A 144179-nucleotide genomic window follows, 5' to 3' on the forward strand; every position below is an offset into this window, starting at 1 on the left:
ATTGGTGCCAGTCATTATCACATATGTGATAGAGCTGGTTAAACACATTCCAAATATAATTTTAACACAGAGATCATTCCTACCATAGCTGAGTAATACAGGTTTCCTGAATCGGAAGTGACGAACGCCAAAGGAAAACACGAGTCATCTCTCTATATAACTGATTGATGTGACGAGTGATAACAGATACACGGCCGAATTTCTGCTCACTAATAATTCCTTCGAAGACCAAAAGTTGTTATATGGGACTGTAAGAGGATATACCTGACAATTCAATAAAATAATTGAAGGTCATTAGATAAGAGAACACGAGAAAAATAGAAATAGTCCGTACATTCCCTTGTTTATATTCATTCTATATCTTATAAAAACAAGGTAATGCACGGACTTTTTCTGTTTTTCTTTCGTGTTCTCTTATCTAGTGGCAGTCAATTCTTTTTATGAATTGTCAGATATCCTCTCACAGTCTCACACAACAACTTTTGGTCTTCGAATGAATTATTAGTGAGCAGAAATTCGGCCGTACCGCATTATCACTCGTCACATCAGTCAGTTACATAGAGAGATGACTCGTGTTTCCTTTGGTGTTCGTCACTTCCGATTCAGAAAACCTGTATTACTCAGCTATCGTAGCAATGATCTCTGTGTTAAAATTATATTGGGAACGTGTTTAATTAGTTCTATCACATATGTGACTATGACTGGCACCAATATTGTCCTTTAACTGCAGGAATCATAAAATGTTTTTTTTCTTATCATGGTTTACCCGAAGCTAAGTATCTCGAATAAATATCCATTGATCATAGAGTTAAACATAATGAGATTTAACTGAATTTGAATTCATGGAAACTATTACTTTAGTATATTTGCATGCAGTCGCTGGGGCCAGTCGTAAGCGTCCTCTGCGCTGTACAGTCCCGGGCCTGCAATGAAATGGGCTTCATTCAAAATGGAAAACAAAACAACGATTTACATGAAAGAGGCAATAATGCGACCGGTCTTACGGTGTCGGTTGACGTAATGGGATAGAACTTCAAAAGACTATAACAACAATGAGGGTAATAATCCGAATAGAATTTCGGAAAACGCTGTAAAAAATAATAAATTTAGTGTAACGAGCAAACAGGAGCAAAGCCCAAACAACGAGAATGTTCTTCAGAACGAAGAGCAAAGTTCCACTCTAATAAGTGCAGGGGCAGCACCGTACAACACCCAAACCTGCGGACAAGACACAGACTACACAGCAGGGGCGTGCTGGCAGGGAGTTTAGGATAAGCGGGCCCCCCTGAGAGCTCTAATTTTCACGCGGAATCCCCTCAAAAAATTGAGAGTGCGCACGCGAAAAATCATACATACACAACGATTAGTAAAATATATTATGCTGACGTGCAAATGTCTGTCACCTTAAGGTGAAATGGTCTTTGATACATGTGTTCATGCCTCGATATGTATAAGATGCAATTTATTATTTGGATAGAAATACATTGTATTAGCATTATATTAAGCAGACCTGTCATGAGTGTCTGGTGTAGTACAGGAGAATGTCTTATAGTCAAAATAGCAGCATAAATTTGAAAAATATGATACCTAGATTTCTCCCAGAAGTGCTTGCAAAACGCGTTTCCCGTTGTCAAATTTCAAAAATTTTCTGGGGGGACAACCCCCGAGGCCCCCCCCCTACCAGCGGGGCCCGTCCTCCCAGGCTCCTTCGGGGCCATTACGCCCATGCTACACAGAGACACTTTGCACAAAAGTAGATTATGGTTCGAGTGGACATTGTCCTGACGATTTGGGGGGTTGGGATGGCCTAGTGGTCTAGAGTGCCGCGCTTCGACCTCTGGCTGGCCGGTCACCTCTGGCTTGCGGCTGTGGTTTCGAGCCCTGGTGTGAGCGTATGTGGCATGGAGATAGGGGCGCCTTCTCAACCTCGTGGGTTTCCTCCGGGCACTCCGGTTTCCTCCCACTGCTAAAGACCTCTACGCGCAAGCGAATTATTGAAATAAAATTAAACCATATGTTAGTCCCGAAATGACCTAGTTGTGTCGAGTGGACGTTAAACCCCATTTCTCTCGCTCTCTCTGTCCTGACGATTTGATTATTTAATGCCTACATAGCACACGCATACGGCTTATTAAAATCCTTTGTAGAGGAAATATCTGATTATTCATATACAACATCTGCACGATTTCTAATGATTATCATTGTTATATACAAAACATTTACATCAATTTGATGTTGTCTGTTTATAATTGAAAAAAGTAAATAAATCATTATACAATTAAAAAGATTTTATGTATACTTGTAGTTCTTTTCTTAAGAAGTAAAATACAATACTGCCTTTTAAAACCTTCTCAAGTCACTGCTTTGGAGATGATCGTTTTAAAAATTTGGTCGTCAGCTCTTTACCCCCGTTTGTTATCTCGCTTGGATGCCTGGGTTTGGAGAGTATACAGAAGTTATATCACCTTTACAAACGAAGTTAATTTTTTATATACTATTCAAAAAAAGTAGGGGATATTTGATTTTTAAGTGTTATTAAAGTCACCTAATGAAACTGACGAAGAAACAAATGACAAAATGAAATGAAGTTCACATTCATCGATTTATTCCAAATGATCGTTAGACTAAGTAAGGCACAGACTGACCGTTATAAGGGTAAAATGATACCCGGGGTCAAACAGCAAAGTTACCACAGCATCACAACCAATTCAGTAACGGGTAAATCCTCCTCTGTTTGCCAAACAAGCATTGATCCGACGTGGCATACTCCTAATGAGACGTCTAAGGTCATTTTGGTCCAGATTGTCCCATTCCTGTTGCAACGCAGCAGCAAGTTCTTGGACATTGGCAGGACGTTGTTGACGTTGACGTAACCTCTGTCCAAGCATGTCCCAGACATGCTCGATGGGGGAGAGGTCGGGACTCAGTGCTGGCCAAGGTAATGTGGTGATGTTCTGTTGTTGGAGGTAACCTGTAACGATCCTGGCCCTGTGACATCTTGCGTTGTCATCCTGGAAGATGAAACGACGGCCATGACGTCGTGCGAACGGCACAACATGGACTGCCAAGATGTTGTCCCGGTAGTACTGGCCTGTAACACGCCCTGCAACAACATGTAAAGCCGTTCTTCCAGCAACAGTGATGCCTCCCCACACCATAACAGAACCACCCCCAAATCGATCATGTCTGATGACGTTAACGTCTTGGAAGCGCTCGTTTCGACGACGCCACACCCTCCTACGTCTGTCCAAAAAATCAACAGTGAACCTTGACTCATCTGAAAACATCACATTGCTCCAGCGTCGATTATCCCAGTGTTGACGATCCCTACACCAACGACGTCTTGCCTGAATGTGATGATCTCTCAAACAAGGGATCACGCGAGGACGTCGGGCGCGAAGGTGACCCCTATGCAGTCGATTCCGAATCGTCGGACCACTCACTCTCACACCAGTGTCTGTTTGAAGACGAGCGCTGATCTGATTTGCTGTGATGACACGATTTCTCAAGGCCAAGGTAAGGATAAATCGATCCTGGGCTTGAGTTGTCGCCCTTGGTCGACCTGAGCGTGGTCTGTCCTGTACAGATTGTGTATCACGGTATCTGGACCATAGCCTGCTTATGACAGACTGAGAAACATTCATCGTCCGCGCCACAACCGCCTGTGTTGTGCCGATCTGTAGCATGCCAAGGGCACGTAACCTTTCATTTTGGGTAAGCCGACGCATATCAAAATTTGTTTTCTGGTCACTAAAACAATTAAACTGATGTTTCCACCCTGGAATTCAATGCCACAATGACTGTAACATTCAAAGTCAGAGTCGTGCAAATCTTGGGTTGGACCCCCATGATGATCCCAAGCATCACCTGCATTCCATGCGGTAGCTATTGGTGCGTTTGGGCGTCACATGTAACTGGAAATGTTTCTTCTGTTAGGTTCTATAGTGACTTTTTTCGTAGTCATTTGCATATTTTAGTATTATGCCCCCAAAATCAAATATCCCCTACTTTTTTTGAATAGTATATATAATTCCAGGTTTTTATTTTCAATGTGCGATTAATCGCACATGGCATTGCACGTTATGGGTCCCTTGAAATGGGTAGTTTTAGACTATATTGTTCTCGTCTCACGCATTACAAAACGTTTTTAAATTACAGAACCCGTGATCTGTATTTTTCAATAAATTATATTCGTTTCAGTGTGGGCGTATTATATCGCTGCACCTGCCGATCGGTCGGTCAACAATTGGCTCGTTAACGTAACAGAGACTACAGCTTTTAACAGCTCTTTTTCAAATGTGGTGTTGAGATTTCCCGCTTTTCCGAAAACCTTCTAACCGCGATAGAAGAAATGGTTTATAAATCGATTTCGTTCAAATTTCCTGTGAAGCAATGTAAAGAGAGGAGGAAACCCGGTTATATCGTTTTTCAGCGTTCCTCGACCTTCGGTTCCGGAGTTACCCCTCCCCCTCCCATCTCTTCTCCGAAAACTTTGTTAACCCGATAGAGACTACAGTTCTTTACAGACTGTTTGCAAATTTAGTGTTAAGCAATAGGACTGTGAGAGGATTAAACATACATTATGCGTGAGCTAAATCTGCCTATTGCAAGTCTTTCTTTAGGCACGAAATGTTATATAAACTATTAATTAGACATTTATTAACAAAACAAGACCATAATCGACTCTCGATGGCATCTGATACTCGAGATTTTAACTAGATTAAAACGGTTCGCCATTAAAAAATTTAATTTAAAAGTCCCGATTATACCAGTGCCCTGGTTACCACTGTGCACACATCTTGTCAAAACTATAAACAATGATAACTTGGCTGAGAATGAAGTAATTTGAATGAAATTTTCAATATTTTCTTTTTTTTATCATCTATTTTGGAATTATTATAGCAAGAATGACCAACTCTTTATTAAACTCTTAATAAATGTATCTTTAACCGTGTTAATATTCGAATTTGATGTGAAGCTTTGGGATCGGAGAGATTGAACTCTGTTTTAGCATTCTATGACTTTTTGTTCCTTTTCACTCGCTTGAAACTTACAATCAGCAAATGAAACACAAGTCTTTTGCCTTGAAATAGAATATAGAGTGTGATTGACTCCATCAATTGTCTTCTTGTTCAGTTGGTTCAATAGAATTTGATAAGTTAATAATCTAACACACTTATTTTACACTAGAAAAATATATGCCAGGAAGCCATTTAAAAAGAAACCAAGAGTACAAATTGAAACATGGGGAAGATGTAGCAAACGTAAAGGTCAGTGCACGCCAAGGATAAACTATTGCTGACATCTTGATTTTAAGTGGATGACCATTTAACGTGTTAAAAATTTAACACACGCTCCCATAACTTTTGTTATTCTGATAAATTCCCTTTATGGCCATTTAATAGTTCATAAGGAATAAAACAACAATTTTATCTGTTATATTGTTGGTAAATGTCAGACAGGTCGCTAACAACTGAAAAAAATATCAACACGTGTGAAATTTGTGGAAATATTGCCGCCATCTTGGATTTACGCTATTTTGGATTTTAAATCTTAAATTTAACATCACCAATGAACTCAGCGACCCCGAAAACCCTTTAAGAGTCAAGATGAGGTTTTTACAGGGGAAAAAATGTAGATTTTTAATGAAATCTAAATTATAACCCTCAGTTTAACCCCTACTATCTTCAGGGGTGTGTGCAGGCGGGTTGGGGGGAGAGTGGTCAGAAAAAAGAAAAAAAAATATGTTCATACATGGGTAGGGTAGCTACAACTTTTGGGGGACCGCGAAAAAATTCATATTTAACACCACCCCCTAATTGAAGACGCTAAAATTAAATTTTACTCTGATACAATGGAAAATGGTGAAAAAAACAAAAAGACCTGTATAAAGTTGTGAATTCGCATTTGGAACATAATGCAGAGCGGAGTATTCTCCCGGATAATGACACCGAACTCGCGAATTTATTCTCAGATTTCTTTCAAACTTGATGATTTAAATAAAACTACTGACTTTAACGCTCATGATTTTGATCAGACAGAAAATTCTGTTTATTTAGAAAATTTTAAATTGGTTAGTGAATCTTTTGTTTTAAAGCTAATTAAATCGTCTGCTCCTAATTCTTGTTCATTAGATCCTGTTCTTAAAGACTGTCTAGACGAAGTTATTCCAGTTTATACCAATATTATTAATTCTTGTATAGCATTTTCTACTATTCCCAACGTTTTCAAACAATCTTATGTTACCCCTTTAATTAAAAAGTCTACACTGGATCCTAATGTTTTTAAAAATTATAGACATGTCTCTAACTTAAGTTCTATTTCTAAAATATTGGAGAGATGTATTGCTTCTAAGATAAAGGCCCATCTAGATGATAACTGTTTGTGTGAACCATTTCAAAGTGCTTATAAACAATTTCACAGTACCGAAACAGCTTTAACCCGGGTTTGAAATGATATTTTAATGAACTTTGATAATAAAAAATGTACATTTTTAATTGTGTTAGATTTATCTGCTGCTTTCGGCACGGTGGATCCTTCTATTCTTTTAAGTAGACTTTATTTTAAATTCGGTATTTGTGGCTCGGCATTAAATCTATTAGAATCTGTTTTGTCAACTGGGGTTCCTCGGGGTTCTGTTCTTGGTTCGATTTTATTTATCCTTTATACGCCACCATTAGGTGATATTGTCACCTGTTAAATATCGAAATGATTTTACGATTTTATTACTTATTTTAAATGTTTAAATAATTTAGCTCCTGTTTACCTCACTTGGCCGAACATTAATTACATCAGATAAAGTACTTTTAAAGCCCCAAACTGTTCAACTTGTCTCTTATGGTCAGCGCTATTTTATTTTTCAAGCACTTGTTTTGTGGAATAAACTACCACTCAGTTTAAGATATTGTGCATCTCTATATTCTTTTAAAAACAATTTAAAACACATTTATTTAATCAGGCTTTTAACTGACTCTGTATAGAACCTGTTAACGTGGCCATAATCTTGTTGTTTCTTTATGATTACATTGTCACTTTGTAAAGTGCCCCTGAACATGTGATATGAAAGGGCGCACTATAAATATGCTGTAATAATATATAATATAATAATATGACATCGATGTAAGTGTCTCGACAAGGGGTACGGTCGCCTGCCTAGCTTATAGCCTATTGGGTTTTCTCCAGTTGTGTCAAGTGTAAAGAACACCTTCTACTTCACATACTTCTTGTCTGGGATATCTCCACCGTTAGACTCCAAAAAGTCAGTCACCAAGCAAGCTGAGTTGACTGCCAATGAGGACTTGACAACGGGGCTGGAGGATCAGATTGTCCCCAGAACTATCCTCCCACGATTAAATATACGACTAGCACACTTTGGACGGCGATCAGCCACAACACCGTCAGACCGTTGAAGACTGTTGAAGACCTACGTACGACCTTTTAGACATTTAGAAACAGAAATTCGAGATATAGGGATCAAAATTACATGTAAAATAGATTAAGGTGAGGATTGTTATTTCCTGTTGTGTGAAGAAATGTATGTGGGCTGTAATTGGACTAGAAAAAAGGTTCATTAAAGGATGAAGCGGTGTAGCTAAAGGCAATAATGTCACAATAATCACTACATTAAAGATGAGATTAGCCCTGGTTTTATCATTGTTTTAATGGCAGATCTTACTTCCGTAGCCTACATTTTTATACTCTAACGATTCTCAGCATATGTATGTTTCACTTGTTTATTCAGCCTCTGTTTTGGTGGTAATTTAATTCCACTGCCTTTTCTTGTAGAAAAACAAAATGGCACATCGAACATTGCTTTAATCGTTAGTCGCAAATGGGGGTAAACCCGATAATTTCGTCATTTAGAGACCAAAATAAGGTATTTGCATTTCTATAGTTACATAAGCAGTGTCTACTGTTCGTCAAGTTCGTACTGCTAAGGGTTCTTATACGTGCACACGAATGGACGTTCTGTTTTCAACGATCGGGAACAATTTCCGTGTCAGCCCCGCAAGAGCCATCCCTGACAAGTGTGAATCTTTTTCGTAAACTCTAGAAGGTTCTTCTTGGTCTCCGTTGGGATTGGAACCCAAGACAATCTAGTCGAGAGGTCAGTGCGCTAAAGCCCATCCTTCCGAATGGTTTTGTGTGCGTTGAATCAGAATGGCTTTCATTGAGTCATGGTTTCGATTCTTCGCTTGTACGTGACAAGGAGTAGGCTATAGGGTCGCCTGTCCAACCTCGTGGGTTTCCTCCGGGTCCTCCCACTGCTAGGGACCCGTATCCATACGCGAATTATTAAAATAATATTAAACCATATATTAGTCACGAAATGACCTAGTTTGGGTTGAGTGGATATTACCCCCCCCCCTCTCTCTATCATCGGTAGCCTATTTTTCGACGTGGTGATCCCCTTGTCAGTAGTGCAGGACGGAGAGCCTGACAAGGCCAGCTGTCTAGTCTTCGGTGGCGAGCACGTAAAAGACCCCTTGGCAGTTGGAATTCGATATAAGATTAGGCTTAGCGCCGCTGTCCGGGCAAAAATGCCCTCGTAGCACACTGTATGGCGTCTTCATAAGCTCAGTCATAAGCCCATTTCATTTCATTTCATTCCCCTGTGGCCATTTTGTCGATAACCGACGTTTGTACATTCGGCCTACAGACCTCGGCTACACACCTTTCAAACGCGCTTCCGTACTAAACTCAGTTATGGTATTATTAGTAACTATTAATACCATTATAAAGTCTTAACATCCTAATGATCTTGAAAATTGTTGAACTGTGTGTCTGACAAATAAATCTTAACAGAGAATTTAACTAAAGGAAACATCTTTGTGTGAAAATGTGATTATTTAACCGATTTGCAGTTAATATTCATTAAAAAATATTTTGAAAATATAAAATATTGCAAACTGAGTGTGGATAAAAGAGGTTAAATGATCTAAATCGTTAATATTTGGGACCTAGATATTGACACAAATGGGTCGCAACGCATATAATAATGTGATATGCATGTATAAACTGATTTACATTCAATCGTTTCCATTTTTTACTCTAATTGTCCCCCGCCTTTCAAAGAAAGCAGGGGGCTATTAAAATGGGTTCGTCCGTCTGTCTGTCTGTCCGTCCGTCTGTCTAGTCCAGTGGCTCTCAACCTTTTTTTGCCCACGGCACACCTTGGAACACATGAAAAAATAGCGGAACGCCTGGCTAAAACTAAATATATAATTTTTTATGAAAAATATTTGATTCTAATTGAGCTAGAATGTTCACACTTGGCGTAGGTGTTTATTAGGCGAATGCCTTGATGGAGTTCGAAGGTGAGAATTTTCTGTTTAGGGTAAGCAGAGATAAGCAATTTGAATGGTTGATGCTTTGGGACACGATAATATTTAGTGAGAGTGAGGACACTTGGTGTATAGTTTTATCACCTCAATACCTTGACTAAGTTCGATAATGAGCACTTTCTGCCCAGGGTAAGCAGAGCGATAAGCAATTTGATTGGCCGAGACTTTGGAACACAGTAACTCTCCTTTTTATTGAGGTAGAATGTTCAACCTTAGTGTAGACGTTCATTAGGTGAATGCCTTGATCTAGTTCGATGATAAACATTGTCTGCTTACGGTAAGCAGAGATAAGCAATCTGGTTGGCTGATGCTTTGGGGCACGATAACTTTGGGTATAATTAAGTTAGAGTGGTGAAACCCCGAGTATAGATTCATTATATCATTACCTTGACTAAGTTCGATGATCAGAATTTTCTGCATAGGCTAAGGAGAGATACGTAATTTGATTGGTCAAGACTTTGAAACATAACAACTCTGCTTTTAATTGGGATAGAATGTTTAGACTTGATGTAGATGTTCATTAGGTGAATGTCTTGACTGAGTTCAAGGATTAAAATTTTGAGCTAAAGCTAAGCAGAGCTAAGCAATTTTATTGGTCAATGCTTTAGGACAAGATAACTTTGACTACATCTGATACAGAGTGATGAAACTTAGGGTATAGTTGATAATCAGTTTGATTGCTGACACTTTTGGAGAAAAAAAATTGTGCGACAAATTAAAATGTGTCATCTATTTATTTTGGGATTTCGGCAGGGGACATCAGACTCACTGTTAGCTTGTTTCAAATCAGTCTCAATCAAATGGAAGTCTCTAGTGTCTGGTTATTCCAGTCTACACCGATAGTATTTATGGCACATGCTCTCCAGATAAGTATTTGGTGTCATCGTTTGACATGACTTGTGGAATATGTCTAGGCTCGTGCCTCGAGTTACTTGTACAAATGGCGCTTAAACCCATTATGGTACACGGTCCGTGTACCTGTGGTAAAATGTTTATTTTGTCTTAAATATTGGATATCAGAAGCCCATTTTTCCCGATAAGCTCTCAACATTAATGTCGAAGACTTTAGATGATATTGAGTTAGAGACTTAGCTACTTTAAACTCGTCATACTTGCATCAAACAAGAGGGTGGATAAAGTTATTTTGACCATGTAGGCAGAATAACCATGCTTTAGATAAGATTAGATGCTTAGTCGTTCCGATGACATGAAATAACATTACAAGTTTGTTTCAGAAGGGCACTTTGATGACAAAACATTATTACACTCAATTCCGTTCCATTCCTTTTTTTTTATAGCAAAAACGCATGTTTATATTGCTCTTTAGATTCGCTAAGTGAGTGGGTGTGTTTTAAGCCGTTGCTATGACTATATTGTGCGGTATTTATAATAATCGCACGACAACACTTTGCTCACGGAATTATAACTAAATAGAACGGCAATTTTGTGTGTTTTGGACTGAAATTTGTACTCTGATTCAGCCCCTATTCGAAGTCAAAAATTCCCATTCCCCGTAATTAATTTGCTTATTATCGGGCATATACCTTTAACTCAATAATATCTGTGATATTCTACATTAAAAACACACATTTGAATTCAATATCATGTAACCGTAAAAATATGGACTACTGTAAGACACAATGAACATTATAAAATCAGTTCCATGCTTGGTGAACAAAGCAAAACATACCCCCAAGACAATGCGGAAGTAATTAAATTAAAAGTGACTGACCACCAAATGAAAAAAAGAGATAAACCTGTAGACTGAACTAATAAGGCGTAAACGACTACCATTCATTTGTTCCTCCTCGCGTATTTCCTCTTACACAACTGATCAGAAATTACAATAAAGATATAAAACAGACATTCATATTATATTAATATGCGTTTCCCAGTATTTAAGGTTCCAAACAAAAAAGTTATACATCCTTCATAGCCGAAATGGTTTGCATTTCCGGTCGTGAATTTTTGAAATATCGCCCCAATCTTAATAATATTTGGTTCCAGTAAAAACTGGAGAGAGATCCAAGAACACCCTTTCCAAGCACGATCACCACTTTCTGTCAAGCTTCTGTTCCTTTGTGGGAGCCATGGTGGCTCAATGAGTGGACGTTGACCCGCTAACCTTGAGATCCCGTGTTCATCGGGATTTTCATGTTTGAAGACAACGTTCGGATGTCCACATTGGCGTGCACGGAAAAGATCCCTAGATAGATGGAATTCGAGTAGGCATAGCACACTGTATGAAGTAAGTCCGTCTTCATTAGCCAAGTCGGAGCAGAATAGTTCATTTGTTCCATGTGTATACACCTGCATATCGTGGAAGCAACGATTTTTTATTGGTTATCTCAGAGGTTACGCTGGGTCAAACGGAATATGAAGCCCGTAATGGTGTTTTTAGACTGAAAATTCCCAAAGGGGTGTCCGTTAGAATCTATAAAACGCATTATCGGAGATTTATTCAAGCTATAGCTAATGTATTGTGGGATTATAAGATTAAAATTCATGGGAAATTAGCCACAGGAGACAATTGTTTCCAAAAAATAATTCAAATATGTTAATATTTATTACATGCGAAATTATAGCCAGGAGACGCTGTGGTACATATTTGACCGCATCACAACTCAAATTGACAAGTAATTTTACTTGCTTAGTTCGAAACTGTCACCATTCGCTGACAAACTGACATCACATGATAAACAAGCACCTTTATTTTATTATATTTTATCACCCAATCAGTTGGATATAACAAGACATAAGAATTCATTAGTTTATATGAAATCAATTTCTGGCCGAGTTTCAGGAGTACTGAAAGCGAATTACATGTATTACCCAATCAATGAAGTTATTTTACCAATTAAGAGCAAATAACACAAACTTTTATTTCGCTTCTTAAGCGATAAAAGCGATAATTGTGTCAGGATATTGGTATTTTTATTTGAAGAAAATAAAAGACGACTGACTACTTTTATTTATAAAGAGTAGTTATAGATATGATGCTTTTAAGTAGTGGGAACGGAATTTGATGATAAATATGTGACATATCACGTGATCTACACATCACAGGTCATGAAATTGACGTCAATGGGTCATGAGGTCAACAACACGTTACATTGTAAACAATATGTTTATCTTAAGCATTGTTTCCTTTGCACCCATAAAGACTATATAATTCATCCAGCCCCAACATGGTCTCTCTTCTTCCAATGATTTGTCACAAAAATAGAATTGACGTCGTCTTCAATGACAGCGTCTGCAAATGGTTGTTCATAGAGGCTGCCATCTTGGCACTATTTTGTGCGTCGGTCGTTTCTATTTCAGATGTACACAATCAATTCTGTTGATGTTTTTAGCGTTAGGATTGACTAGAAGTTAATTTATTTCAGTTCTAAAACAAATATTTTAAACTTTAAGGCAAATTTAGAAAATAGCCAAATTCTGGCTGGGATTACTGAGCAAAATGGCCATTCACTGTGTATATGTGCGAAAAAAAAGCTAGCCACCAATTAATTTTCGTACGTTAGTTACGTACGATCTTTAAGGGGTGCAGTTATACCAAAGCGGAAATCAGAATGGTCAAATGCTGCCGATAGATCAAAATCACAAGTATTGCATCCTTCTAAGAATTTAAAGCAGTCATGATATCATTTTGAACTTTAACTAAAGCAGTCTCAGTACTGTGGTTAGCATGATGCGCGGACTGACATTTTCCAAACAAATCATGTTCAGACAGAAAATAGCACAGCTAAGCAGCCACAATGCGTTACAATGTTTTGGATAAAAAATACAAGATTAGAAACAGATCTGTAATTTTTCAAAATAAACTGAGTAAAGTTAGGGCACTGTTGGGTACTGTCTATTTTCTGTCTTGTCCGCAGGTTTATCTTGTAGACTTTTGTTTTACGTGTAGTGCGGTCCTCCTGCACTTACTATAATAAGACTAAAGTTATCCCCGAGTTACTTTTATAAGAATAGCAAAGTTATCTCTGTGGTACTGCTATAAAGTTATTCCCGAGTAACTGTTATAAGAAGAGTATATTTATTAATCGGATACTGTTATAAGGAAATTAAAGTTATTCCTGGGTTACTGTTATAAAAACAATTCTGCTGTCCCCGAGTTACTGTTGTAGGAAGAGTAAAGTTATGCACAGTGTGCTATTATAACATGTGTTATTCTGAGAAACATAACGTTATTTCAGAAGCCTCGAACTTCCAGATTAGTTCATAATTGGCTGCTTAACTCAGGTATAATGGTAAACCGAAATTTGCATTGCATATCGACTGGAGCTCTGACTAACATCCATTTATTTATTCTTAAATCAAGTAATAAACAAAGAATTCTGAATTTGTTAAAGGTTAGGGAAAGTATGATACGATTTTTTTAACGGAAAGGTCGTAAACCAGACAGTGACAAATAACGACAATGTAGGATTTGATTAGAATCTTTATAGTCTGGCACAAACCTTCCAATTTACTTGTCTGACACGAATCATCAATGTAAGTCAAGTTTCCTTTTAATATTAAAGTATTTCTTCTCAATTTTATTGTCCACTGAAATAAGGTAGCAGAACTATTTGTTAGTATGGTAATATCTTCTAAATTCTAAATCATATTCATGCAATTTCTAAATTAAGACAATGGACCTTCTAATCTTGTACTTTTTATATTTTATTTCATGCTATTTCTATTATTTAAATCAAGAAATCTGAAATACTCGTCAATGAAGTTTTACAAGTTTGAAATAAATATCGAACAGACATAGAATTTTGAAACAAAATTAATGGGATCAATGCGTAGACTTTAGAGCATTGAGTTCTGTTTTCTTAACACCCTCTAAAAAGGTTTAATATTGTATCCAGTTGAGTGGGCCAGGAGTAATTGTCTGCCAACCGATATTGGTTGATGTCTATTGCTTCGGAATCAATAAATTGGTATCAGTGATTTTTGGCAGGACTGCAATGGTACGTAGTAAAGACAGATAGTGTGTGGTTCAAGATTCCGGGGGTCAGTATCAACAATAACGTAAATTTACTTCATATTTGTACTCAAACGATTTCTTCCGCTTATTAATTTCATGTATTGTAGTAGTCCACCTTAAACCATCAACAATAACGTAAATTTACTTCATATTTGTACTCAAACGATTTCTTCCTCTTATTAATTTCATGTATTGTAGTAGTCCACCTTAAACCATCGTGTTTATATCTCTATTGGTTCTTAACAGTTTTGTTGCGTGTTCCGTAAACAAAAGTAAACGTGACCTCGAGGTCATGCCAAATCCAATATGGAAAGAAGGCTTCCGCATCATCAGTGTGGAACAGTTTGATATTTGGGCGTTAATGTAGTGAAAGACTGAATAAATGAACGGCAAACTAATATCTAGTTTTAATTAGACTGGCCTGTCGCGAAAACTGGCATGAATCCCGATGCCTCCAAGCTATATGGTAATATTGACTTTAAATAAATGAAATGGGATTTAACGTCCTACTGTTCTGCTCCGACTGGACAATGAAGATGGGCATACCGGGAATTCTCGTATTTAAGCCCTGGGCTTAATTTCGAATTTGACCATGTCAGTGATGAAAGATTTCTTCTGAAATTAAGTCTGGGCAAAATTTCCCTCATAGCACACTGTATGGCGTATGCCCGTCTTCATTAGCCCAGTTAGGAGCAAAACAGTAGGACGTTAAACCCCATTTCATTTCATTTCAGTTCAATTCGAAAAAAGGAAAAAGCAACAAACATTTGGGTTCTTTTTATAATTTTAAATGGAACGAATCAAATTCATCAACAAAAATGGCTTTTAAAACACAACTGTGATACACCATCACATTAATGTCCAGAAAAACAAAAAGAAACTGTCCATAAACTTTAAATTTCAAAATTCTTTGAACAAATCAGATCTCAGGGCTAACTTTTACTAGTATGGTGAGCATCCGTTACCCATCAATATCCTCATCTGAACTGGAATCCTCGAACGGGTCGTCACTGAGTTGGTCCTCACCTGGCAGTACAAGACCGGAGTGTGACTGGAGAACATCTCGTAGCCTGTAGTTCACATGTGGTTTGAAAATTTAAAAGGGAGACCACTCTAAAATAAATTTTAAATTTAAGCCCAAGGACTTAAATTCGAAATTTAAACTCGTTATTTAACCCATGGGCTTAATAACGGCAGGGCTTAAATACGAGGATTCCCGGTACGCCATAAAGTGTGCTATGAGGGAAATTTTGCTCGGGCAGTGGCATTATGGCCTACTCTTATTTCGAATTCCAACTTCCAAGGGATGTTTTACGTGCATGCCATTGTATACCTGGGACCCCTGTTTTACGTACCATCCGAACGACTAGATAGCACCACTGACAAAGGGAAACCACGTCGGAAAATCCCGATGAATTTTCTCGGCCAATACAGGGATCGAACACCCGACCTGATATTGACTTTAAATGAAATGAAATGAAATGGGGTTTAACGTCCTACTGTTCTGCTCCGACTGGGTTAATGAAATCGGACATACACCATACAGTGTGGTATAAGTGTCTACTCTTGTATCGAATTCCAACTGCCAAGGAATCATTTACGTGCACGCTAATGTGTCCACGGAACCTCGGTTTTTCGCCACATGCGAACGACTAGACAGCTGTCCTTGTCAGACTTTCCTATCTGCACCAATGACAAGGTGAAACCACGTCGGAAAATCTCGATGAACTTTCTCGGCCAATACAGGGATCGAACACGCGACCACCAGGCTAGTGAACCAGTGTCTCACCCACTGAGCCACTGTGGCTCCAATATTCACTTTAAACAGGTAAGCGTATATTAATGAAGTCAAAATAAACTAATAATTTGCTTGCAACGTAGTCATTTATTATGTTTAAGATTTCCATTTTTTGTTTTTTTAGCATTCCGTGAATTCCAATTATCCATTTTTTCATAATCCAGTCTTGTATAAACTAGTTTATGCTCTTGGAAAAAAATATTTTCTGAGAATTAAAACTGACCAGTTATTTTCTGAATCCTAAAATTATCGGAAAATAATGTTTAAAGAGGCATACTCACTTGAGCGTTGATAAATTTTTATAGATTGGACCTGACTTCATTGATTACAGTTATATTGTGCATGGATGGTTGGACGGCCGAATGGTTAGCGCGTGCGCGCTGTATCATAAGGTCTGTCATTGAATCAAGTGGCGCGGTTTCGATTTCCCGGTTGTATGCGACAAGGAGTAAGGTCGCCTGCCCAACCTCGTGGGTTTTCTACGGGTCCTCCGATTTCCTCCGACTGCTAAAGACCCCTACGCGCAAGCGAATTATTGAAATAAAATTGAACCATGTTTAGTCCTGAAATGACCCAGTTTGTGTCGAGTGGACGTTACCCCCCCCCCCTCCCCTCCCCCCCCTCCCCTCCTCCAAGTCTTGCTAAAGCTATAAACGTTGGTTTATCGGGTGTGTGTGGTGTTTGCGGTCTTTACCCTTGCAAACTCGTTTTTCACATTCAAAGCATCTGATCTCATTTACGCTAGTTGCAAATAATTTTGGTCTTGGCATTTAAGATATTTGTCCATATGATAGTCCCATGTGTCTAACCTGTCAGTAAAACGGGAACAGGACAGTGTTGACTTGATTGACTTGAAATTTATACACATTATTTAAGGTCATGTGACGAAGAATCCTGTTAATTTTCAGTGATTTCCGATACTTACTCCCCTGTTTAAGTGTTAGAAATTGAAATAAGAGAAGGCCATATAATCGCCGCTGTCGATGCAAAAATTCCCTCTTAGCATCCTGTATCGCATATGCCCGTCTTTATAAGTAAAACCTTAAACCTTATTTTATTTTATTTCCATGTTCTTTATTTTGTAACTCTCGGCTTTAAATGAGTCTAGAAAAAAACGACCTGTTCTGTGGAGAATATGAATCTGGAGTCAGACAGGTCATATATAATAGGACTTTAAAGTGAAACGGCTTACACACTGGGAGTACATAATGATAGATCTAGTCGACAATAGATAGGACTGTGATTCTTTAGAGACTCGACAGTTAGAAAACAGGTCATTGCTGCTGTATATATTTGTATATTATTTTGCAAAGAGTATAATAGGGCCTTTTTTCTTGTAACTAAAAATTAAAAATTAAAGGTGCAAACCATGCATGTACTTAGTAAAACTACGACATCCAGTATTCACAAATAAATGATTGCGAATTGGTGTGTGCGCAAATCATCGTCAAGTTTGGATATGGGAGTTGTGTGATGGGATCGTTTCTGTACACCAACACATTAATACTGATGTACATTGTCATCTCTTATACTGTCTATTCGACAGTACAACTTCTTGTAACCGTTGTACATGTTAGAGATGCCCGCCAATCTGGATATAAAATTGAATGTTAATTTGCGTTTCGTTTTATTTTTTATGTTGTACGGCATTTCATTTACATCTAATGATATTTTGTTTTAAGGAGATCACGTAAAATTTCTGTGTAATGAAATTGTTTGTATTCGTGAAAATGAGAACCAATAAACGAAACCATATTGCATTCTCTTTTTCTCGTGACACCAACGTCAAAGGTGTCATTTTAGAAAATTAACTTTGTCTCATTGATAAACAATATTATTCACCACTTAATCAGATGAAGTATTTTAGTATGAATGTGATGGGTTGGCGAATCTAAATTCCACGTTATCAACTCTGTAGTCTATATTGGTGACCTGAATCCGACTTAAAAATTCATGTCGGAAACAAGGATAATGGATTTAACGCCAACTTTCTCCTGAAACGTCAATCAAGTCGCCGCGCCTTCAAGAAAGGAAATACAATTTACTTTATATTATCTGTGCGTTGGGTTTGAGTTTAAAGTAAAAAAATGCTTTTTACTTGAGTCCCATACACATGAAACTTGGCCAAACAGGGTACCGAACTAATCCGCGACACTGAACTAAACCTTGTTACCGTTAAAAATCAGAAAAATGGTCTCACACGAAAATTGCAATTATATACGAAAACTTTTACCAATATTTCGTCCCGCTTATTTTTCGTTGTTTTTTTTTACTGGGTGACCATTGTAATGAACAAAACATATATCATCTAATTTTAATACATTGACAATGCAGCGGAAAAAAAACTGATGGTACGAAACGGAATGAAATATTGGTATACTTTTGATAAGACTGTTGCAGTTCGGCTGCCGACATAAAGCCTTGTTTCGGATCAGTTCGGCAGCCGAAACGCAACAGTCTTATCAAAAGTATACCAAAATTTCATTCCGTTTCATGTTTAGATTTTTCACGGATTGGCCATCATAATAAATGAAACAAACAGTCTCGCACTGATGGTACGAAAACAGACATAAAATTTGTTTCGGATCAGTTCGGCAGCCGAACTGCAACAGTCTTATTAAAAGTATACCAATATTTCATTCCGTTTCCTCTTTCGGTTTTTCATGGATTGACCATCAAAATAAATGGAACGTAAAACATCAAATTTTAATTAGACTGGCATAACTTCTAAACGAAATCCCATAATAGTCAGCATAATATGTTCGACACGTTGTTGTGCTGGGCGTTTATAATATAAAAAAACCAATCTATCCAATAGCAGGCTTATATATTGTCTCTACACGTTTAACATTCAATATGATTTACATAATCACTGAATTCCTGACAAATTAAGTCAAAATATTGAGTACCACGGGGTCTTGACTTAGAAATTAATGATAATTTGTCAACAGCAATTATTCAAGTCCACCATCGTTACGGTTTCGTATCAGAGTGCGTAGTGGTAAAAGGTTGGATGACAACGCCTAGTGTTAAACAGAATTGGAATCAATAGGTCATAATATTGTCGTCAGCTCTGCCCGTCCGTCGTCCACAAATTATTGTCGTGGGCGTTCTACAGGTTACAGTTATCGTGTGGTTGGCTTGAAATTTACAAACTCCGTTTAGGTGAGTTTGAAAATTTCATCTACTGTTATCCATTTTCCAATTTCTCGGCAGGGGCACACACCCCCTTTCCCTCCCCGCCTCCCCTCGCTTAATTATCACTGTATCGCTTTAGTATGCCCCCCCCCCCCGCTGAAAAATCATGCTGGATCCGCCTCTGAATTATGCACTACTAATGTTATGCTTACGATAGGAAGAATACTATTGATATTCAGGTAATTGCTGTTGGAGGTATCGCCCTTGATTAATTTGGAAAAAAAATATTGTTTTACAATTGACTTGAATTTGTACACAGTTCTTAAATGCATGACACAACGGAATCGGTTGATTTTCAATTTTATCACCTAATTAGCGGTACATATTTTGTATAATAAATGTTAGCACTAGCATGAACTGACAACGAATCAAATTTATTTTTTCTTCTAATTCCTTTGGTAGTTATGATCAGTGTTTAATGTCTTGTAAAAGCTCCTATTTACATTACAATATTATCTATGAACCATCTTACAAAGAACCATAACATCACATATCAAACTTTATTATCATAATCCGGAATGTAAAGCTACGATCAAGGCCTGGGCAGATTATTTGAAAACGTGCCCCCCACCCCCCAATTAAGCCAGGGGTTAGCCATGGAGTAGAACGGAATGAGACCACTGGGGATACCGAGGATGTCCTTTTGCACAATTCGAAAATAAGATAATACATATAAGAAGTCAAGTCGGTCCTAACCATTCGTCAGAAATAGAAATCCTATGTCTATGATGGACAAATATAAGATGTGGGCTTTCCAAATGAGAAAACAAATCACAATATAAAATCAACTCTCTGTCCCCTTACCGGTTCCCCAACCTAATACGCCCGCGCAAGACGTGATCATGAAATCGCTGACGCAGTCTCAATCGAGAATCACGAATTAATTAGTTAATGATACGATATACGAGATTTTATGCCTTTGTAATTAATTTGTATATTATATTCAGGGTGGAAGCGTGATTTGGCCAGACAAGTTATAATTACCACTGGGGAATAAAATAGTATATGCGCGTGAGAGATACATTATGGAAAGAGTACAAGGTCGATATTCTTGCAGCAAACCAAGCTATAGATCCCAGAATAAGTAGTGTAAGATATTCTCAATAGTGTCAGTATACTCAATAGAGTAGTAAATAAAATAGTATGTCAGAAGGTGCTATGTGTGGATGAAACCTTTAATTATAATTAAAGGCACAGTGGGCCATATTGTTCAGTCAAAAATATGTAGGATACTACTTAGCTACGAGAACGTAGCTAAAAACGTTGAGATATACTGATGTGTTTGTTTTTAGCTACGATTGGATGCCATTAGTTCCAAGTGGCAAACTCAATTTCTTTATTAATGCATGTAACATCTTTAAAATAAGATAAGTTTATGCTATTACGATTAATTAAACTTACAGAGGCCAATGTAGTGGCACAACTGTCGCCTAACTCCAAATATTCGCGTTTAAATTAATGAAGCGTTGTTTTTGTCTGACATTTACCGCCATCGAAATCCATTCATAGTTACAGAGCTTTAGATTGCCCTATGCTATTACGATTAATTAAACTTACAGAGGCCAATGTAGTGGCACAACTGTCGCCTAACTCCAAATATTCGCGTTTAAATTAATGAAGCGTTGTTTTTGTCTGACATTTACCGCCATCGAAATCCATTCATAGTTACAGAGCTTTAGATTGCCCTATTGATTGGCTGTTATAAAAACCTTATATTTAGCTCCGCCTTCATGATGACGGCGTATCGTTTAAAAAGATGGCGGTCTTAGTAACGGCTTACGCCTCGATTTTAAAAACGACGATTTGTACCCGTTTCAGGTAGGATTATAAGCTTAATTGTAGTTGGGTCTGGCAGAAATATTATAAATAACAATAATCAATCGTTGTTTTTATTAAAAATATTGTCAATTTTGTTTACAAATGCCGGGTGCGAATCGCCCCCGCATGTGCTACGTTGAAGGTAATGGCCTCATGTCTTATCTGGAAACCCGGAGGGTTGAGAGATTAAGGTTTGTTATCTAGGTTACTACTATGAAGACTGGGTTGACTTGGACGAAGACATGTTCATGAAGCAACGATGTTGATAGGCTGGTCTGCAATTCCCGAACTTATAGCTACGTTATCTCCCGTTAACGCAGACACGTGAACGATAGCCTCCAATCAGAGGTTGTGACACAAATACAGTCAAATCAAACATGGCGACCGCCACGGAAATTGTGACATTGAACGAGCCTTGAACTTTGCAACTCGATTATCACAGGTAGATCGAGGAATCTGGTAGGCTCCCCAGCTGAATCAGTAGCCAATCGAAATTAGTGCCGAATTATGCAGGATATTACGCGAAGGGCTTGATAAGATGTACGGAGTTAAAGCGAGATAAGCCTTCTATTGAAGATGGGACGAAAAGGGCAGCGTAACTATTATTACTTTATGTGTCGAAGAAACATACAGATTGTGGTACAATAGAAGCCAAAATGGCTTTAACATATTTTTATCAAAATTTTATTTTAATAAAAGTATTCGTGATTTGCCATTGCTTAAACTCTATATTTAACTTTTATTCTGGCATGTCGGGGCTTTAATTAGCATTATGTATTTGTCATTACGAATATTTACTACTCTGACATTCCCCTTTCATCTGAATTCGTGAACTGCTGTATTTTAAATACTCTATAGAGAGAGATCAAATTTATATGCTAACAGTCTCAAATTACCAATTTAATAAAAGACTCCCAGCTTCGAAAAAACATGTTTATTGATTTCTTCTCAATCAGGATATTTTGAATTAGTTAGTGTCCTTTTCAGTTATAATGGGGCGCGGTGATAGCGTCAGTGCCAGACTTTTGTTGAAGTTTGTTATGTCGAGTAAGAGTTTGTGAATAAACTGAATGTCGCGTATTTAAAATTGCTGTAAAATAATACTTGCTCGTTTGAATGGTTTCTCCTATCGAACATGTACGTACTAACGGAAAATACTAACCTAAAATAATCGATCACCCTATATAACCAGATTGTTCAAGATTATATAAAGTCAAAATTTTAAAATGTTCTCGGCAAGTCGCATCCCCCACTTATAATCATCATTGTAATCTAGATCACCTTGTTATCTGAGAATACTTCAAATAAAGTGATCAATCAAAACTTTCTAGAAGAGATACATTCACCCACCTTGTAGTATCTGTAACACACACAAGACAACACTTTATACCACAGATCAATGTTGTATTTTGATCTTTTGTTTGCAACAGATTTTATTAGAAAATTATATGTATTTACATGTATTATTTACATGTATGAGTCTATTACAGCAATTGCTCAGAAATATTGTTTTTACTTTTGTATTTCAATATTTATTGTTCATGAATTTAAAATGTATACAATATGATCCAGTCAATATTTGGTATAGAATTCACTCAATTGCACTAATATTATGAACCCAATAATGGCACGTTCGGTTTTCGTTTCGTAACCTTTGACCACCCAGCTTAGGAAATTCCTAAGCATGACTCCTGTCTTCCAGCTGCTAATTGGTGGTTAACGTCTGAGTCCACAGTGAGGGATATCGCAGAGGGTGTGGAAATGGTCCTTTATAGTCTGTGTATATTATTTTAATACTTTGTTTCATTGTGTTCAGTCATCCAGGTTGATTTGTATAGTAGCTAGGCCAGTCCCTGTGGATAATAACACATGATTTCTATCTAGGAAATGATACACGAAAGTCTAGTATTTCATGAGAGAGAGAGAGAGAGAGAGAGAACGAGAGATCTGGGGTTTAACGTCCACTCGACGCAACTAGGTCATTTCGGGACTAACATGGTTCAATTTTATTTCAATAATTCGCTTGCGCGTAGGGATTTCTAGCAGTGGGAGGAAACCGGAGGACCCGGAAAAAACCCACGAGGTTGGACAGGCAACCCTATTCCTTGTCACGTAAAACCGGGGAATCGAAACCACACCAAATGACTCAATGACAGACCTTATGATACAGCACGCACGACCTAACCATTCGGTCATCCAACCCCCCAGAGGAGCTTCGCTGCTCCAATCAAGTCTGAGAAAAAGAGACAAAAACCGACCTATAAAATCCGATCAACTAATATTAACTGATGTGAGGCCAGTCTAGTTCGCGATGACACAGCAGGTTTTTTAAAAATATAGGTTGCTAGGCAGTTCAAGGTGTGAAAACATCGATTGATTTGCTAAACATTTGTTAACTAATTGAACTCTTTAAATGAAAAGTTGTATCAGTTGTTTTAATTTTGGTACTTTTGTTTCAGCAGGCACCTGTCAGGTATTGGACCCGATTGATAATGGAATCTGGCATATAGAAGGTTTTAATCCTGGTAGTGTAGCTAAACTTGCCTGTAAAGTAGGTTATACTATGACAGGAAGTAATGAAGAGGTAACAAAGATATGTAAGGAGACTGGTGATTGGGTAGGAAAAGATGGTCATTGCGTGACAACCAAAGAAGCTGCTGCTATAGATCAAGGTATGAACATATGATTTGAATTGAAGGGTGTATAGCTCCAGCTCTAAACACGAAATAGAATTTAATATTGGCCCACTTCAATTATAATTATTTATGTTGTTATCTTGCCGTGAAAACATGGACTCCTCATATCAAATATTTAAGACAAGCTGAACATTTTAAAATCAGATAAACGTATATCTGAGCTAAGATGAGATAAACGTATAGACTGAGCTAACCAGACACAAACGAGTTTCATTCAACTTGTACAGTTCAGGTATTTTACCAAACATAATATATGAGTTTGGCCACTTTCCGTCTGGTTTGAGGTCCCAAACAATAGAGGCATACTCCGTTTAAATTAAATTTTGGATATACAGTTCACTTGAGACTTAGGGGTATGGGGTACTGTATAGTTAGCAGGCCCGGCTATTGCGGGGGGGGGGGGGGGGCTAGTGGTGAGGGGAGAAGGATAATATGGCCGCAAGTACTCCCTTCTCCAGGTTATTGCATGCAAATAACTATTCGGTGAGATATAATGACGTAACTGGAAGAGGCCTGATTTTAACCTAGAAGTGATTGGGAAACCTTTCAGTAACCTTTCAATAAGAGCCGCTAAATTCCGACTTCAACCCAGAATTTGAACATATTAAATCATTATCTTTATAATCGCCAGGTTTTGTAATTTAAGAACGTAGACTTTCAGAAAAAAAACCCCTACTATGCTCAATACTGATCCCTAGAGCTCCAGGAGCTTCCGGCTCGCCTATGGGGTTCTCTATATTTTTTCGGGCGAATTCTTCGATTGAAAATGCCCATAAATAGTACCTAGAGCTGATATCTAGTGCATAGCTCACGTAAAATAGTCGCAAGGAATACTCTTACTGGTTAGAACAGAAAATATATCCTCTTCTGCTCGAAAAATAGCATCTCAGATGCGCTAAATTGGTTGTGCCTTTAATATAAGTGGAATCTGAAGCCCCCCCCCCCCCCCGCTCCACACACACACCTACACAGATGCCGGAGATAATATTTGTTGCCATGCTATATTGACATAAGAATTGTGACATAAAGTCAGATAAATAGACTGCCGCTAGCAATATTAGGGACACAGGCGAAAGTAGAATTAACCGAACAATGACTTTTATCAGGAATTCGAGGCTATATGGGAAAATTGTTCTAAAAAAGGAATGCTTATTGTGTGGCCATTCAGTGAACATTTAGCATTGTGATTACGTCGTAAATACCAGTTGTCTTAAGTCTGGGACTAGAAGACATTTTCCTAATCATATATTATCTCTCTTTTCTTGTAAATACCAAGATATGACCAAACATTGCCGGGAGGTCTTTATAAAAGATGACACTTTCCAATTACTCGTTAGTAAGAGAACGCAATAGAAAAACGTTATAAAAAGAATTTAAATGTCGGAGAAGCTTACATGTCTGGACAAAAACAGTTTAAAGTAATAGGTGCTGTAAAATATTACCACCTAGCAAAATCGACTGGATAATCATTACAACCCCACCCTACATACAGTTAGGTCTATTTGATAAGGCCAACTTCAAGTTTGGTCAACCTAACCCCAAATTCTTAAACCTAACATCAGCGACCGTGACGAAAAGTGAGCTGGCCTTAACAAATATTTTTAGCCCCCCCCCCCCCACACACACACACCCACTCAACCACGCAGAGATGCATTCGACACGATCATCAAGAAACTTATGACTGGAAGGGAAGTTTACGGTAACACATTTAGTGGGAATCATAATATTATACCAAACCTATTACTCATTTCCATCTTGCTTGACATTTTTTTTTTAGCCGAACGGTCCAAAGAACTTGTGGCGTAGCTCATATACGTAGGCCTCGTTAACTTTTTACATTTTCGATATTTTCTCCTGAAGCGATTAGTGCATTTTGACCAGCTTTAGTAGGTATGTTCACTGGGAAACACTTTGGTGCACATTTTCGACTCATTTCTTGTAAACTACTTAAAAAAGTTTTCAACACAATTTGAAAAGTGAGTAGCTTTGGTTGTACACGGATAGATTCGTTAAAATGGAAGACCCACACTGCAGAACAATAGTGGCGGGAAAATGGCACTATTCCTAAATCACTTAATGGATTCTAAACAAACTTGCTAGGTATGTTACATGGGTCGTGAAAATTTTCTTGCCTTTCTAAAATTACGGGCCACATGAAAGGTGCAAATTTAGGACTTGTTTGTAGGAATTTAAGTTTTGTATAATATTAAAAATGTATGTAATGTAAAGCTGTTTGGCACATTAAGAGCACCACGGACAAATTAATATCAAATGTATCCTAAATGGATGGCTTTAAAGATAGGATACAGGAATTATTAATAGTAAATACTGAAGGACTGCACTAAACGCAAACAAAACCCTTGGCGTTGGACAAATCTAAGGACAATCGGACACACAAATTACACAGACATTGCAAGCAATAAACAACAACTGTATATATGAAATAAAATGTTTGAATCCAGGGACCAGCCGCAATTGTCCACTGCGCTGTATATTCTTCACTCAAAATTAAAATCAAATTCACAATAAAACAGATAAAAAAACGTAGCCACCAATTAGAACGTCCAAAAAAAAAAAAAAAAATTAACAATACTAAGAACGTCAATCGGATAGAATCTCAGAGACCGTTAAAATGAGCACTCTAGGAGAGAGACAAATTGGCTTTTAACGTCCACTCGACACAAACTAGGTCATTTCGGGACTAACGTATGGTTTAATTTTATTTCAATAATTCGCTTGCGCGTAGGGGTCTTTAGCAGTGGGAGGAAACCGGACGACCCGGAGAAAACCCACGAGGTTGGACAGGCGACCCTACTCCTTGTCACGTACAACCGGGGATTCGAAACTACGCCAGTTGACTCAATGACAGGCCTTATGATACAGCGCGCACGTGGTAACCATTCGGCCATCCAACCTCCCCGAGAACTCTAGGAATAAAGTGTAATAGTAAACAGCAACGAAGTCCAACATCGAAAACATTCTGCATCACGAAGAGCTAAAACTTAACTCTAATAATATGAACAGGCGGACTGCACTACACGTAAAAAAACACATTAGAAAAATGTGATATTGATAGAAATTAATCATCAATTGTGTCTTGTCTTTAAGCGACGTTTTGGTGGTATTAAAGATCAAAACATGAATGCGTGATATTTAAAAAAAAATGATTTAGACTTTTTAAATAGCGAGCTTAAAAAAGACCACTCTTGTATAAAATGTAGAATATGGAGATGAAAAAGGTAGTAAATTGTACTTAATTATTATGTTTTTATTTCCCCAGGAGGTCTGCCATTTTTAATTATCGTCATCACATTGGTATTATGTGCGTTGCTGTTGGCGACTATCGTCTTGGTGATTGTTATATTAGTGTACAGAAGGCGGAAACTGTGGTGAGCTAATTTTATTATATACGTTGGTCGACATTTAAAGTAGCTAAGTCCATAACTCAATATCATCCAAAATCTTCGACATTGAAAACACGATTTTTTTGGCAATTTAAATCAGCATTGGTATTGTGGTCTTACATGGAAAGATGGGCTTCTGATATCCAATATTTGAGACAAAATATTCGTGTACCATAATGCGTTTCGGCGCCATTTGTAACAAGGTGCTCAAAAAATGAGGCTAGACATAATCCACAAGTCATGTCAAACGGGGATGCCATATTTTTATTTGGAGAGCATGCGCATTATACTATCGGTGTTGACTGGAATAACCAGACACTAGAAACTGTCTTTCGGTTGAGACTTCTGGCGTATTTCGCCGAACATAACTGATGACAATTCACAGTAAAACGGAAACGATTGAATGTAAAACAGTTTATATAAATTCATATTACATTATTATATGTGTTGCGACCCATTTGTGCCAATTTCTAGGCCCAAAATATTAGCGATTTAGCTCCTTTAAGCCTAGTATGTCATCGGGTTTAAATCTGCGCATATGCCGAGAAAAACCTTCATGATTTTCAAAGACCGACCATGTCTTGTCAGGGTTGGCGACTACAGAGCTAACATGACACGACCATTGTGTGTATAAACTGGGTTTCACCCATGGCATGTGCGTAAAAAATCCCGTTTACAATCGGAATTTAAAGATGAGTAGGTGGAAAAGCCACTGCCTATTTGTCGCCATGCATATACATGTATGCAGGACACGAGATTGCATTGCTATAGCAGGCACTGGTGGACACTGACATGACTCAAAAGAATATCAATCACTGTGTTCTAACGTTTACAAAAAAATAAATAAATAAATAAATGAAATAAATGAAAATAAATAGTACACATTACTGCTGGATCCGTTTATTTTATTTTTGTACACGTTGGAACACGGCGATTGTACATTGTCAATTAATCTCGGGATTCTTGATAACTGTAAGCCCTCAAACGCCTGAGCATGATCCTTACCGCGGTTTGATTTTCATATAAGTCATGTCGTTGACTATCAGTGCCTGCTATATTAGCAGGTTGTTCGTCATTTGCCGATGAAACGGCCAGAAGCATGGATGGGCAGTCGCTCTTGAAATGCAAATTCTACTAATAGTGAAGATTTGTTGAGTCAAGCCTAATGCATGGAATGTCCTAGCACGTAGCCAAGTGGACCGACTTCAAGAAATCAATCAGTATATGGAAAATGTTCTAGATTTACTAAGTAAATAGAGTGAAGGTCGTTCACGGCAGCTGAGTCATCTATAAGACCTCAAATTAAGTTTTTGATAGTTGACTTATTATCTACATTAATAGCTTGTTATACTGATCTCATGTTGTAATCGCATGTACGTATTAAACACGTGTGAATCTTTTCAGTGTGGTAAACATGTTGAGGACATAGAATTCTGAGATGCTCATCATATACTAATGATGCTTTTGTCTCCACCATATGGATTACAAATCGCAAATTAATAGAAAAACGAAATGAAGGGTAAAACAATATTAATAATTTAGCCGATTAGAGTATGTCTACACACAGCAAGATAAAAATGAATACTTTCTCAAAATCGTATATCTAAAGGCCAAGCTTTGCTCTTATGATTTTGGTGTTTAAGGTCGTCAAAGCTGTATTTTAGAACTACGGGAGAAACTGGTATCAACATGGTCAAGACCGGGTGTTGATGACAGTATATAGAGACTGTCTTTGCTTTTCACTAGCACTATGACATTTTTACGCAATAATGTAGGCCCCAATATAATCAATAATAATGGCATCTTATTTCATTGATATCAGCAGGTTTCATTGCACCAAACAATACTCTTCCTTTCTTCCAGAATTTAATCTATATCCGAGTACGAAAAACAGAACTGGGTAATTCAAAATGAGTAATAGAATTCCCGTTCATTTTTTAATGGTCAACTGCAGCGGTAAATTAGATGAACAAGAGTCGGTTATAACCAAGGTTTTCTGTTGAAATTAGAATTAAGTCTAAGTAAGACATCTTTAATAATTTTCACCCAAAAAAATATATGACAATGACTTAAGGGTTATTTAAAGGGGATAAAATGACAATAACCACCGCGATTATTTAAACGGGTTATGTGACAGTGTCCCGGGGTTTGTTTAACGGGGGTTTTAATTTAAGGAATTGAGTCTATAACAATAGCCCAAGGTTTTTTTAAAAATATGACAATACCAAAGGGTTATTTGCAAGGATTATATGACAAGGACCAAAACGTCATTTAAATGTAATTGAGTCTATAACATTAGCCCAAGGTTTTTTTAAAATATGACAATACCAAAGGGTTATTTACAGGGATTATATGACAAGGACCAAAAGGTCATTTAAATGGATTAAATGACAATAACCTCGGTTCTTTACTTGATTTCATTTTTTAAAAAGTTTTGACAAGTATAAACGAGAAACAGTGATGATTACCAGAAAACTCTCCAAAAACCTCGAAATAATTATGGAAAATTTATCGACTAAAGAAAATGTAATTGTTCAAAAATGTTCAGGAAAGCTATTATATGTTCTTAAAATGTCCTGTTTTCTAATGGTTTATGATACCGTTCCTGGTGATTAATGAGCTTAATCTTGTTCTTTTTCATCTCTTTTGGAGATGGCTTACATAAAGATACAAAGATACGTTACTAGTCTGTTTTTAACTATCGCTCGTAAAAGAAAAGTCAAATTCAACTTTGATAGGGAAACTATTCCAAAATAAGTGGTATCGTGACAAGATAGTATCAGGTAGTTTCGAAAAGAGTACGTATAATGTGTCTCACGACACCCACCAATAATATCATGTTTGTGAAATAGATTTGTGATGATACAGGCACCGACACTTTATACTTACAAGCAATCTGTGAATGCATGTGTTAGCTAGTGCGTTAAATGTCATTGTAGTGTGGTTATAGCAATTAGAAAGTCCTCATAAAATGAAAGTTCAACACAGAATCTTTTTGTCATTAGATATGGGCTCGAGTCTTACGTCGTCCGTTTGCCACCTCGATTGTCATTCCTATGCCCGCGTCGGCATTCATCAACTACTCTGTACTATTTACATTTTTGACACCTTCTGATGGATTCGACAAAATTCGGCAATTGTAAATAAATGAATTTTAAATTTGCAAATTTAATTTTTTTTCGGCAATTTGAAAAATGGTCGGTTTTCTCCAAATCAAGTATACATGTGTGTGCTTGAGTGGTCCTTATTCGAATTTGTCCAAATCGAGCTTCTCGGCCCTTGGGTTGTGCAAGGAGTCATAAAGCGCCAAATGGAGACATATTTGGGCATTTCCATCTTATTTCCCAAAACCACTTGATGGATATTAACAAAATGTTGCTTTGGTGATGCAATTCGGACATTTCTGAATCTTTTCAACTCTTTTTAACGATTTCGATGAAAGAAAATGATCGAGATGTACAGAGATTTTTGTGGATAGATGATGTAGAGAAAGACAAACGCAATTTGATGTTTTACGTTTTGGACTATCATACAGTCCGTTTCTTCTTAACGCAACTCTAAAGTACCAGATGCAGAAGTTTGAACAAATTGATGCGGAGTTTATCATACTATTTATGAGGTCCATTTACGTCGACGATCTCATATCCGGAGCTAAAAATGATGATGGAGCTTCGAGTTGTACCAGAAATCAAAATCTTGTTCAGCAGTAGAGGGATTTAATTTAAGAAAGTTTGTCACGAATTCAAGTCAACCAAGGAAAAGAATTCAAAGTGAAGAAGCACAAATGAATAAGATTATTTTACATTAGAATTAATCGTCAAACAGATTATTTGTGAAGAAGATGAGTCATGTACCGAGAGCATATTACCTGCAACAGGTAAAGTTTAACGTTAGTAATTATGTCGTTCTTCGTGGGAGTCGTAACTTTCCGTCAATAAACAATCCATGACGTCATTTTAGTCCTGCTCATATTCTAGTCTATATTTCTATGAGCAGAAGGACTAAAATGACGTCGTGTTATACTTATGGAAAGGATATGTTCACATAATTACTTGCATTATTTTTAAAAAATTATGAAGCTTTTCCGGTGACCTTTAATTAGATTATTTATTTGTGCATGTGTTTTTCATCATTTCTATTTTGAACTGTACAAAGTGAAGAACTATAAGTGTAACGACTTTTAAGGTCTAAAGTGATATTTCTAGTGATAAAGCACTGTGCACACAAAACAGACCATTTTCAAGTGATTATTTTATCTGTGTGATGACCAGCTCCATAAGTAAAGATAGGAGAGTGTGACTGACTTATATATACAGTAATTCAAAGCCCCTGTGATTTTGTTTTACGAGCCCCTTTGTTCTGTAGATTAGAGTTAATTCCCTTTGTTTACTAGCGCGCCAATGAACAAATGTGGACGTCTGCCATGATTATTGTCAATTTATGGATGATGTTTTGTTAAAACTTTATGTCTTATGAATAAATACAGTCCTCAAGATTCGGCACTTATTGATTTAAACCCAACATATCTAATTATATAGTCCGATTCGATTTGTTACATATTTTACTCTGTTGTGTATACAGTGCAGTAGTCCAGTCGATAAGTCCCGCCCCAAAATGATCACGTGAGCGTTTTAAATGGCGGGTATTTAGGGCAGTGATCTAATTCTCGAAGTTTGACGTAGATCGATCGCTGCTTGCAGTATGGTCACGGGAGTGTGGTCAGAACGTATCTCGGTCTGACGGGTAACTACAAGATCATGGTGGAACACTTTGCGTGTAGCCAGAACTTGACTGGAGCGCTCTGGGTGTAGTAAGCGCGTGGGGTGGTCGTGACATGAGCATGATGGGCACGTGTCAATCTTTTGCCGCCCTTATTGGCACAAGTCCCGCGCTGCAGTTACGCTCTCTTTGCCTTCATGCCAGTGAATAGGAAAATCGATTTCAGCTCAGTGGTCATCTCGGATGAGGAATTTTCTTCGTTAGATAATAGACAAAATGGGTACGACACGGTACCGGCTTTCAGGAATGTGCTACAAGCTAATAGCCTACGTAGCAGAATTGGAAGGTCCATGCCTGTACATAACAACAACAAGTAAATAAATGATAATAATGTGTTTAGAAAACGTTCCGCCATCATGGAAATATGCGAAATTGGTGAACATAAGTCATTTTATGCAGTTGTATATGGCAGAAATTGAATCTGCACCCCGAAAACATATACTGACACCAAAGACAACTACTTAATCGAAATCGGCATATTGTTCGATTTTGCTGCCACTAGTGGCAGCAATATTGTAAATATGAAAATATGTGTGAACATATGATCATTTTACTAGGTTGTAAATGTCAGAAATGGAATCTGCGCCCCTGTAAACATATATATTGACACCAAACACTACTATTTAATCAAAATATGCACATCGTCCCAATTTCCCGTCAAAAATGGCCGCCATCTTGGAAATATGCTAGTATGTGATCATTTTACAAGGTTGTAAATGTCCGGAATGGAATCCATGACCCCGAAAACATATATATTGACACCAAACACTACTACTTAATCAAAATCAGCACATGGTCCTATTTTCCCGCCAAAAATGGTCGCCATCTAGGAAATAACTTCATAAAGTGATGCAAAAAAATCTAAAATATATAGTCATGATCCATGTCAATATTTAAACATTGCCAAATCACAGTTGATATGTCGATAACATTATAAATAAGGTGAGAATAAAAAAAATAAGTTGCAATATTATTGCAAAATGGCTGCCCTCAGATAATGACCTCCCATACTATGAAGACCTACTCAGAAAAAATGTCAACATTGTTTTTTTGTCATTAAACATCAAAACCTACAACATAATGCTTGTTCTACGATTTCTACCCGAAAAGCCGACGGATTTACATTAGGGATCGAACTAATAGTGCCATATATCAAGTACAATTATCTTCTGCTGGCGAGAGGACATTGTATACAAAACCTACACATGTAATTCATGTTCTTGGTACAAAAAGTGGACTAATCGGTCTTTGAACATTCGCTGATAAATGAGAAAGACGCCCACTTAAAGATTATAATAGCCAAGGAAAATGACAAATAATAAAACTTCTGTTTACCAATTTCCGTCTTCATTATCCGTCGGAGCATAGCAGTAGGATGTAAAACCCCATTTTATTTCATTTCATTTAATTTCGATTACCGGTACCAACTTTAAAGGAGCTGATGGAGACATGTTTTAGTTGGCATATGCCTGTATTCATGGGCCTGCCTATCTTCTTACACCCGTCATCAGTCGCCGTGTTTGTTCTACAAATTGAAAACAAGTATGGCGACTGTGTAGGGCGTTATCTTTTTTTTTTTCGTTTAATTCTTTCCATAGTTTTGTAATCGGAGTTCAGCTTTAAGTTGTGATCCTATAACGTTTTTAATAGAAGTAAACGCAAGTTCATGGTGTCATCACCTCGGAACAGGGTGGAACAATAATTGTCCGGATTGGAGTGTCGTATACTTGGCATCTCCTTTCTATAATGTAGCTAAAATGTTAATTCTATTAATTTTCAGTGTCGAAGATTCTTCACCAGAGCCCAAAATAAGTTTTGGTGCATTGGAGAAGCCTTTAACAGGTCGTGCGGTAGAAATACAACCAGAGTTAGGCAATCTGGAACCTCGCCTTGATCAAAGAGCCTATCTCATGTAAGTTTTGTCTCTATAGTATAATTGTGTGAGTAGATGTAATGTGCACAAAACAAATATTGTGCTGGTTTTGGTCTGGGCGTTTGTTTTGTCTAATAGTACATTGATGCATTCAAAGGTAAGACACCACCCATTAGCAACACATTTAAAACATAGAAGACACGCGCATAGACACGCATTGCAAGTCATAAAAGCATGGTCAGATGAAATGGATGGATCCGGGGTCAATTAGTATCCGTAAAGTCCCTGGCGTAAAATCATCATAATAGGTAGGTGTTGGATTTTAAACTGCATACGATATCAGCGGAACGTGGCCATAGAAAGTAGTAATGGGATTTAAACCTTGTGGATTAACTGGAACCTTAAAGGCACAATACCACTCTTGTTGTAACTGAATAATATGTCCCAATCTTTATTCTGGTCAACAAATTGTACTATTTTACAATATTCCAATTAATTGATGATACAAATTTCATCTTAACACACCTAATTTAAAAAATTGGAAAAATTCAACTAAATGATTTGAAAAGCCTAACGTAAAGCTTTTCAAATGTGACTTGGATTTAAAAGTATTTTCGAACCCTCTGGACAAGTAAAATAGGATTTAATGGATAATTTACACAACAGGTAGGATACTTAAACATCTAATACTTAGAATAAGGCTATTGTTTATTTTCTGGAGCTGTCAAGCCAGCAAGAGTGATATTGTTCCTTTATCCAATAGCGCAGTCAACTTCATCTGCTATTGATGGGAAGAAAGTGTATGTTAAACCAATGACGTCGTCAGCGATTTTAATATTCTAGCCTTTGTAAATGTTAAACATTCTTGGTTCCCCTTATCGTGCGCTACCGTTAGCTATACTTGGTAATTTTCAGGCTATTAATTATTATCGTATTTGAGTTGACATTTGATTGGCTTCAGAGCGGAAGTACCATAGGAGATTGTCATAGAAATGCTGACATGATTTTCAGTTTCGATCATTCATTAAGAAGAGAGTTAATGGTAGCTGAAAAATTAGCACATAAAGATGACCTCCTAGATAGGAACACAGAAGCTTACTTGATTGGACAGCAAAAATTGGGGCTGCTTTAAAGTCTTAACTATACGTTATTCGCCGACAAACAAAGTCCTCAATAATTAATATCTTTGTCCAGTTTTGTCGTGCCGTTATAAAAACAAGTGCACCGCAAGTGGCACCAAAATACGCCCGTTAACGAAAGGTCAACTTATAGATTGCAGGAAACCATGTTTTATACATGGCAGTGTCTCAAAGAAAGCGGCGGACCTCAAGAAATAATATGGCGATTAAGTTAAAAATGTTGATTTAAGATCGAATATTTAGTTAAGTAAACATATATAAGTACATTGTTTAGAACAATATTCACGTATAACTTAAAAGAGATTTCGGAATATAAATGCTGCACAACTTCAATAAATGTAAAGGTTTCAAAACTATAATATTGAGAAAAAAGGTGTAAAACCAATTTTTTTGTTGTTTTTTTTACATATTATGTAAACCGTTGTTGTCATAGATAGAGCCCAGAAAATTTATTTCAGAAGTACAAACATTCTGATTGACTGAAATGAACAATTAGAATAACAGACGTCACGGAATATTAAAGAGCATTGAACTTGTTTTGTCTGTACAAGCAGACACGTGGGCCTGACGTTTAGACAGGACTAATCGGATATACAGCTGAGTTGGTGTCGGACTGTACTTTAAAAAAACTACTACACTGTAAAATGAAATGTTGAAGATTCTACGGTGATGCCGAAAGTTTTGCTATTTCTGAAACAACAGATAACATTCACTAACTGAAATTCGGGTGAACTATTTACGAAATTCCCACCAGTTTTACATTTTATTAGCGAATTACCACCTTCCGTCCCAATGTAAAATGCCGTCAAAACTATTCATAAATAAAAAGACCCTGCACTTGAAGAAGACCCCCCCCCCCCCTTAAAAAAAATCTTTGGCTAATTGGGAAACCATACTTAATTGGGAAACCATACTTATTTATTTATTTACAAAAAAAGCACTGGCTGGACATGTACACTGATGATGGATAAACAATAAAAAGAGAGGCACTTCGAATTCTGGCCGTTTCCTCTTTGTTGTATAAACACCCTACTCGTATTGGTGCAAGATCGGTTTTGTCGCCATGTACTTTATGAATGATCAACAACCGAACATCGGGCAATATTTTTGATTTTTTTTTTACAGTTCTTTTTTCACAGTGAACATAAAACCGGAAAATGATTCTTCTTAATCTGCTCCCCTCTTCACTAATGTCTAATAATTAATTCGGAAATAATCAGAAAGAACCACGAGGGCGGTTAATGTAGCTTTTGTCTATTCTTTTCCCGGGGAGCTTTAGGTCGGCGTTAGTCCTATTACACAACCCATCAAATTCGCCAGAGAAAAATATCTGACGTGACATTTAAGATTTTTTCCCTGCCATTTTGCTTTCTAATATAAATTGGATTAGAAATTGAAATCCGTTTTCTATTAGTAATGTTAATTGACGTAGGTCGAGAATCTTTTAAGCTTGTGTCTCACTTGCATTATTTCACCGTTAAAGTAATTTACAGTCCACTTTTATAGGAACAAATTTTTAAACCCGACCAATCTAATCAAATCGGTTTGTTTCAAGACAAAACGAAAAACGGTCAGGCGCGTGTGCTGTAGATCATAAGCTCTGTCTGTCATTGAGTAAACTGGCGTGGTTTCGATCCAACACGTGTATGTGACAAGGGGTAGAGTCACCTGCGTTAGCGAATTATTGAAACAAAATTTGTACCATTATGTTTGTCCCGAAATGTTAAACTGGTGACACCAATTGCTTCCTCGTGATAATTTTTTATGGTGTCCATTTCAGGCAATATGGTCAGCTCCCACCAAGGCGCTATGTTTCAATGGAGTCACAGAGACGCCTTATACCGGTACCGGAAGAAGATGGTGACGCAGAACTGACGTCACCAGACGGCGGTCAGTACATCCTCGACCAGTCAGAACTTGAGTTGGGGGCAGGAGTGCAGGATTGGGTACATGCTTACGGGTCAGTTGTTACGCATGAAAACCACAAGTAGCGATTGGATTTAATGCAGCAAAAATATTTGTAGCTGTAAAAATTTAACGAATTTTAGAAACTTGTCGGTGCTCTTATACACCCAGGGGAAGTGAAAAAATAGAACGGTATATTTTTAGAAATATAAATGGATGAATTATTAAGATATTGGGCTTGTGAATATGCCATGGAGTTCGTGAGCATGTATTGTCAAAAATCTTTGAAAATTGGTCTCAGCTATAGGTTTGGTGAAAGAAAACCATAAAAACGATTACAAGATTGGTTTTTAATTTTAAAAATGTATATTTTCTTATATAAATTGTTTTAAGAGCATTGTTTTTAAGTTTAATGAATCGTTGAGCACTATTTGTATATGATTATTTTTCTGTGCTCAAATTCCATAGCAAATATACTGTTTTATTGGGTATATGAATTTCTATTTTGCAAGAGAGCATTGTAAATATTTCCGTACACAGGGCCCCTCAAAGACATCTGAGACTATCCTTTTAAAATGAGAATACGAGTAGCACCGTTATTTGACATATTTAAAGTATCCCAAGGCCGATTATTATAAACAAAAACATCCCGTTATAATGTCTAACTAATTAATTTGTTATGAATTTGACAATCTTGTTAGTCGGTGCTTAATAGAAACTTTGAAATCTCGATACTGAACCATGCGAACATGACAGGACGATTTACACAATACTAATTTAATACTACTCAATACCACCACATTCTACCTGATTATGATTAAATACAGAGAGAATTCATAAATTATATCAATAAAAATTGAGTTAATTCGCGGAAAACTTGCAACAAAGTGTACGGTAAACTAACTCTTTGTGGGAGTAAAAAAACAATTTAGAATTACCACCTAAAAATTCGTTACATCATTGTACAGACATAAATATTTGAATATGTTAGTCTATTACTTTCCATATTGTTGTGATAATTTTGTCGTATTTACCATTAGTTCTTTGTTGTTTTAATCAACTATCACCTTCCAGTTCCCAGTGAAAAACAATGTCAGTGAAAAACACTGCTCCAGCAGGTATGTACTTATCTGAATTTAGTGGAAGGTACTCCACGTTTAATATTGGCGTAAAAAAACACAATTTTGTAATTTCAGTCAGCCTGCCTGAGATAAAAGCATGGTAAACATGTCGCTTATCCTATTGTCCGTTGTGGGCGTTCATCAAAGCTAATGAGCTAAAATAGTGTTATTTCCTTCCGGATGAACATCGCGATTCGAGCGGCTAATTGCAATCATCAAAACAGGGAAAAGTACAAAGGCACTGATTATATATTTTTTTTTAACTGAATCTTTTTTGAATAAAAAGATATTGTTTAAAAATAGGAAAACAAACCCCAACCCAACATTCCTATCTTGATATTATAAAAGCCCGTAGGCTTTAACTCCGGCATTGTGTACCTTGTTGTTCATTACCAGCTTTGTTATTGATTATATAAACTAAAATTAGTTTTGTTATATATTATAAACCCGTACAGAGTTAAGCATTGGCATTGTTATTCATGATAAGCGCTTACACTGTCGTAGTCATTCATATATAAACTTTCTCTTTTTTATTATTCGCTCATATTTTCATGTGGACGTATATTGTCGTCGTCCCTGTCCGTCAGTTCGCATTGTGTTTGTGGCGCCTCTGCAGTGTGTGTTTGTGAGTGTAGAATAGTCTTATTTAACGTCTGCTTCCACCGAGGTGATATCGCAGATAATTACATGTTATATGTACAGATTGAAACTATTCACAATGTGATTAGCGAAAAAACTTTAAAGGATTATTAGATATTTATATACCGGTATATATATATATATTTATAGAATGAGCAGAATAATTATATGACGGGACAATAACAGTTTAATAAAAAAAAGAAGTGCAAATAATGACAAACATTAGACATTTTACAGACACATATCGTACAGTACAACACGAACATTTGACAAAGCAAACATGAATACGGACAAATAAACAGACTGTAAATATCTGTATAAGTCATTTCTGTCGATCTGGTCGATTTTTCCAGTTGAATGGCAGGGTGGTGCAACACTTCCTTGGGTCTTGTTGGTGAGTGTGGGGCCTGATCCATTCTTCCTTCCATTTGGTCTTCTTGTCCGGTATTTCGTCTTCTTTTCTGTTTTTTGTACCTTTTTTTATTTGTTCTCTAAAGTAAGAATCCAGCACCTGAAAAAAAAGAAGAAAGTATTTGGTATGACAATAACTTATTTCGTCTAATAAGGCTTCTGTGGGTGGGGTTGGGGCAATTTGGGCATTAAAAATGAATAGATAAATAAATAAATTGACGAATACATAAATAGGTAAATAGAAAAACAGATAAATGAAAAAAATAAAAATAAATATGGCTTTCTACAAGTATGATCATATGGTTGATCATGTACATGTATATATATATAGTTTGTGAAAGCAATTTTTATTTTTAAGGTTATATGCAAATACAATAAAACATTAAAAATAGTTACATGGATGTACAACCAATCTTAGTTTAAGAATATATATAATATAGTACGAATAATGAACCCTCTACAGCTGCTCACAATTTTATTTTTATACCATTTTGGCGAAACTTGACCGCTCGACAAAATGACCGCTCCCATACGCAAACAGTGTAAAAGTATGTAATACCGAAGTTGTAGACACTCCAGAGGTCACAATTTCTTTTTATCTGATTTGAATGGAACGTAAACTATATGTTTATATCCCAAAGATCTGCGCGTATCGGACCGTAACGTCCTGGATTATGGCCCCAGCTTGTACGAAGAATTACCTTTTTATACCTTGTTCTCTGTCCATCTCTTTCAAAATGTGGGTATATCTTGCATGGCAACCACTTGTTGATTATATAAACTAAAATTTTGTTTTTCACTGTAAAGTCGCACACAATTAAACATTGGCACTAAAATTATTTTTGTTATTCGCTATAAAGCCGTACAGAGTTAAAACATTGGCATTGTTATTCATGATAAGCTTTTACACTGTCGTTGTTATTCATTGATAAACCCAATATGTTTAAACATGGTCCTTTTTATTCATATGTATGTAAACCCAATATGTTTAAATATTATCCTTGTTATTCATATGTAAACCCAATATGTTTAAACATTATTGTTGTTACTTATATTTAAACCCAATATGTTTAAACGCTACCTTTGTTATTTCACTATATAAAAATCTAGATGTCTACACAATATTTGTTTTAAATAATAAATATAAAACTATATATCTTAGATTGTCAACATTTTCATTAATCATAAAATAAAAAATGCTTAAACTCTCCCATTGTTATTTATTATAAAACTCTTATACTAAAAATACAGTTTTTGTTATTAAACCGTAAAATCTATAATTACCGGGTTGTATAATCTTGGCAAATCGTCCGTAATTGGTAAATAAAGATTATTCTAATGTACATGTACTAGACACAGGGGCTAATTCATTAAGGCAATGAAACGATTGCTCTTAATCTGATAGCAAATATTATAAAATAAGTTTTCACCAATAGTTACTTGACGATTTTATTTTTTCCACAAAATATACCATATAATAAATACAATTATAGCATTGCTATTTATAATAAAACCCTTATAATTTCCAACTTGCTGTTCATGCTAGATGTCTAACCCCGCCATTGGTGATAATTATCCAACCTCACAATCCGAAATATATAAGTACACTTTAACTAGCTTTAAATAATTGTTTGTCAGAATCTACATTTTCTTTTTCAACCATATTTTGTCATATCAGTCGCAAGGCCAATATGGTCTAAACCACTGTCTTATAGGTGAAATCAATTAGGATAGATTCAACATTGATGTCGTTATGTAAGACAATAATAACCCTAATGCTAATACCCTCGGTCGATATATGAAATAACCCACGGCCATGGCCATAGGTTATTTCACATGTCAACTCTTTTAAAACTGTGAATATTTAAACACTTTCATTATTATTTAAAAAAAAAAAAAAAAAAAAATCACAAAATGATTAAGCAGCACGTCATTGTTACCTTGATGTTAAACTATATTTTTGTTGCCGGTAAATGTTTAAACGCCATCAGTGTTATTCATTATAAAACCCTTATTACACCTACATAATTTTATTCATTATAAAACCTTTATTGCACCTACATCATTATTATTCATTATAAAACCCTTATTGCACCTACATCATTGTTATTCATTATAAAACCTCTATTGTACCTACATCATCATTGTTATTCATTATAAAACCCTCATTGTACGTCATATGTTCGATCTCTGCATTGGCCGAGAAAGTTCATCCGGATTTTCCGGCGTGTTTCCCCCTTGTCAGTGATGCAGGATGGAGGGCCTGACAAGGACAGTCTGTCTAGTCGTTCGGATGGGACGGAAAACCGAGGTCCCGTGTACACATTGGCGTGCACGTAAAAGATCCCTTGGCAGTTGGAATTCGATATAAGAGTAGGCCGTATGACGTATGCCCGTCTTCATTAGCCCAGTTTAGGAGCAGAACAGTAGGGCGTTAAACCCCATTTCATTTCATTGATTGTATCATTGCTTGATAGCGATGAGAGTACCCTCATTGAAACGTTGCAGTTAATAAACCTAGTGAACGTTATCAATAAAGCTGCCTGTTATTAAATATATATATCGCTTTCACAATATGCCTTTCAAAGATAATCATTGTTATTCATTATAACACATTTATTGTACTACATCATCGTTGTTCATTATGAAACCCATATTGTTGATGTACAACATTGTTATTATAAAACCCATATTGTTATTATAAAACCCATAGATTGTACATCATTGTTATTCATAAATCACTTATATTTTTAAAATTATTTTAACACACGCTTTTGAGATTTTTGAAGATGGCCGACTTGTTTTATTTGTAAACTTTTGTGAAAATGTCTAATTCGATTCGTTGTATATCGTGCCCGTCGTTTTTTTTAACATTTTTCATTTCCGACGTCTGCCAAACCGCTAATGGATTTCAATCAAATTTAATAGACAAATTTTATGGACGGTGCCCGATTGCTGAATTTCAACCAAATTTGATAGGTATGTTGCAAATTGTTTTTGGAAAAATGTTCTGTCTTAAATTGGATACCCGGTATCTCAGACAATGCACCGATTTGATCAGCTTTAGTCTTTTTAAAAATTTGGATCGAGGTAGCAAAAATCAAATCTTATTTCGAAATTTTCCGTAATTTAACTTACCGGCCTATTCAAGCCATTAAAATGAGACTGGTTTCCTTAGCAACGATATAAAATAAACTGGGACTTGAAATTTCTCTATATATTAGATTCCCGGATTTCAACAAAATTTGATAGATATAATGTGGCTGTAAATACCTGGAGTTGTTTAAATTCAGTTCACCAATCTACAGCGTAGCAATAATTAATTTTCTGATAGAACTTATCCATCGATGGACAATCAAGCAGGTTTGAGTTCTTTATTTCTCAGTCTACCTGCTACCTTCTCCGGAAATTACACATTCCGGAATAAAGCTGTTTTCACATGTGCTTAAATTTGTAGGAATTAATCGAATTGTCCAACAGAAAGACACAAAGTAAAATAGATGGTCTGAGTACATAGGCATGTGAGTTAATGGAGTGTAATTTAGAATGTTAGATTAAAGAAGGAATATAGGAATTCTGTGAAACATCAGATCATTTTAGATTTATTTGTATTATAACCATTTCTGCCAAAATACTTAAAAATCTTATAATGCAGTGAGAGAAGTTGTCGGATATATCCTACCATACGATAAATGAAATCTATACCGATTTTCTGTTTTATAAAGTGTATAGTATACCTAATTCAATTGCCTTTAATCAAAAATTCATATAGATTATAGACCTATTAATGTTTATATTATATATTGCACCAAATATAAATAAAATATATATTGTACTTTGTTGAAAATAAATAAAATATAAGAAAACAAGTTTAATTTTTTTTTATATAAAAAAGTTTCCATAAGAAGGGGATAACTACTTAGACACACTGGATCCTTTACATCTGTGTGAAGTTTGCTCGATATTGTTTTTTCGTTATAATGGCGAATAACGGAAAAAACGCCACTCGTTTTTAGATATTGACGAAAAATAATCTACTCATTTTCCGATATAAAAATACAAACAGATTTCAGGGATGGATAGAGGCAAACTGCAGAAACACAAATTCTAGGGATGGATGGAGAAAAACAGAGAAACACATAAATCAAATAATAAAACTAACTTATTATATAAATCATAGTGGATCTCATAAAGCTGCTTTTTCCTTTTGATTTTTAATATTGGCGAATAACTGACACCACTGACTGCAAACGGGGAATGTTCGGGCTTTCCATTTCTTCCCCCTAACATTGGAAAATAAGCCTAGTTCGTAGCTGGAATTTGAGAGAATTCACTGTTCGCTTTGAATGCGCTAGACTCCAATACGAAACAAGAATTATCTGTGAAATTGTTATCTCAAATTAATAAGACATGTCACACCTCGTTCACTGGATTTCAGAAGCTAAAGTCGAAGCTCATTTATCTTTATCGCCAGTTTGTTCAATTTTCGTTTCAAAGCAAAATTACTGAGCCGGTGTCCCCCCTCCCTATAAATGAATACAGCGATGTTTGAAATATTGTATTTGTAAACGATTTTAAATACATCTATTAAGTATATAAATGATTGTATAATTCAGTATATAATCTATTTCAATCGATTATATATACTTAGTCTAAGCAGAAAATGTTCACAATCAAATTCAGTCAAGGTTTTGGAGTACACTAAGTTTCATCACTCTCCATCTGTTAGAATCAAAGTTATCTTGTGCCAAAGCATCGGCCAGTGGAATTGCTTAGCTCTGCTTAGCTTTAGCGGGAAATGTTAATCATCAAATTTGGTGAAGACATTCACCTAATGAATATCTACACAAGTTTAAACATTCTACCTCAATTGAAAGCAGAGTTGTTATGTTCAAAAGTCTTGACCAATTAAATTGATTATGTGTGAGTTAGTTTTATTTAACGTCCGCTTCCACCGAGGTGATATCGCTACTTAGCCTTATAAGCAGAAAATTCTTCTAAGGAAACTTAGTCAATTAGTCAAGTTATTGATATAATGAATCTATTCTCGGAGTTTCATCGCTCTCACCCAATTAGAACCGTCCAAAGTTATCGTGTTTTTAACTCTCAACCAATCAAATTGCTTATCTCTGCTTCGCCTTAGTGGAAAATGCGCATGATCAAACTCTCAAGACATTCACCAAGACGCCTACATTAAGTTTGAACTTTCTACCTCAATTAGGAGAGTTACTGTGTTCCAAAGTCTCGACCAATCATATTGAAGTCTCTACTTTGCCTGTACAGAAAATGCTCAGCATCGAACTTTGTTAAGGATTGATGTAATGAAACTATACACGAAGTTTCACCACTTTCACGCAATTACAATCAATGTTGTCGAGCTCCAAAGTCTTTACCAATCAAATTGCTTATCGCGCTACTTACCTTATCGAACATAGTAATGGTATTGATGTGATGAAACTCTTTTACTTAATTACAACCCCAGTTATCGTGTCCCAAATCATCAACCAATTAAATTGCTCATCTCTGCTTACCCTGAGCAGAAAATGCCCTTCTTGGAGCTCTATCAAGGCATTCACTCAATGAACGCCTACACCAAGCTTGAGCCTTCTACTAGTCCAGGCATTTTAACCCAATTTCGTTCAAGCCTGGGCACTTGCTGCAATAGAAATGCCAACCAAAAGGGTCAAATTGACAAAAATCCACTTATAATATGATCAAGTCTGGTATCTAAATATATCATTTCGGGGTGGCTGAATCCATTTCCATACACATTTTGATGATTAATTATACTGCTGAATCATTATTGGAAAATAATTACAGATGGCGGGATAATTCGAATTTTACAAAATGACCATTTTTGGTGTCAAAATATAAGTTTTGAAGGCAGCTGATTCCATTTTCGACACATTTTTTCATCTTGGCAATTAACTGGTTCCCTTGTCAAAATATGTGGAAATCGCATTGGAAATTTGGGGATTAAGAGTAGACGAGTCTGCCTCGGATCTAATACGATGACATTCATCAAGCATCGACTAAATTTCATTTAGACGCTCTGGTCGACCACTGTTCACTACGGAAGCAGCGTAGCAGGCATTACAAAAGGGGCCACTCTCAGCCCACTGTGGACGCAGCGTCGTACGTGGGCTGAATCGTTCACAAACCTCGAAAATTGAGCCAAGATGGCCAAACCTATTGAAGCACGTGGCGAATTTATTTCACAAAATGATTCAAATGTTGAGACACAGATGGATACAGTATCGCCTGTTTGTCAGATATACTGTGAACCATTTGATAATGAACTGCCCACCGTCATTCCGAAAATCACGGAAAGATAACGGGTATTAGAGGCCGACAATAATGGGCCGATTAAGATCCCTGGCCTAAGTTCAATGAGCAGAGATACCAATTTCAATGGCAGAGAATTTAGGACAAGTAAAACTTGGTGTAAAGTCATGACTAAGTTTGACAATGAGCCATGGGCATGCTAGGGCCTCCGATTGAGGGCAGGCAGATCAAAGTTAGGGCACTTTAGGAGGGGTGGGGTGGGGCAAGATATGGAAAATTTGTGTTCTGTGGCATATGTTAGAAGCGATTTGAGTTTTTTGGCGTCTATGTGAGCATTGACATATTAATATACACTGACACTTGGTGAAGGGATTATGATTAAGTCCTATGGATCTGAACATGAACATAGTTAGCTGCAATCAAGAACTAAACGACCTGTGAGTAAAGAAAGACAAGCATCAAAAGGGACTGGTATTCCTTTCATTCGATTCTGTTTCCTAATGAGGGGAGGGGTAGGGGATAGAATTGAAAGTAGACTGACAACCCCAAAAACGAGAAGACGATCATGATACACTTTAAGCCAGGCCAAGGAAGCTACTTATGATAGATTAAATGTCTGTAGTATAGGCCTTGAGTATGCTGACCGGCAAAAACTCTCACGTCGTCCGTGTTGCAGTTTTCCTAAATTCATTTAGATAAATAAATAAAACTAAGACAAATTAGTTGATTCTGAATATAATGGAAATATTAATCCGGCTGTGAAATCTATTCTGGAAGTCATCCGGAAATCAGGGTCTGATTGAACTTGTATGGGGCCCTTACATCATCAATGAAACATGGACATATTACGTACGTAAATTGAGTGCGATTAGTTTGTAGTATCTCTAGATTTGGTTTGAACAAGCGAAGAGCAGCAGAAAAAGGGGGCACAATGTTCGCATTAGGGTGAGCATTTCCTTGAGTATTCAAGATATCTCTGTGGAAATTCGAGGGCACATAGCCACCCCGCTCCCTCCCGTATACCTGGTAGAAAATCTCATCGGATTCGAGTGTTATCAACCATTTCCAGTTTCTTTTGTTTTTACATTTATCAGGGCAAGGTAGGCGATTGACTACCTGCCCAGCACGCTCAGCAATGAGATTTTATGCTTAGGTTACACAGAGTGATGAACAATTTCAATGCTAGATGATTTATAAATATGTTAGATGTGCAAGTAATTAATGGGTGTCATCTATTTAGGGACACCAGCCTCAATGTTGATTTGTCCTGTCTTGGCATGTCCAAAAAATAGGCGTTACTGTTTACTGTTGTAACAGCAGCCACATATTATATCTGTTGTAATGGACCGTCTGCTAGTCTTTCTTACAGACCATGTAAAAGACAACGATTCGCAAAAATGAATTTTGGGTATATATTGATATCCTTTTATGTAAAATTCAAATTTTCCCGCCAAAACTGACGACCATCTTGAATAACCCCCAATACTGATTCGGCGGTAACACTTATCACAAAAATGTGTATGGAAATGGATTCAGTTATACCTCAATAAGAAGAGTTATTGTGTTCCAAAGTCACGACCAATCAAATTGATTATCGTTATGCTTAACCTAAATAGAAAATGCAGAATCTAAAAAAAAACAGATTTTAGGGACGTATCTACATAATCTTTTCCAGACACATTTCTTTAAATCAGTTTTCTAAAACGAACTAAAAAAATCATAAATGAGGATAGGCCTACATGAGCAGTGGATTCACATAAAAAAATATAAAAGATTAGACTCCAGGATTGATAAATATATAGATAATAACGGAGAAAGCCATTTCCCCAAATCTATATAATAAAACTAACCTAGAAATCATAAATTAGGATGCCTGAATTGGTGTAAAGAAAATAAACCTACCCGTTTTGCGATATTCATACGTGAATCTCCAATAAATGAAATGAAATGAAATGGGGTTTAACGTCCTACTGTTCTGCTCCTAACCTGGGCTAATGAAGACGGGCATACGCCATACAGTGTGCTATGAGGGAAATTTTGCCCGGGCAGCGGCACTATCGCCTACTCTTATGTCGAATTCCAACTGCCAAGGGATCTTTTACGTGCATTCCAATGTATACACGGGACCTCGGTTTTTCGTCTCATCCGAAGGACTAGACAGCTGTCCTTGTCAGGCCCTACGTCCTGCATCACTGAACTTTCTCGGCCAATGGAGGGATCGAACACCCGACCTCCAGGCTAGCGAGCCAGCGCCTTACCCACTTAGGAATCTCCAATAAACAAAATGTTGGGATGAATATATAAAGAGTAACGGTACTGAGAAACCGATTTCATTCAATCAATTTTGTCAAACTAACAGAGGAAATAGTGTTTGAAGATGCCGGACATTCTCAAGTGAGCAGGTTTGCGAATTATTAAAATAAAGATTTTTTATTATAATATTGACGAGCCTATTCGTAACTTGTGTCGTCGAAAGGAGGGGGTTCACTAACTTTCTACCAGGCCCGTAGCTAGCCCAAAAATGTTGGGGGCTCCCCCCCCCCCCCAGAAAACTTTGGAAAAATAGGGTTTGCACCTGAGGAGAGAAACTATGAAAATGACGGAAAATTTCAATTTTGAGGCTGAATTTGCGATATCGGCGTATTATGATATTTTGGTATGAACATCATAATCACTCGGCATTATGGGCCCCCTCAATAAACGTGTGTTGTTAATCGTGTGATTCATTATGAGGCGCCTCACCATTTGGGGAACGCCTCATATAATAATATAACGACATGCTTGGCGAGGCGCCCATAAAACCAAGTGACATTGGTTGGGCACCCCGACAATCACGTCGTGGGGGCCCACCAAAAGTCACTCGGCTTTATAGGACGCTCATACTGATATGGACACGTTGGTCGTTGTCTTCGTATTGCGTCCAATGGAAAGGTCGCCTTTGGCGCCCATTTTCTCCAGAGAAGGGGGGGGGGCAGCCCCCTTTCCCCCGCTAGCTACGGGCCTGCCTACTTTTCTGCACCAAGCGCAAAGAATACACAGGACAAGGATTTTCGTCCCATTCGATCGACGAGGAAATGTTTCTTGTCAAGTTCTCTTTCCTGCACCACTGATAAGGTGAAACGCCACTGAAAAAACACTTGAAGGGATGAAATTTCTTACTACTGCTTGACGATTTACAATATATACTGTACTATATAGTATATACTGTAATATATAGTCAAGTAGTAGTAGGAAGTTTTATTTTAATCCATTCACGTGCCTGTGGCGATCGTGGCTCCCAAACGGTACACTAATGATTAATGTTTTACACATTAAGGTCGTGGGCACTGTGACATTTCTAAGTATAGAAGTATTTATGGTAGCTTAAAAATAAGCAATTATTATTTTAAAACGAAGAAAATAAGCTTTCAAATTTCCCAAAAGACCGCTTCCTACGATTTACAAAACTGTTTAAAGAATTTAATAACTGAATTTACGTAACTATATTTTTTTAAATAATTAATTTAACAGTTTATCTTGTAAAAAATATAATACCGTATAACCCTTTGTAAGTATTTATACACAATTGATTTTTTTGTGAATGAGATAGATTCATTACCGTTAAAACCATGACAACAGTGAGTCTGATGTTCCAAAATAAAGATGACACGCATTTGTCTATTTAGAAAGCATCCAGCAATCAAAACGCGATTATCATAATAATAATCAATTACAATAATCTGTATATCATTATAGTATCCCCATGCTAAGACAAGTAAGATACACAAGGGATAAGAATCCCCTATATGGCCATTATATCAATGTTAACTGGCTTACGAGAATAGTGCTACTCATGCCTGATTTTTTCCGAAATTTAAAGTGCACGTTAAACCACCCGGATACCCATAACCCAACCCATCTGATTAGTTACCAGTCCTATTATACATTTTGATGCGATTATTACCCTTTTTGCTTTGGCCTTCACTAGGCAACTTACCAGCAGTCATTTCCTATTCATGGGAATTAACAGTGCTATTCCTAAAGAATCAATAGGTAAACCAGGTCTTATGCATTATATAAGATTTAGATAAGAGCTGACAGTTCTTTGCTATAATAGTTCAAAGATAGATAATGAAAATTGAATATATTGAAAATTTCATTCAAATTACTTTATTCTGAGCGAAGCTATGAGTGTTGAAAGATGTAGCCCTTATTGTGTTCTAATCCATTCAAATCTCTGCCATCTATGCTTGTGGCATAAATAATTTTCTAAATAATAGTTTATGTACCATTAGAGTCTAAAATAAAGACCAGCAATTGGCAGATTTAGCTGTTGCATAATTCATCTTTAAAGGCTCTGATCAGAGACTAAATTTAGTAAATACAGGTAGCTGATTTGTTTTGCCTTTTCTTAGATTTTTCTCTCAAACTAACAAAAGGTGTTTATCACAGTTATCTTTATTTCTCTTTCTATTCTGTTACTGGAATGGCCGACACACTGACTTCGGAAAACAAGTCTGTATTCCATTTCTTGAAAGATCTTGTATAGAGTAAAACAAAGCCATTTAAAGCCATGAACTGTTTATTATCATCAACAGAAAGAGAAAATAGCAAAATGCAACAGACGAACAGACAAGACATCAAAAATGGTCTATCAATTATTAATAATGGACAACAGGACATATTTGAATAAATTCCACATATAACACATATTTTCGTAATAACCAAGCTTTTTTACCCTCTTCTTGTGTTAATACAAGTGTCTGATTATTTTAATCAATGCTGATTTAATGCCAATATTTCAAAATGCAACACATAATTATTGAATAGTATAGACACTACAATGGTTTTACAATGACAATTTCATGCAATAGTTAATTCAATTTAAATTTTTATTTAATGTCTGAACTCTGAGGTCTAGTATAAATCTTATAAAAAGCTTATATTTAATTTAAAAAAAAAAGATAATTGCACTAGAAATTCTTTTCACAACCTTAAAAGCACTTTCGAAATATTTCTCGTGATTTTCACAACAGTATTTATAACAGCACAAAATTAATTCATAACTGTTATAAAAAAAAATCAGTGAGAAATTTCCACCACAGTTTATTATGCCACTCTTCCGTGAAGAATATTACCAAAGCTGTTGAATATTACTTAAACTATGAAGGTGAAATAAACAGATCTACAGCAAAGTGAATAATAATTAAAATGATAATAATAAAGTTTAATTAACAAATAATTGATGTGTAAAGTTCGCATAGTCGTAGGAATCGGCGATGGTGCGTCCACTTTTGTCGACATATGGTTTCATGCGGGTGATACAATAATCAGCTTGTTCTTTAGTGAGATTCTGAAAGAAAAAATTTAATTTTTGAATTAATTTCCCAGAACAAAACAAAAAGTATGGAAAATATATCCATCTCAATATAGAAGTAGTGACAGAAACACTGCTATCTGGGGGGGAGAGAGAGAGAGAGAGAGAGAGAAATGGGGTTTAAAGTCCACTCGACACAAACTAGGTCATTTCAGGAGTAACACATGGTTTAATTTTATTTCAATAATTCGCTTGCACGTAGGGGTCTTTAGCAGTGGGAGGAAATCCCACGAGGTTGGACAGACGACCCTATTCCTTGTCACGTACAACCGGGGATTCGAAACTTCTAAAAGGAGTCTACTCTTATACTTGTGGCATTAAGTATTGAAAAGGAATGGCATATATGTCTCATACTTCTATTTATTAAGACAACATGATTTGTTTTCTATGATCAGAGGTAAAATGCTAGGGAGAAGAATTTCCCTTTAACAGCTGGTTTCTTCCTACTGGTTGAATTGCAACTGTCACTGCTTTTTTTGTGTGCATGCCAATCGCTACTAAATACATGGGTGGACTTCATTTTTTCATTCCATCAGACAGATTTAGCCTACTTCTTCAATTATTCCCATGGGCATTACATCTTACAATTGACCAGATTCAAACTCAAGGATATTTTATATATAAGGTATTTAATCAAACTTACAGCATATAATTCTTGCGCTGTAATATAAGGTTTTTCTCCAGACGTAAGGGCTCTGAACGCTTGTTCCACTTCTGAACTGGATTGAACATTTTCTGTCTCCCGACTGATCATGAACGCCATGTATTCTTGCAGTGAAACGTACCCATCCCTGAAAATAAAAGAAAACATCAACTATACATTTTACCAACTCTATTTAAATATAACGACTACCTTTATTTGCCGATTGCAGACAAAAGTAAGCTATCTGTGTAATAATTAAATTGATGAATTTCGTGCAAATTTGATCAAAAAAACAAAATATGTCCAGCTGCCAACATGTCTATAATAGTGAAAAATCTTGTATACTGTACCTGTTTGGATCGACTACATCTAGAATAGCCTGGAATTCTGGATCTATCTGGCCTTCCTCTACCATGGGAAGATCATAACCCAGGGCTCGAAGACAAGATTTAAATTCCTGGTGATCTAGTTTACCACTCTTATCTTTATCAAAATGTCTGAAATAATAACAATAATCTATAAATGATCAGCCCATGAAGCAGTGTCCAAGACACAAATGCTAATTTCAATTGGTATGCATACAAAGGACAAAGAAGCTACATACTTTTTTTTAGATTTCTGCAAATTCAAATGTTAATAAATATCACAAACCAATCAATCTCTTAATTGAATGAATATCAAAGAAATTGATAAATTTGATAACTTAAATCGGAGGACATGAAAATTGTCAACAATAATTATTTTTAATCTACTTCACCAACACAGATATTTCTACAAGTCTTGTGATACCACTTTACAACAGGAACACTGGCTACTTGGGCATATTCCCCCAAGGCAAATCCACACCCTATTACACATTATTTTTTATTACAAATGAAGAAATTCAAGACTAACTTCGGTATGTTATTTCGTATTAGAACAGAAGAGTTTTCAAAAAACAGCCAACAAATATGGTTTGTTCATTTTATCATCTTCTAATTGTAGAATATTTTCTATCACCAACAGAACAAGCATAAGAGGTTGAAGAGAGAAGATCATAACTTTTGATTTCCGCATAAGGATTTTCAGCCAAAAACAACCTCTTTTTTACACCTGAAAAAAGTTTTTCTTCTGAGAAGTGCCAAAACTGGTTAAAAGTGAACTATTTTCAATACTTACTTAAACATCATACTAAATTCTCTAAGAGCATCTTCAGATACACCACTACGATTTCTAGCAGCTATTTGTTGTTCTAGATTATGCTGCATTCTCATACATAACTGATCTAATTGATCCCATTGTTGAGCTAGACCAACAGTACTGTGTTCAGTATACCTAAAATACAGCAATTATTATTATTATTATCCTACAACATATTTTCATCCAAGTATATATGTATAATTGAAATAAAATAGGGTTTAAAGCCTTATATTTCTACTAATCAACTTAAAAATAAAATTGAAGAATACAAATAAGTTTATTTTTACACACTGTTTGGTCTTTCGTAAATCAACACATAAATGTTGTTGTTCGAATATTTCATGGTAACCATCCTAAAGATAGGAATTAAGAGTGGCCTGTCATTCATAACAGCATTCATAATGTATTACGTAAATATCTATTGTTTTTAGCAACAGATATATTCTTGGCAGATGTTATTAGTGAGCAGAAATTTGTCTGTGTATGTTATCACTCATCACTTCAGTCAGTTATACTGAAGGATAACTTGTGTTTTCCTTTTGCTTTCGTCATTTCCATTTCACATTTATCGTTGCAATGATCTCTGTATTAAACTTATATTTAGAACGTGTTTAACCAGTTCTATCACATATGTGATAATGACTGACACCAATATTGTGCTTTAAAGTGAAATTTATCTTTAATACCCATAATGCCTAACATAAACCTGTAGCATTCCAAACACATTCTAACCCCAACAATTAACTAATATAGAGTCTCAACTATTTAAATCATTTAGTTGCAACTGACCTGTTGTCTAAGATGAGTCTTTCCTCCATAGCAGCACCTAAAACCTCGATCTTCTTTAGATCACCTTTCTGTGCCCGTACTTCAGTAGCCTTGGTCTGAAATATAAATATAGATTACGCATCAATTACAGGATAATATGCCAATATCGGCAGTCCAAATGTCCACGTTTGCAAATTGCTGACAATGAATGACACACTAGACAGGTCAGTTTAATTGGTAGGAGGGCTATTTCAAATCAAGAAAACTTCAGGAAACTTGATACACATATAAACCTATTAAGTAGTTGTGCATTTTGCAAACTAGAAGTTTCTCAGGCATGTGAATTTTTGTGTTTCCATGGAGACATATTTGACTTTATCAGCTTTTAACCCAACTTTCCGAGATCACAGAATTTGTGTAAATCCTCTAGTTCAGAAAGCCCAGATTGTCACAAATGATTTTGCATATTCGGTTTCACTATCACTGTAATCAAAGCATTCAAAGGTTTGGATTGGTAGAATGACACAGGTTTTACTAATTACATTACAGGTTTGATAGAAAGAAAAAAAAAGTTTTATAATTTACCTTGGTGGCTTCCAGCTGTTCTTCTAATGTTCCTGATCCTTCCATCATGGCTGATCTATAAATACATACAGTCAAATAATAAGTCATGCTATCCTTATATTATATATAATGGTAACCAAACACTTCCAGGAAGGAATCTTGTCAAACATGGCCAGATAAGATAAGAAACTTCAATTCTTAATACCATCACATCAAAATTCTTGAATTACGGTATATTATTTCTGCTTCTTTCTAGGTAGGAAAACTTGGAGACACTTAAAACAGCAGTTTTCATAGAGGAATTTAAAATCACACAAAGTCATTATTTGAAAGCCATGCAAGATTTTTTAGTAGAACTTGTTTCACATCAAATCAGGGAGGAAAAACATAAAACTGTGAATTGTCATATCTTTTAATGAACATGTCACAATTACAACTAAACCACACAAACCATCCAGTTTTAAATAGACATAGTCTTTATCCTTTTAGGCCATACAAAATAAGTTATTAGTTTTAGACTAAAAGTGCTGTTTTTCCTTTTTAAATAACCTAGTCTCTCTTGTTAACATATTTTCAATTTTGTTCAATAAAATTTAAAAGACAAAAAAATATAAATCACTTGTCTTGGTTTACATCTAAGATAGTTAAAGAGGTGTTAGCACTTATGAGGTCTTCCCATTTTTTCAAAAATATATTTTAGAATTGACTGGATTCATCTATACATTTTAACCAAGAATTAGGTTGCATACAAATTCTAAAACAAATCGTGGTAGCTGTTTTCATTTTTTAGTGGTTTTCATTTAAATAGACACTCATTAAAAATATATTTTAAGTCAGATTTTCGATAATTAGTTGAATTTTGAGATTATTTTGAATAGATCTAATATTGATTACATATATTTTATTGATGAGTGTGATAATCTCTCCTTAGTAGCATGAAAAACCAATAATTTCTTTTGTCTGGCCTTAATGAAAATCTATTCAATTGTCTATATTCAAACAGGATATTTTTTTTTTTTTACCTCCCAAGACAAAGAGAATAAAGCACGGTTTGTATAAGAAATGTTGTCTTTCTTATAATTAAGATTATTTAGTTGGAGAACATTGAGGCAGCCATATTGCTAAATGAGAACGATTTGCTGTTATAATCAGTAATAACATTTATTGTTAAACGCTTTACAGATCTACTGCTGAAACACAGGAGATGAAGATGATGATGATGATGATGGAGATTAGTTTCTTGTATGTGTTTCATAATAAAAGATGAAAGGGTTTACTGCTTCAATATGTCAAACAATTTAAAACAGAAAACACAACAAAAACAAATTTCATCAAAACATTACATCTTGAGCTGAGATTTCATCAGCTAAAATAAATGATGATTTATCAACTTTGAATGTTTTGATGGTCATTACTTGGAATGAACTAATCTGAACTATACTGATCAATCCAAACCATGCTTAATATAAAATATATTTAACCCTGTTATCAACCACATCCTATAGAAAAAAAAAACATATACCAATAAATATAAAATAAATACTTTTATCTTTTTTTCCCTTTTTATTTGTTTATCTCAAGTAGCCTAAAAGCCTAATATTCTGCCTTAAAAGGCAAATTACAGTACATTTATCCAAAACTGAATATTCCTCACTTGATCTCAATTTGCTGTCAAATATACTTGAATTCTATAACATGAACCTTATTCAATCTATAAACTCCATGTATGATGTTCGAAAAAATTACCATCTTTAATTCAGTTCCTTATCTTCCTGAAACCAAGAGTTGTTTCTCCTAATCTGAAACCTAGAGGCTGCTCGATTGTCAGTCCGGAACATCCCGAATTGACAGAATTGCAATCAAGTGATACAGAATTCAGTCCTGTCACAGTTCTGTCAGTCCCGACAGTTGAGGTGGTGTGAATAGAATCGTGACGTATTTTAAGTAACAGATATGTTTCAGCTGCCATGATTGGTTGAGATATTTTTTTATGCAGTCGGCACATGCCTTGTACTTCGAAATTCTCCTTTTCACTCGATTGACATTATTTTTGGAATTAAGAGATTTTAATTCCGGAACGTTCAATCAAGTATCCCCCTAGAGTTGTTTCTGCTGATCTGAAACCTAGAGTCGTTTCTCCTAATCTGAAACCTTGTGTTGTTTCTGCCAATCTGAAAGCTAGAGCTGTTTTTCCTGATCTGAGATAAAATAGAGAGAAAATAATACCTTGTTTCTGTGAGCCAGGAATGGAAAGTGTTAGCAGCTCTAGCAAACTGTTGACGAAGATGATCGTTTTCTTCTTGTCTTTGTGCTTCACGAGCTAGGTCACCATCTCGTTCCTGTAACATGTACAAAATATATCCAACATATCAAAATCTATTACATCATATTTAAACATCTGTTTTGCATATTTAAACCCATGATAATTTATGGTGTTCTGTGAAATATGTGAATATCTGTTTACAGACATGCTTGATCTCCCCAAGATTTTTTACAAAACGGAACTTGATTTAACAGATCCATTTTAAATCACCTACATCCCAAAACACCAGACACGATAAACATCAAAAACAATTTTCTACCTTGATAATTTTCTGAAGATTTTTCCAGGTATCCTGGAGAGCCTCCATTGTGAACCAGGTGTAAGGATTGGGTCCGACATTGAACTCTTTAATCTGTTTATCTAGGGCAGCAAGTTGGTTGAAATCAGCCTGAGCAGCACTTAGAGAAGCTTTGAATTGGTCATGAGCTTCACTTAGAGCCTAAAAATAAAACAAAACCTTATATTTGACAACTGAAAACATCATTCCAAAACATTAAAACTAAAACAAATCCTCAAAATCATTTATACTAAATCATACCTTTCTTAATAACAATTTGAATATTCAATATTGTAAGTTACATCTTAGCTTCTTGCAAACAATACAATGCTGTATGATTTTATAATGGAGATTGTTCACTTAAGTCATTGATGGAAACCACCATGTTTAGTTATGTTTTAAAAATATCAATGTATGGATGAATGCTTAAATACTGGTTTTCAAAAGGTAACATGAAATTCTTATGGACGATGGGACTGTATACTCTTACCTTGATTTCTTCAATGGAGTTACATCTGACTGGATCTGTCAAATCTTCTTCTGCATTCTCAAACCAACTGTTGAAAGCAGACGCCTTCTTGGCGAAGGTCAGATAAAGGTCCTCAATCTGTCTGTACTGATCTTGTAACAACAACAATTTCTGTTTACGACCGTCAGAATCATTCAATAATTTCTGCCATCTGCATTGTAATTATGTCAAAATTATTTGTAAACTTTAGTGCAAATCATCTTATTAATATATACCTGTTAAGATTGTTAATTCAGTTAAACTGGTGAAAAGGTCAATATATCATTTCAAATATAACAGTATAATACTATACAAAATTAGTGGGGTGAGGGCCTACCAATAGAAATTTCCCAGACAGGTATTTCAAATCTAAATTTCAACTCTAGAAATATGAGTTTCAGATATTCAAATCTAAAAATCAACGAGAAATATGAGTTTCATTTATTAAGCCATTCAAATAAAAAAATCAACTCTAGAAATATGCGTTTTGTTTATTTCTTGGTTATAGTTATACCTTACCTGACCATAACCTCGTTATATCTTTGTTCAATCTTAGATGTTTGAATGTGTTTAGATTGTATCAGCTGTTCTTTTAAAGCAGTGATTGTCTGAATTCCTTCTTTCTTGAAGGCTTCAAGACCAGCATCGAAAGTTTCCTACGATAAAAACATTTGATATTATCCTTTCTTCAAAGAGTAACTGGTACAATTCATTTATTATCTTTGGAAGAAAAATCTTTCCACTATCTTAATAGGAATGATTCTGTTTAGATTTCATGTATTTACAGCATATTAATTAGTGGATTGATAATATGAATTTAGAAAGATAAAAAATATATTTGGAGATATTTACCTGTTTGGTGAGAAGTGTTTGAACTGATGACAAATCACGGCCATAATCATCCGAACCCACTTGAGTTTCTTTGTCACCTATAAAACAATAAGCAGTAAGTATAAAGATATATAGTTTTGACATACCGAGATACCCATAGATCCAAATTACAAAGACAAGTTTGTAAGTTGGATAACAAATTTCAAAATATCAGACAAACCAATTAAAAGTTGTGACCTATGACATTCACCTTGACAATGTACTATTGTCAAGATATCATTTGCTTGTGACTAAAGTTACAATAAGTATCAAAGATGTCTGATAGAAATGTGACTTACTGATCCAACTTTCCACCACATCGGTTTTCCACATAAACTGTAAGTAAGCTGAGTTGTCGACTAGATATTTTTTTCTAGCAGCGGCAACAGAATCTAATTTACTAAGATGTTCTTCTAGACTAGCAATTCTTTGTCGAATATTTTCAGCATTGTGATTTCCCTGTAATAAACAATGTTACTAGAAGATAAGAATTTCATACAATTATTTAAATTGCAACCTTTTGAACTCAACTGTTTAAACTTTTAAATCACATTTTTCTTGCTTAAAGCAAAAAAAAAAGGCTGATTGTGAAAACCTACAGATACCAAGTATAAGGGGGGACGTGATCTAATTAAAAATATATGTCAACTGAGTTATGCACAAGATTTCAGAGAATTTATGAATAGATCTACAGACTTCATGTGATTGGAAAAGCGGTGTTTTCATTTCTTGTTTACAGTACACAATAACTTTTAATGTTAAGTCAGTATTGATAAATGAAATGGTGTTTAACAGCCTACTTTTCTGTTTTTTGTCCCATCCAAACAACTAGACAGTTGTCCTTGTCAGGCCCTCTTGACATGCTGATATTCTACCTACCTGTTCAATAAGTTTCTCTCCTTCTTTCTTAATCTCTACACATCTATCTCGGTGAACTTGGAAATCTGTTTCAAACGCTTCATGTTTCTTAATTAAACCCTGAAATATGAATAATCAAATTGTTACTAAATCTTTATTTGTAATAACCAGTTATATTTCCATTAAAATTATTATCTTGTCACTATTAATGGTCCGTGTGTATAATGCACATACACCTCTTGGTTCCCCAACATTAACATTGTAGTGAAGTCCTAGTGTATAGTCAATTTGTCTACTGGATTCTGCATATAAAACATCATGGTAGTGCTCCACTGTCTGTTTGACAGAAGGGAAATAGAATAACACAGAATTAAGACATGTAATAGTTCTGCCAATGCAAAAAAAAAAAGACACGGCATGAACAGTATTGTGGTGTAAATCAAATGTTTCTGTTTTTGTATCATATTCAGTTGGCACATGCCTTGTCAGAAATTCGAGTCCTTTCTCAGTTGCCGCTTTTCAAAGGATTAAATTCTTTAACATTAAATGCAGATTTAAAACATTTTTAGGAAAATACCACAATAATGATGATTAAAAGTTTGAATTAATTTTAAGACTGACTTGTACTGCGGCCAATGTTTCACCAAAATCATCTCCTGACAATAGATGTTGTTTTTCTGATATCCAGGCTTCTTCCTCTTCAACATTAGCACTGAACTGTTGATAGGCATACGACTGTTCCAATTTCTGACCTCTGTAAAATGCAATAAGAATTGAATGATGGGGTGTGGTGGTAAATGTAGAGGGATTAAATGTTAACACTTTACTTAGGTCATTCTGAGTTGACGTTATTTTCTCAGTATAAAGTCAAAGTACATTTTTCTACTCACCTATCAGTAGCAGAATCTTTCAGTTCTCTCCAGTTAGTGTCTAGTTGATCTAGTCTAACTCGGATGTCACTGGCACCAATCTCAGCTGATGCTATCAACTGTTCGCCTGTCTCTTGTACACCCTGAAATGAACATTTTATATGAAATGTTTCCCAGAGACAGAAGGAATATTTTAAAGAATCTTTGCATGTAAAATATCAATGGAGCGTTGACAAGATTATCCAACATAATCAATAGCAATAACTCCAGAAGCAATTATCAGAAATTGTCTATTCACCTGAATGGTTGGTTCGTGAACAGTGAGTTCAGCTTCTAGACGTTTGTGCTTCTTTCTGAGATTCTGTACACCGGTCAAATCTCGTCCATAATCTTCAGATCCAACCAATAATTTCTTCTCCCTGTTAATAATGGAAACATATTTATTTGTTAATGCTAATTAATAAAACTATCTTATTCAGGACATGTGAATGGGATTGGGGAACAAGCTGAGTCTATATAAAACCCCTCTCCCGATACAGTATATAATATTACAAATTGAATTAGTTCAGATGACTTACTTACAATACTTTTACAATAGCTCAATGTACAATTAAAATCAAATCAAAATTCTGACTTACTTAATCCATGCTTCTTCATCATCAATATCTCTCAAAAATTGATGCATTGTGTTGGCTTCGTTTAGAATATTACGACGATGGATGGCTAATTCTTTGATACGATCATATCTTTCGTTGATGGTACGTTTTCTGTCTGTGATACTCTCGGCATCCCAGACACCACCTTCGATAAACTGATCAGCAGATTGGTTCAAATCTTTAATACGCTCCTAAAATATAACAATAGGTCCATTAGCAATTTTCCATCATTAAGTCAAAATATTTGACTTTTTTTCAATCAGTCATATTAATATATCTAATCATTGCAGAATACTTATTTAAATAATTTTTAGTGGATTAAACATATTAAAGATATTAAATTGGCACTGCCTCTTTCATCTGGGTCAGTGGTTCTCAACCTTTTTTTGCCAATGGCACACATTGGAACACATGAAAAAAATAGCATTTGAATTTTGCAAAATAAAATCATGGCAAGTCAGACGGCATACAGCTGCAGACAGAGATTAGTCATAGACACATAGAATGACTCAAACTAAATACAGAAAAACACCAGCGCTATGAACTTATCAGTAGACACCAGTGAATACTCAATTGGGATCATGTGGTTTTTTATATTTTCTTAGTGTGCCGTTCAAAATTCCATGGCACACTTAGGAAAATCTCGCGCACACCTGTGTGCCACGGCACACTGGTTGAGAATCACTGATCTGAGTCAACAAATTAAAAGTGTCAATATCATTGGATTTTAAGTCACTGATTTAACATATATCAAAGAGGTTTTGTGCCCAGATCTCTATAGCAACCTGAAGAAACCAAGAAACACCACTCCTTGCTATGGTTTAACTTTGCAATCACAGTTATGACAGGTTGCAGATCAACAGAACATAGCTTTAGTTGAACGCAAAAATGAAGTAAATTAAAGCTGACTTCATAAAATCTTTGTAAAGTTGTACTTCAGTTAAATTGAATAGTTTTAATTTATTGATTGATGATGCTGAGAAAAGTCTGAAGTCTTTGGATGAGAATTAATTTTACCTCGTGAGCTGCAATATCAGCCTCCAATAGTTGATGTTTCTTAACTAGATTTTGTACAGATGCTAAATCTTTACCATAATCTTCTGATGCCAACATCTGGTCAACCTAAAACAGTCAATATCAAAAGAATGTATTAAATGTTGTACATTTTAACTGTGTGTTTATGACCATATTGTCATTAAAAGAAATTGTTCTGAATGTGTATTAGGGAATAGAATTCAGAAATGAAATTAAATGAGGTTTTACACGTACATTTCTGGGCTATTGAAGACGGCATATTCCATACAGTGATCTATGAGGGAAATTTGCCTGGACAGTAGCACTATGGCCCACTCTTTTTTTCCAGCTGTCAATGGTTCTTTTACATGCATGCCAATGTGTACATGGGAATTCATTTTTCATCCCATTCGACCGACTAGACACTGTTCCTTGTCAAGCCGTCCGCCCTGGCGAGCCAGCATCATACTCACTAAGCCACCGCTGACGGCATTATTCAATACATATCATTAGCACCATGGATAGAAACATTTGAGACAATCCTTTTATTCTTCTACTTTGTCCTTAACCCAATTTGGAATAAAAATATATCAAACTTCAAGAGATCAGAATTAATTTTATTGATAATAAATTACCTCCCCTAGCCAGAAGTCAATGTCTTTGACACCAGCATTATATGTCTGTTGCTGATTGGCTTCTTTCAGTTTTTCACTTTTTTCTGCAGATTTACTGACAAGATCCTCCCATTGGGTAGTTAAACTTTCTAAACGATTCTGTACAGCATCTTCTGATCCAGCACATTGACGATTGTCAATCAGATCTATAAAGATAAACAATAAATAATTTAAAAATCAGTGCTGATTCTTGCCACCCTTTACAAATCATCACAAATGACAAATTCAGCAATAATTTTAAGAATGATTTAATCAATTCTTCTCATAAATAAATCACAAACTATACAAATTTTCTGACTGTATGAATAGATTTTCAATACAGAACCTATTAAGTACCAGTACTTACTTTGTCCTGTTCCTAGAAGAGATTGTAATCGTTCTGTATTAGCTGCAAGTTCAGCTTCAAATGCTTGATGTTTCTGATGTTTACTCTAAAATAAATATAAACAGCATATTAAAACTTATAAACAAACAGGAAATCCAAGTGAGCTAAGAAAATATTAAGTTGATAAACCAGTTTAAAAGATTAAATGTGTTGTGGAGCCTGTTCATTTTACAATTGAAAAGCAATCAAATAATGTGAATTAATGTCCCCTACATCGGCATTAGCACCATTCAAGATGAATGAGATTACTTCCTACGTTTCTTTCTTGTTAAAGCAAAGGCGACTGGAGAAAATTAACGAGGTTAGACAGGCAAGCTGACTCCTTGTCACATACAGGCTAGAAACCACACTGCTTGACTCATTGACAGACCTTATGATCTAAAGCGCATGTGTTTGACCACCCAATCCCATCTTAAAGCAAAGAATCTTGAATCCTATTATCTCTAGGTATTACATTAAATACCTGTATATTTGTAGGATCTTTGTAAGATTCATCACTGGCAATCTGTAGTTTCTCTTGTAACCAGTTCTCCATTTCATCAGCATCACGTGAGAATTGTTGAAGGGTTTGAGCTTCTCCAAGTTTTGAACGGTTTTTAATGAGATCATCCTTCAACTGGGACCATCTGTAAAATAACCATAACAATGTAACCCAGTTGGAAGGAAATGTTTAATCAGATAATTTGGTACCAACAGAATAACTAGACAATTTTGACATCACTGCTAATATTTTGCTCTTGAGTAAATCCTGAATTCAATTATGGAGTGCAGGTCATCAAAAGCATAAATACAATCCAAAAGAATTAGATTTGTGTTTAATCAGATTGCTCAATTACAAAACTTTATTGCAAAATTATTCAATTTGAGCACAATCTAATTAAAATATAGATCTATATTTCGTTTCGTTTTTTATACTTTCGATGGCCTACACTACATGTAGATCTAACAAGTTATAGTGCGAGTTCACGTTCTATGACATCAGGTACCAAGCAAGCGACATTTGACCCGATAACGTCAGTCATTCGATTAACCAATTAGCGACCGCCATGCTTGTTTAGATCTACTTTAGCTTTGTTTTGATTTCTATCATTGGTAATGTCTACCCACAGTTTTGCGTAAAAAAGGTCAAACGCTCGATTCGACAGACCATTTGATTGGCTAATAACAAGTCTTCCAGATCCAAGTGTAGTCAAGACAAGTAAAAACGAAATTTTGAACTATAAAAAATGAAATGAAATTGGATCTGTGTTTTAATCAGATTGATTTGAGCAACAATTATTCTAGAATTGATAATCCAGATGAGATTGATCAACCTTCAGTAACAATAGGCATACCTCTCTAAAACTTGATTTCTCTTATCAGAAACAGCATCTCCTGCATAATGCTCTGAATTCATCAACTGTTCAGCAAACTGTTGTAGAGAATTAATCTTTTCTTCCTGGGAATTAATGGCTCGATCAAAATCTTCATGTTTCTTGATTAGAGTTTCCACATTATCTCCATCAACAGCATCTCCAGCAAGGAAAGCCTCACGAGCAGCCATCCATGATTCTGCTTGTTCACAGTCTCGATAAAACAACTGTAGTTCCAAACACTGGTCTAATTTCATACGACGGGAAATCCATGCTCTGAAATTTTTTTTAAAAAAAATTACAAACTATAAGATGAATTTTCATTTTGAGATTAACACAAATGTTAATTCTAAAGTTTAATGTTACATGTCCAGATTAATGTAGAAGAATCTTAACTAGACAGTTGATTTTCCTCCTACTGAATACCAATAATTGCCATGGGAATGTTTATGTGCAATACAAACTGAAATGAAATAGGGTTAACATCTTACTTTTCTGCACCAACTGGGATAATGAGAGAGAGAGAGAGAGAGAAATGTGGTTTAACGTCCACTCGACACAAACCAGGTCATTTCGGGACTAACACATGGTTTTAATTTTATTTCAATAATTCGCTTGTGCGAAGGGGTCTTTAGCAGTGGGAGGAAACCGGAGGACCCGGAGAAAACCCACGAGGAAGGACAGGCGACCCAACTCCTTGTCACGTACAATCGAGGATTCGAAACCATGCCAGTTGACTCAATGACAGGCCTTATGATACAGCACACACGTGCTAACCATTCGGCCATCCAACCCCCCTGGGATAATGAAGATGGTAGGCAATGTACAATGGTGGAAATTGTGCCTAAACAAGAGTTTCCATCTGCATTATGTTTACTTGTATTATTGACTTTATAAACTATGTCAACTTACTGTTCTAATTCCTCTCTAGCTTTAGCTAATTCTTCAAGTTTAGTCTGTACATCATCACTAGCATAATGTTGATTCTGTAACAACTGCTGGCCGAGAAGTTCGAAAGCCTGGAACGTACCAGCTCGGGCGTCAATTTCTGTCCGATGTTCCTAAAGAAGAAAACAATATACAATGACGATTTGCGTAATTCATAACTTAACTAACCTGTATGCAGTGAATAAAGGTATTTGAGTAGCAATCAGTGAATATATGAAGGGATTGATACATATATAGCTAGTCAGTCATTGCCATAAAATAACAAATATTTATTTCCCTCCTGGTTCACCATATCCCACCACCAAATGCATTGTCTAAAGTTCGACTATCGCTTTAAAATAACAATATACCAGAATAAAAGCTAAATATTGACTTTCAGACCATACACAATTAAAAGCAGTCAAGAAATTGATCAATCCTATTGTATGTTATGGTCATCTAAAACACCCAAACATTTATTTTATGACAATGACATAATTAACAGGTATGAAACAGAAAAGTACAGAAATATGTGTACGAAAACATGACTTTACTTAAAAGAAATTCATTTCAGAGAAATTAATACAAATATTTGAAGGAAATATGGAAATAAAAAATATATATATATATTATATACAAAGTGTATGCATTCCTTACTTTGACCAAAAGTGCTTGAAATTGAACTAAAAATCAAATTAAATAACCTAGAGAAGATATTATTTAATGGAAATAAACCTTCCAAGATGCATCTTCCAAAAATCTATATCATGCTTCTGTGATCTAATGAATTATCAATTCACACTTGAAATAAAGGACATGCATGTTAGAGACTACCGACTACATAGTCTAGATCTATCAAGTCTTTTAATTGTTTACTTTAATACAATCTTGGCCTTCTCATAAATAATGCACACACTTGCAATATAGTAATAATAGCAATTTGGTGCTCTATTCAACAGATGTCTACATGCCACACATTTTGTAAAAGAATCTTTGAAGACTACTACAAAAGTAAAGGGTTTTTTTTTAAAAAAATAAAAATTTTACATACAAAATGCACAATTTTTATCTGTTATTTTTGTAGTGTACTGTAAGTCAGATTTCGAAATTTCATTTTACAAAACTTTGGCACAGACAAAAGTTATAAGTAATAAACTGATATTGACTCAAAACAGTTTAAAATCCTTTCATAACAATTAACTAAACAACAATCTATTAAAGTGAAATATGACGAATGATCTACAGTGATAGGATTTGATTCATGCACATTTTCCTTTGGAGTGTTCTCCCTTTAACAAGTGATGGGGGGGGGGGAAACAGTGAATTATTTTAACCATGCAGTCATTTTCTCTAATGTTTCTAATATCATGGCGATTAAAAATCTGAAAATAAAGTCTTTAATTAGTTCTTCAGACAGTCAAATTACAATTATACCAATATTTTGTTCCATTTTATCTTTTTGTTTTTTTTCTGTACCTCATCGTGATCTAAAGACATTTCTTTTACACACAGCATTCAGTAACATGCTGATTGTTATTGAATGACTCTAGATGACCTAACAACCAAAACAAATGAATCAGAAGATTCATCAAAATCTTTCGAATGGTTTTTATTATTGACACAATAGATTGACAGTCAAATCAAGGTCAACTGAATCATCATGCTGTTGTCTAAGGACCACAACATGCTTGTCTTAAACATGTCTTTAGATGTTAATGGTGTGACCAACCGAATAAACAGAACAAAAATAATATCTAGATGAACTTAGATTATACTTTCGAGATATTAAACAGATTTTAAATGTTTTTCCATTTTGGATTCATTACATGCAGTTCATCAATAACTGTTCGAGTTCACAAATGAACATTTGTTTTAGATTTTCATGTGTCTCTAATCTCCCTATAATATTATGGTATAAATGAATGTGTATCCATCTATTATGATTTATTTTAATGTTAGTCTAAATGTAGTAAATATTAGACATGACCATTCTATAACCAATTTATCATAACCAAATAACATCACTTTTCTTGTGTTTTTCATTTCGTGCTGCAGAGTAAAGCAGACCAGACTCCATTTATAAAAGAGTTTAGAGATAAGTCACAGCTTATATTCAGTCATTTTAAGTCATGAAATTATTTATATACATCAAGTACTCCGACTCACTTGAGTCTCTAAAATCTGGAATACAGTGAATTTGTCCAGAGAAAAACATAATAATTCTAATTATTTGTGACTGGCTTTCGTTTTAAAATAGTAAAGTGAAAAGTGAGATTATTTGGTCAAACACAAAATCTATTCAATTCATTAAAATGGCAATTTGGGAAAGGGGGAAATAACTCCACGCGGCGTGCATCTACCTCTTCTTCCTCCTCGTCAGTAAGGGAGGTAATTCCATAATGACTGACAATTTCAGAACTAAACATCTGTAAATTAAGGTTGGAGAAAAAACATGGTGGTGAAAACAGACGAAAATAAAAAAACAAGAAACATTATAAAATGGAAGTGCATAAAATCGAAATTAAGAGATTGACAATAATATGAAAATAAATACATAGATGTTCGACATGTGGCGTGTGAAATACAAAATTAGAACATAGACAATAATAGTTTAACAGTAACAGAAATGGTATGATGTGGAGATGATAAATAATAACAAGTCAGCGATAAGAAGAATAGCATCTCTTCACTTCTTTGATGCACCACAACTTTTTACTTCTGTGATGCACCATCCCCACATTGGATTCTAAAAGGTTCTGATAATAATATCAACAGCCCCATCAAATTTTATATCTGTAGGTAACTTGATTCGGATGCAAATATTTTTGAAGTTGAGAACAAAAGAGGATAACTGTGGTTTTACCTGATGACGTTCCAATAATGCCTCTGCACCTGTTACATCTTTCGCTAATTCTTCTGAGGATACTAGCGCCATCATACTGTTGATCCATGATGTCAAATCTCTGTTGAAAAATAATCATATCATAGCACAGATTAATATTACTGTTGCCTCAACAACTGTACGACCATTAACCAATAGATTTATAAGAAAATCTGATAAATCTCATAATAATGAAGCTTTGGTCTTATTGTTGCATTAAATGGATGACGTTTATAAATGATTAAGACTATTATTAGGTCGTGACTTGTATTGAAAGAGTAGATGGACAACATGAGATTCATTGACACAACAATTCATTTTTCATAATGTCAGAAAAGCAAAATGGCCAAGAATGTCCTAGCTGGTTTTGCTCAGCTTTAAAAATATAAATAGCAATATGTTACCTATAATCACTGAGGAATCTCTGTAGATCTAAAGCATCCAATAATTTAGCTTTACGATTATCAGCCTGCAAATAGAAATACATCAGTACAAATTCCAGTCAAAAAAATATATTATTACAACTGAAAAAGCTTTATGTGCCTTCAAAAATCAGGGAAATTTTGATAAAATTACTTTTAATTACCCTTTTTCTTATTGTTGACTAATGTTAACAGTTATTGTTTTTCAGATAACATTTACAAAAAAATATACGCATGGGTGTCTCATCCTTGTACAATAAACTATTTCAATCATTTGATATTTTGAATTAAAAATGTTTCCCGTTTTTACCTTAGCTGTTAGGGCATTCCATTGTACATTAATCTCTGTTTGATGTTCGTGAATGGTTTCAGCTTGATCAGGATGTGTCTGCATCAACCTCTTTGACATTTCATCCAAATCAATAACCTACAATAAAAATAAAAAAAAATAATAAAATTTTTTTTAACCAATGTACAACTATAATGTTCTATAATAAGGTATGGTATTCCAACTGATAAAAATTTCAAAAGAAAATGCACAAAACTTGGCAGTATCTCACACAAAATCAAATAATTCCAGTTATTTATAATCTTTAAGTGGCATTTAGTGATTGGGGAACACAATAACAGAACACTATTTTTATGTTTCCCATAAAAATAGTGTTCTGTTATTATTTATAATCCCTTTTTTTAAAATAAAGTTACCTTAAGAATGTGAAAAATAATTGCACATTTTGATAATAATTATGTACAGCAATAACTCAAGTGACAGATAGTGATATAAATTCCTGTCACACTTTAGAGCAAAACAATTGTTAAATCAAAGAATCTAACTTTTAAGACTTTTCTAACCCCTAAAAGCCTTTCACAACAATAGCATCAGAGACCAACTTCACAAAATTTACCTTTTCTCCAAGGGCAGCTAAATCTCTCTCCATAGCGTCATGTTTTCTCTGTAAAGCCTGAACACTTGCGAGATCATGTCCATAATTGTCATTGTTCAAGGCTTGGTCTTTTTCATCTATCCAGTCTTTAGTTTCATCAACTTCACGATGATATCTCTGAACCTCGAAAGCACTACCCAATGTCTGGGCACGTTCAGCTGAAACTTGTTGTAGAGTGACCCATCTCTGATTTAGTTGCTGTAAGATAATCAAATACATTATTTAAAACATGGACTTGTAGGCTGAATTCTACATTTTAGTAAATGTATACAATGTTCGAATGCAAATGTTTTTTGCAAGACTATTCAACCAAAATTCTGGTATTTGTTATTCAAAGGTAGTTAAAACAAAGGCAAATTTATATTCGTATTTTGGTCACATACAGGAAATATTTAATATCATTTCAATGAAATCGACCTAAATTTCAAAACTAAATTCACACAGATTAAAGGAGAATTTACAGATTGACAATACCTAGTGATAGTGACTCAGAATATATGAATAGTAACTTGGTATTTGATGTGACCATGAATGTATAGTTTTTAACCAGTTTTAAATTTGTTGTATATTTAAGGGGGCTGTGTGACCGAACCATGGTTTTTCATTAATTAAGAATGATTAGGCATATTTTCCATGTTGGATTTCAAGCAAGAATTAAATTAAAACATACTGTGTTAAATCACATAAGAATTTATACTGTGTAATCTTTGATGGTTTATCTTTAGTTGTCCATAATAACAAAGCAGGAATGACTTTTCTAGAATAAATCTATGAAACTTACTGTAATTTGTTCACGGATATTCTCCGCAGCCTCAGTTTGACCCATGGCTGTAAGTCTGTCAGCAATGGAGTTGAGTTCTTCAAGTCTAGCTTCATTAGCTTTCAAATCCTAAAAAGATACGAAAATAAAATTGATCAATACATCGAAGTAATGACAATTCGAGATATATTACACCTGTCAGAGAACAACTCTGATGGTTTGAAAGAAATAAAATCATATAAAACCCCCAACAATCTAACATTTGGCCACAAAAATGAATTAAACCTTAGAAATATCTAAGCAGCTTAACTGCTATAGTAGGATGATGTGTATACAAAGTTTCATAAAAGTATACTCCGAAAAACAAAAACAACCCCAACCTGAACTTTGTTAAATATACTTAGTATGTGAATCTACTATTTTAGAATTTAAGTCCTAAAATTCTATTACCTTCTGGAAGTCATTGTACTTCTTCTGCATTTCTTCAACTTGTTCGAGATCCTCGCCGACCTCTCCACCAATCATACTGTTTTCTTTCTCTGTAATCCATGCAGCCAATTCGGATGCTTCACGAACAAGCTGATAAGCTTTTGTTGATTCACCCAACTTTTCTCGTCTCTGGTTACCAAGATCCAACAGATTTGCGTATCTAGAAATGAAGGCGATATTTGGTGTTTATTAGGTCATTTCAAACTGTTTTCTAAACAATCAAAAATTAATCTTAACAAAATATTCAAGATGAATCATTAAATCTTAGTCATATCTAACAATGTACAACATATATTCTAAAATTAACATGTGGCAATTTAAAATTATCGTAACATTCTTAATGATTAGATATTTTTCCTTGCCAGGCCCTCCATCCTGCCCTACTGACAAGAGAAAATTTGTTGGAAGATTCTAAAGATCAAAACAGGACTAACATTATACTAACGAGTCACTCGTCAAATACAAAATCTACTTACTGTGTTTCAATCTGGTTTTGTCGAACTGAGATGGTAAATTCATCCATTAAGTTATTTCTACTTGCTGATAAACTTGGATCTAACTTCTTCACATAAGCGGCTGGTACGAAACCTTGTCTATCATTGACTTCAACTTTCCACCAATCCTATTGACATATATAATATACAATAATTGAATATGTGATAACCATTCAACACAACAATCTGATACTAGTAATGTAACTTATTAAAAGATTTATGAGAAATATCCAAGTGACCAGGACCCGACTTCACAAGGCATTCTCAGACTTCAGTTCAGAATTTACTCAAAATTGTTGCCTTTTTTTAAATACATCAATAAGAAACTAAGTGCAAAGTTTTTATGTTTCTGGATCAAAGATATTTCTCATAAAAAGTGACTGAAAGTTGAGTAAATTTTTAACTTAAGTCTGAGAATGCTTGGTGAACTCGGGGCCAGAACATCTTTACAATAAGCAAGCATAATTTTTGTATCATAAACAAAAATTTCATCATGTGGGTCTTTAGAACATTTTTTGTACTAGAGCACCCATAAGATTTTTCAAAGTGATCAAGGACAATAACACAAACAATAATAACAATAATTATCGAAAATTGATTAATATCAATAGGCATATTCATGTTGTGAACATAAATTTCTGTGTTACCTGCATGATAGCTTTAGCTTCTAGAACATTTTTTGACACATGACAATATAAACCACATTTCAATGTGATTGTACAAAAAGTAAGTTATTTATGCTGGCTTACAGATTAAATGCAGTAGCAATGGGTTAATAAGCATCTGGAGGTATTTACCTTATTGACACTGTTTAAGAGAGTTAGAACATCCCCCTTCTTCATGGAGACTTCACGTGGTGATTTCTCTGTATAATCGTACAAAGCTACGACCTTCTCTGTTCCAAGATCATCAATAATAGGAGCTTCTTGTTGCTAGAAGATATTAGAGAAAGATATTTGTGAATTTGATTTAAAACAAAACTTAAATTGAGTTATTTTTAAAAAATCTCTGATAAAACTGACAAGCTTGAATCTTTAAACTGATATATATATTCTATGAAAGGAACTGTCACTGCTCTAACGTTGGACTAACATGTAATTTGAATGAAATACGAGAGGGGCAAATTGAGTCTCGCAGAATCGCTTTTTCCAAATGACAAAGTGAAGCATCAATGGTATTATAAGGTACATTTCTATTACATTAAGGATCATTTAACTACATCATTTCTGTGACAACAATATGATAGATCTGTGTTCTTTATACTCTCACTGGTTTATAGGAATTTTTAACTTGGGGGGAATTAAAGAACATGGAGAAACTGACAATTGCATTGCTTATAGACTGAAGATCTAAGGTTTTAGACCATTCTCGTCATATGGTAAAAATACAATTATCATGTATCTACTTACATTACAAGAAGAAGCTTGTTCCCGTAAACCTTCAATAACACTTCTATAGGCTTCTAAATCTGACATAAAGGCTTCATGTTTCTTTAGTAGAGCCTGAAAATAACAATGTTTAAAGTTATTTAATCAATTGCTGATTGACAAAGAACTACACTACTTTTGGGTTTAATTTTCTATTATAAATCTCATCGCTGAAATAAATAATAATTTTCTTTTCATAATTTTTTTGTGATAATATCATACCTCTGAAGAATCTTCATCTTTGCCATAATCAGTATTAGCAGCAATTGGTTCTTTTTCTTTCATCCAAGATTCAGCTTCGTTGGCATCAGCAAAATACTGCTGTGCTTGTAAAGAGTCTTCTAGATCCTGTTTTCTCTGCGATGATTTGTCCTAAAAGAATAACAAATGTACTGGACGTTAATAAAGAGGATGGAAGTTTACTAGCAAGACCATATGTTTATCTTGAAAATCAGATTTTGAGAAGCAAACACAAACTGGTTCATATGACATTTTAAAGGCAGTAACGTAAACCATTTAAAGTGACAATAATGTGCACAGACAGGATAAACATACTATCAATATAACATCTGATACCACTTCTAACGTATTTGAGTAGTAATATATTTTTGTTGTACTTATTTGCATTCACCTTTAGTTGTCTCCATCTGTCTTGTAATTGGTCAACACTTTCTGCAATATTACTAGATGCGAAGTGTCCCTCTTTTATCATCTGTCGGCCATGTTGACAAACATTGTTGATTCTGGGATCGTGACCTGCTAATTCTGCTTGTAAAGCTTGGTGTTTCTTCATCAAATTCTGTACACCAATCAAATCTCGACCTTAAATAAAAGTAGAACTTAAAAAAAATGACACAACCTGGATCAAGAATAAAACTGTTGATTTTATTGGATTTTATATCACTGTAACCCAGGTATCATTAATCTTGTGTATTTAGCACCATTTTCATTCACATTTGTTTAATATCAATTCGTTTAAAAATCATTTAAAATCACCCAATATCATCTAATTTGTACTTGTATCCAATTTAAAGCTGACTGATTAATTTTGATAATGAGTGTCCAAGTTACAAGTATTTAATTTCCTGACCACTATTAAAAAATTAATCATTATACGTCAATAACCAATTGGGTTGTTTATTATTTAAAAGTGATCGAGAAATTAAACGCTTGTAAATTAGACACTTATGATCAAAACTGAATGGTCAGCTTTAAACTGGAAGAAGTACAAATTAGATGATTTTGGGTGATTTTAAACAATTTTTACGAATTTTTAAACAGAGATTTGATATTGAATGAATGTGAAAACAATTAGTGCTAAATACACACGATTAAATGATACCTGGCCAGGTATGTTGATCTGTTTTGTGTAATGACCATCTGTCTTTATTGAAAGCCTTACATCTGTAAAATTAGTAAACAGGCAAAGTTCTGCTTAATCTTTCTAAACAAAATTTTATTTGTGTAAAACTTGCCCTATCACTAACTGAAGTAACACATCAGAGAAAAACAATTCTTTGATGGTTCCTTTATGATGGTATGCTGAATATCACTCTTAAAAATAATTGGTTCAATTCTTTGAAATATCTATTTATAGTAAACTTAGAATCTCTACCTCTGTTAGTAGAGGCAGCGATTGGTTCTTTCTCTCGGATCCAGTCTTCTTCATCGGCAACATCTCGCTGAAACTGCTGAAGTTTTTTAGCATCATCCAGTTTCTTCTGACGTTCTACCATTGGTTCCTGCAATGTACAAATATCAAAATTAATATTTACTTAAATTATATCCAAGTGAAATATACATGTAGAATCGCTTCCAAAAGTAGTACGTACACAAATCTTACAGACAAAATTCAGCATAGGTAGTACCATATTACAAAATGTGAGTTGTTGTATCTCATCAATAGAAATACATGAAACAGTTCTTTGATGGTTCACCATTCACTGACAAATCAAATTGGTAATCTCTGCTTAGCAGCGGAAGACAACAAATATTCACCTAACAATGTCAGACTCACTTCACAGATAATTTACTTGACATAGGTCTGCCTTTGAGATAAAATTTTGTGCTGTAACATACATGTAACTAATATCTTGGCGAACTTTATATTTCCTACCTTAATTTTCTGGTATCTTGAAACAAGTTGAACTTTCTTGGCTTCAATAGTATCAGAATCAAAATGGTCTTCATCTTTAAACTGATTGGCCAGTAGGGCTAAAGACTCGATCCTTTCCTATAACAGACAAAAACAGAAAAAAAACGAATCAAAACAAGAACTACAATGAAACTAATTAGATTTACCCCATGTAAATTGTTTATTTTTTAAAATTTATTTTTCAAAGATTTATTTACTTGCTTACTAACTAAAACCTTATCTCCATTAGTCAGCTGGTTTATCCCCATACAATATTAATTCTGACACTTTCATCTCCATATGAATCAATGTTATAAATGTCAGGGTGTATCTAACACAGTTAATATGTAAAAAAAAAAAACCTTGAAAGACAATTTTTATTTTTATGAACAAAATATGATTAAATAATTTTAACAGCTGATGAAAACATGAGACCTTTGTTTACCAGATCCGTGTGGTTATGCTTATTATGTGGTAAAAGTTGAAAATTGCATTCACTATTCTAGATTTTTTTAAAAGTACCGGTATGTATTCTATTAAAGACATACCTGATGTGCTGTGACATCAGCTTCAATCAATTGATGTCTCTTCTGAAGATTCTGGACACTGGTTAAATCCTGTAATGAATCATATTATTGGTTAGTTCATACAGAAATTACAGTCTAATTGGTTTATTTCAATTATTTGTTTATCCAATTATAATTGGTGAAGCACAGTAAAAAAGATAAAGAAAAAAGGAGGAAAACAACTTAGGTAATAGAAAAAACATTTTTTATATGTTGAATCATTCTTTAATTCTCAATTTTATTTCATATATTTTTTTTTTTCAAAACCCCCAAAAAAGAGATTTAGGCAAAAAAGTATGGTACGGTATATAAAAACTAAAATTTTCTAAAATAAAAAGTGCGTCTTACTTATATTTTAAGTGTATTTAATTGAAAATGAGAAACAAATTTCGGTTTTGAAACTCAATGAAGGATGTTCATGCAATGAGCTTGAACAAATGTCTAGAGACATATTATACATGTAGTCAAGGAGCTCCTTCTTTTAGGATAACATTTAGTCAAGGAGACCATTCTTTTAAGATAACAATTACTTATTCTGATACTTGATTTGTAACCAGATACTGGTGCGAATTTCTAGTCAGTCATTATGAGACCAATATGTGGTTATTATGTGTTTTACTATGGTCATGTGAGCAACTTAAATGCACAGCATTATGCCATTAAAACAACTAGGCACCACTTTACTTTACATGGTAAATGGGGTTTAACCTCCTACTGTTCTGCTCCGAACTGGGCTAATGAAGACGGGCATACGCCATACAGTGTGCTGTGAGGGAAATTTTGCCCAGACAGCAGCACTACGGCCTACTCTTATATATCAAATTCCAACTGTCAAGGGATCTTTTATGTGCACATCAATGTGTACACGGGACCTCGGTTTTTCATCCCATCCGAATGACTAGACAGCTGTCCTTGTCAGGCCCTCCGTCCTGCATCACTGACAAGGGGGAAACCACACCAAAAATCTGGATGAACTTTCTCGGCCAATGCAGGGATCCAACACCCGACCTCCAGGCTAGCGAGTCAGCGTCTTACCCACTTAGCCACGTGATTTCGTACTTTACTTATCCTGACAACCAATACTTATTGGTAAAAATTGTCAATCAGGTTTGGAAAATTCTGGAGGTTTCAAACCCGCAACATTCTAGTTGAGTGTCCAGTGCACTTACAGCTCGACTACCTCGGCCCCCAGTTTCAATGACAGGTGCAGTATTTGTAGTCATTTTATAGTTCGGTTTGAATGAGAACAGAGAAGATTAAATTGGATAACAATACAGAAAAGAGCATTATTGAAACCCAATTTGCTGTGAGGTACTCGTTGATGTTTTACTATAAGATCCTTGAGAATACATGGATAATATGAAATATAGGAAACTTGATTACTATAGCTTCACCAATCATACAATACAACACAAGCTTCTCAACAAATAAAACAAAAATAAAACTCAACAATAAAATGTACACATCTTATCCAAACGTAAATACATTTATCCATCAATATGTCACTGGTTTATGTGCAGTTCAGAGAGAGGGTTCGCTTTATCTAGTTGTGTTCTGTATAATAGACTACAGTAGTGAATCAGAACTTAACGGAAACTGAATATTTTTTGAACGATTACTCTAGAATATGTAGGCCTACTTGTAATCTTTCTATTAGAAAATGTTAAAGCTGCAAGTGTAATGTTTTTCTTTCAATATCTATTTTTTGCGGAAATATAATAAATTGTATATAAATATGTTTGTATGCACTCTAGATTGAAAACTAATTTAAATAAAAATGTCTAATCAGCACTGACTTCATACGACCATTGTGCAGTCACGTATTGCTGTTGAACATACTAGAATAATGAATAGTCAGGTTTATAGGAATGCACTAATTAAATATAATGAATGTTCATATCTATAGAACACACTAATTATATATGTTAAAGTATATTATCCTAATAAAGCAACTATCACGTATCTTGAATATTTTCATGTGTTGATATCTACAGAGCACACTAATTAAATATAGTATTTTATCCTAATATAAAAGCGACTATCATGTATTTTGAATATTTTTATGTGTTCGTATCTCTAAAGCACACTAATTGAATATAATATATTGTATTTTGTCCTAGAGAAGCAACTATTTATTAGATATGCATTCCGAATCGAGAATATTTTCAGGTGTTTTTATCTAGTTGAATAAAATACACTATTTTGTCCTATTAAAGCAACTATTAATGAGATATTATACATTTACTTAAATTAGACAGTATGTATTTTATTTGAATGTTAAAGAAGAAGTCCAGTTGTTGCAGATTGTTTACATCTTATTCATTACATGGTACTCAAATATTTTCTATAATGTTCAACCTGAAGTAAAATTGTATTGCCTAAGCCATGAATTAAAAATTTAAGAAGATAACTGTTACACACAACAGGTCTGTGTCTTAATTCATTAATTCAAGAAGCACTGATTTGTACTTGTGGTTTTACATTATAGAAACTATTCTAATACTAGATAATCAATAAAATACAATATATAAAATCTGGCAAATGGCTAAGTTCTTTATTAATGACAATAATTTGTATATTATTTAATGTCTGAATATGAGTGATTAGACTAACTTCAAAGCCATTCAAAATGATGATTTTTTGAAAGTTCAGTTTTTTTTTTACTCTGTTGTAGTGGATAAATTTAACTAAGTAATTCTGCAAGGGAGATTGATTTATAATATAAAGAACTGTCTTGGTGACAATTTTCATATACAAATTCTATTTCATAATTTCTCTTCCATGAAAATTCTAACAAGGTTTTATGTAAAACTTGGACATAGATCTCCCATGACTGCTTTATCTAAAATAATGCGTAATTGTTTACGACTGTAATGTATGAAAAAGCGACATGCAAATTCAAATGAATATATATAGAATATACAGAATGGAAATAAAACATTCAATAAAGATGAACAATAAAAAGACTGGATAAACTCACATATTTCGACAGCTTCATAAGATAAGAACAAAAGACGTTTAATAAAGTCAGGATTTGAAGGTAAAGTAGAGAGATATAAACAAATGACAGAAGAATACGAAAGTAAAGAACAGACACAGATGGTTTCTAAAAAGGTCTAACCAGCGACTTCCAGGCAAGATACGCCCACATTTTGCAAGAAATGAATAGAGAACAAGCTAAAAAAAACATAGCGATTTTCATAGAATCAGGGGCCAGAATCCAGGAAGTTACGGTCCGATATGTGCGAATATCAAAAGAAACCGAGATCTTTGGGTTATAAACATATATTTCAAGTTTCATCTATATCGGACAACAATTGTGGCCTCTAGAATGTCCACAAGCTATAAACATTATTTTTCGTACAATCAGGGGTCATAATCCATGAAGTTTGATCTGATACATGTCAATATCAAAGGAACCCAGATCTTTTGGAGATAAACCTGCATTTTAAGTTTCATCAAAATCGGATAAGAATTGTGACCTGTCGAGTATCCACAAACAAATCGTGGACAGACGGATGGAACTATATATACGTCCACATGAAAATGTGGGCGTATAAAAACTTTATAAAGATATATTTCCTAGACAGTTGTGATCCTGAATACACAACCATCCATTAAAAAACATATCTTCCAGGAAAACAAAAACATTCTATCTTTCTAGATATTACAAGAGCCTACTAAATCTAATGTAGCCACAATCATGTATTAGATTTGCAAATAACGTCAGACTCAGTAGTTGAAGCCAGAGTAATATTATCTTGTTTAAATCATTGTGAAATTATCAGGAAATCATTAGATTTTCTTGTTCTTAATAAATACCATACATGCAAAGTTTTATAAAAAGGGACAGAGATTTTTCAGACACCCAATATGATCACCAGCAGCAAATTCATCTTTGCTAGCTCTAATATCAATGTCATCAAATCCTGCAGGGCAAGCTTTTTTTGAAAATTCAAAACATTCAACATACTGTTTTGAAAATTGATAGGGTTATTCCTTATACCAAAAAAAACAATCATACCAAGTTTTAATAATTAAAGGTAAACTACTATAACAAGGACACAAAGGAAAGAAGATTTCGCTGTAAAACTAAACTTACCTTGCCGTAATCTTCAGATCCAATCTGTCCTTCGATTTCACGCAGCCATGAGTCAACGTCATCAACATTACGATTAAAGTTCTGTTGGTTACTGGCTTGTTTCAGCTTGTTGCCTGGACAAAATAAAAACACAATAATAAATCTTAAATCTTTCTAGGAATACACACCACTCAAAACTTCTGACAATTTAGATTAACACTGTCAGTTCAATACTGGTCGTTTACTATTCTGAGAGATCAGATCAGTTAGAATGAATGTATGAAAAGAAAAAATAAAACTGTTCTGCTCCGACTGGGCTAATGAAGACGGGTATGCACCATACAGTGTGCTATGAGGAAAATTTTGCCCAGGCAGCGGCACTATGGCTTACTCTTATATCAAATTCCAACTGTCAAGAGATATTTTACCTGCATGCCAATGTATACACCGGACATCGGTTTTTCGTCCCATCAGAACGACTAGACAGCTGTCCTTGTCAGGGAAAACCACACCGGAATGCATGTATGTCCTATCTATCTGTACCAACCAGGCTAATTAAGACAGGTATATGCTATACAGTGTACTGTGGGAAAATTTAGCCTAGACAGAAACTGAATTCCAACTGTCAAGGACTATTTTATGGGACCTCAGTTTTTTCCCCCATCACATCCGAACGACTAGACACTATTCCTTGCCAGGTCCTCCGTCTTGCACCACTGACAAGAGGGAACCACCCTGGAAAATTCCGGAGAACTTGCTCAGCCAACACTGAGATCGAACCCGAGACCTCCTGGTTAGTAGTATTTATGAGATTTGTTATTAGACTAATAAAACCTGGGAAAAATATTTGACAAATTTTTACAATACCCTTCTTTTCTGTCTGTTTTAGCAGGGTATCCCACAATCTTTCTATTTCTTCAACTCTATCGTTGATGGCATCAGAAGCAAAATGACCATTTTCAACCAATTCACGGCCAGTTGTCTTGATTGTGCTGATTCGATTTTTATTGGCATCCAGTTCTGATTCAAAATTCATATGTTTCTGTAACTTGGTAGTAAGATTGGTAGGATCCTGAAAATTGATTAGTTAATGATTTTAATAAATCAGGAATTAAGTCAAACATGTACGTTTTGCAAACATTAGGATACCTGTTATTTCATTAATTGTTACCACCTGAAACAGAGGGTTTACAAATCCTAATTTTGCAAGTGATCAATATATATTTCAAGCTGTGCCTACTTAGAAAAGGTTACTCCTTTGTAAAAATGGCGTCTTCAATCCAAATTAGTCCATTTCTGTGTCCATTTTTGGTATGAGGTAATTTTTATGACTTCAGCACATCTTGATGCTTTCTTAATACTACATCAGAATTAAATCTAATACAAATTCCAATATTTCAAGACTGTTCCATTCGTATATTTTGAAGCTGTGCAAAATCTCGATTTTTATACCTTCTGACACACATGTTAACCCGTTAAGCGTGAAGTTTTTAAAACATTAACTACTCCCTATTGTGTAATTAATTTGACGAAGTGACGAAGAACTGTGTACTATGTTCTAAGAATAGGTTGGGGAAAATATCTCCAAGGTGCTATTATACACCCTTCACACAGTGAGTGGCAGTTGTCCAGGACATAATATAACGTCCTACACATGCTGCGATTGTGGGGGAATTCCCAAGGGATTCCCCCAAGTGACGAACTATGTTCTATAAATAGGTTGGGGAAAATACCTCCAAGGCATTATATTATGCCCTACACACAGTGAGTGGAAGTTGTCCAGGACGTTATATAACGACCCACACACTTAACGGGTTAAGAAATTGTCAATGTTTCATCAAGTTAAGACGTATCTTAATGTCTATTTTTTAAATAAATTCTTACCAGGTAACTTTCATCTGATGCAGTTTTCAGTTTTTCATTGATCCAGCCTTTTGTCTCATCACAATCCCGTTCAAACACATGCCATTGTAGTGAAGCCTCCAACAATTGTCTTCGTCTGGTGGCCTTCTCATTCAAGAGCAATCGTCTCTCCAATAGCTGAAAGTAATTAATAAAGAAATCATTATTATTAAATCATTCAGATACTGAGGGTTGTAAATATCAATGTTCAAATTACTACAATATTCCTATGGGTAATGCTTTGTCATTATAAATAATGTTAATAAGTTGGGTTTATAATCCGAGTGAATCGTTTTTGTAAGAATGAATGAAATGGGGTCCAATGTTTCCTCAACACAATACTTTGGCTATTTTGAGACAAACATTTAACCATTTTTATGTCAGTGTTTACACACGCAATATGATAAGGAGAATTTTGTTTGGATAGAGTCGTCTATGCCTACTCTAATTCAAATCCCAATTGTCAAGGATTCTTTTGACATGCAATGCCAATGCTTACATGGGTGGACCTTGGTTTTTCGTACTAGATACACTTTTCTTGTCAGCCTTGCAGATGCCCCTGTGAACACCTTTTTATATCAGAATTCAAATCCTGTACAACCTACCTGATTTCGTCTTTGATTGACATCATCAGATGCATAATGTTCACTTTCTATCAATTTGGTAGCAAACTCATCTAGACCCTGTGAAATAAAATCAAATATTACTACAAATTCATCTAGACTCTGCCAAATAAAATCAAATATTACAACAAACTATTACAAAGAAATTATCTAAATAATTATACTTGTAGGCATTTAACATAAAAACTCTGGACAAACAACCAGTTGGGCATTGAAAATGATCCACGGCATAAATTCAAACATTATTATTGATTTTAAACTATTTAAATACCAACCTTGATTTTTTCTTCTTGTGCTGCGAGGGATTTCTCGAAATCGTTATGTTTTTTAATCAAGGCTTCAACACTATCTAGGGAATCACCTAAATCTTCATTCGCCAGGAAGGCCTAAAGGAAAACAAATATTAAAATCACTTTTCAGTTTAAAAATATAGTCATATGTATTTCATCCGCATTTTGATAAGATATGAAAATTGACAAGAGAGTGAGGCTGGTGTGCCCCACCTCAATCTCGAAATAAAGAGATAACACATATTAATTACTTTCATATTTACGTTTTCATAAAGCATCCATCAATCAAACTGTTTATCACTCTGCAGAAGATGTTCATTATTGGAATTTGTCACTGTATTGATGTAATGGAACTATACACTAAGTTTCCTCACTCTCACTCAATTAGAATGAAAGTTATCATACTTGAAAGCATCGGCAAACCAAGTTACTTACCTCTTGTTTTGTCATCCAGGCATCAGCTTGTTCTGTATCTCGTATATAGAGTTGTAAATCCATACACTGTTCATACAGTATTCTTCTCTCTTCCCATAATTCCATTAAACTCTGTTTCTCTGATGCTAGTGTTTGAAGCTGTGATATAATAAATAATAATATTAACGAACACATAAATAGACCCATCAATTGATGTGATACGTGTTATCTATTTGGATTATATAAAATATACCCCCTTTCCATAGAAATCTGATTGAATGGAATATAATAGTTTAACATCTTGTCAACACAATACTTGTCATTTCGAGACTAACACAGTTGGGTTTTTTTCTAAGGTCATGATAGTGAGCTAAATATCGCCACATAGTGGCACTTTGAATTCAAACTGTCATCGTTTTTTTTATGTGCAAGCCATTACTTTACTTGTCTGAATGACAGTATGAACCAGGATTGTACAATTTTGAGGTCCACCTTGGCCACCATATTGTAGTTGAAGAGTACACTACCATTACCCACTCGACTGACATTTTCCTTTTTGACCGTTTATGTGCGACATTCTCAAACACATTTTCCAAATTAAAAGCAATTCTTACCTTTTCCCTGGCTTCATCTGAAGCATAATGATTTGACTCGACCAACTTCTCTCCTGCTTCTGCTGTAGAGCGGAAACTATCCTCACGAGCATCAATTTCTCCCTAGAAATAAAAATATCAACTCATTATTATTTTGGCAGTACTTCAAGAAATCTGATTGCGATTAACATTTAGCAGCACGCTGTTTAATTTTGTAGGAAATTCAATTGTTATTCTTTACCAGTGTTTATGTTAAAACTAATTAGATTAAATGGGATACCTTGTGCTCTTGGTGTCTTTCTAACAAAGCTTCAGCTCCTGTGACATCTTTGGCCATTTCATCAGCAGCAATTATAGCCTTCATATCATGTATCCAGGAAACCAGATCACGGAAATCGGCCAAGAAACGATGTAGATGGTAGGAATCGTCCAGACGATTTTTACGTTCAAATCCCTAGAATATATAAAACATATCTAATATGTTTAGTTCAGGCTTACGTTTTTAATGGAAGGATTAGAATTTTAATGGAATACTCACACAAATATTTAAATAATTTTGCAAAGCTATTCAAACTGACCTTTGGTATTTGATGTTAAAACTATTAAAATTTGGTCATTTTTTTGTCTCCCATACAAAATATTAGTGACGTTAACCAGTGCCATCAACTAATATTCAGAAATAAATATAGAAAATATATTAATTTTAATCAGTCAATCTTACCTTAGATTTGAGTTGTGCCCAGTTTCCATCAATTTCTTTCTGTTTACTTTCAATTTGTTCAGAATTTTCTGGGTGAGTTTCGACCAATCTCTTAGATTCTGTTCCAAGGACTGTCACTTTCTCTTCCAGGGCTGCCAAATCTCGTTCAACACCTTCATGTTTACGTTGAAGAGCCTGAACGCTGGCCAGATCCCGACCATATTCATCAGACGACAAAACTGTGTCTTTTTCCTGAATCCAGGCAATCGTTTCATCGGCATCTCTGTAAAAATAAACAATTCAGTAATAATACTGTTACTGCATTCAGATGACATTTCCACAGTTTAAGTACAAAATGAAATTAAAATTGGTAAACGACAGACTTTCGCTTAATTTGGTGGAAAACAAATATTAAATCAAAAGATAGGTTGCCAGGCAACAAAACATACGCCCACAGCAGCTAAATCGTCCGAGCAGTCGACAAGGGTTGTCACATATTTATTCTTTTGTAGGTAATTAGGGGAATTTAATAGACAATTTCATACAGATGACATTATAATTTCCGTTGTTTGAAGGTTCACAAGGTTCTAAAATCTAAAACAAGGCCGTAACTCTGGAAGCAATCTACAGAAATTGTTCAAATTCGACAGGCTTTATTCGTTTTAATAATTCAAATAATGCATTTGAATTTCATACAGATCGGATGATAACTTTTGTTGTTCGAAAGTTCACAAAGTTCAACAAAGTAAATCAAGGGCCATAACTCTAGACGTAATTGATGGAAATTGCTGACATTCAATAGGCTTGTTTGTCTTCATTTCACTAATTTAGGTGATAACTGAAACTCAATAGGCTTGTTCGTTTTACTAATTTAAATGATACATATAAATTTCATACAGATCGGATAATAACTTTTGTCGTTAGAGCATTTACAAGGTACAACAAAGTGAAACAAGGGCCATAACTCACGGCGTAATTAACAGAAATTGCTGAAATTCAATAGGCTACTTCATTTCACTAATTTAAATGATGCATATCAATTTCAAACAGATTGGATGATAACTGATGTCATTAGAGCGTTCACAATATTCAACAAAGTGAAACAAGGGCCATAACTCTAGATGTAATCAACGGAAATTTCTGAAATTCAATAGGCTTCTTTGTTTTACTAATTTAAATGATGCATATAAATTTCATACAAATCGTTTGATAACTTTTGTCATTAGAGCGTTCACAAGGTGCAACAAAGTAAAACAAGGGCCATAACTCCAGAAGAAATTAACAGAAGTTATTGAAATTAAATAGGCTTCTTCATCTCATTAATGCAAACAACATATATCAATTTCAAAACAATCGGTTGATAAATGTAGTCTGTAGAGTGTTCACAAGAAATTGTGGACGATGGACAGACGGACGGGGGCGACGGCAATATACGACCACATTTCCATGTGGGCGTATAAAAAAGATTACCAGTTAATTATCAAAATAACATCATATAACTCAAAATTCAACACTTTATTTTGACCTAAATCAACGAGATTTAGCACCTTAATATGGAATCATCGTAACACATACCTATTAAATCTCTGTATTTCATGAGCACCAAATAATCTGTCTTGTCTGGTTAAAGATTGAGATTTTAATCTCTGCCATGCCTCATTAACTTCCTGTTGTCGATTCGTGATAGTCTCTTCATCTGGATGACCTTCAACTAGTAATTGTTCCGCTAATTTATTAACTTCTGTTACTTTGTCTTCGTGATTTGAGAGATCCTGATGGATAAAAAAAGGATTTAATTAGAATGCAATCAAAATGAATGAGTGGTTCCATTTGTTACAATGACATGGCAATAAAACCTCTTTTGCTGTATATTTGTATGAGCCTCAATCATAACTCTTCTTAAAAGAGAGAATTTATTTATTTCGATATTGGTCACAAAGAAATCTAATCTGTGTTTATAAAATAGGTTGAAAGGCAATGAATATTCACAGCAGCTAAGTGATCACAGGTCATAGTTCTGAAAGTTACTATAGAAAATAGTTGAATAGGCTAAATGGCGTCATAAACCAGTACACATTTTAAATCAACTGGACGATTAACTGTAGCCTCTAGGGCTTGTGAACTATGACTAGATGGAGAGCCACACTGGTGTGATGACAATATGACCAGATTTCAATGTGGCCATATAGAAATGGAATTTCAATTCCCAAACAGTACTTTTTTTAATAAGCTAAGTCAGTTTAAAAGCACTACGATAGGAAATCTTTTATCTCAAAATAATTTCAATATACTCTGGAAAAATTCCAATATGTCTAACCTTTTGGAACTCATCAAATTTCTTCTGTAGAACTTCAACATGTTCTAGATCAATACCAAACTCTTCTGATGACACGAAAGCTTCCTGTAATAATAATAATTATTCATGTAACACAAATCAATCAATAATGAATGATATAGACAGACAGCAAGACTCTTAGTTTACACAACAACAGGCAACAATAACACAGACAATATATATTGAGTAAGCAATCTGTGAAGTGGAGTCTGGTCAACGAATCATCGCACACTTCACAAATTTCCTGTGGGACCCTGTGTCTAAAAGATTGTGTTGACTATTAAGACACTGTATTATATATCAGGTCCGGTTTGTTAACACTAGGAATCAATTTAAAGGGGTACTGTTCACTATTGCAACTGTGTATAACACATGTGCAACATGCCAAGCAAACAAAGCTGTGTGAGAGAGAGAGAGAAATGGGGTTTAACGTCCACTCGACTCAACTAGGTCATTTCAGGACTAACATGGTTTTAATTTTATTTCAATAATTCGCTTGCGCATAGGGATCTTTAGCAGTGGGAGGAAACCGGAGGACCCGGAGAAAACCCGCGAGGTTGGACAGGCGAAAACAAAGCTGTGAACTTTTATTTTCCCAATAACAGCTCTTAGAAACAGGGCATTTCTAGTTTTTAAAATCTTTATTCGAATGATGCAAATGTGAATGCAGAACATTTACATAATGTTACTAACACTTTGGCATTATATGAAGAAGTATATACAGCCTCAAAGTTCCTAGTATGTCATAAACACTTATGCTTCCAGCTAGCATATTAGAGGCAGTGACATTTTGAAAAACTTTGTCAATTAAGCCTTTTATTTACGAGTGTAATGTACTCCAGTTGTCATGATGTAAAAACAGCCAGTGAAATAAACAATTAAGTGGATTCTTTAACCTTTCTCCTAGTCGAATGACATTTCTACGGCCACCATGTCTTCAACTTGAACCATTCTACAGCAAAGTGGATTGACATTTAACAAACTTTTTTTTTACATTCCTAATGACGTTAAGTTATAGATGGCTATTGTCTTTTATGACCAAATTATGTGGTTATCCATATTTCCTGGGGCTAGGCATATTTTAAACAAAAGTGAATTTCAGTGAACTTTTGTTTTTTTCTCAGTGATTTTTGAAAGAATCTACTATTAATTCTGACCCAAGCAATCAGCGAGATAACTTTCAATCCAAATGGATTTTAATTAGTAATATTACTATTTAACCTTTTCTTACGAGACATTTAACGTGAAACAGACTTAGAAATGTACTCAAGATATCTAGGCCCAGATATATCCCAATATGTACAAAGGGGCTTTTACTTTTGTGTCACCCTGTTTTGATTGCTACCCTGTTACAATTTTGATAGCTACCCTGTTACAAATTAAGACTAGTATATTATTCGTGTCTTTTTCTTTACCCCCTTACTAACCTTATCGTGAATCCAAAACATAACTTCATCACATTCTCGTGTAAACTGGACCAATCGTAGGGCTTGCTGCAATTTCAATCCCTTGTCGTTTAATTTGGACAACAAAAGTTTCCAAAGTCTCCATAATTCTTCTAGTCTTTCCTGAAAGAACACATTTACAGTTACATGTACTTTCAGATTAAATGTTTTCATACAATATGTGGACAGAGACAGTGCTATTATTTCTTTGGACGATTCAGATAATTGACAACATAATTACTTTATGACTACTTCTTCATCTTATGATAAACCGATGATGTATAAAATACTTAAATTAGGGTTAAAGTCCAAGACAAAGAGAGAAATGGGGCTTAACATCCACCCAAAATTAACATGATCATTAAAGATACTGTTGTCCTTGCAATGAAACACCCACATGTAAAGTTATCCAAATGATAAAATGGAAATCATTGAAAATCAATAGATTTCTTTGCCTTAGGAACTTAAACACTGCATAAATTTCAAATCAATGAAACATGAGGGACAACAAGATTTTAAAAAGTGGCCAACAGCTACAAACCTAGAAGTAATAATTATCTCCTCATGAACTTAAAAGATAAAAGATAAAATTAGCCACTAGAGGGAGTCCACAAAATAAATTTTTTAAATAGACAAAGGGCCATAATGATTTGAAACAAATGGATGTCAAATTTACTCCTATCAATTTTTCAAACTGACAAAGGGCCAAAATGATTTGACATAATTGGATGTTAAATTTACCTGTATAACTTGTGAAGCAAAGTGTTCTTGATTGATCATCTCATTGCCCGTTTGGTCAAGAATTTCAATAGCATTAGCGTGAGCTGCTACTTCAGCTTCAAACGCTTGATGTTTCTGTATTTTGGCCTGAAAATACAAAATTAGTGGCATCATTAAAACAGAAGTAGCATAGATAATCGAAGTGCATGTACATGTAGACTTATTGAAAATCAAATTAGGTTCTAATTGTTCTCAGACAACGTAACTTTGGTCATTCTGACCCAGACATCAGATGTATGTAGGGGTCTGGTCAATATCTTAGAGATTATGTTCTTGATAAGTGTAAAATGGGTTTCTTAAGTAATTTCACTCTTATTAGTGTTTATTCGTTGATAAGGTGTTTTAAATTAGACAGCAAGAACGATTCTCAATTTTTTTTTTTAATGTTCAATGTGTGAAGTCAGTTCTTGTCTTTACTAGGATACATGGAATGTGGTTCAACCAATGTCTTATCGACAAAATACATGTACTTCAACATTTTGAGAAAAACCTAATTTTTATTTCTATGGATACTTACTTTCCTTTTCAAAAAAAAAGAAGCGATTTTTCGTACAATCCACGGCGATAATCCAGAAACTTACTGTCTGATATGCGCAAATAGCAAAATGAACCGAGATCTTTGGGACTTCTAGAGTGTCCATAACATTGGTATTACATACTTTTACACTATTTGCGTACAAAAGGGTCTATTTTGTCTGGCAGTTTCGGTCAGAATTTTACAAAATTCGAACTCAACCTTCATTGATGTGCAACAGTGATATATTTAAACGTTTTTTTAAAATTGAATACAAATTGTGACTTCTACATTGTAACGGGTCCACAAGCCAAAAATGTGATTTTCGAACAATCAAGAGGCATAATCTAGGAAGTTACATTCGGATATGAGCGATCAATGAAAGGAACTAAAATTTTTGTGATATAAACATATCTAGAGGGTCCACAACCTTGATATATATACCATATTTTAACACTTTTTGCATATAGGGGCAGCCAATTTTAACCAGCGGTTTTAGTTCGATTTTCACGAAATTCGAACTCAACCATTGTTAGGGTGTAACAGTGTTATATTCAAACGTTTTTTTAAATCGGATAATAATTGCAACCTCTAGAGGGACAACAAGCAAAAAACGTGATTTTTCATACAATCAGAGGACATAATTCTGGATGTTATCTGTGAATATTGAAAGAAACCAAGATCTTTGGGTTATCAATATATATCCATGTACATGTACCAGTATCTGAACATTCTTTTAGAGCCCTCATCAATCAAATGAAATATCATCATCAGTGGAATTAGTGTTGAAGAAAACATTTGTCCTTTGAACCATAATATTTTTACATTATATTGATTGAAAATGTCTGTTAGTCATTAATCTTCTTAAAATTAGTAAAATGGCTCATTATTGTGGATCAAGTAGACATTTTGAATGATCAGTGCTATGCAGTATAGCAAATGTTTGAATCTATGACTGAATTAACTTAGTGATGATCGGATTTGATTGATGCCAGAGGGAATTCAACTTTACTGCCAATCTGCGATAAATACATTGTAGTATTATTGTACACAGTAAATAAAATTGTGTTTTTACAGAAACCAGACCCTGTAGTTCAATGGCCCTTGTAAGCTTACATGTACATGTACTATTGGCAGTATATAAAGCTTGTCTGTGATATCATTTTCGCGGAAGTGGACGTAAAATAGAGCTATTTCACACTCACACATATATCTAAAGCCATATGATATCATATTACAAAACTATTTTTTACCTGTAAATTAGTTGGATCTCTGTAACTTTCATCTGAAGCTGTTTGTAATTTCTCCAAAATCCAACTTTGAAGTTCATCGGCATCTCGTTTGAAATATTGGTATCGTCTGGAATCTTCTAGTTTTTCGCGTCTTTCCTTACAGTTTAATTTAAAGTTTGAGTAGCGGCCCAAGACTTCTTCACGGCGATTCTGGATATCCTCTGCCGTCTCCAATATCTTGATCTCGCGAGGTTGGACCTCGGTCATTTTGACTGTTTACTGAAAACATAAAATCAAACTCAATTATTACCGTACATGAAAAATTTTTTTGTTCAGGCTGAAGAGTCCAGCAATTTATTCCTGCACATATATCTTATCATCATACAAGGTCATGTTTTTTTTTCAAGATTCAGATACTGGTACATATATTAATCATAATGTCAGAACTAAGGCCAAGATTACATGTACATTTCAATTTTTTCCTGAAACACAAGTTTTTACAAAGTGTCCTTTACGCTTGCTTTGTTAACATTTTTGTCTGGTTTTCATAGTGTACTGGGCCCTTATTCACGAAAACTAAAACAAAGATACATGTACAATCGAAATTTTAAGAAATACTGCAATTAGATTGGCTAACCAGTAAAATCAATTTGCATATATCCAATGAAGTTGCAGTATTTCTTAAAATTTCGGTTGTAACTTAGTTTAAGTTTTCGTGAATAAGGGCCCTGTACATGTAGGTATAACAGTCAAGAAGTCATATGATATTTTTGTATTTTTATTTTCTAATGACAAATCTTTTCATTTGAATGTAGTTTTCCATATCTCTGCAGTTTAGTTTACTAACCCGCTACATGCATAAATGCACTGCAGTTACAAATTCCTCATAAAATGAACACGCACTAGCTTATCTCCTGTATGTTGTGATTGATTGTGTAGTGTCTGTTTGATTTATTAGTAATACGTCTACTTGCAATAAATATCTGCCATGATTCATAGGTTTATCAATATTGATTCAAACTACTCAATCACTTTCATTCAACTCTATACACGTACATATCATATGGCAGATAAATCAGATTGGCACAAAAGCCGATTCTGATTCAGTTCTTTAATTAAAGACTATCTTCCATAAATAAGCCTAAATTACATACCGCTTTTAATATTGTGTGCATGTACATGACCATGTATTGTCTGATTCTAATCATGTACTTTAGAAATTATTTCCGTACATGTATATTAATTCTATATGCTGTAGGTCATTTAGGCTTCAATAGACTGTTACATGTACTGATAAATCCACACCTACGGTAAATGGTCGATTATCATCATCAACATCATCATCAACATGTGCGGTAAATTTTCATGTGTTGGACATGCCTAAGAAACTAAATGTGTTTTTTTACAATGATGACAAGTCCTACAATGTACATGTATTTTCAGGTTTGAACTCTTTTCAATTCTCATCGGACCATCTACTGAATGTATAGATGCTATAAATGTACATGTATGAATGAACTCATGACTCATACACCACGAAATTCAGTTTTATAATTCTGACTGGGTTCACCCACAAATGTACATGTACAGAATATATATTTCCAGACAGCTACATGTACTGTACTTCTACAAAAATCCTTAAATTATTTTTCACAATTAAAGCTGAAGGTGCGAATTGCTACCTCCTGAATATATTATCAGACAGTGCTAACTATCAGAATTCCCGAAATATGTCGGATTAAGCGTTGACGTATGTGTATGTGCTTTGATTCCCAATTCTAATACTGATGTACATGTACATGTACATCAGGAATAAAGGATGACTTACATGTAATACAGATAAATACAAATCATGTACTTTCTAAATATATATTTATAGACAAGTTGTCGTCCATTTTCAGACAGTGCCATCAGAATTCAAGAAATATGGTTTCATTGTCTGCTTGTCGGATTGAGCGTTGACATCCACAATAGCTTCATGTATGTGTGTGCTTTTTGATATGATTTACGATTCTAATACCGTATCGATGTACATGTACATGTATATTAGGAATAAAGGATGGTTTATCAGATAAATACAAATCATGTACTTATAGACAAGCGGTCGCCCATTTTCTAATAATGCTATCAGAATTCATGATACATGGTTTCGTTGCCTGTGTGTAAAATTAACCCAAACTAGCAACATGTACTATACTGTATATGTGCTTTGTGATATGATTCACAATTCTAATATAGAAGAACATTAGAAACAAAGGATAGTTTAGGATATATGTATCGGCCTGTTTTAGTTACTTTTTATAACCAAATTTGCGAAAGGTATATATACATGTATAGAAAGTCACAGGACACTACAGAAGAACAGGTAACCTGCGTTATTGTTCCATTGTAACATGCTTTAGGGTGAATCTTGCATTTTGATTGGTCAATTAGACACTGTTGATTGGACAATAACACCCCTCGGTTTTAGTAATTTTTTTTAAAATGCTAAAATAGCATGTACAATGTCGATAAACACTTCCTGATTCGCATTTAGAGGGGTGTTATTGGGCAATAGACTTGTCCTGAGATTTTACATTAGGACCCAAAACGCGTTTATCTCCTAAATACAGCTGTAACAATATGGACGAAATTCATTTGAACATTACAAATTTTTGCAGCCCATACTCGGCCAATTATATTTAATTAATAATTTTCACGGATAAATCTGACTTTCACTGACTTTATATTTTCGCTGGCTATAATTCGCCCACTTTTTTATATTTCCGCCAAGAATGTCTATTATTTTCGCGGAGAGCAAATGGGAAAACATCGCGATTCTAGAGCGGAAAAAACACAGACCAATGACTAATTTCCCACTACCACCTGAATGAGTTCTCTTATAAATATTATATCATACGTATTATATAATAACTTAATATGATGGCCATATGTTATTGCAGATGGTGATTATATTACATGTACTAGAGGAAAGGGATGTTTATATTGATGTCTATACATGTAAATTGATCTTATAATGGGACTAACACACAGGTGTTAATTACATGTAGTCCTGATATCTGATCTTCTACACATCTTTTATAATTATTTAATTTACTTCCAGCAGCTTCATACATAGAAACGGTTTAACAGGGACATGTGGACATCTTCAGATGTTATCAAATGAATAATATTGGGGGTCATTAACCGTAAGCCAATGTTTCTCCCAACTTCTTGTCAAACTCAAAGTTACCCCATACCCATGGTGTTTCTATAAATAACTTTGGCATGGTTTCTTTTACTTTTGACATAAGGTGAACCAGTGTTGGGATTTCAAAATTTTTCTTGTCGGACATTTTTACCGAAAATAAAGGGGCGTAACTCTTATCGTTATTTAAGCAGGCGACTTCAGCCCACAATTAAAAATCATGTATCAAAAATATATTCAAATTTGTACGTAATAAAAAAATAGGGGCAACTTTTTTTTTCATATTTAATTCCCGTACGGTATTCAAATTTATATCATTAATATTCCTACAAAATTATGTGTTGTCGTAATACGATAGAATGAAAGTGTGCCGACTACTGACGACTGGTACCCATTTCAAATTCCCTCGTCGCTCTACCACATTGAGCGAGTGACATCATCTGCTAAATAATCGCGTTCGATTCTAGCACGCGCTATCGAAAAGAACAATTAACTACTTACACTATTCCAATCGAAATATTTGTCAACATTTCTTAGCGTATTTATTTATTTATTTAAAAACATAAACCCCATTCAAAATATGATCATAAATCTGAGAATATAGAATCTTTTCTCCGATATTAGACGTGTAGTTTTGTCATGTTTCCATTTCATAATTTCACGTGTCTCGCAAGATTTCTACTTCCGTTTCAGTTATTGTACTATAACCGCGTCTGATTAGAAGCAGAGCTTGCATTGTCTAGTATTTTTCGGATATATGTGAGAAGGAAAAAGCTTTATTTAATGCCCGCTTCCAGCGAAGTCATACAATATATCTGAAACTTTAGAACGTTTGGAAAATAGCGTCAGACATGTCCGGAATGTAGGCGAAATCCCATCACTGAGGTGATTGAACAATTTTATCCTTTAGTCTAATTTTATATCACTTTTGTAATGGCCGGAATAGTGTCTGGCAAAGTTAACCACAAATATTATTTTAATCAATCTACCCTACAATTACAATTTCGTAACCGATATGATGAACCACGGCCAACACATTATTAGTTTAATCAATCTACCCTACAATTACAATTTCATGTACATATATGTAACCGATATGATGAACCACAGCCCACACATTATTAGACAGCTTATTTATTGTGAAATTTGTTCTGAAATTCAAAAGATACAGGAAGTGAATCTTACCGTTAGTGCTACGATCACTGCTGGCTGACAGTAGGTACAGTAGTAAACAAAACAATCCATAATAAATAAAATAAAACAAAAACAACAAACAAATCAACACCACAAACACATCTGGAAACTCCTCCAAAAAAGGACACTTAAAGATCATTAAAAACACCACTGGTGTCGGTTCCTACCACCACATCTCTCTCACATTAGGTCTTAAAAAATGTTTTTTTTCACAATTCAATAATGTTTTTTTCACAATTCAATGTTTTTTTCACAATTCAATGTTTTCTTCCAATAAAAATTTTTTTTTACAAATCCATATCCATAAAAACTACATGTCAAAGAAATTTTGCCATTAAAATTCATTAATTTAGAGAGTATTCAATAAATTCAAAATTGCTTTTTTTCTTTAAAAAAGAATGTATTGAGAAACTTCCAAAATTGCTGCTATTCAAATTCTCTTCAGTGATGGCTCACTGAACCATATAAGATGAAAGCCTTAACTGCACCACTTGGCATCATTAAATGTATCCAAAGCAATGGAAAGAAAATTCAATTTCAACAACCAACCGATCATGCTTTCTAATCGTGACAAAGTAATCATTTATTTTCTTTAGTTCATAGGAATGAAGACTGGTAGAATACATGAACGGCACACAGTACCCTTAAGCAGGACTTGCCGACCTGTGGTTGCTATAGTAACCATACCGCATATAGAACTGATCAATAATTATTACCCAGACTGATGAAAGAATTCTCTACAAACCTATGAAACATGGACTCAGACATTAAAATTGTCACACTATAATTCATGTTTTACTTTATGTACAATGTAAATTGGTCTCACACAACTCTGGTCAGCCTAACCATTTTAATTAAATTACAGGTACTGGTACATTTATTAGCATGTACATCTACCTGTACCTGTTGCATACATATAAATTCAACTTTCTTAAAGATGCATTACCAGTAAGTAAGATTAAGATAAAGAGCTGGTCATTCTGGCTATAAGTTAAAAAAATAGATAATGAAAAATGAATATATTGAAAATTTTAGTCAAATTACTTTAATCTGTGCAAAGTTATGAGTGTTTGAAGTTTTGACAAAATATAGCATAGATTTATTTTCATACATGTACATGAAGCAACGGTACTTGACAGTCGAGACAGTCATGTATCTACATGTATTTTATCATTAACCTTGTAAATTCAACAAGTTAAAATAAGAGGTTTCCGAAACAGTAAAGGGGCATTATGGAAGATTAGATAAAGAGTTGACAGCTCGCTATATTTAATAGTTCAAAAATAGATAACGTAAATAGAATATGGTGAAAATTTCAGATAAATTGTTCCACTACGAACGGAAGTATTAGCGTTTGAATTTTAAGCTAGCATCGATCATCATTACTAAAGTCGGTACGATAAAAAAAAGTCTTGATTATCCATTTTGCGTTTAATTATTTTTCAAAAAATGCATTCCAATCCGCTAAATAAATATTGCAGGCTAGCGTTGACATCAAGAGTTGATTATGGTCTGAATAAGTTAATTGATGTCTAATTAATAATTTAGATAACATTTCAGGCCTAAACAGAGACCTACGATAGGCACATTTAGCTCTTTCATAATTATGTTTAAATAAATGCTAAATCAGCTAAATGCTAAATGCTATAAAAGATGAAACATCTACATGTAAAGTGATCTGTCCTACATGTACATATACATGTATAATGGATATCCATTATCATGTACATTTAAGAGTTGTGAGTCTATATAAGTGTATAAATAACAAGGTTTAGGCTTAACAGCATAGAAACTACAATAATAAAACTATGTGAACTATTTAATAAAAGATTACACTACTACATTCATGTAGGTGTATACCATAATATGACCATAAAAAGGTCAGTTACTGTTACAAGGCATGACTCATGGTTGTCCTTTTAACTTTCAATCATTTGAAATACACGTACAAGTACTTGTAGTCTACATGTACAATTGTACATTTAGTTACCGGTACATAGAAATATGGGGACATTTGTTTTTATAGGATCCCAAGCATTTGAATGAAATGGAGATTTAACATTTTGTCAATTCAACATATTTTTACTCTGGTCAAACTGAGACAGACATACATGTACATGCATTGTAATTTTTATTTCCAAGGTAGGAAGACTGCATTTTTACCCACCGGTACACCTCAGTTTCCTAACAACTTTAGAAGATGTTGTTAGAGCCCACTGTACAAATGTAGAATCAGACTACTATTAAAACAAGCCAACAGTGAGGCTGATATGTCCCCCGCTGAAATTCCAGAATAAATAGATGACAAATATTAATTAATCGCACATTTATTTTTTTCAAAAAGTATTGAGCAATCAAACCATACACTAAGTTTCATCCCTCTCTATCAGATAGAATCAAGATTATCTTGTCCCAAAGCATCGACCAATGAAATTGATTAGCTCTGCTTAGCTTTAGCTTGAAATGTTAATCATTGAAATCAGTCAAGACATTCACCTAATGAACATCTATATCAGGTTTAAACATTCTACCTCAATTAAAAGCAGAGTTTTTATGATCCCTAAGTCTTGACCAATCGCTTCTTAGCCCAGGCAGAATATATCGCACAATCGAACTTAGTCAAGGTAATGATATAATGAATCTATATTCAGAGTTTTATCGCTCTCACTTTATTATAACCAGTTATCTTGCCCCTAAAGCATCAACCAATCAGATTGCTTATCTCTGCCTACCGTAAGCAGACAATGTTCATCATCAAACTCCATCAAGGGATTCACCTAATGAATGCCTACACCAAGTTTGAACATTCTACCTCAATTAGAAGGAGAGTTATTGTGTTCCAAAGTCTCGACCAATCAAATTGCTTATCGCTCTGCTTACCCTTGAGCAGCGGAAAATTTTCATTATCGAACTTAGTCAAGGTATTGATGCAATAAAGCTATACACCAAGTGTCCTCACTCTCACTTAATTAGAACTAAAGTTATCGTGTCCCAAAGCATCAACCAATCAAATTGCTTATCTCTGCTTACCCTCAGCAGAAAATGTTCATCTTCGAACTCCATCAAGGTATTGACCTAATAAACACCTACACCAAGTTTGAACATTCTAGCTCAATTAGAAAGAGAGTTATTGTGTCCCAAAAAGTGTGATGGACAGACAGACGGACGAACCCATTTTAATAATGTAATACATGTATACTGGTACTATACATGTAAAATCAGATACCGATAATTTAAAAATCCTAACTAACAGAAGTGCAGACATTAACTTCATTAAGTACATGTAGAATAGAGTGGTACATGTAACTGTACAATTTAGTTAGAGTGTGGATTCTACATTCTTGTCTACTTTCTGTTTGCATCAGCTTTTGAACCACCAGCTACAGAGATCTACTGACCTGTCCCAGCCTCAGCTACTCCATGTTCCTGAAGCAACGACCGCGAATTTTACAAATCTAGTCGTTGCTTCAATACTCAACAATTCCCGAATTTTTGCGCTCGTTGTGTTTACACGTGACTAATTAGCATTGTCCAATCAGAGGTCGTGGCACATAACACACTGTAAACAAATATGGCGGCCTCCATAGAAAAAGAAATAGACAAGTTTACAGCCTTTGTTGATCAACAATGATTTCCAGCAACCTTGACATTGATCGAACCTTGAACTTTGCAACTCGATTGTCACATGTAGACATTTTAGCTAGAAGCGCGAGACTTGATAATCGTAACCATATTTTTAACGAAGGAATCTGATAGGATCACAAGCTAGGCTTATACCCAATCGAAATTAGTGCTAAAATATGCGGGGATTGATAAGATGTATGTAGTTAAGGCGAGATCAAGCCTTCTATTGAACATGCAGCTACTCTTATTTCAAACATATCTGTATTATGTTACATGTACACCAAAAACATCCATCATGCAACATTACAAATGCTTTATCCAGTAATGCATGAATTGCAGATTTTTTAATCAACTACAGTACATGTGTCCATAAAGTGCTTCCATACTTAAAAAATAAAGGCATATCTTTCTTATTGTTTCAACCTAAGGTCAAAAAGGTTACCCGACCCAACCTATTATTTTGAGCCCAAATTTGATCAACCTAAACTTTTTTTTTCTCATTTCCCCAAGTCCTATAAATCGGCCTCTGGTGTGATTTTCTGCAGACTCTGAAATTTTGGTATTATAACAGTCTGAATCAACATTGTTTCATAGAAACTTACTCAGTAATTAAGCTAGAAATACTAGGAAATAGACAATAAACACTTTACCATATTTAAAATGACATCACAAAGGCTATCGATGGCAAGTATCGATGTAGTTTATAAACAATAAAATTACAAAAAAAGCAGTTCACTTAACTTTATCCAAACTTAACCCATAAATTCCAAGAAAAGAACAGATTTTCCAACTGACCGACCCTATTTATTGTGGTTAAGTACATGTAACCGTTAACACAGGTATTTTTTTTATTTATCTGATGGAGTGGGCTTACATAAATACCAGAGTAAAGGCTTACAATCAAACTGATAAATTACTGGCAATATTCCAACTATCTACTCCATAACACTAGACTATTAATTCACCCAAGTTCTATAATGAACTGTCTGTATCAGCATTTAGATAGATTCCCATGGAGAATCCAAGGAGGGTTTAACAGATATTAAATATCATCACTTGGCTTCCATAAAGAGAGGATGTTCTGGATATTACTGTTTATCTGGATGTCTGGTTTTATGATCATATCAAACCAAAGTGCCTAGAGCAGGATGCACAAACTCTTGAATTAGTGATTTTGAATAAGTCTACCTATTTTATATTAATAAATATTTACAACATATAATGGTTATTTGACATAACACAGTAATATTTTGGAATGAAAAATTTTGACAATCAGCAAATATACACAGATACATAATAAATATAAGGCACATGTACATGTATTTCTTTTCAATCTGCATCTTAACATTTCAATCAGTCATGACTTATGAAAATGAAAAATTAGAGTAGGCCACATATACAATGTACTATTCAAATATGGATTAAAGATGCCTTATACCGTAGTATGTAAGATTTAGATAAAGAGTCAAGAGTTAAAAAAATAGATTATGAAAACAAATCTTTTCTATGGACTTAACAGTAAATTTTTTCAATGTACATGTAAGTATAAGAAAATTCTGCAAAGCAAGAAAGCATGTACATGTATATACATACAAAATAAAAAATTTCAACCTAACATTTCAAATTTTACCCAAATTTATGTGTTGAATTTATGCGATAGACATGCTGCCTCAGCCTCACTCTTAAAATGATAATGAAAATGAGGAAACGAAAAAGAGATAAGTGTTTAATATTAAGGTCAATTGTATGTGTGGGCAATAAATAACAGGGTTAAGTGTTACTCAGAAATATTCACATTTTCTAGAAGTCTGAAAATGCAGCGAAATAAATCCAAATATTATCAAATGTAATCAAACTGTGTTGTAATTTTTCACTCTGGAACATTCATTTGAATAATGACTCAGAACATCTGAACAGCAAAACCCACAATTAACTGTATCGAAAAACTATTTTCAACCAAATTGCTATATACCAGGTAGGCCCCTATTTATATTGGGTGCCAGTTAAGTCGTCCACAAGCAAACTCGCCCACTGTTAAGTCGTCCACAACCATTGGTTAAGTCAACCACAAGCCATATTAGTAATGTCGTCCACAACTAAGGCTGACCTTAAAAATATCTTTGTTTCGCCTAACGCGACCGACTAACTAAAACCACCCCCGACTTAAATTATTTTATTGCACTTTTCCGCGATCTTTTTATTTTATTTTGTGTGTTAACCTGAAATATATCACGAGAGTTATTTCCCTTTACTATGGCTATGGTTTGATTCATTATTGAAACTGGTTGATCAAGACGAAAGCCTCATAGGTGTCGCTTCTCAACAAAATGGTTGCAGACGAAAGCACGTCCATTCCCACGAAATGATTCTGCCTCTATGTCTGTGGGGCGTCGTTTTAAACATGACGACGATATTTTCAATATCCGTTTTCGAGAAAAATGAAGGCACAACCCGCACGATCGTTAAAAACGTGTTGAGGGAGTTTCAAACGTGAGTTTGTGGCAATTTGTGTGCGAGTCGTGCATCAAGAAAAATCCCGATGTCATTGATTTGTTTGCCAATAAAAGAAGACGAATGTTTGCACCCGAAAAATTATCAAGCTGTCAAATTAGCTCTTAAAAAAAAAATCTGAAAAGAAAAACCGACCTACCGACCCTTCTTCTCGATTGTGGGTCGGGTTTGGTGAAACAAAGATATTTTTAAGGTCAGCCTAATGGTTAGGTCGTCCACAACTATTAGTTGACTCGTACACACGGTGGAATAAATAAGATTTACTCATCGGTTGTTGCTGTTTTATTTACCCAATAATTGACAAGGTTGATTGACCGACGACGACGCCTAGAGTAGAGTTCAGCGATGTTTTAGTAATAAAGTAGACCTGTATTTTTTTGTTGATTGGCGTTATTTTGGACATAATGAAAATGAAATGGGGTTTAACGTCCTACTGTTCTGCTCCGAACTGGGCTAATGAAGAGGGGCATATGCCATACAGTGTGCTACGAGGGAAATTTTGCCCGGACAGCAGCACTATGGCCTACTCTTATATCGAATTCCAACTGTCAAGGGATCTTTTACGTGCACTCCAATGTGTACACAGGATCTTGGTTTTTCATCCCATCCGAACGACTAGACAGCTGTCCTTGTCAGGACCTCCGTCCTGCATTACTGACAAGGGGGAACCAGGCCGGAAAATCTGGATGAACTTTCTCGGCCAATGCAGGGATCGAACACCCGACCTCCAGGCTAGCGAGCCAGGGTCTTACCCACTTAGCCACCGTGACCCCATAGACATGAGGAATTCAAAATGAAGATTAAATGTGCTGCACCGCGCCTTCCAATATGGATAAATCATGGATGGATAAATGTTTCTGATAAGATTAGTTTATGATGTCTAACATCCTTTATCTTCTTTTACAATTACATTGACAGCTTAATCACTCACCACAAGGCATCACATGTTTTTGTTATCAATGTCCATGAAGCCCGTGCAATTTTCGGGCCAAATTTAACCTTTAAGTTACTACGTCCGTAGTATGCAATGCCTTACATGTATATATGGCATGGAACCGCATATGGTAATTGTCTAATTGAATTCACATTCGTGTATATTTATGGGATTATCAAATTTACCATTAAATTATCATTCGCCACCTGTGATACCATGCGGGAAATTTGGGGGCCAGTAACAAACTTAGTCGTCATGGATGTGTGGACGAGTCAACCCAGTCAACCAATGTATTTAGATATTTGTGGATGACTTAACTAGACTTTTCGTGTAGACGAGTTTGCTTGTGGACGAGTTAACTGGCATTCTTTAGCCCTAAAGCTTTTTTACTATAAAGCTGAAGTTTACCGTATCCCAGTAGGTGCAGGAGTAGGCTACATGTATTCTGTAAGTGTAATGTTAGAATTAGATTACAACATCACTCTGTCCGTTATTTCTAAATATCGTCAAATCTTGCAGCACACTTGTCCCTTCAACCAATTTTTTATTACAAATTTATGAGGTGTTAGTTCTACAACAGTACGAAATGAATTCGGTAGGCCCCTACACCAACAAAAGCAAGACCTAAATTAACCTACACCTTTAGCATTAATACATCTCAATAGTGTTATAGAAATTGTGAAGATTTTGTTTGTGGTTTTGTATCTAACAATTCTACATGAAAATGGCGTTTGATTATTATAAATTTGGATGTGGCAAGAATTGATTTCTTTGCCTTCAGCCTTGGCGATCAAAAAAGCATCACAATGAAATTGAAATACTCAAATAGACGTAAGGCGTAAGGATTCCAAAATATCCTTAGAACACGGGGGGGGGGGGGCTTATTTTCATATCAGATGTCTTTAGCATCTGGAAGTATCAACGAGAGCCATCCTCTATCAGACATCGTCACTAAAGTAATTAGTTTAAAACGGTCTGTTTTTTTTTTACCAATGCCAACTCTGTCTTGGTATAACAAAGGGGAGATAACTAGGTAGGGAGAGGTTGAATTAATCATTTAAAAAGTAGGTCAACAACAAATTATTTATTTTTTTACTGATGATTTGTCTAGTGGGCACTTTTTATTTCAATCAATATGACGCCAATATATGAAGGTTCCATAAGAAAGCTGTCTGAACTAAGCATTCCTTTAACAAGTGTCAAATAAATGGCGAATTCCTGGACGATCTCACCGGTGATCAGCCACATTCCACAGCGGTGCAGACAGAGTAGACTGGGTACCGCGCCCATTTAGCAGTCTCATTTTGCCCCGGATTCCCAGTCTAAATGTATAATGAGGAGATTTTGACATTATTCGAGAATATATCGAATTTTCTGTTTCAGTCTGCACGATGATTTAATTGAAAAGCGACGGAAATCATAGTAGAACAAACTCACCTTTTTTGTTAGTTCTTGTGCTATACTTCGAATCCCTCGGATGCTGATACAGTTTATTACACGACCTTCGTAGATATTTGCTATTCCAATTTATCTACGTATCCCTTATATTGAATAAACTTTCGTCTTTTTCTAATATTACTTTCCCCCACAAATCTTTTTCAAGCTAGCATCCTTTAAACTGACTCCCTGGGCTTCAAATGTTGGAACTATACGTAGATAAGCAATAAAGGAGAGGCTCAAAATATTTACAGGGCTTCTAATATTCAAGGGAGTAAAAGCAATTACTTAAACCACTGACCACGTGGTACAAAAATGAATGACTAATATTGTCACGTGACTGAATTACAAATTAATCGATTTGATGAATAATGCATGAATAATTGTGAAATAGAATAGGCATGAACTCAGAAATTAGACTTGGCGAAAACAGATGACTACCTACAGGTCGTGGAAACATATAATTGTATTTTGAAAATAGATTCGAGTGGGAAATTCCGCGAAGCCGACAGGCTGGAGATTCAGCCAAAATAATGTGTAGACCAATCACAACGCGTATAATATTAGACTTTATTTACGTCACATATTTACAAATCTAAGGTCAACGTGTTATGGCGTACATATTTCATCGTCAAACTCATTTCAACTTGTAGAAATAATTTTTGGAAAATGGTAGAATTCGCATCGATCAAGAAGGAAAATTCATTCCCACTTGTTTGAGGCAAACCAGGGATACCGCTTAACAGGCAAACACACGCAATGGATGAAGAAATGGTGCCAGATTTGCAAAAACTACAACCTGTTCAGACGTTAGTTTTCATGGATTTTGAAGCAACGGGACTTCCCCAAGATAAACCTCAAATTACTGAACTTTGTCTGATCGCCGTGCAGAGGAGCGAATTGATGTCTTCAGATGGGAATCCACGAGTTCTGAACAAACTGCAGTTATGTGTTAATCCGAGGAAACCAATATCGGCGAAAGTTAGCGAGTTAACAGGTGATTTTATTTTATATAAAGTATTTGTAGATATCTAATCTAGTAATCTAGGACGTAAAGACTCAAAAGGCGTGCCTGGACTTTTTCCGATAGTGATTGTGATATAGACTTTAGTACTATTATTTGTAATAAAAGTAGCCTACGAATTAGGCTGAATGCCATGCGTAGGCAACATCATCTAATAATATCTTCTTAGTAGTTTAGATATTGTTAATGTTATCGTATCGTACTTCAAACTTGACTTGTTTTGGGATTTTTCCCCATAAACCTAGGCAAAACCAAAAAGACCAAAGCAATGGTAACCATGCATGAATCATGGCATCCTTTTGTAGGTTTTTTGTGATCGACAAAATCTTTGGTATATTCTTTAATTTTGTAATTTTTTGATTTCAAAGCGACTTAAATTAGATTTGATTTACTTCAAGATGCAGATCAAGGGAGGCAGCTCTAGTTTTGTTTAGAAAAAGGTAGCCTCCCTTTAATTACAAAACAAACCTATTGGCATGGAAATGAAATGAAATGGGGTTTAACGTCCTACTGTTCTGCTCCTATACTGGGCTAATGAAGACGGGCATACGCCATACAGTGTGCTTTGAGGGAAATTTTGCCCGGGCAGCGGCACTATCGCCTACTCTTATATCGAATTCCAAGCCAAGGGATCTTTTTACGCGCATTCCAATACACGGGACCTCGGTTTTTCGTCATGGACCTGTGGGCTACCAGCATACCGCACCGGTGTTACGTACAATTATTAGTGAAGCCTCTTGCCTATCGGGATAAATTTGAAGGTTAACCATATATTAAACTTTTGTTTTTTTAATTTTAAACAGGTTTGTACAATGACCATCTAGATATAATGCCACCTTTTGACCACCATTTAGTTCACCTATTCAACCAATTCCTGGACCGTCTGCCACAACCAGTTTGCTTACTGGCTCATAATGGCTACGGATATGACTTTCCTCTGCTGAGAACACAACTTCTGGAAATTGAAATGGAGTTAAATGAAAAAGTTCTATGTTGCGATTCTTTGATGGCCTTTCGATATTTAGACGGTGCAGACACGCTAGACAGTCATTTACCATATTTGACAATGAAGAGAGAAATCAATCCTAAAACGCATTATCCGGTTGTTTGTATGGATTTCGATAGTCGACCCGGTCCAAGTCAAAGACAAAATGGCGATCACATTGATCCGGTTTTATCTAATGAACGCACGAACCGTCATCAAGAACAAATTCAAATTGACGAAAATTGTAATTTAAGTGCCGACATTATTACAAATCAAAATATTCCCAATCATGTGAATGATGATGACAATGATGAAACAGTAGAATCGTTTAATTCTACGCCTCCGGATGAGGAAGAGAAAAATAATGTCGGTGAAAATATAGCAGAGATGTCGCCACCGCATCTAGAAGAGGAACACGCACTAGCTAATAACGGTTCCCCTGGAAATCCCGACGATGAAGTTGACATTAATCTCGATCCACTACATTTTAAATTTGCTAATGAAAGAACACCTCCGAATAAACCGCCGGTAATCAACCCAGTGCCTCGTAAAATTATCGCTCCGCAGCCCAGATCACACGATGATATAAGCTTAGGCAATACTAAAAGGCAGCTTAATTTCGAAATCCAAGAACCCAAACACACAGCGCCAAACTCGATGTGTTACGATTCAAACGAAAGATCAGCTCCAGTATTTGGAAACACCAAAAGGCAGTTAAGTTTTGAAATGGATTCATCCAACAATCAAATGGAAAGCGAAAGTGGTGTTTCTTGCAATAATGGAAAAAGATCGAATAAAGACTCACCAGACTCGATCGCAAAGAGACTTTGTGCAAATAAAGAAAGTCACAATTCACCTGCGCACAATTTATACGAACCTTTACATATCGACACAAATACTGGAAATGCGGAAAGTTTCCCCCAGAGCAGTCTAGAAGACGATGACCTTTTATGTGCCGTGGAAAATACCGAAAATAACATTGACAAGGTCAAAAATAAATCGTCTGTTTCTAACCAGAAATGTAGTGTAAGGTTAAATAAAAATGTGCCTAATCCTTCCATTAAATGCGTGGTCGAGGGAGAACCGGGGCCGTCTTCGACTTCCAGATACAGTTCTAGTCTTGTTCAACAAATTAAAATTACGTCTGGGCAAAATTTAAACAGCACACGCAAAGAAACGCCTTCTAAGGTATCATATAGTTTACCTAAATTATATTTAAGAATTTTTGATGAAACGCCGATTGCATCCCACTCGGCTGAAGACGATTGCGTGACACTAATGAGACTGGTCAAAAATGCGTCTCCAAGATTTATACAATGGGTCGATTCGTTTTCTATTCCGTTTTCTCATATAAAACCTATGTACTAGATTTTGATACGCATTTATTTTTAATTAAATTATTTTTTTTATATATTATAGTTCTGTGGGTTATTTTCACCCTAAAGACGCGTTATGTAAGAGCTTAAGAGCTAATTCTTCCTATCTTTCTTCTGGTTCCAAATGTTATAAATTATTAAAGATACATTATGGGAGATAAGATATAGAGATGACAGTTCTCGCTATAATAGTTAACAACTAGATAGTGTAAAGGTAATTTGCTGAAAATTTCAGTCAAATTGATCCACTATGAGCCGAGAAAGAAGCGGGTGAAATTTTTGCATAGTCTCGGTCATCATTACTAAAACCATTAATATAAACAGCAGTCTCGATTATCCACTTTTTCTGATTTAATTATCTTTGGCCGTTAGCGGCATATATGAATCTAATCCAGCCTACATCGAAGGCTAGCCTTGACATCGAGAGTTTATTATGGTCTGGATAAGTTAATTAATGTCTAATTGATAATTTAGATAACATTTCAGGCCTAAAGAAAGACTTGTAATAAGCAGATTTTGCTCTTGCATAATGCATGTTTAATTAGACATTTATCCACAAAACAAGCCTATAATCAACTCTATAGATCATCGGATGATTGGTATTTTGAACGGGCTGACAGGCGGTCTCCATTTAATAGTTTAATTTAAAAATGGATAATCGAGACGTTGTTTATTATCGTAACAACGGTAGCAATGAAAATCGAGACTACACTATTCTTCAAATAGCCATAACTTCGCCCATCGGAATGAATTAATTTGACTGAAATTTTCAATACATATTCAATTTTCATCAATCATCATCTGTTATTAAACTATTATAGCCGACATATTAGCTCTTTATCGAAATCTTATATAATGCATCTTTGAAATTTTATATAAAAAAAGCTTAGATACGGGGCGGACATGTTTTTGCACCTTAAAATTTTGTATAAAAATACATGTATATATAAAAATAAGCTTTGATATAAAGGGGTGGGCATTTGTATTTTTATCTTAAACTTTTGTATAAAAATAAACTTAGATAAGAGGCGGACATTTGTATTTTTCACCATAAAATTTTGTATAAAAATAAGCTTTGATAAGGGGCATTTGTATTTGTATCTTAAAATTTTGTCTAAAAGTAAGAATAATCTTAGTCAAGCAAGATGGGCCTGACATTGTATTTTTGTGCAATTTGTGGAATATTCGTTGGAATGGTTTCGACAATTGTCATTAAAGCCCACTGTTAATGAATATACATGTGCAAATGAATCATGAAAACAATTTGAAACAAATTCGGATAAGAATTCTATGACAAATTAATGATCTGTAATGTATAACGCCAGTGCAAGTAGAGGTGCATTTTCGCTTTTTTAGCTTAATTTCAGATTTAGCCTTTTCTTAGATAATTTATATATAATGCAGGTGGGAGCTTTGTTATTGGGAAAGCTTTGTTACATGTTTGTTGTCGAAATTTTGTTATATGCAATATAATTTATAAGGAAAGGGTAACCGTTAGGCACATTAACACATGTTATTAATTAAGAAAAGTAATACTAGTTGATATTGTTATGGTTATGTGGAAAGTAGTCCTTTAAGAAAAGTAATACTAGTTAATATTGTTATGGTTATGTGGAAAGTAGTCCTTTAAGAAAAGTAATACTAGTTGATATTGTTATGGTTATGTGGAAAGTAGTCCTGACTATTTTTCGCAGCTGTTGTTTTGATTTATTAAGTAGAATATTTAAAAAAAAAATAATAATAAGAATGTTATGTCTTCCGAAGTATTTTTCTATATGTATATTTTATATTATTAATATTTATTTAGCATGTTATATAGTATTTTAATATTTTGCCTTATACACTGTTAGAATTATTATGTATTTTTACTCTTTTAAGCTGGCAGAAATGTTGCCATCATTATCACTGTATTTTAACATTGCATGTTATTTCACAGTCTGTAATGTAACTTTACCTTATCTATTATACATCCAAGGTAAATTTGCATATCTGTAAATGGAGTACATGTATAATTACCACGAAATTAATTTACATAAATGGTAATTTAAGAAAACATTGTAAAAAAAAACCCAAACAAACCATGCTGTGTAATTTGATAAGAGTTTTTCTAATTATATCTCGTGACAAATTGCAATATTTCTGCAAGTAAATTTACTATTCTAGTGTAGATGTAAATGTTATGTAATTTGACGAGGTAAAATTATTAAGGGGAATGACTTTCCCCACTTGGCTAATTAGTCCTAGCTCGATCCTGGCGAACACAGAAAGTTTTTGGGACCTTTCAGTCGAGCATATAAAACAACATTAGATAATGGAAAGGGTAGGTGGGATGAAACTGCCCAAGCAAAATGTCCAACAATACACATTGGGTCAATTCAAGTTGTGTTGTAGTGGTGTATAACTGGTGTTCTTTTTAGTGCCTTAACTTGAGCCCCTAGATTTAGCACTAGTGTTACACCAGTGTTTAAACTAGTTTAATACAAGTGTTCACACCGATGGAATATAAAAATAAAAAAATAACCTATAGCACTAGTGTTATATATAAAAAAAAAGTTAAGTAACTAGGATCTATGTTGTATTTTTGTTGTCTAATTCAATCAGTATTCAGTTGAAATTTCCTATCTGAAATTTCGCATAATTCAACAGGTCTGCGATCAACATTTATTTGTCTTACTTTTTGACCATATATGGGTAAAAAAATAATTTTTAGCCATAAAACTAAATCTAAAAGCCTTACAAGAAATTCCCTTTTAGCCGTCTGCTGTTTGATACCAGCGTTGTCATAAATGACTTAACCTAGGGGTTAGTGTTAGAGTTATTTTTAAAATAACAGCAGATGGCAAGAAGGGAATTTCTTTTAAGGTTTTTATCTATATATGGCCAAAACGTAAGACACATAAATGTTGATCGCAGACCTGCTAATTTACGAGAAATTTTAGGAAATTTCGACTGAATAATGGTCAAATGGGACTACAAAAATTCAACATAGATCCTAGTTACTTAACTTCCTGGAAGCGGTTAGTTTTCCCCAATTACCTTTCTTTTGGTGTTTTTTTTTAGTTGGCCAGCCCATGCAAAGAATTTAATGCGTAAGTGTAACATTTAAAAATAACACTAGTCTTATAGGTTTTTTTTATTTTCCACCAGTGTTAACACTGGTATTAAACTAGTTTAGACACTGGTGTAAACACTAGTGCTAAATCGAGAGGCTCAGGTTAAGGCACTAAAAAGAACACCAGTTATACACCACTACAACACATCCTTAACACAAGTGTAACCCGGGACTTGAATTGACTCAGTGATCTAACTGGTGTTAAATACTACACCACCTTAACCCAGGACTTGAATTGAACCGATATGTATTTTTGTTATACTTATAACTGTAAAATATATATATATATATATATAATTTTAACAGTGAGTGATAGCTAACCAGAAACTCTTGATTCAACAAACTCGCCTATTCCCATTTTGTTGCGATGCACAATATGAGTGACAATAAAGGAGTGTTTGAATGACCAGCAAAATCAACCTCTTATTTCGTATTCGTAGCACCAACAGTTGTCAGCCTAAAATTGAACAGTTTTATTACTGCTTTGCAACACACTAGAAATAAAAACTGATTGGTTAAATTAAATTTAGAGCACCTTTAGGGCTAACTTAATTTCTCAATTAGGATTGGTCGATACCAGGCATACGATTTGGAACAATTCAGCCAAATCACAGTAGGGCAATTAATCAGGCGCTAAATTTCAAATTTGATGTAGAATTTAAACCGAATTTACACGTATGATTCCAATTAGCTTAAGTCAACCCATGTTGCAATAAATTTAAAAATTTCATTTTGGAGTATTTGTTCACGTATTCATATTTTCATCTTCGATTCCAATTCTGACTTCATGCATCAATAAAATTAGCAAAAAACAAAGAAATACAAACCAGGATTCGAATTGGCCCCGATTCGTTTCAACTACCACACTGATCAGCAGTGAATATTCTCTAGGCCGCAACATCGATGCGACTTAATGAACCACAAATATTAACTTTTTCCCCCGACAAATTAAATTCTAAAACATTTTTTTTTATGTATTAGAAAAAAAAATAAAGATTTTTGAAGTATTTGTAGGTAAAAATTATTTCCTATTTTAGTGTAAATGGGTATTAAAACGAGTAAAAGGGACCATTCTGCTAGAATCAGTAATGTCTTATGTAAACAATGCAAGCGCTATTGAGCCAATGATTGACGTCGCGTGATGTGACGTCATGTGTTGAAGGCAGTCATCTTTTACAGATATATTAGAAAACTTTCGTAATACTCTGTGAAACAGATTGTTCAACTACAAGCAGGCTATTCTTGAATGAAAAATCTGGATTCATCATTCGAACACACCTTAAAGAGTGGATTACTTGAGATGTTAATTGTAGTAGGGTGTAGAAAAGCACCAATTTTTAGATTTTGTTATGCATATTTTATCTACCGTTGTTATATATATATATATATATATATATATATAAATACATATTATTATATATTTTAAGTTAGACCTTAATGTTATTAACTTCTTGAAGTTTTGTTATGTGCGTAGTTAACTTTTCCATAGAAAATACATAGATCGATTTTAAAATCCGCCAAAGGGCCACATTAGCCCAAAATTAACTGGACATGCTCACTACCCATGGCTTAAAACGGTCCACAAAATCTGTGTGTACTGCGCGTTTGGTGTCTGTTTGCGCCGTTCTTTATTTGACGTCAAAAACATTATATCGCGATCGTCCAGTTACCCTTTGATATTATGTTGTTTTATGCCACGGGTAGTGATGATATCTATGTTACGCCGCTATTGTAACACCAATTCTAGGAGTGAGTGTGAAGTAAGCCTCTTACAACAGATTGTCCAGTTTATTGTCAGTGTTCCAAGAGTAATGGCTTTTTTTTCTCAGATTTTATTCCTGCAGTTTTGGCACAAGAAATCATTATGTTTGTACCACCCGTTCCAGTCTCTACTGCCATAGAAATCATTTCGTCACATAACTGTCGATATATTTTAGTTGTAATTGCTATTTAGTTGATTACCATTAACAACATGTAAAATAATATTAAAAATAAAGCTTCATGAAAATCTAGTTTGTCTATTATTATCACATATATTGAGATTTATTTACACTTCCTTGTTACATATAAGTACACCCACCCCACCCCCTCCTTGATTTGGGTCAAAAACGGAATGAACGGTTTCATTGTTTTTTGTTTTGTGGAATGATAATTTGTGCCCATTCAAAACTTTACTTCCATAGATAAATGTCACAGTTGAGATGTGTTTAACGCATTCGAATTTATTGGGCCGAGTGGATCCCCCTGGCCATCGCTCTTAAAGCTTGTACTTCATTCCGTCGACAGCGACAAACCAGATAATACCGCCCCTGCTACGGAAGCTGTACCACCTAGGAGTAGAACGAAATAATTTCTTTTCCCCTGCAAACAAAGAAATCGATAAATAAAATAAATTCTATGGTCACAAGCCCATTGCAGTGAAATGATTTAGTGAGATTGGGTATGAACGGCTTACGTGTCTTCACCAACCGGGAATACATGTACGCCATGCAGGGCATGCTATGTGGGAAATTTTGTGTATATATTCTTATTTCGATTTTCAACTGTCTTTAACGGGTTGGCTATTGTATGCACGGGAACCCAGTTTTTCGTGCCACCTGAACATAAGACGCTTTTCAATGCCAGACTAGAAAATTCCGAAGAACCTGCTCGGTCAAATTCGGTTCGTACTCGGGACATTCTGGTTAGTGGGCCAATGCCATATGCAACGAGCCAAGTGTATAAAGGGTTTTAAACCAGACGCATTACCTCAAAACTGCTTTTATTTTTCTTTTACCTTGATTTCCTTGAACACCAACACACCCCACAGTGTGGAGGAAAGAATTTGACAAGTAGTTTCGATAGGGTAGGTGACCGCTTGTGACTTTAAAGCTCCATTTGCTACAAACCAGCAGACAGTTGCGATGGACCACATTACCCCTGTTATAATACAAGGAGAACTCCAGCATTTGTTTATATTTTATTTATTATTTAATAGTCAAAATATACTACCCAAAACTCAAATCTTTTCGACTTTAATTAGAAAATGAAGACGCCGAATCATCAGTCAATTGTCAGTCGCCATTTTTATGAACATAACCACTCCGTAACCTTTAACACGTGACCGTATTAACGTACAATAAGATGACCCAGAATATACACCATACAAATATACAAATATCAGGTCCAAAAATTATCCAAATTATCCAAGTCTAATTAAAGTTATAGTCATTTAAAATTACAATGCTGTCCCCTGATATCACACAAATATTTTTATGTGAGGTAGTCAAATAAAGTTATAATAATTCGTACAAACCAGCCCAGTCTGTGAGGTTGTTTATAGGATATCCGTATTTACATTATAATAACTATCCATACAATAAAATACTAAATATTTGTGAATATATGTGAATGGCCTCGCTTGTTATTGCCCATGTCCGTCCGTCGGTTCATAACATGAGTAAATTAACCTATTGTTCAAGATATCGCCCGGTCCATAATTTTATTCTCTGAATTGGCACACCATATTTGAGATGCCTATGGAGGAATGGGTGCTCGACTGACCACAAAACCACCTCTTACACTATATAATGTCCATGCTAGAATTCTTTATGGGTCAGAGAGCGCAGCTGATGTATGACCTACCTGAAACAATACCAGGTAAAATAGCTTTTTGATACACTCGAGGTCTGTTCCTCATCACAGCACAATATATTATAAAATATGCAGTTGATGCTAAATATATACCACAGAAAGTATTAAATATATAGTCTAGCGCTGAAATGTTAAAAAAGGATAGGTTTTCATTGACTGGGGATTATACCTAAGAAACATACATTAATCACCGAGAACAACATAGCCTATCTTACAAATGATATGAATGAAATGAAATGGGGTTTAACGTCCTACTTTTCGGCTTTTCTTGCGGATAAGGAATGTGCTTTGAGGAAAATTTTGCCCGGACAGCGGCGCTACTGTCTAATCTTACTGTTCCTTGCCAGACTCCGTCCTATACAACAGACAAAGGGAAACCACACCGGAAAACGTCGAGGAACGTTTCTCGGCCAACACCGAGGTTAGTGAGATAGCGTTTTCCTAACTGAACCACCACACCTCCCCATTTCGTACAGGGGTTACAGTTATGGCACTAACCCCTGTCATGACTTTTGCGTTGTTCTTGGGATTTTTCTATTTAGTAAGTTGATATGGCAACTTTAGCCCACATGTCATTTTTGTTAGATCTGCAATTACGTGGAGTTTTATTACTCATGAAGGCTTCTCTGGTATACTTAATTAATCAATAATAAAATATATAATAGTATGTAACATTATATACCCACAAAAATAATACTGACTATGCCATTAATCTGATATTATTTCTGGAGATGATCAAATAACAAAACTTGTAACAATCTTACTCTAGACTGGTAATCAGCCATTTAAATAAAAAAACAAGCCAACAGTGAGGCTGATGCCCGCGGCGAAATCCCCAAATAAACAGATTATACATTTTAATTTATCGTACATTTATTTTTTTCAAAAGTATCCAGCAATCAAACTGATTATCAACTATACATTAAGTTTCATCACTCTCTATCAGATAAAATCAAAGTTATCTTATCCTAAAACATTGACCAATGAAATTGCTTAGCTCTGCTTAGCTTTAGCTCAAAATGTTAATCCTTGAACTCAGTCAAGACATTCGCCTAATGAACATCTACCTCAATTTAAAGCAGAGTTGCTATGTTTAAAAGTCTTGACCAATCAAATTGCCGATCTCTCCTTAGCGTAAGCAGAAAATTCTCATCATCGAACTTAGTCAAGGTAATGATATAATGAATCTATACTCGGAGTTTCATCACTCTCACGTAATTATAACCAAAGTTATCGTGCCCCAAAGCATCAGCCAATTAGACAATGTTTATCATCGAACTAGATCAAGGCATTCATCTAATCGAACGCATAAACCAACTTTGAACATTCCACCTCAATTAGAAGGAGAGTATTTTAATGTGTTCCAAAGTCTCGGCCAATCAAATTGCTTATTGCTCTGCTTACCCTGAGCAGAAAGTGCTCATTATCGAACTTTGTCAAGGTATTGATGTGATAAAACGATACACCAAGTGCCCTCGCTCTCACTAAATTAGAACTAAAGTTATCGTGTCCTAAAGCATCAACCAATCAAATTGCTTATCGCTGCTTACCCGAAGCAGAAAATTCTCACCTTCGAATTTAATCAAGGCATTGACCTAATAAACGCCTATGACAAGTGTGAACATTCTAGCTCAATTAGAATGAGAGTTATTGTGTTCCAAAGTTTCGACCAATCAAATTGCTTATCGCTCTGCTTACCGTGAGCAGAGAATTAATCAAGGTATTGATGTAATAAAACTATACACCAAATTCATCACTCTCACTTAATTAGAACTAAAGATATCGTGTCACAAAGCATCAACCAATCAAATTGTTTATCTCTGCTTACCCTACGCAGAAAAAGTTCATCTTCGAACACCATATAGGCATTGACCTAATAAACACCTACACAAAGTTTGAACATTCTACCGCAATTAGAAGGAGAGTTATCGTGTTCCAAAGTATCGACCAATCAAATTGCTTATCGCTCTGCTTACCCTGAGCAGAAAATGCTCATTACCGAACTTAGTTATCGTGACACAAAGCATCGATCAATCAAATTGCTTATCTCTGCGTACCATAAGCAGAAAATGCTCAGCAATGAAGTGAAGTTTTAATTCTTTTTTTTTTAAAATCCCTTACCATGAAAGCACTGCAGTCGATGGTGCTTGCCTGTGATGCTGAACTGGACAAATATATGCATAATAATACCAAGGTTGTGGACACTTTAGATGTCACAATTTTTATCAGATTTTGATGAAACTTACAATGTATGTTCATAACCCAAAGATCTCGATTCCTGTCGATATTGGCCCATTAGACTGTAACTTCTTAGATTATGGCCCCTGAGTGTACGAAAAATCACATTTTTAGCGCGTGGGCCCTCTAGAGGTCACAATGTTTAATGATTGTAAAAACCGTCCAAATATATCCACTTATGGTTGAGTCCGAATTTCCTAAAAAAATCGGACCGAAACTTCCCGTAATACAAGGGTAGTGGATCCTCTAGATGTCTGGTTTCGATGAAACTTAAAACAAGTGTTAAAGTAAGTATCACTAGTCCATTGATGCGTTCAAGTTTGGTGCGCATCCGTTTTGGAGTTATGCCCCTGCCTTTCACGGAATATGTGAAATATGAATGACGTTTGTGAACCTTCCAGAGGCGACAATTTTTGTCCGATTTATGAGATGAAAATTAAACAATATGTTAAGGATCAAAAGTTCTTGGATGAGTTTCCCTTGGCACGCATCAGACCTTACATTCTAGAGCTATAGCCCCTGCTATAGTATGTGAGAAATTTTTTTTATCCCGTCGTGATTTAATTACCCAATATGTCATAGATACAACGGATGTCAGATGGAATGAAATATTTAAGATCGACTGCTCTGTGAACTTATCGCGACCCTCGCAATTGGGGGGGGGGGGGGCTCTTATATGTTAAAATCAGGCCACGTCCAGTTGCGTCACTAGATAAAAGAGTACTTGCGGCTAAAGCCCCCCCCCCCTTTGTCTGCGATATCACCTCGGTGGAAGCGGACGTAAAATACAACTAACTCATCATAAAACCCCCCCCTCCCCCAGCCCCCTTACTCCACCGCGCCTGGACTATCTTTGAGGGACGTCTGTATATATTTCAGCTGGAACATTTTAGCGATAATGAGGCACATGACTACGGGTTGATGTGAATATTTTCAGTTTTTATATAACAAAAGGAAATAAAAGAAGAAATAAAACCTACTCACGATCTTGACTGCTGCCCTGTGTTTTATAAAGAACATGTAGAGACGGCGTGAAAATAAGACTACACAGCAACCCGGATGCAATACTTAGTACAGTGCCCCTAGAAAAATGAAGTGAGGGAATGAGCAATGGCGGACGCAGGATATTTGGTTTGGGTATGACCGCCTGAGTGGTGATTATTTGATTGTACTCCAAGAAATGTTTGAAAAATCAGGGTGTCAATGGTGGGTTTGGGGCGCATATCTGGGTCCGGATATAAATTTACATGTTTCATAGAAAAATAATAATTCGTGAGTGTAGATTATTTCGGAACTAACACATAGGGGTCTCTCTAATAATAAATGATTTTCTAATGAATTTAATACTCAACGTTATTTTCTTTGCCAGAGGTGACATTTTGTCAATAAACATTTCGTCTGATTCCTTCGGTTGTAATGGCTGTAAAGGAAAATAAAGATTAATTGTATACATGTGTATTTCAATAAACAATTTTTCTTCTTAATTTGAATTACAACTATCAAGGGCTCTGTTACCTGTATGTCATTGTGTACACGTTTAGACAACTGTTGTTCACCCCGTCCGAACGACCACGCACACTTCCTTGTCCACCACGTCTGGTAAGCCACTGGGAAAATCCCAGTTCACGAATAGATTCCGATCAGGGATTGGAGCCAGGACATTCTAGCCTGGAGGTCAATGCCTTATTGCTAGGACTACCCAGATTCACTTTTACATAGACCAGTGTAAAAACTATGACTTGAAATTAAAAAAAAAAAAAAAACAAGAGAGAAAACACCATATGGAACCACTTTTCAGATTGTTTGCCTATTTTCAAAGCGGAATTCTTATTACTTTATTTAACTAAGAGACAGATGGCAGTGTGAAATAAATAGAGACCAGTGGAAGAGGACCAAAATGTTTACCCTTTATTGCATAGTTTATTAAAAACTCATCATTTAATCGGCATGCCGAAGCTTTAAGATGGGCGTATTTAATATAGACGTATAATACTCACCGAATTTATTGATATCACTCGTTTGTTTGCGTTTGATAAATCAGAGCTAACTTCAGACTGTACGAAACCATACAATATGGTACTGAAATGAAATAAAAAAAATCGGGTTTAAAGTCTTATTTTTTTTCTCCAACCGCAGTAACGAAGAGTGAGAAAGAGAGAAATGGGGTTTAGCGTCCACTCGACACATAATTGGTCATTTTGTGACTAACATATGGTTCAATTTTATTTAAATAATTTGCTTGCCCGTACGGGTCTGTAGCAGTGGGAGGAAACGAAAGAGAAAGAGAGAAATGGGGTTTAGCGTTCACTCGAAACATAATTGGTCATTTTGAGACAAACATTGTTCAATTTTATTTAAATAATTTGTTTGCTCTTAAGGGCCTATAGCAGTGGGAGGAAACCGGAGGACCCTGAGAGAAAAAACGAGGTTGGACAGGCGACTCTACTCCTTGTAACGTACATGCGGGAAATCGAAACCACGGCACTTAACTCGATGACAGGAAAGAAAGGAATGTGGTTTGACATTTCGGGACTAACATACAGTTTAATTTTATTTTAATAATTCACTTGTAACGTACATGCGGGAAATCGAAACCACGGCACTTAACTCGATGACAGGAAAGAGAGGAATGTGGTTTGACATTTCGGGACTAACATACAGTTTAATTTTATTTTAATAATTCACTTGCGCGTAGAGGTCTTTAGCAGTGCGAGGAAACCGGGGGACAAATGTGGGTCCGAAACCGCGAAAGTTGACTCAATGACCTTATGATCTAATGATCTAAAACGCATGCGTTAGATCATCCGGTCACCCACCCCACTTCCGAAGTACCGAAGACGACCATACGCCCACGCATAGACCTATACATGAGTGACATTTTGACATTGCAGCTACTGTCAGGGGATCTTTAATGGGATGTCATTGGTATACACGGGACCTCGGTCTTTGGTCCCATCACGAACGACCGATCGAGAAGAAAATCACACCAGTCTCGCCAATCACTGGGGTCGATCCCGGAACTACCTGATTAATGGGCCAGCGGCATATGCATCAAGCCACCATGGCTTACACAAATTATACTAGATGATAAAAACAAATTAATTAAAAATAAATTACGGCTGATCCCAAATTGAAGATCATATAGAAATTTATAGAGCAATAGGACCTAATGTCACCATTGTTTCCCCTATTCAATTCTCGACTCATTATGTTTTTTACCACAGAAAAGCAAATTGCAGGGGTGAACTACGAAAATTGAAAAAATACTAAACCGAAATGCCATTAGCATAATATATTATGCATTCATCTTAAAGTGTAATCATCTGTTCCCGAAATAACTCCTGTGAAAGACTCCCACCAGTAAGATATCCTCCATACGAAACTGACGCTCTTTTAAAGTACAGCAGATAGATATTGTGAAAAGCGATAGAGTGGTGATGAGAGGTCGACGTAAATTATCGAATAGTTTCCGTGGCGTTCAATTTAATATTTCTTACCTGACACCTGCTAAGACGATTCCAGCATAGTTCATAGTCACATCTTCTAAATGAGCCTTTTCTGTTCCCCAAAGACCAAACCTACGACACATTATTATAAATAATGACTATTGGTTTCGTGGCTATTAATGCTTACTTAGACTATATATTTAGGAAGGATCGGCCTTAGTAACTGAACATTTTGGTTGGACCTTCTGGACCTAAAAAAAACCCCATTAAATTTACCTTGCACGGTCCCCCGGTTCGCTCCCATGGTTAAAGACCCCGACACGCGAGATAATTAATGAAATAAAATTGAATCATATGTTAGTGCCAAAATGACCTATTTTGTGTTGAATGGACGTTCAACGACGTTTACCTGTCTCTCTGTCTCTGGAGCCACGTAGGTTCGCTAACCTGGAGTTCGGGTGTGCACGTAAAAGATCCATTGACAGTTGGAATTCAACTTACGACGCTGTCTGGGAAAAATTCCCCTCATAGCATACTATATAGCCGTCTTCATTAGCCAAGTCGGAGCAGAACAGTAGGACTTCTTTAAACCCCATTTCATGTCATTTCTCTCTGTCTCCCTCTCCCTCGACCAATAAATTATTTTAAATCACCTACTTTCCTATTGCCCATCCTGACACCAAATTAACCATACAACCTATACATGTAGCTAATGCAATACCAATAGTTTTAATTACTGTAACAACCGTCATATTTCCTGATAAAAAAAGGTATTCTTTAATTTTTTTCAAGTAAATCCAAACATATGTCTAGTCGTTCGGATGGGACGACAAACAGATGTCCCGCGTACACGTTGGCGTGCGCATAAATAAACCCTTGAGAGTTGGATTTCGATATAAGAGTAAGCCGTAGAGCCGCTGTCTGGGCAAAATTTCCTTATAGCACACTGCAGGGCATATGTCCGTCTTCATTAACCGAGTTGTTGCAGAAAATTAGGACGTTAAACTCCAATTCATTTCATTTCTAAAAGAATAAAAAAAGACTCCTTATCTGTTCAGTTAGTCTTTTTGACTTCAATTTAGTTAAATTAAAGGAGCTAAATCGCTAATATTTTTGACATAGAAATTGACACAAATGGGTCGAAATGCATATATTATAATAATGTAAAATGAATGTATATGAACTGATTTACAATCAATCGTTTCCGGTTTTTTTTATTCTAATTTCAAATCAGTTATGTTCGGCGAAATAGGCCAGAAGTCTCAATCGAATAGCAATCTCTAGCGTCTGGTTACTCCAGTCTAGTCTACCTCGATAATATTTATTGCGCATGCTCTCCAGATAAGAATATGACGTCACCGTTTGACATGACTTGTGGAATATGTCTAGCCTCGTTCTTCGAGTCGCCTATTACAAATGGCACTGAAACGCATTATGGTAGACGATTCGTGTACCATTAGTAAAATGTTTATTTTGTCTTAAATTTTGGATATCAGAAGTCCATTTTTTCCCGGGAAGATCACAACATTAATGTTGATTTAAACTTACAAATAATTCGTGTTTTCAGTGTCGAAGACGTTGGATGATACTGAGTTAGAGACTTAGCTACTTTAAGCTGGCCTCTAAATTTTGATGTATTCTGGTTTTACGGCATCATCGCATTACTTTTATGATTATAAAACAGTATATCTATAGACTACAGTCGTGGATCTGTGTGCCCATCACATTCTGAGTATGAGTAACGCTTTCAAAATGCTTTCTCTTACTTTTTTCTTATAGGTGCATTATGTAAGATTTAGATAAAGTGCTGACAGTTCTCGGTATAATAGACAATGAAAATGGGATATATTCAGTCAAATTACTTCATTAAATGGTCGAACTGTTCTAATCTACATTTTAAAATCTAAGCAATCAAATGGCCTTGAGAGTTGATTATGTTCTTGTCATGTTTATAAATGTCTAGTTAATAATTCATATAACATTTAAGGCCCAAAGACAGGCCTGCTTTAGGCAGATTTAGCTCTTGAATATTGCATATAACATTTTTGTTTAAAGTTAATGCCCGCGGCTCGTCAGGATTCATAATATTATGAATTAAGTCCGGATTAGGGGAGGGATAGAAATCATAAAGTCCCCAAAGTCCGTGCATTACCATGTTTTTATAAGGTATAGAATGAATATAAATAAGGGAATGTACGGAAGATTTCTATTTTTCTCGTGTTCTCTTATCTAATGACATTCAATTACTTTATTGAATTGTCAGGTATCCTCTTACAGTCCCATATAACAACTTTTGGTCTCCGAAGGAATTATTAGTGAGCAGAAATTCGCCCGTATATCCGTTATCATTCGTCACATCAGTCAGTTATATAGAGAGGCGACTCGTGTTTTCCTTTGGCGTTCGTCACTTCCGATTCAGAAAAACTGTATTACTCAGCTATCGTAGCAATGATCTCTGAGATAAAATTATATTTGGAATGTGTTTAACCAGCTCTATCACATATGTGATAATGACTGACACCAATATTGTCCTTCAAGGAAAGAAATCGAGTTTTTAAACTTTAAAAAAGTCTCGTCATTCAAAACTTATGAACCTTTGAGACAATCAAGGAGGAGAAATTATGCACAGACAGCGTGGTTTTCCCACACTAGACATCGATTTCCAACTATCAGTGGGGATCAGATTTGAAAATATTGAACAATTGCCTAGTACCTGTCGCCCATACTACTCCGCCTACTACCACTATTGGATAAAATGTCGCCGGTCTTCCGATTTGAAAAAGTAATCCACATATAAAAATAGAAGTACATACTACCCACTGAAAAAACATCCCTGTAAAATGAAAAAAAAAGTTGTTTGAAGAACGTAGTAGTTAGAGGTATTAAGATATACGGTATTGTGAGTTATATGAACATCTTATTGGATTTTCTAGACAGAGTAAACATTATTACCTACATTTCCGAATCAATGCTAACAGACACTCATCATTAATCATTGTCACAGTTTGATAGCAATGGTTATGGAGTTGTGTGTGGGTGTGCGTGCGGGTGTGTGTGTGTGTGTGGGGGGGGGGGGTGTTGGCGGGGATGATTTCATTGGTTCGATGTATAGACTGGTGTTTTTATTTCTATTATACATTACTCACTCGGGCGTTTATTAAGTTTTAGGGGAAATGTATAGTTTATTTAAATCTGAGACTTCGTATAACAGATAAATTTAGAGTAGAAATCTCGAGGCATTTGTATGTAAGGTGTTGTCGTCTACCCGCGTAGGAACCGGACCTAGGGGAAGATAACTAACATCACTTTACCATAGTAAAGATAGCCATGGTTAATGATTTGAAAAAAGGCTTGTTTAAAGATATGAAGCAAACCATGTCCCATAAACGACACGCGTCATAGCTCACAGTTTAATGTCATCTTGATTTGGATTGCTAGCTGGTAACCTCGGGGCATTGGTTACATACAGATGGAAAGGAATGGACTTTGACATATGAGAATTTTGCCCCGACTTGAAAAATTTGGGGTTCGTCTCGGTCAACAACGGGATTCAAACTTCAAACCCGGGCCATTCTAGTCGACAGTTCGACTGTCGCAGCCCCATAAGCTGTAGAGTACCCATGCTAGCATATTGAAACGCATGCATTGCGAGGAAAATGACATTTTGCAACGATTCAATTTCAATTCTACGTAAGCCTCTTAAATATACACAAGTTCTTTTAACTTATAATGATAGCAAACAACCAGAGAATTGGAAAAACCAGGCGTTCGTCACATATTTTCCTAACTAAATCTTTGGTCAAAATATTGTTTGATATCAATTAATGGTGGGATAAACACTATTAAAGGTGTGTTTTAACGTCGGTTATATCTCGACATGGGATTCAGCCCACAAAACATATAATCATTATATGAAATTCAATGAAATCGACAATGTTTTGGACCAAAATCAAAGAGACATGTCAAATAAGGACGGAAACCAATACATACCATCCCCCGTTTCGTACCTTTTCACGGGTACAAAGCAGCTACCATTGAATACCGCTGATACAATTATGCAAATAAATCCCCAATATTCAGCATACTCGGGGGCAGAATAAGGCACAGTTGTTGAATTCGGCACCACGGTTGTCAAATTGTTTAAAGGATTTAAAGTAGTCGTAAGAAATTCGATAATATTGTTCATTGTTACTTAGAGGATCTTATGCATTATTGATGTCGACCTGTTTCCATAGTATCTTAATTCTAACGAACACCCCTTGACTAATGAATATCCAGTTTCAAATTTTAAATTCAGAATGATAGTAAAATTATCTGAAAAAAAAAATAAAATCAACCGAGATCCACAATATAAATAATAAATGAATCATCATATCACTACAGTTAATTCAGATTCATTTTAGCTTATTTATTATCCATTCATTGTAGTTAGCTGTATAAATTTTCCGTGCATACACCACGTCATGATCATATGAAATAGTCCGATTTCTTGAATGAATCTCGTATTATCGTGTGATTGATTCTTACAGTGTTCGACACTCGTCAAAAATGGAATCCGGTCGGTTACTATGTCGTAACGTTACGGCCTTCGTGGATATGACTATCCGTATTATGGTCTACCCGATTATATCACTGGCCGACTTCAAATTAGGTTTGATGTAGTTACATTCATATGTGTGGAATAATACTGCCCAAGATTTGGTTATCTGTGTTAGGTTAGGGGTCCCCACATGCTGAAAGCCTCAGCCCCCCCCCACCATAGTTAATCCGGCGCTGCTAAAACGTTTCTCTTTCGAAGGACCTTAACAAATCAGTTGGTAATTAGCATTATTTATGTATAATATATATATATAGCGCGTGTCCAATCACCGTCCAATCGAGGATTATGTCATTAAAATATCGCGATTTTCAAGGTAATGTATAAACGAATAAAAACAATACTTACATTCACTTGATTGACTATTTGTTGTTTATTTCTTGCAATGTCTATGTATTCTGTCTTGTCTGCAGGTTTATCTTGTCGGTTTTGATGTGCGTGTCGCGCGATCCTCCTGCACTTACAATTCAGTAGTTGCATATAATTTGAAATACTATCGCGATATATCATTTTTTAATCAGAGAGCCCACATGATCTTAGATACTGACCCTCTCGAGCAAAACATTTATCACTGCATTGATAAAGTGTTCTGAATTCATGAACGCTGATTAGGAAATAAAATGCGTTTATAACGTCCTATAATCTTCCCTCAATGAAGACGAACGCTTATTAAGGCTAGAATTGCTTCAGGTGCTAGGTAACCTGGCAGTATTTATCAGGCGAAAGTAGCGTTTCCTGTTTAAGTCGTTCATTAAGTCACTGCCAAAAAAACACCTTATTTTTTTATTAACGTAGAGAGTAATTTCAGGTGTTGTCGAAACAAACTTAATCACATTTAGGCTCGGAATAATTTGTGTTATCCATGATTTGATGTCTTGGATACAACATTCCATATTGCAAACATAACGTTGCTGAGCTGACAGGTCCGATCTGGGTATTATCTGCACAGGGAGGTAGACCACCATTAATTTCCCCATTGACTTCAATGTTAATTCTGTTTCTTTACGCGGCTCCAACTTTTCCCCAAATTTTCGTATGGCTGAATGCTTTGCACCACAGACAGAGGGCATGAATTTGATCACAAAAATTTTGAGATACAAAAACATGTAACTATTCGCCGTACATTTCACCGTAACCAGCCTGACAACTCTGCTATCCTTCCGCCTCTAAATCATGAATACTTACCAAAACCTGGCAGAAAAGGATAATTCAAACCCTCTTGGCCCTTTCTAGACCAAAAAATAAATCAACAAAACAACTCTGAGGTATACAACGTAAACAGTGTTGGACCAAACATGGCTCCTCGAGGAATACCATATCGTGACCGAAAAAAAAAGAGAAAAGAAGCAAGCTTTGAGAAAATAAACTGTTTGCAAACTGTGCGATACGAGACGAACCACGAAAACTAACAAACAACCGTCCAACCCAAAGGGTGTCCGGAGAAACTGGGGTTATATCGTGTCAAATGCAGATCATAAGTGGAGAAGAACTAATAGCCCAAAATCTCAATTATTCCCCATCGGATTTAGATCGTTTAAAATTCAAGTGGCGGTATGCAGACTGAAATTTATGTAGCAGATCTTGTCGTGCAGATGTCCCAATAGTTGTTTTTTTTTTTTAAAGAAAAAAAAGTATTTTCGAAGGAAATGGTCAATAAGCAATACACAATACAATATAAATTCTTTAACTCTAATCTATGATAAAAGATTTTCCATTACTTTTAAAGACATTTACTTTAAATGCAATTGAAACTACAATGTGTGTATATCGGATGTACATAGGAGGTGAACGCCCTCTCTTTCGATTTTATAGGGGATTTATGTCTTTTTAACCATGCTGTTCTAATGGATAGTTCAAATAATGCAGTCTAATTAACGTTTTTCTTTTTCATGCTGAATGATCCTCCCCTCCACAAATCCTACTCGCATCAAACAAAATCTAATTAGATTTTATCTCATGTTCCATTGTGTCGCTATGTATTCAAAATAATCAACGGTTGATTACGGTTCGGCGCATTAGATATCAATGTTGAGCATAAAATGTCGTTTGACGTTGCTGACGCCAACATACCCGAATGGCATTATGATAGGATCGATTTGGCATTAATGTAGACTTCTGGAAATTGGATATTGTTATTAGCCTGTATGATCTTATAATTAACGAGAATCTACTTTTAGCATATTCTCATATTGTAGCCTACTACTTTCATTTCTATCAATTTGATTTAGGATATGATGTGCAGAATATGTAAATCTGTAACATATCTTTCCTTGTCACTCATTTACTACAATATTTTGGGCATTATTGACAAACACAACGCTCGCCTGTTGTTGTCGGTGATTAGTAGAACCACACGAAACAAATCAACGCAATACTACATATACAATGAAATCAATATTTTTATTTGTGACTCAAATTAAAGAGGAATCGCCGTTTTTAAATAGTAAAGAAAATGGCTAAAGTTTTCGCGAAGAGGGGGTGGGGTGGGGCGGTAGCACGTGTAGCAAATGGAGTGAACTGAATAGTTATGTAAGGTTTTACTGAGCCATACCAGAGGTTAACAGTGTGTTACAATCTAAAGTTGTATAACCTAATAAAAAATACCCCACGGTCTCAAGGCTGCCGAGTGCCAACGGGTAGTCTACCAATTTCTGCCCTGTGGATATTGTGTATATATATATTTATTTTCCAATAATTGATTTAGAAGATAAGGCAGTATATATATATATAAAAAAACCTAATCAATTTTTTATTCATATTTTGATATTTCGTCAGAAGGTATGTTCCAATCATTTTATATTACACAGGGTATTTCTGTTTTTTAAAAAAAATCTTATATCCTTTTAAAACTTATATAAGCCTACCTTTTAAAATCATGATAAAGTTATTTTGTAAATGATTAAATAATACTTTTTTCATTAATTGGAAAGATCAATTCCTTATTCTAAATTCCCAGTTATAGTTAAATTCTGATTTATCACAACTTTCTTAATTCATTTTGATTCCCCCCGTAAATAATGATTACGACTTTGTATGGAGTTTTTATTTTAAAAAAGAAAACAAATCGTGGACGGTACACATTACTTGTGTTAATGATATAAAAAAACACACAAGATTTTATAAATCGAGACAAGTTTGTGTTAATGCAATGCAAAACAACACATAACTTGTGTAGATTAGTTTTAACAAAAGTACTTGTGTTGTGATTTCGTATTATCTAAACATCGATTATCCCATTCTATATCTGTATTTTTTTATCTTTTTTATTTTTTTTTTAAAAAGTATACTAATAAAATGCGGTAGACTGTTTCATATAGACATTTGGATTGATGCGTTATTGTTTTCATATTTTCTTAATATAATATTGATTTTCCGATTCTGTAATCAACTTCAAGTTATAATTTAATATTTATCTAAATATAGATCTGGCTATTATGTATTATAGTTTCATATTGTTCACTTACAAATCAGCATACTAATAAAGTAAATTACCTCATATATATTTATATTAATTCTTTATTATTTAGTTATATAATTTCCCATTTATGAATATATGTTGAAAGACAGTTGATTATTACATATATTAATAATAATTATACACACGTTATTAAAATATCGATCTCCCCACGGATTATAAAATCATAGATATCTATGTCGGGCAGGGTGGCAAAAAAGATTTATGGTTGAACTATTTTTATGTATCAGTTACACATTAAATTTATAAGAAATTAAATTTTAGTAGTTTTGATTTTAGAAGATTAATAATAATTGTGTTATATAAAACACAAATTTATATAGAAAGCAATCACTGGGTTTATTTCACACTACGTTTCAACAAGTTCCTCTTGTCGTTCTCAAGTAAGTAATGACAGTATAATAGCAAGAAATCAAATTATATACAACAAGGTAACAAAAAACAGCCCTTTGATGGTTTCATATTAGTTATTGTTTTTTGTTACCTTGTTGTATATAATTTGATTTCTTGCTATTATACTGTCATTACTTACTTGAGAACGACAAGAGGAACTTGTTGAAACGTAGTGTGAAATAAACCCAGTGATTGCTTTCCATATAAATTTGTGTTTTATATCATATGTTCAGTTACTAAATGCCGTATAAGGATTTCAATAATTGTGTTGTGTCCAAAAGTTAGAGCTGTGATTAATTTATTCTCTCTATTTTCGTCAATACTATGTTTAAGGTTTACATAAAAATGTTATTGTCCATCTTAGATATGTCGGGATTGTTGGAGAGAGCAGACAATGTCCGGGGTCTGTTGACCATACTCCCCATTCTTCTGTTAATATCAAATACTCAGGCACAGAGTAAGTATCAGGGGTTTATTTTCGTATTTCCTTTTTCGGTCATAATACATCATTAATTTACAGATTTTAATTGTTGTTTAACAAAAGAAAGGTTCGACAAAAGATATAATTGGAACGGACAAAATATCTACCTCTATTGTGGCGAAAACGGATAGTATGTGGCATCTATGGCTTGACAAAATGTTGGCAAAACTGTGCTGCAGTACCTCAGTGGGCAATTCAGTTTTGAGTCAAAAGTGAAATACTCATTGTTAAAACAGTAGGCCTGGCTTTTCCTTCTTTCGGTATACTGTCATTGTAAACCTCGCTGGCTTTAAATGTTTTAAAAGTTAAGAGAGTCGGGGAATAAGGCCATTTTGCCTGATATGATCCGTAATTATAATAATATGTAAATTAAAACATTCAATCTTCTAATCATCCAAAAACTAGTTAGAGTTAGGTCTTTATTTCGTTTAGATTCATATTTTTGACGGTCTATATACAACTAATTTACTAAATTTGGTTAAATTGCATTAATGAAAAGTCTTATTTTGGCCGTTTTTTTTTCTATATTTTCAGATATATTTTCATACTGTATAACGGATTGCACCGGTAGATTAAATGGGTTTTACAGTCACTGCTCAGATTGTACGCTATACATAGAATGCAATAATGACGTCATAGTCTCTCAAAGCTGCGGAATGGGGAAAAAATACAATTATATTACAGGACTCTGTGACGCATCCTTTTCGTGCAGGTAAAATTAAGCGTATAAATTTCTCATTATACTAGAAGGGCATCCATTTTTTTTGTCGATTCCCGTATTTTGAGCTGGTTGTATTAAATTCTTATGTAAGATAGGTTGCCGGGCAACGAAACATACTCCCACAACAGCCAAATCGTCCGGTAGTCAACAAGAGTCCATCGGATAACTTTAGCGTCCACACGATTTTTCAAAGTGATTGAGGACAATAACTCTGGCAGTAATTATAGGAAATCGTTGAACATCAATAGGATTCTTCGTCTGATGACCTTAAACACTATGTATAAATTTAAAGTCAATCGAATATTAACACAAGCAATTGTGGACGCCGGACCAACTGACGGACGGACGGGGGCGACGACAATATCACTTTTTGAATAAATAAAACAACTCAATGTTTCGAACTAGCACAAGTCTAACGGTCTAACCAATATCTGAAATTGCGACACCGTCCAGAAACTACTAGAAATTTACTTAGGTATTTGATACAGATCTTTTCTCGCAGAAGGTGAAGCGAGGGAGACGGGAGAAATGGGGTTTAGCGTCCTCTCGACACAAACTAGATCATTTCGAGACAAACACATGGTTCAGTTTTATGTCAATAATATTATTGCCCGCGCGGAGGGGTCTTTAGCAGTGAGAGGAAACCGGTTGGTTGGATAGGCGATCTCACTCCTTGTCACGTACCAGCGGGAAATCGAAACCACGTCACTTGACTCAATGACAGACCTTATGATGCAAGTCGCACGCTTTAACCATTCAGCCACCCTATCCTCAAGGCACCACTTTTACAAAGCCTTTCAGGGTATGTTTTGAATGTCCATTTTGCACTAAAAATAATAAAATATCAATTAGATTCTCTTGATTGTGAAAAATGCTGTGGAATAAGATATAGGCGTGATTTAAATAGATATTGATAACTTCAGGCAATATTTTTATTATTTCTATATACTCATAAGATAACAATCACGAACATCATATTTTCACACAGATCGCTCCTTATAATTTTATTGTATAATAAAAAAAAAATACCTTTAAGAAGTATTTTTTTATCAAAAGACTATCTCTTTGATTTCGGTCAAAGTTACGATTCCATTGGATTTGATATGATGGTTTGTTTTGTGGCGTTAGTTGTTCGGATGGATCAAAAAAATTGAGGCCCAATGTACACATGAACGTGCACATCAATTGCTGTCCGGACAAAATTTCCCCCATAGCACAGTGTATAGTGGGCAAAATCTTTCATCATAGCACATTGTATGGTGGGTAAAATTTAAAAATTTAATTCATAGCACATTGTATGGATGGCAAAATTCCCCTCATATCCCGTTGGTAAGTACAAAAAAAGTAAGACGTTATACACTTTATTTCATTCATTGTTTTTGTGGGTTGATAACAAGTCGACACAGTACCCCCCATCCCCCCTTTCGCCTCCCCCCCCCCTCCAAAAAAAAAAAAAAAAAAAATGAAACTAAAATTTGTAAACAAGGATACTTCACAAAATATAATACAGTAAACCAAAAAAAAAGGAAACTTAAAAAAATTTGTGAACAGGAGCACTTCGCAAAATATGACTGTGTTGAGCTTGACCCGTCACTAACAGAAATTAAACATACCAGGTCATCCTAATTCTATACTTTTTAAAAATCTAAATCAAAGAGGTTTCTTGTCTTTAATAATAAATATTGCAATATCAAGGTATGTCATATTAAGAAGGTTTTCTTTTCTCTATAAGGAGAACTGTAAATAATATGAGCATACATCCTATAATTAAACTTTTCTATTGACATGGAAACAAAATAAATCACGAGAACCCCAAACTATTTATATATTCTGATAAATGAACAATTAATTCGAGAAATGATGAAAATGAAAGCTATTTACCCAACTTAGAGCTCTCTCTTTCTTGAAAACAGACGAAGGTGCAAAGATGCGCATCTTTGAAGAAATACTCTGAGTGTAATAGCGTCTGGCATTTTATACACTTCACTAAAACATAGCTCTTTTATCAAAACAATCACTGATAACTTTTATTTTTTACAGTGTTTCAAGTCAAACATTTTTACCTGGTGAGTAGTATTATTGTAAAATATTATTCGATTTTTTACTAAAAATTATATATCTTTTCTTGGAATATTTATCTTTTTATGCTTGCATCCTTTGTTTTGTCTACACGTGGTACACGTATTTAAAAAAATCGCTATTGGCGTGCAGGAAACTAAATCGATCTTTTTCGTTCTGACAGCATGGGCACCTATATACACAAAAGAAAAGATCTTTTGTTAAAATTAAGCAACCCCAAAGCTGAATTTTATCCGATTAAGACAAGTTAGGAAAATGAAATATTTTCTTTACGGTTCAAATGAGAATTAACGTATTTATAAGACTTTAAACCCATTTAATTTTAGTTCATTTTTTTAAGCCCAACAGACGTGTATAAGTAGCTGTGTTGGTATGGGAGACGGTAGATATCCGGACTGTAGTGACTGTAGTAAATATATCAGCTGCAGTAATTCAATAGAACAACAGGTGACTTGTCCCACTGAAACACTTTTTAGTATTTCTACTTATAACTGTGATTCATCCCGAGTCATTTGTGGGTAAGACATTTTTTTTTACGTATTGAAATTGGGTCAAACAACACGTATACCGAGTTACAGCTTTATCTGTGATTGCATCGGCTACCGTATCAGGAAGATATGTGGTCGTTGTTTCTGGGAGTGAGAGATATCGGGTTTTAATGTCCATTTAACACAAACGATGTCATTTCGGGACCAAAATATGGCATATTATTTCAAAAACCACCGTAGACCATACGGAAACCCCCAAGGTACATGTTTGAGTTTGAAACCACGCCACCCGTCTCAATGACAGACAGACATGATCGAAAAGCCTCGATCCAAACGTCGCCAGAAATAAACTTTTAAGTAACTTGTATTCCATATAATGGTGTCATGTTTTATGATCTACGCGTGCGCATTAGACACACATTGCACATATCCCGGTCTTACTTAGTACGCGAAGCCTGGTTTCTCCGTACATGAATGACTACCTTGTTACAGATCGGTGACTTGGAGAGTAAGGCGCTGGCTCAACAACAAGGGGGTCTCGATAGTATTTGTTACAGATATTATATCTCACGACCGACTGGTCAGTTCACCATTGACGAAAAATAAGTTTACTACACAACTGCCACCCCACTCCAATATGGCAAATAACAGGTTTAAGCTATCATTTTTAAAAAAATAAATAAAATAAATTATTTAGTTTACACACTTTTATTTTAAAAGATCACAGAACACATCGAACTGCTTAAGTGGCTCAACAGATTGTGGTGGGATCAAATCTGGTAATATTGCTGACTGTGATGACTGCAAACAATATGTAATGTGTGTGAAGAATAAAAAATTAACATGTTCAGGATTTCTTCGGTTTAACTCGGAAACATCTACATGCAGCCAACCAGAAGTTGCAGTCTGTAGGTACGTAAACTTTTACTGTCTTTTTTTTTAAAGAAACAAAAAGGATAAATGATGTATATTTCTGATCTCATTAGTATGCAAACAATTAGACGTGTTTAGATCGTTAATTAATGGTAAAATATCTCCTTTCTATTCGCAGTCTGGTAATTTCAACTCAAATGACATCGCTAACAAGCATGACATCTCCTACTAGTGTAACTTCACCTACCAGTATGACAAGCATTACGTCACCGACAAGTGTGACGTCACCAAGAATGGAAACGCCATGTATTGACGTGACAGAATGTTCGAATAAATTAGGCGATTTTCCACACTGTACTGATTGTCAAAGATATATCCGTTGTTTAAATGCTGAGTTGGGAAACGAGTTAATTTGTAATGATCTCTTATATTTTGATAGTGTTACATTAACATGCACCCAGTCATTTCAAGCCACATGTAGGTAGGTACTTTGTTTTAATTTCTGGCAGTATTCTGATGTTATACTAATATCATTGCAAATATTTAGTAAGTCTTCTCTGATATTAGGAAACGATATTATTTAAGGAGTTATATTGGGTTTTTTCTACGAGTATCCATTTTGTTTGAAATTACTTGATATTATTTACACTTTATACTAATACGATTTTATGCAAAATAATCTGATCCTGCTAATCGATCATTTCCGAAAGACTCAATTTTATTTAGGCAATCATTTCTGGAAGACTCAATTTTATTAAGTAAAAATTTTCATGACACCATGTATTATGCCCCCGTCATACCGGGGTGCGTCCTTACTGGGCTGCTGCGACCGTACGGCGACCAGAAAATGCACATGGTCGCCGGCAAACAATGTGCAAAAAATTACAAACTTGAAAAAAGTCGCGTTATTACCGCGTTCATATGGTGCGCCAGTCACGACCCCTCCGCGCTTATGGCGTTTCTATTGAGATCTATTGGCTTGGCACACCCCAGGGTTCTGTTATAAGTCCGACACTTTTCAATATCATGATTAATGGCCTACAGTCTAATAACTACATTAAGAAACATATTGACCTAGCGGTTTATACAGACGACAGTTCAGTCTGGCATGCAGCGAATAACTACGGTACCATTAGAACGAGAATGCAAGAAGCTTTAGACAAATTGTCGAAATGGTCTAATGACAGAAGATTTCGAATATCTGAAAGTAAAACAGTAGGTATGATCTTCTGTAGGGATCATAGGGAAGTGTCGTCTATGAAACCTGAATTAAACAATATCCGAATTAATTCAAATATCCGACATAGCTTCTAGGGGTGACATTTGGTCGCAAAATGACTTTCATACCACATATTGAAAATGTTGTTAAAGGGGACAGAAAGTTTTGAATATGATGAGATGCCTGACGGGCAAATCCCGGGGAGTCAATAAAACCACCCCGCTCATTATATATATAGGTCCATGATATGATCCATATGTGACTATTACTGTGGCCCTTTGGGTTGGTCCGAGTGGTCTTGCAATATAAATTAATTTGTCCGAGTGGTCTTACAATATATATTAATTGGTCCGCGTGGTCTTTTGGGTTGGTCCAAGTAGTCTTTTGATTTGGTCCGAGTGGTCTCTGTTTTGGTACAATTGGTCTTTTTTGGGGTCCGAGTGGTTTTTGGTTCGAGTTGTTTGGATACCACTCTAAACACGCCCATGGCGCGAGAGAGAGAAATGGGGTTTAACGTCCACTCGACACAAACTAGGTCATTTCGGGACTAACATATGGTTTAATTTTATTTCAACAATTCGCTTGCGCATAGGGGTCTTTAGCAGTGGGAGGAAACCGGAGGACCCGTAGAAAACCCACGAGGTTGGACAGGCGGGCGACCCTACTCCTTGTCACGTGCAACCGGGGATTCGAAACCACGCCAGTCGACTCAATGACAGACTTTATGATACAGCTCGCGCACGCTAGCCATTCAGCCATCCAACCCCCTTCACGCCCATGGCGTTCTTACGTGTCTTCAACGTGTATCGCGACTACACGTGCGCTTCTACCACATGATCACGGCGACTTTATAAGCTGGTCAGATTTTTGGACATTTCAAGATGACGACATACACACTGATGTATGAACTTTGAATCGCCTGTTTTAATAGCAAGTCGCCCATGAAAAGCCTGATCGCCACAGGAGCGTAATGCAAGCCTGGTAACCACTCCATGGTCGCATTATAAATTGCATAAACGCAGTTTGAACCCCATAAGATCGCCATAGGCAGACTGGGAACCCCATAAGGATGTAGGGCAATCCAGCAACAGTGATGAAATCATCGTAACATCGCCATGACAACGCCATAAGTGCGTGTGGTCGTGGCAGACACGCGAGGGTCGTGGTAAAGACGTCATGAAGTCGACCTTGCAAATGTTACAATTTTCGCAGCGTCTTTGCCACTAGTGTATTGCGCCGGTACTACGTTCATGGAGATGTTATCACGCTTGTCTCGCGACCTTCGCGACCCCACCGCGTTCTCACAGCTTTCCAGGTCAGATCACAGAACTTTGGTGTTTGTTTTGAACATGCTCAAAACAAACGCCTTGACTCGTCGATCATTGGCGACCATGGAGACCACAACACGATATCTGGCGTTTCCACCACGATTGTGGGGTATTATTTAGGGTTGCTCCTTTAACTTTGTATTAGTCCGTCAACAGGTCGACAAATCTGGAAATATAGTCCATCTAATGTATTTTGATGGATTATATATCAGATATAGATTCAGAATCCGGATGATGCCGGACAAATTGTCTCGGACTTCAATTTGAAGGTGGTATCAATAAGAATTCGACCCGCTGAATCTAATGAGCTTGGGTATCCCTTCCAAACGTGACGGCCAATACCGCTAGGGGGCCAAATTCCAAATGGGGACTCATTTTGGCGAGAAAATCATAAATTCGGGTGGCCGAATGGTAAACGCGTGCGCGTTAGATCGCAAGGTGTCATTGAGTCAAATGGGGTGGTTTATATCCCCCGCTTGCACGTGAAAAGGAGTAGGGTCGACTGTCCAACCTCGTGTGTTTTCTCCGGGTCTTCTGGTTTCCTCCCACTGCTAAAGACCCATTTCTCACTGTCTCTTTCTTAATTCCCCTCCGTTTTCTAGTGAAGAAGGTGACGCGGGCGAGTTTCGTAGTGGGTCATAATGTATGCTTGATAAATCGCTCTCCATAGCTTCTAATCGTATGATCCTGTATCTTAAAGTAAACTTTGAAACCTCTTACATTTCAAATATTAGTCCATTTAGAAGATCGGGAACTACATGTACTAATGTATCAATCTCCTGGTCACTGTACACACAACTCGCTGTATATTGCATCATTTTATTCACATGTTCGTCGTCAAATGGTGCTTATCATACGGTTTGACTTGAGTCTTGTATAGCTTTTTGAGAGCAACCAAAGAACCCAGAAACAGCATCCGCCCTGAAGGGTGGGATGGGTGGGGGTAAATGGCCGAATGGTTAGCACATGCGCATTGTATTATAAATTCTGTCATTGAGTGAACTGGCATGGTTTCGATTTCCCGGTAGTGTGACAAGGAGTAGGATCGCCTATCCAACCTCATGAGTTTCTGCGGGTCCTCCGGTTTCTTCCCACTGTTAAAGACTGCTACGAGCAAGCTAATTATTGGAATACATGTAAATTGAACCATATGTTAGTCTTGAAATGACCTAGTTTGTGTTGAGTGGACGTTAAAACCCATTTATCACCCCCCCCCCCTCTCTCTCTCCGTCCCAGAATAAATGTGTAGCTGGAATATTAAATTGGATGTAAGAGTTAATTCACTATGGTCCGATATTTGGTTGTGTTTGGCTGTGAACACTTTGCGTTCTTAAAAAAATACAAGGAGCAGAGTGTCCTCGGGTTAGTTGTTTTTATTAATGCTCATTCCGTCGTACCGTTCTTCCTTTGATACAGAAGGTTTTACATGACGATTTTCTTTCATGGTCACCTACCAGTGTCACATCACCTACTAGTGAAACTTCCCCTACCAGTGTAACATCACCTACAAGTGTCACATCACCTACAAGTGTCACTTCAGCAACCAGTGTTACATCACCAACCAGTGTCACATCACCTACCAGTGTCACATCACATACCAGTATGACATCGCCTACAAGCATTACGTCGCCAACAAGTTTAACATCACCTACCAGTTTAACATCCCCTACTAGTGTGACATCACTTACCAGTGTCACATCGCCTACAAGTGTCACATCGCCTACAAGTGTCACGTCACCTACAAGTGTCACTTTAGTAACCAGTGTAACATCGCCAACCAGTGTCACATCCCCTACCAGTGTAACATCACCAACAAGTGTAACATCACGAACCAGTGTAACATCACCAACAAGTGTAACATCACCTACCAGTGTAACATCGCCTACCAGTGTAACAAGTGTCACGTCACCTACCAGTATGACGTCGCCTACTAGTGTGACGTCACCTACAAGTGTCACGTCACCTACAAGTGTCACTTCAGTAACCAGTGTAACATCGCCAACCAGTGTCACATCACCTACCAGTGTAACATCACCAACAAGTGTAACATCACGAACCAGTGTAACATCACCAACCAGTGTAACATCACCTACCAGTGTAACATCGCCTACCAGTGTAACAAGTGTCACGTCACAAACCAGTGTGACTTCACCTACCAGTGTCACATCACCTACCAGTATGACGTCGCCTACTAGTGTGACGTCACCTACAAGTGTCACATCACCTACCAGTGCCACTTCACCAACAAGCGTAACATCACCAACCAGTGTAACATCACCTACTAGTGCAACATCACCTACTAGTATTACATCACCTACAAGTGACACATCACCTACTAGTGTGACCTCAGCTACCAGCATAACTTCACCTACTAGTGCAACATCACCTACTAGTGTGACATCACCTACCAGTGTGACTTCACCTACCAGTGTCACATTTCCTACAAGTGTCACATCACCTACTAGTATGACGTCGCCTACAAGCATTACCTCGCCAACAAGTTTAACATCACCTACCAGTGTTACGTCACAAACCAGTGTTACGTCACAAACAAGTGTGACATCACCTACCAGTGTCACATCACCAACCAGTGCAACATCACCTACCAGTGTCACATCGCCTACCAGTGTAACAAGTGTCACGTCACAAACCAGTGTGACTTCACCTACCAGTGTCACATCACCTACCAGTATGACGTCGCCTACTAGTGTGACGTCACCTACAAGTGTCACGTCACCTACAAGTGTCACTTCAGTAACCAGTGTAACATCGCCGACCAGTGTCACATCCCCTACCAGTGTAACATCACCAACAAGTGTAACATCACCAACAAGTGTAACATCACCAACCAGTGTAACATCACCTACCAGTGTAACATCGCCTACCAGTGTAACAAGTGTCACGTCACAAACCAGTGTGACTTCACCTACCAGTGTCACATCACCTACCAGTATGACGTCGCCTACTAGTGAGACGTCACCTACAAGTGTCACGTCACCTACAAGTGTCACTTCAGTAACCAGTGTAACATCGCCAACCAGTGTCACATCCCCTACCAGTGTAACATCACCAACAAGTGTAACATCACGAACCAGTGTAACATCACGAACCAGTGTAACATCACCTACCAGTGTAACATCGCCTACCAGTGTAACAAGTGTCACGTCACAAACCAGTGTGACTTCACCTACCAGTGTCACATCACCTACCAGTATGACGTCGCGTACTAGTTTGACGTCACCTACAAGTGTCACATCACCTACCAGTGCCACTTCACCAACAAGCGTAACATCACCAACCAGTGTAACATCACCAACCAGTGTAACATCACCTACTAGTGAAATATCACCTACTAGTATTACATCACCTACAAGTGACACATCACCTACTAGTGTGACATCAGCTACCAGCGTAACTTCACCTTCTAGTGCAACATCACCTACTAGTGTGACATCACCTACCAGTGTGACTTCACCTACCAGTGTCACATCGCCTACAAGTGTCACATCACCTACTAGTATGACGTCGCCTACAAGCATTACCTCGCCAACAAGTTTAACATCACCTACCAGTGTTACGTCACAAACCAGTGTTACGTCACAAACAAGTGTCACATCACCTACCAGTGTCACATCACCAACCAGTGCAACATCACCTACCAGTGTCACATCACCTACTAGTGCAACATCACCTACTAGTGCAACATCACCTACAAGTGTCACATCACCTACAAGTGTCACTTCACCTACAAGTGTAACATCACCAACAAGTGTAACATCACCAACCAGTGTAACATCACAAACAAGTGTAACATCGCCTACCAGTATCACGTCACAAACCAGTGCAACATCACCTACTAGTGTCACATCCCCTACCAGTGTAACAAGTGTCACGTCACAAACCAGTGTGACTTCACCTACCAGTGTCACATCACCTACCAGTGTGACGTCGCCTACTAGTGTAACATCGCCTACAAGTGTCACGTCACCTACAAGTGTCACTTCAGTAACCAGTGTAACATCGCCAACCAGTGTCACATCCCCTACCAGTCTAACATCACCAACAAGTGTAACATCACGAACCAGTGTAACATCACCTACAAGTGTCACTTCACCTACAAGTGTAACATCACCAACAAGTGTAACATCACCAACCAGTGTAACATCACCAACAAGTGAAACATCGCCTACCAGTATCACGTCACAAACCAGTGCAACATCACCTACTAGTGTCACATCCCCTACAAGTCAAACAAGTGTCACGTCACAAACCAGTGTGACTTCACCTACCAGTGTCACATCACCTACCAGTATGACGTCACCTACTAGTGTGACGTCGCCTACCAGTGTGACATCACCTACAAGTGTCACGTCACCTACAAGTGTCACTTCAGTAACCAGTGTAACATCGCCAACCAGTGTAACATCACGAACCAGTGTAACATCACCAACAAGTGTAACATCACGAACCAGTGTAACATCACCTACAAGTGTCACTTCACCTACAAGTGTAACATCACCAACAAGTGTAACATCACCAACCAGTGTAACATCACCAACAAGTGTAACATCGCCTACCAGTATCACGTCACAAACCAGTGCAACATCACCTACTAGTGTCACATCCCCTACTAGTGTAACAAGTGTCACGTCACAAACCAGTGTGACTTCACCTACCAGTGTCACATCACCTACCAGTATGACGTCACCTACTAGTGTGACGTCGCCTACCAGTGTGACATCACCTACAAGTGTAACGTCACCTACAAGTGTCACTTCAGTAACCAGTGTAACATCGCCACCCAGTGCCACATCCCCTACCAGTATAACATCCCCTACCAGTGTAACATCACCAACAAGTGTAACATCACGAACCAGTGTAACATCACCAACAAGTGTAACATCACCAACCAGTGTAACATCACCTACTAGTATTACATCACCTACAAGTGTCACATCACCTACTAGTGTGACCTCAGCTACCAGCGTAACATCACCTACTAGTGCAACATCACCTACTAGTGTGACATCACCTACCAGTGTGACTTCACCTACCAGTGTCACATCGCCTACAAGTGTCACATCACCTACTAGTATGACGTCGCCTACAAGCATTACATCGCCAACAAGTTTAACATCACCTACCAGTGTTACGTCACAAACAAGTGTGACATCACCTACCAGTGTAACATCCCCTACTAGTGTCACATCGCCTACCAGTGTTACATCTCCTACCAGTGTCACATCACCAACCAGTGCAACATCACCTACCAGTGTCACATCACCTACAAGTGTCACTTCAGCAACCAGTATGACATCGCCTACCAGTGTTACATCACCTACTAGTGCCACATCGCCTACAAGTGCAACATCACCTACCAGTGTAACGTCACCAACCAGTATGACTTCACCTACAAGTTTCACATCGCCTACAAGTGCAACATCACCTACCAGTATCACGTCACAAACCAGTGCAACATCACCTACTAGTGTCACATCCCCTACCAGTGTAACATCGCCTACCAGTGTAACAAGTGTCACGTCACAAACAAGTGTGACATCACCTACCAGTGTCACATCTCCATCCAGTGTCACATCCCCTACCAGTGTAACATCACCAACAAGTGTAACATCACGAACCAGTGTAACATCACCAACAAGTGTAACATCACCTACCAGTGTAACATCACCAACCAGTGTAACATCACCTACTAGTGTCACATCACCCACCAGTGTCACATCACCTACTAGTGTAACGTCACCAACCAGTATGACTTCACCTACAAGTTTCACATCGCCTACAAGTGCAACATCAGCTACCAGTGTCACATCACCAACCAGTGCAACATCACCAACCAGTGCAACATCACCTACTAGTGTCACATCACCTACGAGTGTCACATCACCTACGAGTGTAACGTCACCAACCAGTGTCACATCACCAACCAGTGCAACATCACCTACTAGTGTCACATCCCCAACAAGTGTAACATCACCAACAAGTGTCACTTCACCAATCAGTGTAACATCACCTACTAGTGCAACATCACCTACTAGTATTACATCACCTACAAGTGTCACATCACCTACTAGTGTGACCTCAGCTACCAGCGTAACATCACCTACTAGTGCAACATCACCTACTAGTGTGACCTCAGCTACCAGCGCAGAATCGCCTTCCAGTGTTACATCACCTACTAGTGTCACATCGCCTACGAGTGTCACATCACCTACTAGTATGGCGTCGCCTACAAGCATTACGTCGCCAACAAGTTTAACATCACCTACCAGTGTTACGTCACAAACCAGTGTCACGTCACAAACAAGTGTGACATCACCTACCAGTGTCACATCACCAACCAGTGCAACATCACCTACCAGTGTCACATCACCTACTAGTGCAACATCCCCTACCAGTGTAACATCACCTACAAGTGTCACTTCAGTAACCAGTGTAACATCACCAACCAGTGTAACATCACCAACAAGTGTAACATCACCAACCAGTGTAACATCACCAACAAGTGTAACATCACCAACCAGTGTAACCTCACCAACAAGTGTAACATCACCAATCAGTGTCACATCATCAACCAGTGCAACATCACCTACTAGTGTCACATCACCTACCAGTGCCACATCACCTACCAGTGTCACATCACCTACTAGTGTGACATCACCTACCAGTGTAACATCTCCTACTAGTGTCACATCGCCTACCAGTGTAACATCGCCAACCAGTGTCACATCCCCTACCAGTGTAACATCACCAACAAGTGTAACATCACGAACCAGTGTAACATCACCAACAAGTGTAACATCACCAACCAGTGTAACATCACCTACCAGTGTAACATCACCTACTAGTGTCACATCACCTACTAGTGTAACGTCACCAACCAGTATGACTTCACCTACAAGTTTCACATCACCTACAAGTGTCACATCACCTACAAGTGTCACTTCAGCAACCAGTATGACATCGCTTACAAGCATTACGTCGCCAACAAGTTTAACATCACCTACCAGTATTACGTCACAGACCAGTGTTACGTCACCTACCAGTGTTACATCGCGAACCAGTGCCACATCCCCTACCAGGGTGACATCACCTACTAGTGTCACATCGCCTACAAGTGCAACGTCACCAACCAGTATGACTTCACCTACAAGTTTCACATCGCCTACAAGTGCAACATCAGCTACCAGTGTCACATCACCAACCAGTGCAACATCACCAACCAGTGCAACATCACCTACTAGTGTCACATCACCAACCAGTGCAACATCACCTACTAGTGTCACATCACCTACGAGTGTCACATCACCTACGAGTGTAACGTCACCAACCAGTGTCACATCACCAACCAGTGCAACATCACCTACTAGTGTCACATCCCCAACAAGTGTAACATCACCAACAAGTGTCACTTCACCAACCAGTGTAACATCACCTACTAGTGCAACATCACCTACTAGTATTACATCACCTACAAGTGTCACATCACCTACTAGTGTGACCTCAGCTACCAGCGTAACATCACCTACTAGTGCAACATCACCTACTAGTGTGACCTCAGCTACCAGCGCAGAATCGCCTTCCAGTGTTACATCACCTACTAGTGTCACATCGCCTACGAGTGTCACATCACCTACTAGTATGGCGTCGCCTACAAGCATTACGTCGCCAACAAGTTTAACATCACCTACCAGTGTTACGTCACAAACCAGTGTCACGTCACAAACAAGTGTGACATCACCTACCAGTGTCACATCACCAACCAGTGCAACATCACCTACCAGTGTCACATCACCTACTAGTGCAACATCCCCTACCAGTGTAACATCACCTACAAGTGTCACTTCAGTAACCAGTGTAACATCACCAACCAGTGTAACATCACCAACAAGTGTAACATCACCAACCAGTGTAACATCACCAACAAGTGTAACATCACCAACCAGTGTAACCTTACCAACAAGTGTAACATCACCAATCAGTGTCACATCACCAACCAGTGCAACATCACCTACTAGTGTCACATCACCTACCAGTGCCACATCACCTACCAGTGTCACATCACCTACTAGTGTGACATCACCTACCAGTGTAACATCTCCTACTAGTGTCACATCGCCTACCAGTGTAACATCGCCAACCAGTGTCACATCCCCTACCAGTGTAACATCACCAACAAGTGTAACATCACGAACCAGTGTAACATCACCAACAAGTGTAACATCACCAACCAGTGTAACATCACCTACCAGTGTAACATCACCTACTAGTGTCACATCACCTACTAGTGTAACGTCACCAACCAGTATGACTTCACCTACAAGTTTCACATCACCTACAAGTGTCACATCACCTACAAGTGTCACTTCAGCAACCAGTATGACATCGCTTACAAGCATTACGTCGCCAACAAGTTTAACATCACCTACCAGTATTACGTCACAGACCAGTGTTACGTCACCTACCAGTGTTACATCGCGAACCAGTGCCACATCCCCTACCAGTGTGACATCACCTACTAGTGTCACATCGCCTACAAGTGCAACATCACCTACCAGTGTCACATCACCAACCAGTGTCACATCACCAACTAGTGTAACGTCACCAACCAGTATGACTTCACCTACAAGTTTCACATCGCCTACAAGTGCAACATCACCTACCAGTGTCACATCACCAACCAGTGCAACATCACCTACTAGTGTCACATCACCTACGAGTGTCACATCACCTACCAGTGTCACATCCCCGACCAGTGTAACATCACCAACAAGTGTAACATCACCTACTAGTGTTACATCACCTACAAGTGTCACATCACCTACTAGTGTAACATCACCTACAAGTGTGACATCACCTACAAGTGTCACATCACCAACTAGTGGCACGTCAACTACCAGTGTAACAAGTGTAACGTCACCTACAAGTGTCACATCACCTACCAGTATGACGTCGCGTACAAGCATTACGTCGCCAACAAGTTTAACATCACCTACCAGTATCACATCACCTACTAGTATCATATCACCTACTAGTGTAACATCACCTACTAGTGTGACTTCACCTACTAGTGTAACATCACCTACTAGTGTGACTTCACCTACCAGCGGAACATCACCTACTAGTGTTACATCACCTACTAGTGCAACATCGCCTACTAGTTTTACATCGCCTACTAGTTTTACATCACCAACTAGTGTCACATCACCAACTAGTGTAACATCACCTACTAGTGGTACATCACCTACTAGTGGTACATCACCTACCAGTGTCACTTCACCTACAAGTGTGACATCACCTACAAGTGTCACATCAGCTACTAGTGTGATGTCACCTACCAGTGTCACATCACCTACTAGTGTGAATTCACCTACAAGTGTTACTTCACCTACCAGTGTCACATCACCTACCAGTATGACGTCGCCTACAAGCATTACGTCGCTAACAAGTGTTACATCTCCTACCAGTGTCACATCACAGACTAGTGTAACATCACCTACCAGTGTGACATCACGAACAAGTGTGACGTCACCAAGAACTGAAACGCCATGTATTGACGTGACAGAATGTTTGAATGCTGTAGGCGATTTTCCACACTGTACTGATTGTCGAAGATATATTCGTTGTTTAAATGCTGGGTTGGGAGAAGACAGGATTTGTCCAGTTCTTTTATATTTTGATACTGTTACATTAACATGTACCCTGTCGTCTCAAGCTAGATGCAGGTAGGTTCTTTGTTTTAATTGCTGGCAGTATTCTGATGTTATAATAATATCATTGCAAATATTTAGTAATTCTTCTCTGATATTAGAAAGCGGTATTACTTATAAGGAGTTATCTGGGGTTTTATAAGTATCCATTTTATTTGAAATTACTTGATATTATTTTATACTTTATACTCCTTTGGTTTTATGCAAAATAATTTGACCCTGCTAATCAATCATTTCCGAAATACCTAATTTATTTAGCCTAGGCGATAATTTCTGAAAGACTCAATTTTAATAAGTAGAAATTTTCGTGGATACCCTACATAATCTTAGGTTGCTCCTCTAACTTTGTATCTTTTGATTAAACTTGTAGTGTTACGCCACAAACAAGTGTGACATCACCTACTAGTGTGACATCACCTACTAGTGTGACATCACCTACAAGTGTCACATCGCCTACCA

At 35.9% G+C, this 144179-nt stretch overlaps 3 protein-coding genes and 1 long non-coding RNA gene across 4 annotated transcripts in view; 3 read left to right on the top strand and 1 right to left on the bottom strand.

Annotated features, from left to right (window-relative positions):
• Positions 1 to 27144: 27144 nt before the first annotated feature.
• Positions 27145 to 37098, top strand: LOC126829089 (uncharacterized). The gene is made up of 3 exons (XR_007683318.2): positions 27145 to 27221; positions 33796 to 33927; positions 36808 to 37098. It is a non-coding gene; the product is annotated as an uncharacterized LOC126829089 (long non-coding RNA).
• Positions 37099 to 50677: 13579 nt separating this feature from the next.
• On the bottom strand, positions 50678 to 102726 carry LOC126811415 (spectrin alpha chain). Its single transcript, XM_056098458.1, has 52 exons — positions 102525 to 102726; positions 89659 to 89916; positions 87853 to 87978; positions 87094 to 87234; positions 85649 to 85732; positions 84907 to 85103; positions 83353 to 83614; positions 82912 to 83085; positions 82653 to 82754; positions 82060 to 82197; positions 81610 to 81720; positions 81317 to 81394; positions 80694 to 80849; positions 79677 to 79881; positions 78831 to 78943; positions 74711 to 74779; positions 74145 to 74261; positions 73644 to 73770; positions 72660 to 72850; positions 72251 to 72400; positions 72011 to 72103; positions 71399 to 71533; positions 70584 to 70729; positions 70069 to 70267; positions 69640 to 69747; positions 68820 to 69056; positions 68225 to 68341; positions 67897 to 67961; positions 67475 to 67574; positions 66972 to 67037; positions 64597 to 64745; positions 63667 to 63960; positions 62796 to 62958; positions 62294 to 62378; positions 61909 to 62093; positions 61277 to 61381; positions 60242 to 60450; positions 59902 to 60022; positions 59625 to 59746; positions 59356 to 59488; positions 58752 to 58854; positions 57859 to 57935; positions 57526 to 57662; positions 56989 to 57178; positions 56481 to 56660; positions 56125 to 56237; positions 53920 to 53974; positions 53356 to 53450; positions 52546 to 52701; positions 51738 to 51884; positions 51530 to 51535; positions 50678 to 50720 (listed from the first exon to the last, which is right to left on the bottom strand). Exons 2-52 carry the CDS (start codon positions 89902 to 89904, stop codon positions 50678 to 50680), a joined length of 6921 nt encoding a protein of 2306 aa, XP_055954433.1. The 5' UTR covers positions 89905 to 89916; positions 102525 to 102726.
• A 236-nt stretch (positions 102727 to 102962) lies between these two features.
• LOC126828911 (uncharacterized) lies at positions 102963 to 111033 on the top strand. The gene is made up of 2 exons (XM_050558978.2): positions 102963 to 103521; positions 104352 to 111033. Exons 1-2 carry the CDS (start codon positions 103284 to 103286, stop codon positions 105899 to 105901), a joined length of 1788 nt encoding a protein of 595 aa, XP_050414935.1. The 5' UTR covers positions 102963 to 103283; the 3' UTR covers positions 105902 to 111033.
• A 22512-nt stretch (positions 111034 to 133545) lies between these two features.
• The window catches only part of LOC126811408 (uncharacterized), a 15185-nt gene continuing 4551 nt past the window's right edge, over positions 133546 to 144179 (top strand). The window contains exons 1-9 of the mRNA XM_056098460.1: positions 133546 to 133565; positions 135450 to 137516; positions 137673 to 140535; positions 140571 to 140587; positions 140697 to 141957; positions 141993 to 142009; positions 142119 to 142610; positions 142749 to 143429; positions 144091 to 144179. The exon at positions 144091 to 144179 is cut by the window's right edge and continues 736 nt beyond it. Coding sequence (XP_055954435.1) covers positions 133546 to 133565; positions 135450 to 137516; positions 137673 to 140535; positions 140571 to 140587; positions 140697 to 141957; positions 141993 to 142009; positions 142119 to 142610; positions 142749 to 143429; positions 144091 to 144179 — 7507 coding nt within the window. The remainder of the gene's footprint in view (positions 133566 to 135449; positions 137517 to 137672; positions 140536 to 140570; positions 140588 to 140696; positions 141958 to 141992; positions 142010 to 142118; positions 142611 to 142748; positions 143430 to 144090) is intronic.

The sequence above is a fragment of the Patella vulgata genome, chromosome 1 (assembly GCF_932274485.2).
Source record: "Patella vulgata chromosome 1, xgPatVulg1.2, whole genome shotgun sequence".
NCBI lineage: Eukaryota > Metazoa > Mollusca > Gastropoda > Patellidae > Patella > Patella vulgata.

What these genes read in the sequence shown, in the direction of transcription:
- LOC126811415 (XM_056098458.1), bottom strand. Translation starts at nt 89,904, where the DNA reads ATGACCGAGGTCCAACCTCGCGAGATCAAGATATTGGAGACGGCAGAG. An exon ending in AATTTGATGAGTTCCAAAAG is followed by an intron (nt 85,104 to 85,648) that starts GTTAGACATATT and finishes TTTATCCATCAG; the next exon opens with GATCTCTCAAATCACGAAGA. An exon ending in AAAACAGACAGAAAAGAAGG is followed by an intron (nt 78,944 to 79,676) that starts GTATTGTAAAAA and finishes TATTTTGTCCAG; the next exon opens with GCAACAAGCTGAAACAAGCC.
- LOC126828911 (XM_050558978.2), top strand. Translation starts at nt 103,284, where the DNA reads ATGGATGAAGAAATGGTGCCAGATTTGCAAAAACTACAACCTGTTCAG. An exon ending in GAAAGTTAGCGAGTTAACAG is followed by an intron (nt 103,522 to 104,351) that starts GTGATTTTATTT and finishes AATTTTAAACAG; the next exon opens with GTTTGTACAATGACCATCTA.